This window comes from Salmo salar, chromosome ssa21, assembly GCF_905237065.1.
Source record: "Salmo salar chromosome ssa21, Ssal_v3.1, whole genome shotgun sequence".
Lineage (NCBI taxonomy): Eukaryota > Metazoa > Chordata > Actinopteri > Salmoniformes > Salmonidae > Salmo > Salmo salar.
This window is the reverse complement of record NC_059462.1, coordinates 35,401,045-35,545,223: the sequence shown is the minus strand read 5'-3', so window position 1 is coordinate 35,545,223 and position 144,179 is coordinate 35,401,045. Positions and strand designations below refer to the sequence as shown.

At 43.0% G+C, this 144,179-nt stretch overlaps 1 protein-coding gene across 4 annotated transcripts; it reads left to right on the top strand.

Annotated features, from left to right (window-relative positions):
* The first annotated feature begins 48,153 nt into the window (after positions 1-48,153).
* ub2e3 (Ubiquitin-conjugating enzyme E2 E3) lies at positions 48,154-109,046 on the top strand. Of its 4 annotated transcripts, none has more exons than XM_014165029.2 (7): positions 48,154-48,300; positions 49,497-49,716; positions 51,066-51,116; positions 85,228-85,305; positions 95,883-96,015; positions 106,846-106,993; positions 108,185-109,046. In XM_014165029.2, the coding sequence occupies exons 2-7, from the start codon at positions 49,508-49,510 to the stop codon at positions 108,280-108,282; spliced, it is 717 nt and encodes a 238-aa protein (XP_014020504.1). In that variant the 5' UTR covers positions 48,154-48,300; positions 49,497-49,507; the 3' UTR covers positions 108,283-109,046. The 4 variants fall into 4 exon arrangements, with proteins under 4 accessions (XP_014020504.1, XP_014020503.1, XP_045560282.1 ...); XM_014165028.2 differs by having other exon boundaries at positions 48,171-48,336; XM_045704326.1 differs by lacking the exon at positions 85,228-85,305 and having other exon boundaries at positions 48,173-48,336.
* Positions 109,047-144,179: the final 35,133 nt, after the last annotated feature.

Below are 144,179 nucleotides of genomic sequence, written 5' to 3'. Positions count from 1 at the left end.
TGCCACATGGACCTATCACTTCTGCCATATTAGATATTCCGCCATCTTGGATCTTTGATCAAATCTTCAGATATCTTCTTATCATGTACCGTATATCCGATTGACTCGAAACTCAGAATGTATGTTACTAATCTCTGTCGCTAGTAGGTTTGAGAAAAGCTAAGCAATGTGTCAAAAGATCAGAGAGAAAAATAAAATACAAATGTCTTAATTAACACCTTATATCTCCACTTCTCTTTGCTTGATCAACTTGAAACTTGCACATAAACTGTTTTCAACTGCTACATGTACAAAGGGAGGCTGTATAATGATTCCGTACAAATGTCTCTGTCAGTCTGCTCATAAGCAGGAGCGGCAGCGTAGCCTAGTGGTTAGAGCGTTGGACTACTAACTGAAAGTTTGCAAGATCAAATCCCCAAGCTGACAAGGTACAAATCTGTCATTCTGCCCCTGAACAAGGCAGTTAACCCACTTTTCCTAGGCCGTCATTGAAAATAAGAATTTGTCCTTAACTGACTTGCCGAGTTAAATAAAGGTTTTAAAAAAAAATCTTTCATTGTTGCTTGCAGATATATTTTGTATTGTTTTCAAAGGAGAAAACTGAGGGAAAATCATGAATGTTCAACCTGTGTACTTGCTTGCTCATAAATAAACCCCTGAGTCGTGGTATGAATATCAACATTCTGTAATTCTGTATAGCCAGAATGTAACAACATATTCCAAATCAACAACCACCCACAAGTACATATAGACACTCTCTACAGCTGAGGGAAATCCTCATTCAAACATACACTTACTAGGTCTGCATCCCAAATGGCACCCTATTCCCTATGTAGTGCAAGTATTGCATAGGGGGCCATGGTCAAAAGTAGTGCACTACATAGGGAATATGGTGTCATTTGGGATGCAGAGAAACCTGACGTCTCAGAAGAGCCTTCATACTTATAAATAAAAAATCCATTCTCGATAATAAATAATGCAATTCCTGCATCTCTAGTCTCTCGCTGGAGGAAACGTTTCCATCAATTGCATGGGTCTTGTTTGTTATTACCCAACCCTGCAGGATAGATTTGTTCAACACAATCTAATACCATGAGGCGTTACAAGGCGCGGAGGCTGACAGATTTGTTGCAGTGCGAGTTAATCTTTCATAATCACTGATAGAGCCATTGAGCAGACAGACGTGTATGTGTGTGATGGTGATGTGCAGGTTGACTCATAACCCACAGTCCCCGTGATTATATACGTGGGGCCAACAGGTTTAGGATCATGAAATATTCTGTGGATGAAGGGCTGGTGGGTGGTGGGCGGTTTGAATAAAGAGAAAAAAATCCATAAATGTATCATTATTGTGCAATTTATATCTGTAGGCTACATTTAGTTACTATAATGGGGGGGGGGGATAGAGCAGCTTTAGTATTGCATATACATTGTAGGTTCTATCAATTTAATTGTTTGCATGAATTCAATTGATTGGACATGATTTGGAAAGGCACAAACCTGTCTATATAAGGTCCCACAGTTGACAATGCATGTCAGAGCAAAAACCAAGCCATGATGTCGAAAGAATTGGATTGGATTGTGGGGGAACAGATCTGGGGAAGGGTACCAAAACATTTCTGCAGCATTGAAGGTCCCCAAGAACACAGTGGCCTCTATCATTCTTAAATGGAAGAAGTTTGGAACCACTAAGACTCTTCTTAGAGCTGGCTGCCTGGCCAAACTGAGCAATCGGGGGAGAAGGCCCTTGGTCAGGGAGGTGACCAAGAACCCAATGGTCACTCTGACAGAGCTCCAGAGTTCCTCTGTGGAGATGGGAGAACCTTCCAGAAGGACTACCATCTCTGCAGCACTCCACCAATCAGGCCTTTATGGTAGTGGCCAGACGGAAGCCACTCCTTAGTTAAAGGCACATGACAGCCCGCTTAGAGTTTGCCAAAAGGCACCCAACAGGCACCTAGACCATGAGAAACAAGATTATCTGGGCTGATGAAACCAAGATTAAACTCTTTGATCTGAATGCCAAGTGTCACATCTGGAGGAATCATGGCACCATCCCTACGGTGAAGCATGGTGTTGGTAGCATCATGCTGTGGGGATGTTTTCAGCGGCAGGGACTGTGAGACTAGTCAGGATCGAGGGAAAGATGAACAGAGCAAAGTACAGAGAGATCCTTGATGAAAACCTGCCCCAGAGCATTCAGGACCTCAGACTGGGGCGAAGGTTCACCTTCCAACAGGAAAACGACCCTAAGCACACAGCTAAGACAATGCAGGAGTGGCTTCGGGATAAGCCTCATTGTACTTGAGTGGCCCAGCCACAGCCCGAACTTGAACCCGATAGAACATCTCTGGTGAGACCAGAAAATAACTGTGCGGCAATGCTCCCCATCCAACCTTAAAGAGCTTGAGAGGATCTGCAGAGAAAAATGGGAGAAACTCCCCAAATACAGGTGTGCCAAGCTTGTAGCGTCATACCCAAGAAGACTCAAGGCTGTAATCGCTGCCAAAGGTGCTTCAACAAAGTACTGAGTAAAGGGTCTGAATCCTTACGTTTTTTTTTTAATACATTTGCTAAAATGTAAAAAATGTTCATGTTAATCTGTGTCTCCCGCGGGCAAGTTACCCCTTTATGGTTATGATTGTGTTTCTACCTGTCATTTAGACAATGACTAGCCCACTTAGCACTAGTTTATGCTAACTTGCTAGCTAGCAACTTCACTAGCAGTACAGTAAATGATAGCCAGCCAACAAGTTAACATAATCTGCTTGGAGTGCTAGCTAGCAACCTTAGTACCAGATTGTCTAAGGTAAAATACATTAAAAAGATAATGTAACTTAATTACTGTTGTAAATGTTAGCACTAGTGACTGATAGCTTTACACTTAATGTTACTTTATAGCCTTTCGGCTATTTTACATCACATTTTATTTTACCTTTATTTAACTAGGCAAGTCAGTTAAGAACAAATTCTTATTTACAATGACGGCCTACCCCGGCCAAACCCAATTGACACTGGACCAATTATGCGCCACCATATGGGTAACCCAGCCAGTTTTGATACAGCCTTGAATCTAACCAGGGTCTGTAATTATGCCTCTAGCACTGAGATGCAGTGCCTTAGACCGCTGCGCCACTCGGGAGCCCCGTTATAGCTAGATATATAGCTAGATAGCTAACTACGTTTTTAAGAGAGAATTGTTCAATTGGCATCTCTCCCAGTTTTCAGTTACAGGTAGGTGGTCTCAGTGCTGGAGGTGGTCTATTGAGTTGTGCTCCAATTTTTCTGGTATAGCTTTATTTGTGACCTACAGTATGTACAAATTTAAATCATGCAATAGCAGAGCATAAGAGAATTGCCACATTAATGTTAAACTGAATTAATTAGTTAAGTTTTTGTTATTAAATGTTATATTCCAGTGTTATATAATGTTATTAGTTATATTCCATTCCAAAAATATATTCCAATGAATATTTTTTTTAATGAATTAAAAACAACTATTGAAAACCTTTTGCTACTATGTGTCATTTTAAAGACTACTGTGATTTAAAATCTTGCATTATTCAAATAATATTTAGTGCAATTGTACATAATGGATTGTACGGAAAAGGAACAACAAAGAAAGTACAAAGAAAATGAATGTGAGTTAAAAATATGGACTTTAGATCAAATCTCCTTCTGGTGAGGATATTAATGGTAACATGTGCAACACCATTTTCCCTCGTATTCTATTTAAATAATTAAAACAAGACAACTAGACTTAGCTTTTAAGTATTACTTACTATAGAATTTCTAAATAAAACTGATTAAATGGGGGGCAGTTACCCCAGTACTTTAAAAAAAACACCCCTTTTCTAAGAACATTTCATGAAATAACAAAAAAGTGTAAACTGTAGCCATTTACTTCCCTTTATAGTTTATTCTTCTAAGTATGACCTTCATCCACACACCATTTTTTTTTTAATTTTGCTTTTTTGTGTCAGCAATTAGACATTGTTCTTATGGGGGCTACTTACCCCCTAGTACTCTACCTGTAGTTAGGTAGGGGAAGCAGGTAGCCTAGTGGTCAGAGTGTTGGACAAGTAACCAAAAGGTTGCAAGATTGAATCCCTGAGCTGGCAAGGTAAAAATCTGTTGTTCTGCTCCTGAACAAGGCAGTGTTCCTAGGCAGTCATTGAAATTAAGAATTTGTTCTTAACTGACTTGTTTAGTAAAACAATATTATACAGTACATTCCAAATTCCCTCTTTCTTCAGGTGCTGGATTTTAACCCACAGCGGGTAATCCATTATGTTTTTTCCCCCATTATTTTAGGCTATTCGTAATAAGTGCATGAGCCTTAGCTTTATGGCCAACTGAGCCGTGTGGTAGAGCATGGTGTTTGCAACGCCAGGGTTGTGGGTTCGATTCCCACGGGGGACCAGTACGGGGAAAAAACGTTTATGTTGATCCACAGAGGCAAAAAGGACAGTGTTGGATTTTAATTCAATAAGAGAAAAGCTGTGACATGGAGACTTGAAAATACAGGGAAGGGAAGGCCAGAAAAGTAATTTTTGGGAAAGATTGGGTGAAGTGGTAAAAGAGGATGATAGCAGTGCCAGCAAATTCAAAAATCACAGTATGGGGACTTCAAATAGGCCTGTAGCCTAATGGAAACTGAAATCTGGACACTGACTTCAGGTCTAAAACTTCTCACATAGACTTAATATTAGGTCCTGCAGAATTAAACATTTCTTGCAGTAAAATGATAGGCCTAATTCAAATGTACACGAGTGGAGAAATATGATTTCTTACTTTCAGCATCTTGAGAGAATGCGAATGCGCAGTTATATACCCTCTGTAGAGGTACTGTCTTTATCAGTGTCAAAAAAGCTAATGCATCCAAGCTGATGCCTGAAGGTACCACGTTCATCTGTACAAGCAATAGTACGCAAGTATAAACACCATGGGACCATGCAGCCGTCATACCGCTCAGGAAGGAGACGCGTTCTGTCTACTAGAGATGAACATACCTTGGTGCGAAAAGTGCAAATCAATCCCAGAACAACAGCAAAGGACCTTGTGAAGATGCTGGCAGAAACAGGTACAAAATGTAACTATATCCACAGTAAAACGAGTCCTATATCGACATAACCTGAAAGTCCGCTAAGCAAGGAAGAAGGCACTGCTCCAAAACTGCCATAAAAAAGCCAGACTATGGTTTGCAACTGCACATAGGGACAAAGATCGTACTTTTTGGAGAAATGTCCTCTGGTCTGATGAAACAAAAATAGAACTGTTTGGCCATAATGCCCATCGTTATGTTTGGAGGAAAAAGGGGGAGGCTTGCAAGCCGAAGAACACCATCCCAACCGTGAAGCATGGGGTTGGCAGCATCATGTTGAGGGAGTCCTTTGCTGCAGGAGGGATTGGTGCACTTCACAAAATAAAATGCATCATGAGGAAGGAAAAGTATGTGGATATATTGAAGCAACATCAGTCAGGAAGTTAAAGCTTGGTCGCAAATGCGTCTTTCAAATGGGCAATGACCCCAAGCATACTTCCAAAGTTGTGGCAAAATGGCTTAAGGACAACAATGTCAAGGTATTGGAGTGGTCATCACAAAGCCCTGACCTCAATCCCATAGAACATTTGTGGGCAAAACTGAAAAAGCGTGTGCGAGCAAGGAGGCCTACAAACCTGACTCAGTTACACCAGCTCTGTCAGGAGGAATGGGCCAAAATTCTCCCAACTTATTGTGGGAAGCTTGTGGAAGGCTACCCGAAATGTTTGACCCGAGTTAAACAATTTGAAGGCAATGCTACCAAATACTAATTGAGTGTATGTAAACTTCTGACCCACTGGGAATGTGATGAAAGAAATAAAAGCTGAAATAAATCATTCTCTCTACTATTAATCTGACATTTCATATTCTTAAAATAAAGTGGTGATCCTAACTGACCTAAGACAAGGAATTGTTACTAGGATTACATTTTCAGGAAAATGTATTTGGCTAAGGTGTATGTAAACTTCTGACTTCAACTGTAATCCATCTCTTTCGCTCTCAATTCAATTCAAGGGCATTATTGGCATGGGAAACATTGCCAAAGCAAGTGAAGTAGATAATAAACAAAAGTGAAATAAACAATACAAATTAACAGTAAACATTACCCTCACAGAAGTTCCAAAAGAATAAAGACATTTCAAATGTCATACTATGTCTATATACAGTGTTGTAACAATATGAAAATCGTTAAAGTACAATGGGGAAAATAAATAAACATAAATATGGATTGTATTTGTTCTTCACTGGTTGCCCTTTTCTAGTGGCAACAGGTCACAAATATTGCTGCTGTGATGGTGGTATTTCACCCAGTCGATTTGGGAGTTTATAAAAATTGGGTTTGTTTTCAAATTCTTTGTGGATCTGTGTAGTCTGAGGGAAATATGTGTCTCTAATATGGTCATACATTTGGCAGGAGGTTAGGAAGTGCAGCTCAGTTTCCACCTCATTTTGTGGGCAGTGTGCACATAGCCTGTCTTCTCTTGAGAGCCAGCTATGCTCACTGAGTCTGTACATAGTCAAAGCTTTCCATACGTTTGGGTCAGTCACAGTGGTCAGGTATTCTGCCTGTTTAGGGCCAAATAGCATTCTAGTATGTTCTGTTTTTTTGTTCATTCTTTCAAATGTGTCAAGTAATTATCTTTTTCTTTTGTCATGATTTGGTTGGGTCTAAAATTGTGTTGCTGTCCTGGGGCTCTGTGGGGTGTGTTAGTGTTTGTGAACAGAGCCCCAGGACCAGCTGGCTTAGGGGACTCTTCTCCAGGTTCATCTCTCTGTAGGTGATGGCTTTGTTATGGAAGGTTTGGGAATCGCTTCCTTTTAGGTGGTTGTAGAATTTAACGTCTCTTTTTTTGGATTTTGATAATTAGCGGGTATTTGGTGTTTTACGTTGTGCACAGAGAATATTTTTGCAGAACTCTGCATGCAGAGTCTCAATTTGGTGTCTGTCCTTTTTGTAAATTCTTGGTTGGTGAGCAGCCCCAAGACCTCAAGTATTTTTAGCTATATCCTAATTGGTATGTCAAATTTTATGTTCCTTTTGATGACATAAAGGACCCTTCTTGCCTTGTCTCTCAGCTCGTTCACGGCTTTGTGGAAGTTACCTGTGGCGTTGATGTTTAGGCCGAGGTATGTATTGTTTTTTGTGTGCTCTAGGGCAACAGTGTTTAGAAGGAATTTGTGTTGGTGGTCCTGGCGACTGGACCTTTTTTGGAACACCATTATTTTTGTCTTACTTGAGATTTACTGTCAGGGCCCAGGTCTGGCAGAATCTGTGCAGAATATCTAGGTGCTTCTGTAGGCCCTCCTTGGTTGGTGACAGAAGCACCAGATCATCAGCAAACAGTAGACATTTGACTTCAGATTCTAGTAGGGTGAGGTCGGGTGCTGCAGACTGTTCTCATGTAATTGCCAATTTGTTGATATATATGTTGAAGAGGTTGGGGCTTAACTTCTTCGGGATCGGTGTCCCATCCACAGGATGGTTGAGCTAGTGTAGGCTAATGTGATTAGCATGAGGTTGTAAGTAACAAGAAAATTTCCCAGGACAAAGACATAGCTGATATTGGTAGAATGCTTAAATTCTTGTTAATCTAACTGCACTGTGCAATTTACATTAGCTATACTATTGTTTGAGGAGAGTGCACGGTTTTGAACATGAAAAGTTATTAATAAAGAAATCAGGCACATTTGGGCAGTTTTGATACGAAATTTGGAACAGAAATGCAATGGTTCATTGGATCAGTCTAAAATGTTGCACGTACACTGCTGCCATCTAGTGGCCAAAATCTAAATTGCAGCTGGGCTGGAATAATACATTATGGCCTTTCTCTTGCATTTCAAAGATGATGGTACAAAAAAATGCAAAAGAACGGTTTTTTTTTTCTTTGTATTATCTTTCACCAGATCTATTGTGTTATATTCTCCTACATTTCTTTCACATTTCCACAAACGTCAAAGTGTTTCCTTTCAAATGTACCAAGAATATGCATATAATGCTTCAAGGCCTGAGTTACAGGCAGTTAGATTTGGGTATGTCATTTTAGGTGAAAATTGAAAAAAAGGGGTGGATCTTTAAGAGCCCTGTGGAAAGAAATGTGTGTGTTTTTTGCCAATTTTAACCGCACACTTGTTGTTTGTGTACATGGAATTTATAATGTTGTATGTTTTTCCCCCAACACCACATTCCATCAATTTGTATAGCAGACCCTCATGCCAAATTGGGTCAAAGGCTTTTTTGAAATCAAAAAAGCATGAGAAGACTTTGCCTTTGTCTTGGTTTGTTTGTTTGTCAATTAGGGTGTGCAGGGTGAATACGTGGTCTGTCGTACGGTAATTTGGTAAAAAGCCAATTTGACATTTCCTCTGAACATTCTTTTCACTGAGAAATTGTACGAGTCTGCTGTTAATGATAATGCAGAGAATTTTCCCAAGGTTGCTGTTGATGCATATCCCACGGTAGTTATTGGGGTCAAATAAGTGATAAGTGGTTTACCCATACATTTCCATTTTGGATAGGTAACTCTTCGTGTTGTTGTTCGTTTAGTGTTTTCCAATTTTCCCAGAAGTGGTTAGAGTCTATGGATTCTTCAATTACATTGAGCTGATTTCTGAAGTGCTATTCCTTCTTTTTACGCAGTGTATTTCTGTATTGTTTTAGTGATTTACCATAAGGAAGGCGTAGACTCAGGTTTTCTGGATCTCTATGTTTTTGGTTGGTTGGATAGGTTTCTCAATTTCTTTCTTAGGTTTTTTAATTTTTCATCAAACCATTTGTCATTGTTGTTAATTTGTTTCGGTTTTCTGTTTGCCATTTTTAGATTTGATAGGGAAGCTGAGAGGTCAAATATACTGTTTAGGTTTTCTACTGAAAAGTTTACACCTTCACTATTACAGTGGAATGTTTTGTCCAGGAAGTTGTCTAAAAGGGATTCAATTTGTTGTTGCCTAATTGTATTTTGGTCGGTTTCCACACCACATTCCTTCCACTGTGATTTTGCTGTGATCTGATAGGGGTGTCAGTGGGCTGACTGTGAATGCTCTGAGAGACTCTGGGTTGAGATCAGTGATAAAGTAGTCTACAGTACTACTGCCAAGAGATGAGCTATACAGTGCCTTGCAAAAGTATTCATCACCCTTGGCATTTTTCCTATTTTGTTGCATTACAACCTGTAATTTAAATGTTTTTTTGTTTTTTTGGATTTCATGTAATGGACATACACAAAATACTCCAAATTGGTGAAGTGAAAAAAAATTACTTGTTTCAAAAAAGAAAAAATTTAAAACGGAAAATTGCATATGTATTCACCCACTTTGTTATGAAGCCCCTAAACAAGATCTGGTGCAACCAACTACCTTCATAAGTCACATAATTAGTTAAATAAAGTCCACCTGTGTGCAATCTAAGTGTCACATGATCTGCCACATAATCTCAACATATATACACCTGTTCTGAAAGGCCCCAGAGTCTGCAACACCTCTAAGCAAGGGGCACCACCAAGCAAGCAGCACCATGAAGACCAAGGAGCTCTCCAAACAGGTCAGGGACAAAGTTGTGGAGAAGTACAGATCAGGGTTGGGTTATAAAAGAATATCAGAAACTTTGAACATCCAACGGAGCACCATTAAATCCATTGTAAAAAAATTGAAAGAATATGGCACAACATCAAACCTGCCAAGAGAGGGCCGCCCACCAAAACTCACGGACCCGGCAAGGAGGGCATTAATCAGAGATAAACTTGAAGGAGCTGCAAAGCTCCACAGCGGAGATTGGTGTATCTGTCCATAGGACCACTTTAACTTGTTATGGATAGGGGGCAGTATTTTCACGGCCGTATAAAAAGCGTACCCGATTTAATCTCGTTATTACTCCTGCCCAGAAACTAGAATATGCATATAATGCATAATGTAGCTTTGGATAGAAAACACTCCAAACTTTCTAAAACTGTTTGAATGGTGTCTGTGAGTATAACAGAACTCAAATGGCAGGCTAAAAACTGAGAAGATTCTGTACAGGAAGTACCCTGTCTGACCATTTCTTGGCCTTCTTTGTCATCTCTATCCAAAACAAAGGATCTCTGCTGTAACGTGACATTTTCTAAGGCTCCCATAGGATCTCAGAAGGCGCCAGAATGTTGAATGATGACTCTGCTGTCCATGGCTGAAAAACAGTAGCGCATTTGGTAAGTGGTCGATCTGAGAACAATGAGACGGGTACGCGCGTGCACGTGAAGAGTCCATTTTATATTTTGAGTCTTTGAACGGAAAGGATGTCTCCCGGTCGGAATATTATCGCTTTTTTACGAGAAAAATAGCATAAAAATTGATTTTAAACAGCGTTTGACATGCTTCGAAGTACGGTAATGGAATATTTAGAATTTATTTGTCACGATACGCGTCCGCGCGTCACCCTTCGGATAGTGTCTTGAACGCACAAACAAAACGCCGCTATTTGGATATAACTATGGATTATTTGGAATCAAACCAACATTTGTTGTTGAAGTAGAAGTCCTGGGAGTGCATTCTGACGAAGAACAGCAAAGGTAATCCATTTTTTCCTATAGTAAATCTGAGTTTGGTGAGTACCAAACTTGGTGGGTGTCAAATTCGCTAGCCCGTGTTGGCGAGCTATCTACTCAGAATATTGCAAAATGTGCTTTCACCGAAAAGCTATTTTAAAATCGGATACCGCAATTGCATAAAGGAGTTCTGTATCTATAATTCTTAAAATATTTGTTATGTTTTTTGTGAAAGTTTATCGTGAGTAATTTAGTAAATTCACCGGAAGTGTTCGGTGGGAATGCTAGATCTGAACGTCACATGCTAATGTAAAAAGCTGTTTTTTGATATAAATATGAACTTGATTGAACAAAACATGCATGTATTGTATAACATAATGTCCTAGGAGTGTCATCTGATGAAGATCATCAAAGGTTAGTGCTGCATTTAGCTGTGGTTTTGGTTTTTGTGACATTATATGCTAGCTTGAAAAATGGGTGTCTGATTATTTCTGTCTGGGTACTCTGCTGACATAATCTAATGTTTTGCTTTCATTGTAAAGCCTTTTTGAAATCGGACAGTGTGGTTAGATAAAGGAGTGTCTTGTCTTTAAAATGGTGTAAAATAGTCATATGTTTGAGAAATGGAAGTTTTCGGATTTTCGAGGAGTTTGTATTTCGCGCCACGCCTTATCATTGGATATTGGAGTGGTGTTCCACTAGCGGAACGTCTAGATGTAAGAGGTTAAGCAGTACACTCCACACAGCTGGGCTTTATGGAAGTGGCCAGAAAAAAAGCCATTGCTTAAAGAAAAACATAAGCAAACATGTTTGGTGTTCCCCAAAAGGCATGTGGGAGACTCCCCAAACATATGGAAAAAGGTACTCTGGCCATCAAGGACAACGCTATGTCTGGCAAACCCAACACCTCCCATCACCCCGAGAACACCATCCCCACAGTGAAGCATGGTGGTTGCAGCATCATACTGTGGGTATGTTTTCATCAGCAGGGACTGGGAAACTGGTCAGAATTGAAGGAATGATGGATGGAGCTAAATACAGGGAAATTCTTGAGGGAAACCTGTTTCAGTCTTCCAGAGATTTGAAACTGGGATGGAGGTTCACCTTCCATTTTCCGACCTCAATCCAGAACAATGACCCTAAGCATACTGCTAAAGCAACACTTGAGTGGTTTAAGGGGACACATTTAAATGTCTTGGAAATGCCTAGTCAAAGCCCAGACCTCAATCCAATTGAGAATCTGTGGTATGGCTTAAAGATTGCTGTACACAAGCGGAATCCATCCAACTTGAAGGAGCTGGAGCAGTTTTGCCTTGAGGAATGGGCAAAAATCCCAGTGGCTAGATGTGCCAAGCTTATAGAGACATAACCCAAGATACTTGCAGCTGTAATTGCTGCAAAAGTTGGCTCTATAAAGTATTGACTTTGGGGGGGTGAATAGTTATGCACGCTCAAGTTTTCAGTTTTTTGTCTTATTTCTTGTTTGTTTCACAATAAAAAATATTTTGCATCTTCAAAGTGGTAGGCATGTTGTGTAAATCAAATGATACAAACCCCCAAAAAATCAATTTTTAATTCCAGGCTATAAGGCAACAAAATAGGAAAAATGCCAAGGGAGTAAATACTTTTGCAAGGCATTGTATAGCTCATCTCTTGGCCTCCTGGTCAGACTTCGAAGGCGTGCACACCACTCACCGCTTCAGAGTATATTACTCACCAATGTCCAGTCTCTAGACAACAAGGTAGATGAAATTAGGGCAAGGGTTGCTTTCCAGAGAGACATCAGAGAGTGTAACATTCTCTGTTTCATGGAAACATGACTCTCTCGGGACAGAAATAAACATCTCTCTGGGAAGAAGAAGGGTGGGGGTGTATGCTTCATTATTAACGACTCATGGTGTAATCATAACAATATACAGGAACTCAAGTCCTTTCGTTCAGCTGACCAAGAATTCCTTACAATCAAATTCTGACCATATTATCTCCAAAGAGAATTCTCGTCTGTCATTGTCACAGTCGTGTATATACCCCCTCAAGCCGAACAAAATGGCCCTCAAGGAACTTCACTGGACTCTATGCAAACTGTAAATCAAATATCCTGAGGCTGCATTTATTGTAGCTGGGGATTTAAAAAAGGCTAATTTGAGAACAAGGCTACATAAATTCTATCAGCATATTGATTGTAGCACTCGTGTGGGCAATACACTGGATCACTGCTACTCTAATTTCCGCAATGCATACAAGGCCCTCCCCCACCCTCCCTTCAGCAAATCCGACCACGACTACATTTTGCTCCTACCATCCAATAGGCAGAAACTCAAACAGGATGTTGCCGTGACAAGATCTATTCAACGCTGGTCTGACCAATTGGAATCCACACTTCAATATTGTTTTGATCACGCAGACTGGGAAATGTTCCGGGCAGCCTCAAAGAATAACATTGATTTATATTCTGATTCGGTGAGTGAGTTTATAAGGAAGTGCATTGGAGATGTTGTACCCACTGTGACTATTAAATCCTACCTTAACCAGAAACCGTGGATAGATGGCGGCATTAGCACAAAACTGAAAGCGCAAACCATCGCATTTAACCACGGAAAGATGACTGGGAATATGGCCCGAATATAAACAGTGGAGTTATTCCCTCTGCAAGGCAATCAAACAAGCGAAGTGTCGGTATAGGGACAAAGTGGAGTCGCATTTCAACAGCTCAGATACGAGACGTATTTGGCAGGGTCTACAGACAATTACAGCCTACTAAAAGAAAACCAGCCACGTCACGGACACCGACGTCTTGCTAAAGACAAACTAAACACCTTTGCCCGCTTTGTGGATAATACAGTGACACCAACGCGACCCGCTACCAAAGACTGTGGGCCCCCCCCTACTTCTCCGTGGCCGACGTGAGTAAGACATTTAAACGTGTTAACCCTCGCAAAGCTGCCGGCCCAGACGGCATCCCTAGCCGTGTCCTCAGAGCATGCGCATCCCAGTCTGCTGTTCCCAACATGCTTCAAGATGGCTACCATTGTTCCTGTACCCAAAAAGGCTAAGATAACTGAACTAAATGACTATCGCCCCGTAGCACTCACTTCTGTCATCATGAAGTGCTTTGAGAGACTAATCAAGGATCATATCACCTCCACCTTACATGCCCCCCTAGACCTACTTCAATTTCCATACCACCCCAATAGATCCACAGACGATACAATCGCCATCACACTGCACACTGCCCTATCCCATCTGGACAAGAGGAATACCTATGTAAGAATGCTGTTCATTGACTACAGCTCAGCATTCAACACCATAGAACCCTCCAAGCTCATCATTAAGCTTGAGGCCCTGGGTCTCAACCCTGCCCTGTGCAATTGGGTCCTGGACTTTCTGACAGGCCGCCCCCAGGTGGTGAAGTCTCAACACTGGGGCCCCACAAGGGTGCATGTTCAGCCCCCTCCTGTACTCCCTGTTCACTTATGACTGCGTGGCCATGCACGCCTCCAACTCAATCATCAAGTTTGCAGACGACACAACAGTAGTGGGCTTGATTACCAAAAATGTCGAGACAGCCTACAGGGAGGAGGTGAAGACACTCGGAGTGTGGTGTCAGGAAAACAACCTCTCACTCAACGGCAACAAAACAAAGGATATGATTGTGGACTTCAGGAAACAGCAGAGGGAACACCCCCCTATCCACAACGACGGGACAGCAGTGGAGAAGGTGGAAAGTTTTATGTTCCTCGGCGTACACATCACGGACAAACTGAAATGGTCCACCCACACAGACAGCGTGGTGAAGAAGGTGCAACAGTGCTTCTTCAACTTCAGCAGGCTGAATAAATTTGGCTTGTCACCTAAAACCCTCACAAACTTTTACAGATGCATAATCGAGAGCATCCTGTCGGGCTGTATCACCGCCTGGTACGGCAACTGCACCACCCACAACCACAAGGCTCTCCAGAGGGTGGTGCGGTCTGCGCAACGCATCACCGGGGGCAAACTACCTCCCCTCCAGGACACCTACAGCACTCAATGTCACAGGGAGGCCAAAAAGATCATCAAGGACAACAACCACCCGAGCCACTGCCTGTTCACCCCGCTACCATCCAGAAGGTGAGGTCAGTACAGGTGCATCAAACTGGGAACGAGAGACTGAAAAACAGCTTCTATCTCAAGACCATCAGACTGTTACACAGCAATCACTAACACAGAGTCTGCTTTCTACATACAGACTCAAAATCATTGGCCACTTTAATAAAAGGATCACTAGTCACTTTAATAACGTCATTTTAACCTCTTGACGGTCGCCTAGGATAGGGGGCGCCACAGCGCATATTGAAAAACATTTGTGCCCATTTTAAATGGCCTACTACTCAAACTCAGAAGCTAGGATATGCATATAATTAATACTTGTGGATAGAAAACACCCTAAAGTTTATAAAACTGTTTGAATGGTGTCTGTGAGTATAACAGAACTCATATGGCAGTCAAAACCCCGAGACAGATCGAAACAGGAAGTGGAATTCTGAATTGCGAACTCAACTTCATCACGTTGCCTATTAATCACACCGTGAGCTATGGTTCATTGAGCACTTCCTATTGCTTCCACTAGATGTCCCCAGTCTTTACAAAGTGATTTGAGTCTCCTACTGTGAAAACTGACAGAATGACACGCTGTGGAACGTGGTCACACGGAGAGGGCCATCACCATTATGACGCCGGCGCCCCTAGCTACCCTCCCCTTTCGAAACGTTTTGAAACACAATGCAATCGTCCCCCTTGAATCTTATTGGAGCTCTAGTTGAAAAAGGCGCTAAAGATTTATGTTATACAACGTTTGACATGTTTGAACGAACATAAATAAGAAAAAAATGCATTTTGTTGAAAGAGTATCCCCGTGCACGTCGGAACTTTTGGTGCAGCCTTCAGAACGCGCTAACAACAAGCTAATGGAACATAAAGGATGAACTTTTTCGAACGAAAATACATTTGTTGTGGACCTGGGATCCCTGGAAGTGCCTAAGGATGAAGATAATCAAAGGTAAGGGATTATTGACAATAGTATACAAGACTAGATTTGATATGCGATTGTTCCAAGATGGCTAGCCTATTGCTATTGCTAGCCTATTGTTCTGAGTATCGCATCCCCTTTTATCGCAAAGTGTGATTACCCAGTAAAGTTATTTTTAAATCTGGCATTACAGGTGCTTTCAAGAGATATTCATCTATAAATCTTAGACTGACAATATTACATTTTAAAAATGTTTTCGAATAGTAATTTAGTCAATTGTAGCGCTGTTTCATCGGATGCATTTGAGGGAAAATAGTTAGTCAACGTTACGCACCGATGTAAAATGCTGTTTTTATATATAAATATGAACTTTATCGAACAAAAGAATGCATGTATTGTGTAACATGATGTCCTAGGAGTGTCATCTGATGAAGATTGTCAAAGGTTAGTGCTGCATTTAGCTGTTTTTTGGTTATTTGTGATGCATGTGGTTGGTCGGAAAATGGCTATGTGGCTACTTTTACGATATACTCCTCTAACATAATCTAATGTTTTGCTTTTGCTGTAAAGCCTTTTTGAAATCGGACAACGTGGTTCGATTCAGGAGAGGTGTATCTATAGAAAAAAAATGTGTTATGCTAATGGAGATATGATTTTTCGCTGGATGAGGCCGCACAGGGGTTAATAATGTTTACATATCTTACATTACTCATCTCATCTCATATGTATATAAATTTATTTTATACCATCTATTTCATCTATTTATATGGACATATTCTTATTTCATCCCTTTAGATTTGTGTGTATTAGGTATTTGTTGTGGAATTGTTAGATTACTTGTTAGATATTACTGCACTGTCGGAACTAGAAGCACAAGCATTTCGCTACACTCACATTAACATCTGCTAACCATGTGTATGTGACCAATAAAATGTGATTGAATTTGATTTGATATGATGAGATAGTGAAGGCTTTGTGTTCCATAAAGTGCCCAATGTTGTTCATTGTGTGGTTTGGCCTCAGGCCAGTAAGTGTGAGCAGGGCCTGCTGAGCATCTGGTACATGCCATTGGCTTGGGCTAGTGTAAGAGTGGGGGTTGTTTGCCTGTTCACGGCCTGGGCTTATGTGTGACCTCCATGTTAACAATGCCCTCTTTGCGAGAGTGGGGGGCATGGGGTGGGCAGGAGGGGCATAGGTCTGATCTAAGGGGGCCTAAATGAGGTGTGGGCATGGTTGACTTGGGGGGATGTTCTTTGGTTGCGATGGGGGTGTGTATGTGGCGTGGGTCCTCTATGTGTAGGTCCGGGGTGGGTCCTGCAGGTCTGGGAGAGTGTCTTGCTGGTCTGGGCGGGTGTCTATTGATCTGTTGCTCCTGTGTGAAGTGTTGGGGCTGTGTTTGAGAGAGATGTCCTTTAGTGTCCATGTGAGGTGGGCACTGTGCCTTGTATACGTGGACCTGGTTGTAAAGGCTGTTCAAGTCCAGGGTGAAGTGGTGGGCCAGGTAAACATTTGGTTTTGAGGTACAGTCATGGGAAATACTTGCGTTTACCTGCTGTATTGTAGCAGGGTGGAAGTATTTTTGTGGTAGCAAGGTGGAAATAACCACTTGTGCGTTGGGGAAAGTAGAATAAGCTTTTTCAATCACTACCTTGAGTGCTTTGGCCACACTTTCCTGCTGCACTCTCAGGTTGTTTGTGCCTGTGTGTATTATTATGTGGCTGGGTGACACTAGTTGGTCCTCAGACAGAAGGTCTAGGGCACGCTGGGTGTTTGGCCACCAGAGTTTAGGAAAAAGTTTAGTTTCTTGTATATATTTCCCATTTGAGTCCATAAGGAGTACAATCTGTGGCTTGTGTATGTCCTCAGTTGGTGTGAGGGTTTTGTCAAAAGGGCTATCAGGGTGGCTGACAGGGTGTGCGCTCAGAGGGGGTGGGATCCCCTGGGCTTGGGATCTCTTCATTTGTCTGTCCTGCTGTGATGTCGACGCTATGGTCAGGGTCTGGGGTGGAATGTTCTGCTGTGGTGTCAAGACTTTTGTCGGGAGCTGAGGTGGGCTGTTCTGCTGGCTTCTCTGTGGGGGTTGCCACCTCTCTAATGGGTTGTTCTCTGTCACATGCCATCCCCCTCACCCTCTCTTCCAGCACTCTGATCCTCTCCTCTAGTGCTCTGTTCTTCTCCTGCTTCTGCTCTTTCTCCTGTTGATGTTGTCTCACCACAGTCCAGAGTGCAGATATGTCTCTCTCCACCTACAGCTCTCCGGGTCTGGTTGAGGGGGTGTTGTTGAGCTGGAGGATTGTTTGTGCTGACTGGAGTGTGTTCACCTCCTGTTCCAGCTCCACCTGCCTTACCTCCAGCTGGGTGAATTTATCCTTCATTTCAATGAGGGAGTAGTACTCTGTGCTGGGAGGTTGACTTTCTGCTTGGGGTTGCTCGTCTGTGGGGTTGTATAATGAACAGGTCTGGTCTGACATGCTCTGGGTGAGGGTATCTTTCTCAAGAGAGAGCTTATCCTGCTGAGCTATCTCTTTGATAATGTGAAAGTCCATCTGAAACTGTTTGGGGTTTCCCTGTACCATTACTGTTCCAGATTTGTACATGTTCACATTTGCTGACTCAGTCCTCGTTGTCTAATATTCTGAGTTTCCACTGCTGAACAGAGGGGTAGTGTGTTAACCTGTTAGGGCTAGGGGGCAGCATTTGCACGTCTGGATAAAAAAAATGTACCCGATTTAATCTGGTTACTAATCCTACCCAGTAACTAGAATATGCATATACTTATTATATATGGATAGAAAACACTCTAAAGTTTCTAAAACTGTTTGAATGGTGTCTGTGAGTATAACAGAACTCATTTGGCAGGCAAAACCCTGAGACATTTTCTGACAGGAAGTGGATACCTGATGTGTTGTATTGACTTTAAACCTATCCCATTGAAAAACACAGGGGCTGAGGAATATTTTGGCACTTCCTATTGCTTCCACTAGATGTCACCAGCCTTTACAAAGTGTTTTGAGTCTTCTGGAGGGAGATCTGACCGAACAAGAGCCATGGAACGATGATGTCCCATTAGACACCTGGCGCGCGAGTTCATGTTGGGTACCCTCATTCCAATACGTTATAAAAGAGTATGCATTCGTCCACCTTGAATATTATTCATGTTCTGGTTAAAAAGGCCCTAATGATTTATGCTATACAACGTTTGACATGTTTGAACGAACGTAAATATATTTTTTCCCCTCGTTCATGACGAGAAGTCCGGCTGGCTTAGATCATGTGCTAACAAGACGGAGATTTTTGGACATAAATGATGAGCTTTTTTGAACAAAACTACATTCGTTATGGACCTGTGATACCTGGAAGTGACATCTGATGAAGAGAATCAAAGGTAATGGATTATTTACATAGTATTTTCGATTTTAGATCTCCCCAACATGACGTCTAGTCTGTATCGCAACGCGTATTTTTCTGGGCGCAGTGCTCAGATTATTGCAAAGTGTGATTTCCCAGTAAGGTTATTTTTAAATCTGGCAAGTTGATTGCGTTCAAGAGATGTAAATCTATAATTCTTTAAATGACAATATAATATTTTACCAATGTTTTCTAATTTTAATTATTTAATTTGTGACGCTGACTTGACTGCCGGTTATTGGAGGGAAACGATTTCCTCAACATCAATGCCATAGTAAAACGCTGTTTTTGGATATAAATATGAACTTGATAGAACTAAAAATGCATGCATTGTCTAACATAATGTCCTAGGAGTGTCATCTGATGGAGATTGTAAAAGGTTAGTGCATCATTTTAGCTGGTTTTATGGTTTTGGTGACCCTGTCTTTGACTTGACAAAACATTACACACAACTCTTGTAAATGTACTGTCCTAACATACTCTAGATTTATGCTTTCGCCGTAAAACCTTTTTGAAATCGTAAAACGTGGTTAGATTAAGGAGATGTTTATCTTTCAAATGGTGTAAAATAGTTGTAATTTTGAAAAATTTGAATTTTGACATTTATTTGGATTCAAATTTGCCGCTCTTGAAATGCACCTGCTGTTGATGGAGTGCACCACGGGTGGCACGCTAGCGTCCCACCTAGCCCATAGAGGTTAATATAGCACTGTGCCATGCCAGTGGATGGTCTGTGTGGAAGATGAAGTTGCTTATGTTCCCATTTTTATAACAGTCAGTAAAAAGTTTCTTTTGATTTTCCATAAGGAGCTTCATTTTTGTATTCTTTTCGTGCCTTGTCATTTTTTACATACAGAGTGTACTGTATATTAATTACCTCTGAACAGCGGGAGGGGCATCAAAGCCCTCTGCATTTGGTTAGGGTAGACTGTGTGACTCTCCTGCCATTGTTGGGCTCTAGGACTTTGACACCTCTCACTTCACACGTTAGTGCTAATTGAAGTTATATCCCTTTGTCCTAGCAAGCTTGGTAGCCTTAATTTAGCATCCAATCCTTATAAAGTAAAATATATCATTGTAATATATTTTTCTTCCTGGCTTTTTAAAACAAAAAATTGCTTCAGACTAAACATTACTCACTCAAGTCCAGGTTGGATGGTGTTTTCAGGTTTCTGTTTGTTTGCCAGAGCATTTGCTGTATAGCTTGGGAATAATAATCCTTGGTAGTAGGACGCCTTCCAGGTAATTCCGCCCAAAATCAGGCTGTAGGTTTGAAGTTTTGATTTGGAGTGAAGGTTATATTGTGGAGGGCAGCATCCTGTATATGTCCCTGGCAAAAAAATCTAAGTTTATCTTACTCTAAATCTTTTTTCTTTTTTTTAAACATGCTGAAAAATGCGGGACATGACCTCTCTCTCTCTCTCTCTCTCTCTCTCTCTCTCCCTCTCTCTCTCTCTCTTTCTCTTTCTCTAGCCATCAAGCTAGCCATCTAGAAGACCAGGAATAAACTGTTTTACAGGGACAGGGGTCTGTGGATGTGGTGGGCATGCGCAAGGGGTTAGTGGCAGCAAGACTGAATGTGTATTTTTGAATTGTTATTCTTCTTAATTTTTTATTGCAACAATATTATACATCAATATAGGAACATTCCTGTAAATACAATGAATAAATTAAATAATAAAACACCAGGCAACCCCCCCCACCAAAAAAAACCCAAATTATAAGAATAATTCAGGACATCATTTATATGTGACAAGGCAGTGAGACATTAACAGACATTCAGCGACTTTTTACGTTTCACAAGTTTGAGGGATTTATACAATTGTAACAGTTGAATGAAAAAAACTACAAAATAAGGAATTTTTCCACCCAGTTTACATTTGTGAATATAATATTTGGCCAAGAGAATAATAATGTTAATAAAATAGTTATGATCGGAATTACAAGGAGAGGGCATAATGCCATTTAATATTATCAACGGTAAACATGGGTAATTCTGGAAATTTTATACACAACCATTCATGAATTTCAATCCATAGTTTACTAGAATGACGGCATGAATTTTTTTCATTATCTATAGATTCTGAATCAGAGGATCAAAAAATACAAGGCATTTTGTCAAAATTGAATCTTTTGTGCAAGAAATCATTAACAGGGTAGATGGGAAGAAAATATTTTTCAATTAGTTTCATTAACCTTTGGGATAACTGGACAATTAAGGAAAAAGGTAGTTGCTTTTGACCATAGCATGGGTTGGTCACTTCCATAGCAATATATTGAATTATAATCACCAAAAATTACTATGACTGCAGGGCCAAGTGCTTATATTATGTAGTATGCCTACCTGTTTGAGCTCCTGTTAGACAGATTCCATTTGGTTCTCAAGGGGAGGTTGTACAGTCTTGCCCTCTACCAGTCTCCATTCAGATAGGACAGGTTAAGCATGATACAGAGGCTATTTCTTTTGGGCTATTGCCTATGTATATTTGGAAAATCTACTTGAATATATTGTATGATTATGGCACTTTCACCATTGGATCACCAAGACCTGTAAATAAATCTACTCTCTGAACACGTCAACCTGCCTTGCCTTCTGCTGATGTCATACCCTTACAACTGCTACAAGGTCTCTATTTTACAATTCCATAGGCTAATCAAAATGTGTTGTAGACAAAATAATGAAAAGGGCTGTCTGGTAGCCTTAATAAAAGTACAAAGATTTGTAGTTGAACAAGCATGTATAGGAGGGGGGCTTATTCTAAATCTGCACTTCTACTCTGAGACGATGAATACATATGACCCCATTTCATATGCCATGTACAACAATCAAAAGTATTGTCACAATGTCATAACACCCATCTGACATTTCTCAGTAGATAGATACTGTATACATTGTACAGTATATCAACTGTCACAACTGTTATATGTAAGGCTTGGATACATACCAATCACAATCAGGTGCAGGTCTGCATTTTCTAACAAAAAAATTATAATAAAGCCTGCATCATTAGGGGCATCCAGTGAACTAGTGTGCCTGCTCTGATTCATTTAGAGAAAACAAGAGTGAGTTAATCCATAAAAACGAATTCTAAACAATGACTGGGGATTATAATTGAAGAAAAGGAGTTATAGAATGAGCCTGAACAATACTCAGTTCTGGTCCTTCAGGATCCCGCTGTAGAACTCCAGTGGTTAAGAATTCTCATAAGAACCAGAGAGAGGGACAGACTGAGTAACTGGATCACAGTAGTCGGAGAGGTGCCTTGTCTTGATCCTTTGAGTCTATTCAAGACAGGCCAGCCACATTTGAGAGATTACTCAGGTCCTAGTCTACAGAGAGAGAGAGAGAGAGCTCCCCTTGACGTTTCTCTTTCTCTAGATCATCTGAGATAGAGGTGATCATAGCCTTGCTATTGAGAGAGGCCGACGAAGGCAGACCCGGCTCTCAAGAGAAGATAGGCTATGTGCACACTGCCCACAAAATTAGGTGGAAACTGAGCTGCACTTCCTAACCTCCTGCCAAATGTATGACAATATTAGAGACACATATTTAACTTTTGTTTATTATCTATTTCACTTGCTTTGGCAATGTAAACATATGTTTCCCATGCCAATAAAGCCCTTTGAATTGAATAGAGTGAGAGCTAAAAAGTGAAGAGGTCACCCCCAGAGGGCCAAGACAGGACAGGAGTTGTCCCAGTCAGAGTGTAATCTGAGAAGCCCCCTGCAGTCTCCCTGCGCTGTCATCTTTTTCAGAGCTAGTCATCTTTTTCAGCAGTGTGTATTTTTAGAGTGCATTTACAGTGTAGGTCCGTCGGGCTCAATCATGTGCTGAGTCTGTAGGAGCAGGAGACAACCATCACACACACACACGCACACGCGCACACACACACAACCATCATTCTCTGCCCTCTCTCACGTCGCTCTCCCCTCTCATGTCGCTTTCCCCAGATAGCTCTGTGGCAGCCACCTTTCAAACCCCAGCAGCTAAATTATACTGTTTCTAAAGCACTCCACAGCCACACATTTTATGTCACTCCACAGCCACACTCCAATCTAAATTTCACAGCTGCCCCTGGGAAGGAGTTGACTGGGAGTATGTCCCAAAAGGCACTGTATCCCCTACATTGTGCACTACGTCCTTTGGCCCTGGTCAAAAGTAGTGTACAAAATAGGGAATAGGGTGCCATTTGGGACTGGGTGATTTAGAGGCTGCAGGTGCATGGCCTGCCAAAACATGGTTCTCAAGAGAGAGAGACACAAATATAGTCTGGGCTGTAAAGGTATGTAAATCTCCAGCATATCTGTTAAAATAAAAACATTGTTTTGTGTTTGTAAAAAGATGTTATTGAAAAATATTGAATATCTGAAACATAGCAGTTGGAAATAGATGCTTATGGGGCCGGGGTGTCTACTATATCGCAGTGATACAGAGGAACGACCCATTGACACACATCACATTGTCTATGTCCAAAATGGCAACCTATTCCCTATATAGTGCACTACTTTTGACCAGGGCCCTATGGGACTTAGTCAAAAGTAGTGCACTAAATAGGGAATAGGGTGGCATTTGGGATGCATGCATTGACAATGGCCCTGAGAGGACATGGTTGTCAGTTGGGGATATCCTTCATCAGTCGCAATATAGTAGAGTGAGATTGAAAGGAGGGTGTCATTACTCATCCGGCTGTCAATACAACAAGTAATCTAGGCTGTGTCCCAAATGGCATCCTATTCCCTATTTAGTGTGCTACTTTTGATCAGGGCCCATAGGGACACAGCCTAGATTACTTGTTGTATTGACAGCCAGATGAGTAATGACAGCCTCCTTTCAATCTCACACCACTATATTGCGACAGCCTATTCTCTCCCCTTCAAAACCTGCGTCTGCACACAGCACCCAGGGGCGTCAATCAGCTAGTAAATGATGAAGAGTACCTGGAACATTATGAAGCAGTTCTGTCTGTCTCTCTCAATTGGCTGTTCATTGAAGGCTATAATGAGTGGAGCATTCAGTATTCATTGATTTTCACCAGAAGTTTTGATCACTTAGAATGTGTCCTAAATGACACACTATTCTCTTCGGAGTGAATAGGTTGCCACTATTCTCTTCAGAGTGAATAGGTTGCCACTATTCTTTTCACTGAATAGGGAATAGGTTGCCATTTGTGTCACAACTGAAGAATGGGCTGATTGCTAGATCAGCCATTCTAAAAAACAAAACACTACAGGGTTACCGTCATCATTTAACATAGTTTTTCCTGTAACGTTTTTTATGACGTTTGTAGAATGTATTCATTTATTTAACCTTTACTTTTTTATAGGGAAGTCAACAGAGATTGTCCTCTCTCCAGCCTTCACCCTGTGTGGCTGATTCCTCAGGGAACTCTGTCCAACCCTCATCTCTTTATCATACACAGCCAGCACCACAGGGGCACATCAATCAGGTATTTATGAGGACCCAAGGTCAGCTCTAACCTTACTGGAACAAATGGCTGAAATATATCTGGGGTAGATACAGCCGAGAATATGATATACCTACAGATCCTACAGAGGGAATAATAAGTATACAAAGAATAATGTACTGTATGTCATGAATCGTGAATACATGTCATACTGTATATTGTGTGCTGGTTCATTAAATTTATGCTGTGGAATATTGAACCCTTAGTGAAGAGAAGAAGTGAAGGGCTTAGTTGATTTGATAGTAACAGAATTCTCTCTCTGTGACTATAAGCCTTCTTCATCGTTCTCACGGTAGACCACCTACTCAGTAATTCATCCTGCTGATTGTGTCCGCATCAAGAATAAAGACATGATGTCTTATGAAAGTACAAAGAGACCAGTGTGAGGATGACAGCCAGAAAGAGATGAAGGGGTTAGTAGGAGGAGAAGATGGAGAGAGGGATTCCTTGAGGAGTACTTGACGCTGGAGGGTGTGAGGTACAGTGAGTGCTGATTTACATATAAATGTAAGAATATGATAAACTGGCTTGAGAGAGATTGAGAGACTACGGTTCCTCAAACTGTACCACAGACAATGGGCACCCTGATGGGTAACAATAATCATCACTTTTGAAGATGGCAAAACTAAAATCATCAAGTTTGAAGATTAACTAAACTAAAATCATGATTTTCAAGATTAAATAAGCCAAAATCATCAAGTTTGAAGATGAACAGGTTGATATAAATGATAGAGAAACTAAGGGAAAATACAGTAACACTAAAACAGTGAAAATCATTGTACTGCCAGCTAGCACTGTCTGCCTCCATCCCTGCAGTGCATTGTTCCAACCATCTTTTACAGTAAAACCACAATAGAAAATACAACACTATCCTAATTGACTCTGCATAGAAACCCTAGACTCACAAAGAGGACAAAAGAATCCAAACGAATACAGCTGCTATCTTTTACTGTATCCCTAATGGCACCCTATTCCCTATATAGTGCACTACTTTTGTCCCGAGACCTATGGGCACTGCACAAAATAAGTGCAGTTGGTATGTTCTGTAATCCTCTCTCTCTGCCCCGGGCTGCAACGAAGAGAGAGAGAGAGAGAGAGAGAGAGAGAGAGAGAGAGACCTACCTTCTCATCCACTTTCCCTCCTTTTCTGGGATAATCATCTCAATATTTCAGAACCAGATGTAATGTCATGTAGTAGTATGTTTTAAATATCCCCTGAAGGTATAGAGATAGAAGGTATTGGGTGCAAATAGTGATCAAGCTGTCTGTCTGTCTGTCTGTCTGTCTGTCTGTCTGTCTGTCTGTCTGTCTGTCTGTCTGTCTGTCTGTCTGTCTGTCTGTCTGTCTGTCTGTCTCACTCTCTCTCTCTCTCTCTGTCTCAATAACAACAGACTCTACTTCTGCAGTCATCTGTTATAATCTTCCTCATCCAGACTATTGTTAAGAATGACACTGAAATCACACTTAATTCTTATGTAGTGCCATTCAGAAACAAAGCATGTCCCCAGACTGAACAGAAGACAATGCCAGGAGGTTTAGTTGCCTATCAGTCTCTCTAAGGCAACTAATCCTCAGTGGCTCATCTCAGTCATCGACACACTGACCTTTGGCTCTCTATACACTAGAATAATGCCATGTCATAGATTTGAATCTTGCTTCAACGGATTCGTTCCTGGTCCACAGCAAATTTAGTAATTTCAAAATATATTATACTTAACACTACATTTTTCAAAAAATGCAGTAGTTTTGATTGACCATATAGTTTGATTCATGAGAACAGGAGTGCGTACCGGCAAAAGGGCTTGAAATTATGCCATTACAAGCAGTTTATAACCTGAACTGATTACTACCTGGTTGGTTGTAATCTGTTTGTTGACATCACTTCAACAAGTTTTGTCCACTGGGTATGGCCTGAATCCCTAAAATACTGTACATCTAGCCTGGTCAAACCAGGAAGGAATCCCCTCAACAGAACTCCATTATAATAGATCACCCATCAGCTGAGTTAGACCAGACCTGGTGACAGATTGCACTGATTGAAACCAACCCATGCCAGAACTGCCAGTCCTACGAGGGAGGGAAGTGAAGCAGATGGAATTTGAATATGGCAGTATGCCCATACAGAGTGGTGCCTGCTGTGGTGCCTGCTGTGGTGCCTGCTGTGCTCCTATTGCTGCTAGGTACAGTTGAAGTCGGAAGTTTACATACACCTTAGCCAAATACATTTAAACTCAGTTTTTCACAATTCCTGACATTTAATCCTAGTAAAAACTGTCTTAGGTCAGTGGATCACCAGAATAATAGTAGAGAGAATGATTTATTTCAGCTTTTATTTCTTTAATCACTTTCCCAGTGGGTCAGAAGTTTACATACACTCAATTAGTATTTTGTCAAGGCTGTGGGTAACTGGTGAAAGGAGTCAGGCGCAGGAGAGCTGAGATGCGTGGACAAGGCATTTAATTCAAGAAAACACCAGTATAAACACAATACCATGGTGCTGGAAAAATACCGGTACCACAAAATAAACGGGCGTAATAACAAAACCCGGTAACAATATACCAGCCGTCAGATACAGCCTTACAATAAAACAAACATGCACACAAACATGGGGGAAACCAGAGGGTTAAATAATGAACATGTAATGGGGAATTGAAACCAGGTGTGTAAAAAAACAAAGACAAAAAAACAAATGGAAAATGAAAAGTGGATTGGTGATGGCTAGAAGGCCGGTGACGTCAACCGGTTTACTGGTTTACTCTCTCCACCTGCCTGTTACTCTCGGGGTGAAAACCTGAGGTAAGGCTGACCGAGACCCCCAGACGTTCCATGAACGCCCTCCAGACCCTTGACGTCAACTGGGGACCTCGATCAGATACTATGTCCTCAGGCACCCCGTAGTGCCAGAAGACGTGTGCGAACAGGGCCTCAGCAGTCTGTAGGGCCGTAGGGAGACCGGGCAAAGGGAGGAGACAGCAGGACTTAGAAAACCGATCCACAATGACCAGGATCGTGGTGTTACCCTGTGAGGGAGGCAGATCCGTCAGGAAGTCCACCGACAGGTGCAACCACGGCCGTTGTGGAATGGGTAAGGGTTGTAACTTCCCTCTGGGCAGGTGCCTAGGGGCCTTGCACTGGGCGCACACCGAGCAGGAGGAAACATAAACCCTCACGTCCTTAGCCAAGGTGGACCACCAGAACTTCCCACTAAGACAGTGCACTGTCCGACCGATGCCCGGATGACCAGAGGAGGGTAACGTGTGGGCCCAATAGATCAAACTGTCTCGGACAGCAAACGGAACGTACAGACGCCCAGCTGGACACTGGGGTGAAGTGGGCTCTGTACGTAACGCCCGCTCGATGTCCGCGTCCAGCTCCCACACTACCGGTGCCACCAGGCAAGAGGCCCGGAGTATGGGAGTGGGATCCATCGACCGCTCCTCTGTGTCATACATCCGGGACAGTGCGTCTGCCTTCGCGTTCTGGGAACCTGGTCTGTAGGACAGGGTGAAAACAAAACGGGGTAAATGACATGGCCCAACTTGCCTGGCGAGGGTTCAGTCTCCTCGCCGCCCGGATGTACTCCAGATTGCGGTGGTCCGTCCAGATGAGAAAAGGGTGTTTAGCCCCCTCAAGCCAATGTCTCCACGCCTTCAAAGCCTTGACGACAGCACCCGGTCCCCCACGTCCTAGTTTCGCTTTGGTGGCGTACCCGAGCGCTGAGAGAGCATGGCTCCTATCCCAGCCTCGGACACGTCCACCTCCACTATAAACGCCAAAGAGGGATCCAGGTGAGCCAGCACGGGAGCTAAGGTAAACAGAGCCCTCAGCTGACCAAAAGCCCTGTCTGCCTCAGCTGACCACTGCAAACGCACCGGTCCCCCTTCAGCAGTGAGGTAATGGGAGCTGCTAACTGACCAAAGCCCCGGATAAACCTCCGGTAGTAGTTGGCAAACCCTAGAAACCGCTGCACTTCCTTTACCATGGTGGGAGTCAGCCAATTATGCACGGCTGTAATGTGGTCATTCTCCATCTCCACCCTGAGGTGGAAATGTGGTACCGTAGGAAGGAGACAGACTGTTGGAAAAACAGGCATTTCTCAGCCTTGACGTACAGGTCATGCTCCAACAGTCGACCAAGCACCCTGCGCACCAGGGACACATGCTCGTCGCGTGTAGCGGAGTATATCAGAATGTCGTCGATATACACCACTACACCCTGCCCGTGCAGGTCCCGGAAAATGTTGTCTACAAAGGCCTGGAAGACTGATGGAGCATTCATCAACCCGTACGGCATGACGAGGTACTCATAGTGCCCTGAGGTGGTACTAAATGTCGTCTTCCACTCGTCCCCGTCCCGGATACGCACCAGGTTGTAAGCGCTCCTGAGATCCAATTTTGTGAAGAAGCGCGCCCCGTGCATTGACTCGATCGCACTGGCGATGAGAGGCAGTGGGTAACTGTACCTCACAGTGATTTGTTTGATGCCTCGATAGTCAATACACGGGCGCAGACCTCCATCCTTCTTCTTCACAAAAAAATAAACTCGAGGAGGCAGGTGAAGTGGAGGGCCGAATGTACCCCTGCCCCAGATATTCGGAGACATATGTTTCCATAGCCGCCGTCTCCTCTTGCGACAGGGGATACACGTGACTCCTGGGAAGTGCTGCGTCTACCAGGAAATTTATCGCACAATCTCCCCGTCGATGGGGTGGTAATTGAGTTGCTTTCTTTTTACAGAAGGCGAGAGCCAAATCGGCATATTCAGAGCGGATGCGCGCGGTGGAGACCTGGTCTGGACTTTCCACCGTAGTAGGACTGACGGAAACCCCTAAACACCTCCCCGAGCACTTTTGTGACCACCCCGTGAGAACCCTCTGTTGCCACGAAATAGTCGGGTCATGACAGGCAAACCAGGGTAGGCCCAGCACCATGGGAAACGCAGGAGAATAAATAAGGAATAGACTGAATCTCTCCTTGTGACCCTCCCATGTAACCCTGCCCATTGGAGCGGTGGCCTCCCTAATTAGCCCTGACCCTAATGGTCGACTATCTAGGGCGCACACAGAGAAGGGCATATCCACATGAACAATGGGGATCCCTAAACTATGGCCAAAATATCAGTCAATAAAATTCCCAGCTGCGCCTGAATCTACGAGCACTTTATGCTGGGAATGCGGGGAAAACTCAGGAAAATTAATAAACAATAACATGTGAGCAACAGGGGGCTCTGGGTGAGCCTGGTGCCGACTCACCTGGGCTGACACGAGAGGGGAGGTTCCTCCCAGAGGAACCTCCCCAGTACCGACCGGCAGTGTGCCCTCTGTGGCCACAGATGGTGCATGGAACGGCCCCTCCTCCGGTCACCCTAAGTGCAGCACCTCCCAGCTCCATGGGCGTCGGAGCGGTGGTGCTGGGGAATGGAACCAACAGACCCCGATCTGGACGTCCGCGGGTAGCCAGCAGGTTATCCAGCCAGATGGACAGGTCCACCAGCTGGTTGAATCTGAGAGTGGTGTCCCTGCAGGCCAACTCCCGACGGACATCCTCGCGCAGACTGCACCGGTAGTGATCGATCAGGGCCCTGTCGTTCTATCCCGCGCCGGCGGCCAGGGTCCGGAATTCCAACGCGAACTCCTGTGCGCTCCTCGTCCTCTGCCTCAGGTGGACGAGATGTTCACCCGCCACTCTATCCTCAGGCGGATGGTCAAAGACCTCCCGGAAGCGGCAGGTGAGATCCTCGAAGTGGTCTAACACCGCTTCTTCTTCCCCCTATACGGCGTTGGCCCACTCCAGGGCTTTCCCTGAGAGGCAGGAGACGAGGGCGGAAATTGGGGGGGGGGCACACGGGGAGTTTGGCGATGTCAGGGGGGAGACCTGATCTAACTTCCCGTGCTTATCGGAGAGAGCCATGGAGTGAAACGGAGCCGGTCAAGGAGTCAAGCGCGGAGCTCGACGCAAGATTCCGGAGAGAGGTACTGGCATCGAGAGCACTGCGGAGCGGGCGTGCTGAGGAGAGAGTGGATGAACGAGCAATGGGTTATGGTGTGATGCGCACTATATCGCCCATACGCACTCACAGCCTGGTGCAGTTGGTGCAAGCTCCGCACCGGTGTAGGGCGAAGATGGTCATTCAGCCAGGAAGGAGTAGGCCTGCTCAGCATGCCTGGTCTCCAGTTCGCCTCCATTGTCCGGTACTTCCTGTGCCTCCTTCCCGCACTCGCCCTGAGGTGCGTGTTACCAGTCTGGCGCCACCTAGGCCAGTTCCACGCATCAGACCTCCAGTGCGCATGCCCAGTCTGGAGTGTCCTGTTCCTGTTCCCCGCACTCGCCCTGAGGTGCGTGTTACCAGTCTGGCGCCACCTAGGCCAGTCCCACGCATCAGACCTCCAGTGCGCATGCCCAGTCCGGAGTGTCCTGTTCCTGCTCCCTGCACTCGTCCTGAGGTGGGGGTTACCAGTCTGGCGCCACCCATGCCAGTACCACGCATCAGGATTCTAGTGCACATTCCCAGTCCAGAGCTTCCGGCGACAGTTCCCCGTCCAGAGCTTCCGGCGACAGTTCCACGTCCAAAGCTTCCGGCGACAGTTCCCCGTCCAGAGCTTCCAGCGACAGTTCCCTGTCCAGAGCTTCCGGCGACAGTTCCCAGTCCAGAGCTTCCGGCGACGTTTTTCAGTCTGGAACCTACTGAGACGGCCGACAGTCCGGAACCTACTGAGACGGCCTACAGTCCGGAACCTACTGAGACGGCCTACAGACAGGAACCTACTGAGACGGCCTACAGTCTGGAACCTACTGAAACGGCCTACAGTCTGGAACCTACTGAGACGGCCTACAGTCCGGAACCTACTGAGACGGCATACAGTCCGGAACCTACTGAGACGGTCTACAGTCCGGAACCTACTGAGACGGCTTACAGTCCGGAACCTATTGAGACGGACATCACGCTCCCTAGTCCGGAGCCTCCAGCCACGCTCCCTAGTCCGGAGCCTCCAGCAATGCCTCCCAGTCCGGAGCCTCCAGCGACGCCTCCCAGTCCGGAGCCTCCAGCGACGCCCCCCAGTCCGGAGCCTCCAGCGACGCTCCCCAGTCCGGAGCCTTCAGCGGCGCTCCCCAGTCCGGAGTCTTCAGTGGCGGTCCGCAGCCCGGAGTCTTCAGCGGCGGTCTGCAGCCCAGAGCCTTCAGCAATGGTCTGCAGCCCAGAGCCTTCAGCGGCGGTCTGCAGCCCAGAGCCTTCAGCGGCGGTCTAAAGCCCAGAGCCTTCAGCTGCGGTCTGGAGCCCAGAGCCTTCAGCGGCGGCCTGCAGCCCAGAACCTTCAGCGGCGGCCTGCAGCCCAGAGCCTCCAGCGGCGGCCAACAGCCCAGAACCTCTAGCAATGATCTACAGTCCGGTTCTTTCGACGACAATCCACGGTCAGGTGGTAAAGAAGCAGAGGGATCAGTGGGTGGAGTGGGGGTTACGCCCCGAACCCGAGCCGCCTCCATGGGGGGAGGCACTGGATAAGAAGGTTCTGGGTACTGCATATGAGCCGCCATAGACATTAGTCGCCCACCCTACCCTCCCTTTGTGTTTTGTTGTTGGGGGGGTTTGTTGTGTGGGGGGGTTTGTTGTTGGGGTGGGGTTTTGTTGTTGTTGTTTTTTTAGGTGCGGTCGTAGTCCGCACCTTTGGGGGGGGTACTGTCATGTCCTAACCATAGTAAGAGGTTATTTTCTATGGTAGAGTAGGTCAGGGCGTGACAAGGGGTGTTTGTCTATGTTTTGTATTTCTATGTTCAGTTTCTAGTTTTGTATTTCTATGTTGGTTTTGTTTGGTATGATCTCCAATTAGAGGCAGCTGGTCGTCGTTGTCTCTAATTGGAGGTCATATTTAAGTTGATGTTTGTCCCACCTGTTTTTGTGGGTGATTATATTTTGAGTAGTGTGTTCTCTCTACGTCACGGTTTGTTGTTTTTGTTAGTTCAAGTATTTAGTGTATTGCATTACGTTTCACGAATAAATAAAGATGTGGAACTACAAACACGCTGCATTTTGGTCCGATCCTTCAAACAGCCGTGACAATCATAAGTGAAATAATCTGTCTGTAAACAATTGTTGGAAAAATGACTTGTGTCATGCACAAAGTAGATGTCCTAACCGACTTGCCAAAACTATAGTTTGTTAACAAGAAATTTGTGTAGTGGTTGAAAAACGAGTTTTAATGACTCCAACCTAAGTGTTTGTAAACTTCCGACTTCACCTGAGATCAAATGAAATGAAATGTTATTGGTCACATACACACATTTAGCAGATGTTATTGTGGGTGTAGTGAAATGCTTGTGTTCCTAGCTCCAACAGTGTAGTAGTATCTAACAATTCACAACAATAGATAGACATCCATAGATGTCTAGTGCCATGGAAAATACATTTTATTACGCCATTTATAGATTTTTTACATAGGGCCGGTTTTCGCTCAGGTTAATAACCAATGTAGATTGGTGAGATTGGTTTGACATGTTGCTGAGTGGATAGTGATTATGAACCAAGATGGGTAATAATGATGACTAAATCTTCCTTCCCAGCACAGAATGAAAGAAAGAAGCAGCAATAAGAAGAAAGAGAGAGACACAGAGAGAGAGAGAGGGAGACAGAGAGAGGGAGAGATAGAGAGAGGAAAGAAAGAGAGAGACCGAGAGAGAGACAGAGAGAAATAAAGAGAGGAAAGAAAGAGAGACATAGAGAGGGAGAGACAGAGAGAGACATAGAGGGAGAGAAAGAGAAATAGAGAGATGAAAGAAAGAGATAGACAGAGAGAGGGAGAGACAGAGAAATAGAGGAAAGAAAGAGACAGGGGGAGAGACATAGAGAGGGAGAGAGGGAGAGACAGAGAAACATAGAGAGGGAGAGACAGAGAGAGTCATAGAGGGGGAGAGACTGTCACGCCCTGATCTGTTTCACCTGTCTTTGTGATTGTCTCCACCCACCTCCAGGTGTCACCCATTTTCCCCATTAGTCCCTGGGTATTTATTCCGGTGTTCCCTGTTTGTCTGTTGCCAGTTCGTCTTATCAAGTTAACCAGTGTGTTTTTCCGTGCTCTTGCTTTTTCTTATCTCTCTTGTGCTAGTGCTCCCGGTTTTGTCCCTTGACTGCCTTGACTCTGAACCCGCCTGCCTGACCATACTGCCTGCCCTGACCTCGAGCCTGCCTGCCACTCTGTACCTCCTGGACTCTGACCTTATTTGTGATCTTTTGCCTGTCTACGACCATTCTCTTGCCTGCCGCTTGGATTATAATAAATATCAGAGACTCAAACCATCTGCATCTGGGTCTCGCCATGTGCCCTTATAGAGACAGAGAGAGACATAGAGAGAGACTTAGGGAGAGAGACATAGAGACATAGAGAGAGACTTAGGGAGAGAGACAGAGAGACATAGAGAGAGACTTAGAGAGAGAGACATAGAGACAGACATAGAGAGGGACTTAGAGAGAGAGAAATAGAGACAGAGAGACATAGAGAGGGAGAGAAAGAGAGAGACATAGAGAGACATAGAGAGGGAGAGACAGAGAGAGACATTGAGAGGGAGAGACAGAGGGAGAGAGAGAGACATAGCGAAAGAGAGAGACATAGAGAGGGAGAGACAGAGAGAGACTTAGAGGGTGAGACAGAGAGACATAGAGAGGGAGAGAGAGAGACAAAGAGAGGGAGGGAGAGAGAAATAGAGAGACAGAGAGAGGGAGAGAGAGAAATAGAGAGAGGAAAGAGAGAGAGGAGAGAGAGTAAGGAGGAGAGGAATCACTGGAATCCCCCTTTCACTAGCAATAATTAATGAGAGATATTGTTGCATCACATTTAATTTTCAACAACATGCAAAATACACTGTAGCAATCATTCTGGCAGAGAACAATTGGGACACATGGACGGAGGGAGGGAGGGAGGGAGGGAGGGAGGGAGTTTTGTGAGTAATGTTGACTGTTCATTTTTTATTGTTTATTTCACTTTTGTTTATTATCTATTTCACTTCCTTTTGCAATGTAAACATATGTTCCCCAAGCCAAGCCAATAAAGCCCCTTAAATTGAATTGAATTTGAGAGAGAGATATGAGAGAGTGAGATGGGAGAGAGAGGTTGAGAGAGTTTTGTGAGTGTAATGTTTACTGATGAGAGGTTGAGAGAGAGAGTGTAATGTGAATGTAATGTTTGCTGTTAATGTTTTATTGTTTATTTCACTTTTGTTTATTATCTATTTCACTTGCTTTGGCAATGTTAACATATGTTTCCTGTGCCAATAAATCCCCTTAAATGGAAATTGAATTGAGAGAGAGAGAGAGAGAGAGAGAGAGAGAGAGAGAGAGAGAGATGGGAGTGAGTGAAGGTGAAAGGGAGAAAGATCGGGAGAGAGAAATGGAAGAGAGAGAAAGAGGGTAAGTCTTGAAAGGAGTTTTACATCAGCTTTATACTGTATATTAATCTAGGTCAACAGAGAGCAGATTGGAGCTAAAACACAATCCTGTTTAATAAATCAACAGCGATTAAGACCAGAGTTGTGTTCGCTCGGCACCAGACTGAAACAGGGAGGGTTTAGATGGCCTTATCCAATAAAAAACACACATTTTAGTTTTCTAAATAACCCTAATGTGCCCTAATGAACATAACCCTGACCATTAACCTGACCCTGCCCATAAATGCTGTGTCTTGAACCACCTTCCCTAGGTCACCGTCTCAGTTCCACAGTATTTTGGTCTGACTGCTATCATGTTTCCTTACCTGCAAGTTGTAATACACCTCAGGTTTCATGAATGAATGACTGATATTCATTGACAGATTCAGTTTGTCCCCCTCCGAGCAGCACTTCTAATCATCACACTGTAGTAACGGAGCACTATCATGTATCTGTAGCCCAGTGTCATCAAGATCATCCTTTACATAGTGGTCCACGGATAGAAAAACACACATACACACGCAGGCACACACACTTACACACACACACACACACACACGATGCGTCAGCCAAAGCATGAACTGTATAGTGCATTACATAGGGAATAGGGTGTCATCTGGCATTCAACCATTGTAATCAAAGAGGGTGTATATTCGCTCTGAGCCCTCCCTTTGGCACGTCTCCAAATATGTTAAATCTACAAACCAATCAGTAAACATACACAGTCAGAAGGAGTTATTCACACAATAACCTCCCCCACAAAAGATAGAAAAACTACAAACGTATTACCACTTCTTTTAGACCACCTTTGTGCTATTGGATTACAACAAAGTCAATATAAAGAAATCTGATCAGATATCTAATAGCCACTAGCGGTTCTGGGGGGGGGGGGGGGCAGTGGAGTATGAAATCATTTTTACATAACAATTTTTTGCTATCGTTCTTTTTTTACATCCGTTATTAGACAGTGGCAACGATGATGATTATGAACATGGTCTTTTGCCTGCTAATGTGAAGAAAACGATATGACAACAATAACGTCTAATGTAACTGGCCCCTCTAACAGTACAACTGGCCCCAGCTTGGCCCCCCCAGTTGAAATGGTCTAGAACCGCCACTGCTAATAGCCAGATGCAGCAAAAACACACCAAGCCTTTTCTTTCAAAATACTGCATTTAACTTGATAAGAACCATATGGGAAACATCCACAAAGACATCAGGGGTAACACCTTATAATGAAATATCTGGACCATACTCTCAAGGCAATACTATCATCTCGTCTACCAACTGTTCTTTTCCCACAGAGTAAACCTGATTAAATCTTAGCTACAGTGAAAACAAATAGCTCTACTGCTCTAGCCAGTATGAGAACCTTGGGTGGCAGTCCTCTACAATACTTCATTTAATGTATCTTTCCCAAATGGCACCCTATTCCCAATATAGTGCACTAATTTGACCAGAGTGTGGTCAAAAGTAGTGCACTATATAGGGATAGAGTGCCATTTTGGATGTAACTTTGTCTCTGGATAAGTTACAACCCATAACTTGGTTAGCGAGGTGCCTGTCTTCCATGTCTCACCGGGACTTAAATACCAGTGTGAGGAAAATATTACTTCCTCTACAACCACACCAGAGAGAGAAAACAACATCAGATTACACAATGTTCTTCTGCGGGTGTTATCTTTGGCTGCATGGTGCCTCTGACACAGCGGAGTGTCATGTCTGGGAGTCTGTATCTCCCAACGTGGTGTTTCAGCCTCTAGATCCAAGAGGAGCAGGAGCACTTCCTTGAGGAATGGAGGCTTCTCTCTTCTTAAAAAAAGGACATCAGATTTCTAATGCCCTTTCGCTTTTTCATTATTTTTTGAAGTTACATAAAGGGAGATTAACAACAGAGAAGCTAAGACAGAGTAGCCAAAAAAGTGTCTCAAACTGTTGCCGTGCGGGATACGTGGTTCTGAGTCTGCGGCACTTCCAATATACCAGACTGATGCTCGTGGCTCTATCTACACTCGGTACTCGACAGAGGGCACCTTCAAAAAGATGGAAGATACACTTCCTGCTCTCTGAGTGTCTGACCTTGCTGACTCATATTCTTTATACAAACAGAGGCAGCTCATGCTTGGTTTGCCCTTCCATAACAAAGTTAAAGTTAAAAGAGTGTCACGTCCTGACCAGCAGATGGAGCTAGTGTTTTAGTTTTGGGGTCAGGACGTGGCATGTTTGTATTGGTTAATTGTTGGGTGGATGATTGGGACTTCCAATTGAAGGCAGGTGTGTATAGTTGCCTTTGATTGGAAGTCCTATATAGGTGTGTGTGTTTTTCTTTGGGGTTGTGGGTGGTTGTTTTTTGCACTGCGTTTCTAGCCTGCAGAACTGTAGCTGTTGTTACTTTGTTTGAATTGTTAAGTGGATGCTTTACTCCTTTATTTTAATTAAAGATGAGTATTCACGTACCTGCTGCGCCTTGGTCCATTTCTACAGAAGACAACCGTTACAGAACCACCCACCAAAGGACCAAGCAGCAGAAGAGGAGGAAGCCACAGGAGAGAAAAAGGGAACAATGGACATGGGAGGACGTCCTGGACGGCAAGGGAGCCTACACCTGGGAAGCGATCCTGGCCGGAAGGGATCGCCTCCCATGGGAACAGGTGGAGGCACTCAGGAGAGTGGAGGCAGCTGGACAGAGGAACCATCGGGAACGTTACGCTGGAACACGGTTGGCTAGGAAACCCGAGAGGCAGCCCCAAGATTTTTTTGGGGGGGGCACACGGGTAGTTTGGCCAGGCCAGGGAAGAGCCGTAAGCCAGCTACCCGTGACTACAGGGAGGTGCGTACGAGGTGGAGGGCGCCATGTTACGCTGAGGTGCGCACCATCTCGCCTATACGGACGCACAGCCCAGTTCGCCCAGTACCAGCGCCCGCAGGTGCCAGGGCAAGGGGAGCATCGAGCCGGAAGGGGTGATGCCAACCCTGCACTCAAGACCGCCAGTGCGCCCTTTCGGTCCGGTGTTTCCCGCCAGACGCACTAGCATGGAGGTGCGTGTCTCCAGGCTGGCACGTCCTATACCAGCCCCACGCATCAGGAGTCTAGTGTGTCAACCCAGCCTCGCCAGTCAACAGTCACCAGAGCTGCCCGCCAGTCAACAGTCGTCAGTGCTGCCCGCCAGTCAACCATCACCAGAGCTGCCCGCCAGTCAACAGTCGTCAGAGCTGCCCGCCAGTCAACAGTCGTCAGAGCTGCCCGCCAGTCAACAGTCGTCAGAGCTGCCCGCCAGTCAACAGTCGTCAGAGCTGCCCGCCAGTCAACAGTCGTCAGAGCTGCCCGCCAGTCAACAGTCGTCAGAGCTGCCCGCCAGTCAACAGTCGCCAGAGAGGTCAGACTGCCCTGAACTGCCAGAGTGGCCAGACTGCCCTGAACTGCCGGAGTGGCCAGACTGCCCTGAACTGCCGGAGTGGCCAGACTGCCCTGAACTGCCAGGGTGGCCAGACTGCCCTGAACTGCCAGGGTGGCCGGACTGCCCTGAACTGCCAGGGTGGCCAGACTGCCCTGAACTGCCAGGGTGGCCGGACTGCCCTGAACTGCCAGGGTGGCCGGACTGCCCTGAACTGCCAGAGTGGCCGGACTGCCCTGTACTGCCAGAGTGGCCGGACTGCCCTGTTCTGCCAGAGTGGCCGGACTGCCCTGTTCTGCCAGAGTGGCCGGACTGCCCTGTTCTGCCAGAGTGGCCGGACTGCCCTGTTCTGCCAGAGTGGCCGGACTGCCCTGTTCTGCCAGAGTGGCCGGACTGCCCTGTTCTGCCAGAGTGGCCGGACTGCCCTGTTCTGCCAGAGGTGCCCGCCTGCCCTGATCTGCAAGGGTGCCCGGCCTGTCAGGATCGGCCAGAGGGGCCCTCCTGTCCTCCGGCCCAGCCCGAGGGGCCCTCCTGCCCTCCGGCCCAGCCCGAGTGGCCCTCCTGCCCTCCGGCCCAGCCCGAGGGGCCCTCCTGCCCTCCGGCCCAGCCCGAGGGGCCCTCCTGCCCTCCGGCCCAGCCCGAGTGGCCCTCCTGCCCTCCGGCCCAGCCCGAGTGGCCCTCCTGCCCTCCGGCCCAGCCCGAGTGGCCCTCCTGCCCTCCGGCCCAGCCCGAGTGGCCCTCCTGCCCTCCGGCCCAGCCCGAGTGGCCCTCCTGCCCTCCGGCCCAGCCCGAGTGGCCCTCCTGTCCCCCGGCCCAGCCCGAGTGGCCCTCCTGTCCCCCGGCCCAGCCCGAGTGGCCCTCCTGTCCCCCGGCCCAGCCCGAGGGGCCCTCCTGTCCCCCGGTCCAGCCCGAGGGGTCCTCCTGTCCTCTGGCCCAGCACGAGTGGTCCGTCTGCCAGGGTCAGCCCAAGTGGCCCATCTGCCCGGCGCAGTTAGCAGCGACACCGAAGTGGGCTACGCCGACGGTGGAGCAAGGTCCACGCCCTGCACCTGAGCCACCTCCAGGATAGGTGGGTTGGGGAGGGAGGGTGTAGCACAGTGCCGTCGGTGACGGCAGCCACCCTCCCTTCCCTCCCTTATTGTTTTAGGGTTATTGTTTATGGGTTTTGTGTTGTTTTTTTTTTGTTGGTAGGTGCATTGCGGGGTCTGCACCTTGGGGGGGGGGGGTACTGTCACGTCCTGACCAGCAGATGGAGCTAGTGTTTTAGTTTTGGGGTCAGGACGTGGCATGTTTGTGTTGGTTAATTGTTGGGTGGATGATTGGGACTTCCAATTGAAGGCAGGTGTGTATAGTTGCCTTTGATTGGAAGTCCTATATAGGTGTGTGTGTTTTTCTTTGGGGTTGTGGGTGGTTGTTTTTTGCACTGCGTTTCTAGCCTGCAGAACTGTAGCTGTTGTTACTTTGTTTGAATTGTTAAGTGGATGCTTTACTCCTTTATTTTAATTAAAGATGAGTATTCACGTACCTGCTGCGCCTTGGTCCATTTCTACAGAAGACAACCGTTACAAAGAGAGTGGAAAGCTTAAGTGGCTCAATAAACTAACTTCAAATATAGACATCCCTGATACACAAACACTCTTAGTAAATATGATTAAAAAACAAACTAACACACACTAGGTCCTACCTTGGGACATACCACTTCCAACCAAAATACATACAGACAGCACAAGAAGTGGAAGTTGGGTTTTGAAGATCAATGTTCCAGTCCAGATGCAGTCTGTTTGTCTGCACTTGAAGTGCTTGTTGTGAATCTCTGCCCTGTCTACTGTAGCTGTTTCCCTGGAATGGATGGGAAGAGAGAGAGAGAGAGAGAGATCTGTGAGCAAGTGATCTGTGTATGTGGAGAGAGAGAGAGAGAGATCTGTGTGTGAGAGAGAAAACTCTGTGTGATTAAATATTAATGTCCATTTCGTCTGCTTCTGTGTGCTGATGGTCTAATTAAGAACTCATTAATATTAAAGCAGGACAATCATTTTAGGGTTCAGGCAATTCCTACGTTTACTCTCATTTAACCTTTTAAAAGCACAAAGTGAGTGCCACAAAGTACGGGACTTTTATTTATAGTGGTTTTGGAACTGTGTGTGTATGTGTGTGGGCAAATGAATCACTTTGGCTGTCTTGTAAATGCAAACCAATTGTCTTTAGAGTAGCTCTCAGTTTAGTTATTATTTACTTTATTCTGTTTCTTTGAAACACTTGAGTATAGCATTTCATGGTCTGACAAATGCAGTTCGCTGATTATGATCAGAAATATCTGCTCAGTATCTACAAGTAGAGTGGTATCTCTCTGTTATGATAAGGGATTTTTCAGTCACCAATTAACTGTTATTACACATATCATGGATGAGTGATGAAGCGACATTTTGCAGCTTTTAGTCAAATGCAGGTGTATAATGTTCCTTTACTTTGCATACCTTTGAAAGAGGAGCTTGAAGGCTTCAGTTAAGCCCTAAAACAGTTAAATCTACTGGAAGTTGGATTTAGACAGAACACGAATGATAGCATTGCAGATAACTATCAGTTGACCTACTGATTCATTCAAAGACATTCCTTACCTCCTGGGTAAATAAATACATGAATAATTAACTTGCACATATTCCCAGCCAACAAGTGCTCAGCATATGTGGGAACTCCTTCAAGACTGTTGGAAAAGCATTCCAGGTGAAGCTGGTTGAGAGAATGCCAAGCGTGTGCAAAGCTGTCATCAAGGAAAAGGGTGGCTACTTTGAAGATTCTGAAATATAAGGTATATTTAGATTTTTTGAACACTTTCTTGGTTACTACATGATTCCATATGTATTATTTCAAAGTTTTGATGTCTTCACTATTATTCTACAATGTGTAAAATAGTAAAAATAAAGGCCCCTTAGTCACAGTGAAGGGAAATCGTAACGCTACAGCATACAATGACATTCTAGACGATTTTATGCTTCCAAATTTGTGGCAACAGCTTGGAGAAAAACCTTTCCTGTTTCAGCATGACAATGCCCCATGCACAAAGTGAGGTCCATACAGAAATGGTTTGTTGAGATTGGTGTTGAAGAGCTTGACTAGCCTGCACAGAGCCCTGACCTCAACCCCATCAAACACCTTTGGGATGAATGGTAACACCGACTGCGAGCCAGGCCTAATCACCCAACATCAGTGCCTGACCTCACTAATGCTCTTGTGGCTGAATGGAAGCAAGTCCCCGCAGCAATGTTCCAACATCTAGTGGAAAGCCTTCCCAGAACAGTGGAGGCTGTTATAGCAGCAAATGGGAGACCATCTCCATATTAATGCCCATCATTTTGGAAGGAGGTGTTCAATGAGCAGATGCCCACATAATATTGGTTATGTAGTGTATAATATATATGCTATTTAGCAGACGCTTTTATCCGAAGTGACTTACAGTCATGCGTGTATAAATGTTTACGTATTGGTGGTTCCGGTAATCGAACCCACTATCCTGGTGTTGGATGTGCCATGTTCAAGTTTTAATGTCATGTGTAGTGAAATGCCTTTACGCACGCTCTAAACCCAACAATGCAGTAATCAATATCAATGTAGTAATCAAAGTAACATAAGGTAGAACAAAACACAAAAAATAAAAATAAGAAGAACACGAGAAGTAAGTAAGCATACTATACACAGGGCCGGTTTCCATACCATATTTACAATGTGCAGGGATACTGTAGTGATGGAGGTAGATACCATATGTATAGGGATAATGTGACTAGGCATTAGGATAGATGATAAACAGAGCAGCAGCCATGTATATGATGATTGCTTGTGAGTGTGTGTGAGTGTGTGTAGAGTCAGTATAAATGTGTGTGCATGTTATACAGTATGTGCATAAGCAAATTAATTGTGTGTGTGTGTGTGTGTGTGTGTGTGTGTGTGTGTGTGTGTGTGTGTGTGTGTGTGTGTGTGTGTGTGTGTGTGTGTGTGTGTGTGTGTGTGTGTGTGTGTGTGTGTGTGTGTGTGTGGAGTCTTGCATAGAGACAGGGCAAAATAATACAATAAAATGTAGGCATTTTGTTAGCTATTTAGCGGTCTTGTGGTTTGGGGATAGAAGCTGTTCAGGAGCCTGTTGGTGTCAGACTTGACGCACCTGTACCGCATGCCATGAAGAAGCAGAGCGAACAGTCTATGGCTTGGGTGGACTTCCTTTCACACTGTCTGATATAGAAGTCCTGGATGGCAGGGAGCTCGGCCCCAGTGATGTACTGGGCTGTCCGCACCATCCTCTGTAGGGCCATGCGATCGAGGGCAGTTCTGTTGCCATACCAAGCAATGATGCAGCCAGTCAAGATACACTTAATTGTGCAGCTGTAGAACTTTTTGAGGATTTGGCGGCCCATGCTAAATGATTTCAACCTCCTGAGAGGGAAGAGGTGCAGTCGCACCTTCTTCACGACTGTGCGTGTGTGTGTGGACCATTCTAAGTCCTTAATGATTTGGAAACAGAGGAACTTGAAAGCTCTTGACCCGCTCCACTGCAGCCCTGTTGATGTGGCTGGAGGGGTGCTCGCCCCCCATTTTCTGCAGTCCATGATCAGCTCCTTTTTTACTGACGTTGAGGTAGAGGTTATTGTCCCGGCACCACACTGCCAGGTCACTGACCTCCTCCCTGTAGGCCTACCACCATCGTGTCATCAGCAAACTTGATGATGGTATTCGAGTCATGCGTAGCCACGCAGTCGTGGGTGTACAGAAGGGGACTATGCACACACACCTGTGGTGCCCCCATGTTGATGGTCAGTGTGGGTCACCCTCACCACCTGGGGTCAGACCTTCATGAAGTCCAGGATCCAATTGCAAAGGGAGGTGTTCAGTCCCACGGTCCTGAACTTGGTGACAAGTTTGGAGGTGACAATGGTATTGAACACTGAGCTGTGGTCAATGAACATCATTCTCACATACAGTACCTTCGGAAAGAATTCAGACCCCTTGACTTTTTCCACATTTTGTTACATTACAGCCTTATTATTATTATTAAATAAAACAATTTCATCAGCAACCTACACACAATACCCCATAATGACAAAGCAAAAACAGTTTTTTAGACATTTTAGCAAATGTATTAAAAACAAAAAATAGAAATACCTTATTTACATAGGTATTCACACCTTTTGCAACGAGACTTGAAATTGAGATCAGGTACATCCTGTTTCCATTGATCATCCTTAAGATGTTTCTACAACTTGATTGGAGTCCACCTGTGGTAAATTCAATTGATTGGATATGATATGGAAAGGCACACGCCTGTCTATATAAGGTCCCAAAGTTGACAGTGCATGTCAGAGCAAAAACCAAGCCATGAAGTCAAAGGAATTGTCCGTAGAGCTCCGAGACTGGATTGTGTCGAGGCACAGATCTGGGGAAGAGTACCAAAACATTTCTGCAGCATTGAAGGTCCCAAAGAACACAGTGGCCTCCATCATTCTTAAATAGAAGAAGTTTGGAACCACCAAGATTCTTCCTAGAGATTGCCGCCAGGCCAAACTGAGCAATAGGGGGAGAAGGGCCTTGGTCAGGGAAGTGACTAAGAACCCGATGGTCACTTTGACAGAGCTCTACAGTTCCTCTGTGGAGATGGGAGAATCTTCCAGAAGGACTACCATCTCTGCAGCACTCCACCAATTAGGCCTTTATGGTAGAGTGGTCAGACCGAAGCCACTCCTCAGTAAAAGGCACATGACAGCCCGAATGGAGTTTGCCAAAAGGCACTGAAAGACTCTCAGATCATGAGAAACAGGATTCTCTGGTCTGATGAAACCAAGATTGAACTGTTTGGCCTGAATGCCAAGTGTCACGTCTGGAGGAAACCTGGCACCATCCCTACGGTGAACCATGGTGGTGGCAGCATCATGCGTGGGGATATTTTCAGTGGCAGGGACCGGGAGACTAGTCAGGTTTGAGGAAAAGATGAATGGAGCAAAGTACAGAGAGATCCCTGATAAAAACCTGCTCCAGAGCACTCAGGAGCTCAGACTGGGGCGAAGGTTCACCTTCCAACAGGACCACGCCCCTAAGCACACAGCCAAGACAACGCAGGAGTGGCTTCGGGACAAGTCTCTGAATGTCCTTGAGTGGCCCAGCCAGAGCCCGGACTTGAACCTGATCGAACATCTCTGGAGAGACATGAAAATAGCTGAGCAGCAACACTCCCCATCCAACCTGACAGGGCTTGAGAGGATCTGCAGAGAAGAATGGGAGAAATTCCCCAAATACAGGTGTGCCAAGCTTGTAGCGTCATACCCAAGAAGACTCGAGGCTGTAATTGCTGTGAAAGGTGCTTCAACAAAGTGCTGAGTAAAGGGTATGAATACTTACATAAATATAATATTTCAGTTTTTTTTTTTCATAAATTAGCAAACATTTCTAAAGCCTGTTTTTGCTTTGTCATTATGGGGTATTATGTGTAGATTGATGAGGGAAGAAATTATTTCATAAATTTTTGAATAAGGCTGTAACGTAATAAAATGTGGAAAAAGTAGAGAGGTCTGAATACTTTCTGAAGGCACTGTATAGATCTGTTGGGACGGTCTGAAAATTGGAGTGGGTCCAGGGTGTCTGGGATTACGGAGATGATGTGTGCCATAACTAGCCTTTCAAAACACTTCATGATTACAGATATGAGTGCTACAGGGTGGTAGTCATTGTGGCATAAAGCCTTAGAGTTCTTGGGAACACGTGATGGTGGTCAGCTTAAGACATGTGGGGATTACAGACTGGGATAAGGAGAGGTTGAAAATGACTGTGAATATGCCTGCCAGCTGTTTAGCGCATGCTCTGAGAATACCGTCCAGCCCGCGGCCTTGAGATCACCCAGTTCTCTGGGTCAGTGGGGGCCCTCACGCATGGCACTGTGTTTTATTGTAGAAGCTTGCATAAAATGCACTGAGTTTGTCTGGTAGAGAGGCATCATTGGGCCGATCATGTCTGGGTCTTCCTTTGTTATCCGTAACTGACTGAAGCCCTTGCCACATGTGACGGGCATCGGAGTCTGTGTAATATTATTCCACTTTTTTCCTATATTATTCTTTTGCTTGTTTGATGACTCTGTGGAGGTCATAGCGGAACGTCTTGTACTTGTTCCTGTCCTCAGCCATAGCCTCAGGGTGGGGACAATGTCACCTTCACAGTGGGGACAACGTCACCGGTGCATGTCCTAATGAAGCCGGTGACGGAGGTGGTTAGCTCGTTGATGTTATCGTCTGAGTCTCGGAACCAATTCCAATCAGAGCAAGCAAAGCATACCTTTAGCATAATCTCTGATTCTGATGACCATTTCTCAATGGAGCAAGTCCCGGGTACTTCCTGCTTCTGCTTGTTAACAGGAGTATGGAGTCATGATCTGACTTGCCGAATGGGGGACAAGGGAGGGCTTTGTATGCTTGCTTGTGGGTGGAGAAACAGTGGTCTAGGACTTTATCGCCCCTAGTGGCGAAGGAGACGTGTTGATGGAAGTTGCTTATGTAAAGCCTCGTACAGTTTGTTAAGTGTCAGCTTGTTATTTTTCTTTTCCTGAGGTGGTATGCATACAACCGCTACGAAAAGCTGAAAAAGCTGAGCTGAGAACTCACTCGGGAGGTAGAAGGGTCGGCTTTTACCATCAAGTATTCCAAGATGGGTGAACAATGGGTCAAGACTTCCACTGCGCTCGACTCGGCACACCATTTGTTGTTGTTGAAGAGGCAAACCCCTTCCCCTCTCGATTTCCCTGACTCCACTGTCCTGTCCGCTCGGTGAATGGAGAATCCGTAGAGTTGGATAGCCATCGGGGGATATCTTGTCCGAAAGCCATGTTTCAGAAAAGCAGAGAATATTGCAGTTACCAGAGTCCAGTTGGTAGCAAATCCGCGATCGGTCATCCTTCTTATTATCAAGTGACTGGCCAGTAGAATGGAGGGAAGAGGTGGCAGGTTTTCCCTTCGCCTTAACCTCGGCAGGACTCATCCTCTCTTGCCTCTGTAACACTAACGTTTCCACTTGGAAACCCCCAAAATTGTGTCAGAATTACAGAAAGAACACAGGGCAGATGATTCGAAGTCAAAGTTGAAGCCAGAATTGAGGTAAGTAACTGCCGAACTGATGTTCAAAGTTATTGTTGGTTATAAGAAATAGCGGATACATTTTGTGAAAATAAAATTTAAATAAACGTGAAAAGAATCACAAAGTTGGGTTGGAGCTAACAAAACGGCAGCCGTACAGTACAGTGCCATCTCAGAATACTAACTGAGCTACAGAGGACCACTATCTACTCCTAATGTAACCGTTTGTTCATTCTGTTGATGTATGCTCTAGATTTCTCTCCATACTGTACATCTGATTCATATCATGGGTAAGTTGAGCCTTGTATTTCACTTTTATGACATCAATAGGAAAGCAGGAATCCATGCAGCTCTGTTTCCCTTTTCTCTCCCTGTTGTCAGTGCGCTGTAACAGACGATAAGGCCCAGACGTCAGACACTTGCTCTCTCTCTCCTCTCTCAGGGGAGAGAGACATGGGGAGCGCTAGCCAGCTCTAGCCACACAGCCAAACCAAACAATCTTTCCATTCTCATTTCCCCTCCAGATTCTGAAAAGGAGCCATCAAAGATTCTGAGAAGGAGACATCAAAGTGTGTTGCAGCTGATACTGAAGCCTACACTGAGCAATTGTATCATTTTTGTCTACTATCTTGTAATTACAATGGCATGACATGTACTTAGCAAATCATTCACTGATAATGTGTTTTCCCCCTCTAGCAATCAACTATCTGTTTATCTGCCACGTGTCAAGAGTTGGAGCTCTTCCTCCTGTTTGCACATGCATCCTATGGCAGCTGCGGAAGTCGGAACATTTAGCTGATTTCACCTCTCTTCCCTGTGAGTGAGTGGCTGACAACTGCACATTCCAACCTGCCATGACAGTGTATGACTATTTTCTGACTCCTGCATTCTTCATGTTGACACCTGACACCCTGGAGACCCCGTTTATTTGTTTAGTTCAACCAAGCTGTCATCATGCCATTCATTTGAATGTGTGTAGTGCAGAGAGGTATTCACAAATCAATTCCAATGTTTGAGGTTGTTGGCTATTCTTTCATGCTTCTGCCCTCAACCTTGACATACCTCATACTACAACTGTGTGACCTGGCCTTGGAGACAGAGCCTGTTCAAGACCCAGCAATAGTTTACTATATCACACAGATAACATAGGTGCTTCCTTTGCCTCTGAATGAATGGGTCAATGATAAAGTGCTGTAAACAATCAATAGAACTGCACCTACAGTAGCCTATTCAAATGCCACTTCAAATAAAATCAGTTCTCCAATTATGATGAATATTTTAAATGAATTCTATGATGATACTATATTCTATAAATTATTAACATTTCATGTAAAAATATCATGTTCCATGATAGAACACAATTACATTAGGTTATAGGCCTATATATGTAATACATTGACAAGTATTTGGCAACTTTCAAGTTTTTCCAAAGATATACTATTACAGCCTTGTTTATTTACAATGTAACCGTTCTACCGTTCCATGAATAGCTGCAGTCAAGGCAATAATCACAGCAAACTTTCACAAAGCAACATTGTATTCAACTGTAGTAAATTGTAACATACCAAGCCTTGTTCAAACCTGTGTTATGTAATTCCCCTCTGCTGTTTCGAATCTCCAAAACAACAATAGTCCTACATGTGCTCCTTTACTCAAACGAATATCAGAGGACTGCAAGAAGTGACAGCCAGTTGATTTCGTGCCGTTTGCTCCACGACCATCATTTGGAAGCGAGAGTGAAAGCGACCCCCTTGACTCAATGGACCCTAAGCAACGATTGACTCACTCGCTATCCAGCGCCACCTGGATTCCAAGCCAGTACTGCAGCGTCTCCTTTCCTTCCGATTCTCCAATGTCCACAGCTTGGCCGGAGCTCGTCGTCTTTCCGGCTCCATTTCCACCGGATTTTTAACGCTCCTACCCGTCTCAGATCAAGACGAGACCACGCCAAAGGTAAAGAAGAAGCTCCAATGATCCGGGAGAGTCTAGGTTAGGCGGAGAAAGATCGTCCTTTATTGGTGTTTTCAGCGCTGTCGTGTTAGAGGGAGCTTGCTCGGAACTGACTTCATGCATCAGTTGGTACACCATGCTGATACTGGAGTGTCTCCTACCATAACAAACCTCTCCGTTCTACAAAGGATTCTTAGGTCGGATTCGAACCATTTATCGTTCCTTAGAATGCGTCAAATGACTTATAATCAATATGCTCATATTCGTCGGGTTTATACGATTAATGCTCTCCTAAAGTGAGAGAAACATGCTGTGTTTTATTTAGCTCGCCTGCATGCCTTGCGAGCCCCCCTTACTGCAAATAGGTGCAATTACGTTTTCCCTGCAGCTCTTCATTCGCGTTCTCCCAACCAATATTCGTGCGCTGGTGACTGTATGCTGTTTGAGTGTTCTGTGTTGTTTTCCCCTATTGCTTGGCTTTTGACAGATAAAGCCTTCGGGAATCTCACCACAAAACGAAGGTAGCCTAGTAACGTCAGTCAGTAGTCACAATGATTGAATCCGAGCCTGCTTTTATTAACAACAAGGCTACAAATGAGCTGCGATAATGTAGCCTAACAAATTTGCACTCGTGTTATGGTTCTGTGGGGGGGATTATTCAAAGCCAATTGGACCGAGCTAATGGAATGATTTGGTGCTCCTTATCTAACCATCTAGCTTGCTATAGGCGTGTGGTGTGACCATTATGGAAACATCGTGAACATCGTTTGTCCTTCAAAATGACAGGAATTTTAATTAAGTACTCTAATGGATTTTATGTATAAATAGTCTATAGCTATTGTTTATAAACAACTTTTGATGAATAGAAGGTAATGTTCAACATCCAACCATGTAAGTCGACAGCAGGACACAGACTCTGAGAAATGAATACTAATGTCGGCCACGAACCAAAGACCAACCCACAAAGGGGTCTACCAGTCCAGAGAATTATGTAAAGTTGAGTTATGATAACCTACCTGTCTGATGAGCAGCATCTCTCTCTCTGTATGTATGTATCCCATTGAGAGATCCAATTATTAAGTGTCTATCTTTTCTTCTTTATGGGGGGAAATATATGTCCAGTGAAAGACTATAGGTCTATAGATGCTAGCCTCTATTGCATTGATCAGTTTGATAACTTTTCTGTCTTTGGTTTTTAGGGGGAATCAAAATGTCCAGTGAAAGACAGGGGCGGTCAGATGACGAGAGTCCAAGCACCAGCAGTGGTAGTTCTGATGCGGACCAGAGAGACCCGGCGGTGCCGGAGCCAGAGGAGGCAGAGGAGAGAAAGCAGCAGCCCCCCACACCTCCTCAGCAACAGAAGAAACCCACCAAATTATCCAGCAAGACTACCGCCAAGTTGTCCACTAGTGCTAAAAGGTAATGGCTTCATTATCATAATCACTGTATTCTTACAATTAGGGATACTGTAGTCTACGTGATCCTTCTGCTAAACTGAGTAGCCTAATGAATGATTTATGGTTCATTTATAATGCTTTAATCCTTTGAGACACAAAGGAGAGATATTTTTTTTATTATTATTATTCCTGTGCCAAATAAGATTGTTAAAAACTAAAGCCATGGAACAACATTATCATAGTAATGCCTTTATTTGGTTACTTGGTCTATTGTCGCTGAATATGGATCGTTTGTCAAGTTAGGCTACAGGAGCAGAGCAGGACTTAATATTACTTGTTTACATCTAACTTAGCGTATCTGAGGTTACATTGTTTTGAATTCACATACTTGTGATTGTTGAGTATTGTAAAATAGGTATTTTCACACTCACAGTTGATGTCTTTCCTGTGTTGCAACCTGTGTTTCTTTGGTTGTAGAAAACTGTTTCTAAGTTTAGGGAGAAAATGGTCAAAAATACTATTATGACAAATGTTCTATTCCTCTTATTAGGCCTATGCAACTATATTTAGTGTTGGTAAGAGGAGAATGATCACTTTAACGCCCAACTAATAAATGTAAAGCAGTTGGATGCAATTTTATCTGAGCTTCAAAAAGAAACTGACTTGTCTACACAATAGTCTTAAAAACATGTATCAAGTACTAACAGTGGATGAGAATACACATGTATTGAGTGGCAAGTATGTCAAAATCCTCCCCTTTTCTCCCTTACACAGCGTTAATAATGCTTTAGTAACAGCACCCTACGCAGCTCTCTGTTTAAAGGCCCTGTCAAATATACCCAAGGTCCTCCCCCCTCCCTCTCCCTCTCTGCCTCATTTGCATATAAGCTTTAAAAGAAAATATTTTGTGCTAAAAGTGACTGGAATGGGTGGATGAGCGGCGGGATGGTAGGTGAGGGGGCTAGCTTTGTGCTGGGGGTGAGAGTGTTGTGTTGGGGTAAACGGACAGGGAGTAACGAAGGAGAGAAAGTTTTGCTGTTCTGGGCTTCGGGTTCTGCCTGGGAGAACAAAGAGGAAGCAGCCATGTTAGCTGTGCTGAGCGGAGGGGGGGGGGGGGTGCAGTTAGAGCATCGCTGGTAGAGGGCAGTGTAAATCTCTAGTCTAGTGCTGTAAACTCTCTTCTCACAGCTTCTCGTTTCCTCTCTCATTTCTCTCTCTCTCTGACAGCAAAGACCACGATAGAAACAAGTCTGTTGACTTCATAGTGTTTTTAGTGTGTGTATTGTTCATCCCTCCAGTCTAGTGCTGTACAGTCTCCTCTCACAGCCCTCTTCTCACAGCTTCAACACATTTCTCATTTCTCTTCCACAGAATCCAGAAGGAGCTCGCTGAGATCACTCTAGATCCACCCCCTAACTGCAGGTATGGCAAAGATTTCATATTCATTTATATTCTCAGTTGATGCTCTTTTTGTTGATAAGGCTGAAAGGCGTCAGCATGCTTCAGTTCGGCTGGTGACTAGCTGAACTCGGCTAGTCGAATTGAAGGAGTGTGCTTGCATCCTCCCTTAAAAGACCTTCGCTTGAAAATGATTTCTATTCCTCAAAATAGTAATAACTAATCTAAGATAACACAAGAAATCTGTCATCAATTTTGCAGTTTTTGCCGAAGAGATCTTAATCGTGCAATTTTACATCTAACTAAGATGTTTGGTGCAATATTTTTCTCTGAAAAAATGTTCATGAAAACAAGTCGTCTCCCGTTGAATGGCAACAAAGACTTTATTGAACAATTTCTACTGTTGACCAATCACCGAAGAAGGGGTGTGGACTTCGTCTAGGAACTTCGGCTTGCCTCCAGAAAAAATGTTGTGCACCCGAACAGCCGAAAAAACCCTGGCCGAAGTCCAAAACGAACAAAAACGCCACAAAATGTAGTCATAATATATGCACAAACTCTGCCGAACTGTTTCGGTTGGGAAGCATGCAGATGCCTTAAGGCTGCCTGTTATGTGTTCTACTGTCACACAAAACTGTTGCAGATATTTTTTTAACTTATTGTATTACTATTATAGTGTCGTAACAGGACATTTATATTATTTCAATGCTAGGCTTCAAAGCAGAGACAGAGAGGAAAGTCTGGTGTGGTGGTTTTTGATGTGTTAAATCATTTACGTTTAGCTATGGTCTTTGCACTGTCATGTTTTTAATAATGCAACAGATGCTGCATTTACGCAGACTGTCTTATATTCCATCTTTTGTAACGGAGTTAACATAGATATGTGTTTATAACGGAGTTAACATAGATATGTGACTATAACAGAGTTAACATAGATATGTGATTATAACGGAGTTAACATAGATATGTGATTATAACAGAGTTAACATAGATATGTGATTATAACGGAGTTAACATAGATATGTGATTATAACAGAGTTAACATAGATATGTGTTTATAACGGAGTTAACATAGATATGTGTTTATAACGGAGTTAACATAGATATGTGTTTATAACGGAGTTAACATAGATATGTGATTATAACAGAGTTAACATAGATATGTGATTATAACGGAGTTAACATAGATATGTGATTATAACGGAGTTAACATAGATATGTGATTATAACGGAGTTAACATAGATATGTGATTATAACAGAGTTAACATAGATATGTGATTATAACAGAGTTAACATAGATATGTGATTGTAACAGAGTTAACATAGATATGTGATTATAACAGAGTTAACATAGATATGTGATTATAACGGAGTTAACATAGATATGTGTTTATAACGGAGTTAACATAGATATGTGATTATAACAGAGTTAACATAGATATGTGATTATAACGGAGTTAACATAGATATGTGTTTATAACGGAGTTAACATAGATATGTGTTTATAACGGAGTTAACATAGATATGTGATTATAACAGAGTTAACATAGATATGTGATTATAACAGAGTTAACATAGATATGTGATTATAACGGAGTTAACATAGATATGTGTTTATAACAGAGTTAACATAGATATGTGTTTATAACGGAGTTAACATAGATATGTGTTTATAACAGAGTTAACATAGATATGTGTTTATATCAGAGTTAACATAGATATGTGATTATAACAGAGTTAACATAGATATGTGATTATAACAGAGTTAACATAGATATGTGTTTATAACGGAGTTAACATAGATATGTGTTTATATCGGCGTTAACATAGATATGTGTTTATATCGGCGTTAACATAGATATGTGTTTATAACGGAGTTAACATAGATATGTGTTTATAACAGAGTTAACATAGATATGTGATTATAACAGAGTTAACATAGATATGTGTTTATAACGGAGTTAACATAGATATGTGTTTATATTGGCGTTAACATAGATATGTGTTTATATCCAGGCTGTATCACAACCGGCTGTGATTGGGAGTCCCATAGGGCGGCGCACAATTGGCCCAGTGTTGTCCAGGTTTGGCCGTTGTAGACCGTCATTGTAAATAAGAATTTGTTCTCAGCTGACTTGCCTAGTTAAATAAAGGTTACATTTTTAAAAAATGACAGAGTTGACATAGATATGTGTTTTATAAAACAGATGTGATGCTGCAGATTCAGTGTAATTATGTTTAATTAGTGAATGTATGATTTTATGTTTTTGATGACTGCAGAGGAATTTTATATTCTTTTTGCTGTTAATTTAATGAAACAAGTTTTTGGGAGGTATTTTTTGTGGTCTGTTTGTAAAGATTCTTGAATGCCATTTTGTCAGTCCTGAGTCTCCTGTAATTGAATAGCTGTCATGCAACCTGATAAACTTTACAATACTTTGCTTACTGGGGTGGGCAATCGTTCTTTAATCAAACCACTGTTGCACAGATACCGGCAGAGGGTGTTTTCACTGTTTTTTTATTGCATTTTAAATGTCTTCAACCAAGGAGAAATTACACACAGTGACCAAATGATTTGGATTGCATTGAGTTTGAGTTATCCCTCAGAATATGTGTTTCATTCATGAAGTCGATTAGCTCTAATGACTTTGACCCTGGCCCGGGATTTTCCTTCTAGGATTTATTCATGAAGCAGCACTATGACATATGGTCTTTGTTTTGTTCTCTAGACCCGGGGTTTAAAGGGGGGGTTCTGGCATTCTTTAGACTAGCCCCTTCACCCCTCTATTGGGCTGCAAACATTAATTATTTCCTGTTAAACAAACCTCACTGTGCCCACTGACCCTTTGAAAGCCCCTTTCTTAAGACGCCGTGTGATATGATTCACGTTGCAACAATATCACACTAAGATCCGACATGAATTCCTTTGACTCCACATTTGTGGTTTTAAAATGGAAGCAGTTAGTGTGTGGTGTCATAGACGTTGATGTAGTTTCTGCTACCTTTAGTCAAGAGCCATTTATCAGAAACTACTTTTGACAAACATTCTGTTGTCTAAAACGCTGATGTTGCATGTATGCATAGGTTAAGTTAACCTTCGCCATGCAAGACTTCCTTACTAAGATGCAGCTCAGATCACTGTATCCCTGTGAGGACGTGGATCATGGACCACTGATCAGCAAGATGTGGCTTAATGTCTGTGGGTGAATGTGTGCTCCTCCTCCGCTTCCTGTTGTGGTAATGCGGTATTGGTGAGCTCCAGCCCACACCGTGTGTCTTCTGAATAGAAAATCGGGGGATCGATATCGTGCCGCGGCACGACTAGGGGATTCCTGAGACAACGTTGATAATGGTCATTGACAATGCAGGGATTTGATGGCCTTTCATGGTCTGATCCTCTGCTCTGCGCTGTGCACTCTCAGAGTAGGAGTGCTGATGTAGGATCAGTTTAGCCTTTCAGATCATTATGGCTATCATAAAATGGACAGGGGGGCCCTGATCCTGTGTGTGTTCTCAGCAGAAGGAGATAATAACCCCACAATGCCTATATATCACCTCCATCCCTGGCTCATGATTTCCCTTTCAATTAGTAGGACAGTCAGTCAGTCTGGTTGCATCCCAAATAGCAACCTATTCCTTATATAGTGCACTACATTTGAGGCTCTGGTCAAAAGTAGTTTACTGTATAGGGAATAGGGCGCCTTTTGGGATGCAGTCTCGGTCTCCGCAGTGCGTTGTTTACCTGGAGGCTGCCTGGGATGTTACATTAATTTGATGATAATGCATCACATTTCAGCAGCACTGCCTGGCCTGGACATATCATAGAAAAGAAAAAAGGAACCTGGGTCTGGTTTCAGTTGGTTGACCTAGCCTAGTTCACTGTTGTCAGTTTGGTTGCATACCCACACACACAAATCTGTCGCTGTGCCCTTGAGCAAGGCACTTAACCCCAATCGTTCCATGCTCGCTGGACAATGGTGAACCTGGCCATGACCCCACTCCCGGCAGGTGTCTCAGGGGGAGTTGGGATTTGCAATGAAACACATATCCATTACACTCTTGTACAAGTGTCCACCCACAAGTGTGTAACCGGACAAATATAAGCACCCCCCAAATTAAATTATTATAATGACTAATCCAAGTGCAAGCTCACCTGCAATTTGACGCTAAGAAATACAGACTTAATGGACTGAATGCCATTCTTAAACAGATTAATTCAAACATTACCTGTGTTCTGCTCGTCCGTATTGGCCAGTGACTCGTTCCCTCTAGTAAAAATAAACATGTTATATTATATTTTATTAATCATTAACCCAAAGACTTATTATACCTGATGGATGAGGGATATCCTGGTTTCTATGTCCCTGTTGGTGCTGATAATATTGTATAGTAATGCAGACATATATTACCGTCCAATACCAAACAATATTTCCCCACTGAGAAACACTACTATTGCTTGTCAGACCACACATAAACATACACATTTATGATGGACATACAGTGAGCTCCGAAAGTATTGACAATTTATTACATTTTTTGGGCTCTGTACTCAAGCAAATGATACAACGACTATGGGATTGAAATGCAGACTGTCAGCTTTAATTTAAGGGTATTTTTATACATATCGGTTGAACTGTTTAGAAATTTAAGCACTTTTTGTATATAGTCCCCCCATTTTAGGGGAACAAAAGTATTGGGACAAATTCACTTATATGTGTGTTAAAGTAGTAAAAAGTTAAGTATTTGGTCCCATACTCATAGCATGCAATGACTACATCAAGCTTGTGACTCTACACATTTGTATGATGTGTTTGCTTTTTGTTTTGGTTGTGTTCCAGATCATTTTGTGGCCAATAGAAATGAATGGTAAATAATCTATTGTGTCATTTTGGAGTCACTTTTATTGTAAATAAGAATATAATATGTTTCTACATTAATGTGGATGGTACCACAATAGAGGTCGACCGATTAATCGGCATGGTCGATTAATTAGGGCCGATTTCAAGATTTCATAACAATCGGTAATCGGCATTTTTGGACGCCGATTAAATTGCACTCCACGAGGAGACTGCGTGGCAGGCTGACTACCTGTTACACGAGTGCAGCAAGGAGCCAAGGTAAGTTGCTAGCTAGCATTAAACTTATCTTATAAAAAACAATCAATCTTCACATAATCACTAGTTAACCTCTATGGGCTAGGTGGGACGCTAGCGTGCCACCCGTGGTGCACTCCATCAACAGCAGGTGCATTTCAAGAGCGGCAAATTTGAATCCAAATAAATGTCAAAATTCAAATTTTTCAAAAATACAACTATTTTACACCATTTGAAAGATAAACATCTCCTTAATCTAACCACGTTTTACGATTTCAAAAAGGTTTTACGGCGAAAGCATAAATTTAGAGTATGTTAGGACAGTACATTTACAAGAGTTGTGTGTAATGTTTTGTCAAGTCAAAGACAGGGTCACCAAAACCATAAAACCAGCTAAAATGATGCACTAACCTTTTACAATCTCCATCAGATGACACTCCTAGGACATTATGTTAGACAATGCATGCATTTTTAGTTCTATCAAGTTCATATTTATATCCAAAAACAGCGTTTTACTATGGCATTGATGTTGAGGAAATCGTTTCCCTCCAATAACCGGCAGTCAAGTCAGCGTCACAAATTAAATAATTAAAATTAGAAAACATTGGTAAAATATTATATTGTCATTTAAAGAATTATAGATTTACATCTCTTGAACGCAATCAACTTGCCAGATTTAAAAATAACCTTACTGGGAAATCACACTTTGCAATAATCTGAGCACTGCGCCCAGAAAAATACGCGTTGCGATACAGACTAGACGTCATGTTGGGGAGATCTAAAATCGAAAATACTATGTAAATAATCCATTACCTTTGATTCTCTTCATCAGATGTCACTTCCAGGTATCACAGGTCCATAACGAATGTAGTTTTGTTCAAAAAAGCTCATCATTTATGTCCAAAAATCTCCGTCTTGTTAGCACATGATCTAAGCCAGCCGGACTTTCGTCATGAACGAGGGGAAAAAATATATTTACGTTCGTTCAAACATGTCAAACGTTGTATAGCATAAATCATTAGGGCCTTTTTAACCAGAACATGAATAATATTCAAGGTGGACGAATGCATACTCTTTTATAACGTATTGGAACGAGGGTACCCAACATGAACTCGCGCGCCAGGTGTCTAATGGGACATCATCGTTCCATGGCTCTTGTTCGGTCAGATCTCCCTCCAGAAGACTCAAAACACTTTGTAAAGGCTGGTGACATCTAGTGGAAGCAATAGGAAGTGCCAAAATATTCCTCAGCCCCTGTGTTTTTCAATGGGATAGGTTTAAAGTCAATACAACACATCAGGTATCCACTTCCTGTCAGAAAATGTCTCAGGGTTTTGCCTGCCAAATGAGTTCTGTTATACTCACAGACACCATTCAAACATTTTTCGAAACTTTAGAGTGTTTTCTATCCATATATAATAAGTATATGCATATTCTAGTTACTGGGTAGGATTAGTAACCAGATTAAATCGGGTACATTTTTTTTATCCAGACGTGCAAATGCTGCCCCCTAGCCCTAACAGGTTAACTACACATGGTTGATAATATTACTAGGTTAACTAGCTTGCCCTGCGTTGCATATAATCAATGCGGTGCCTATTAATTTATTATCGAATAACAGCCTACTTCACCAAACGGGTGATGATTTAACAAAAGCACAATCGTTGCACGAATGTACCTAACCATAAACATCAATGCCTTTCTTAAAATCAATACACAGAAGTATATTTTTTTAAACCTACATATTTAGACTTAGGGTTGCCACCTGTTCGATAAAATACGGAACGGTTCCGTATTTCACTGAAAGAATAAACGTTTTGTTTTCGAAATGATAGTTTCCAGATTTGACCATAATAATGACCTAAGGCTCGTATTTCTGTGTGTTTATTATATTATAATTAAGTCTATGATTTGATATTTGATAGAGCAGTCTGACTGAGCGGTGGTAGGCAGCAGCAGGCTCATAAGCATTAATTCAAACAGCACTTCCCTGCGTTTGCCAGCAGCTCTTCGCAATGCTTGAAGTGCAGCGCTGTTTATGACTTCAAGCCTATCAACTCCCGAGATTAGGCTGGCAATACTATAGTGCCTATAAGAACATCCAATAGTCGAAGGTATATGAAATACAAATGATATAGAGAGAAATAGTCCTATAAATTCCTATAATAACTACAACCTAAAACTTCTTAACTGGGAATATTGAAGACTCATGTTAAAAGGAAACACCAGCTTTCATATGTTCTGAGCAAGGAACTTAAACGTTAGCTTTTTTACATGGCATATATTGCACTTTTACTTTCTTCTCTAACACTGTGTTTTGGAAATTATTTAAACCAAATTGAGCATGTTTCATTATTTATTTGAGACTAAATAGATTTTATTCATGTATAATATTAAGTTAAAATAAAAGTGTTCATTCAGTATTGTTGTAATTGTCATTATTACAAATATATATATAAAAATCGTCCGATTAATCGGTATCGGTGCTGAAAAATCATAATCGGTCGACCTCTAGTCCACAGTCAGCTCTTTTGGCGTACTGACGTAGAGGGAGAGGTTGTTGTCCTGGCACCACCCTGTAGACTGTCTCATCGTCATCGTTGATCAGACCTGACACCGTTGTGTCGTCGGCAAACTTAATGATGGTGTTAGAACCATTTTATCTTTGGAGTGTTCTCCCTAGAACCCTCTATGAACGGTTCCACCAGCCTTATTATCCTTTAAAATGTAATTACATATAGCATAAGGCCTTTCTTTGAGGAACAGGTTATACCCTAACACAGGGGTGTTAGAAAACTCCTGGTTTACAGGTCACATCAGGCCTGCAAGTCACATTATGCTGGCTTGCAAAGTGCTGTGTAATTCCTATTGGAATCCATCCAGTTACGATATCCAACAAGTGGAATGTTTTAATCACCTGCAACCTGCATTCAGAAAGACTGCCAAGGTAAGGAAGATTTGAATACTGAGACTACCTCAATCATCTAAACTGGAATAACCATCTCTGTAACAGGTGCAATAAATCCAATCACTAACAGATTGTATTAGTTTAGAAAACTGTATGTTATTTATCTTTGTGTAGCATAAAATGTATCAACCAGTCAATATACATGCACAAATACAGATATTATAGTAAAGCAAACAATAGAGAATGCTGGAAAATATGATATATGGTTCTATGTAGAAGGCTTCTTGCCTTCCAAAGAATCATCAAAGAACCCTTTCTTCCAAAAACGGTTCTTAGGATGTAAAAGGTTCTAGGTACAACCCGTTGCCTTACAAAGAACCTGCGTCTTCCAAAAAGCAGTTATTCTGATCAAAACGGTTCTTGGTAGAAACCTATCCCTCAGAAAAGAACCCTTTTGGAACCCTTTTTTCTAAGAGTGTAGGTATTACAGACTGGGTCAGGGAGAGGTTAAAAATGTAAGTGAAGACACTTGCCAGCTGGTCAGCGCATGCTCTGAGTACACGTCCTGGTAATCTATCTGTTAACCTGTTTAAAGGTTTTACTCACATTGGCTACAAAGAGCGTGATCACATAGTTGTCCGAAACAGCTGGTGCTCTCACGCATGGTTCAGTGTTGCTTGCCTCGACGTGAGCATAGAAGGCATTTCGCTCGTCTAGGCTCGTGTCACTAGGCAGCTCGTGGCTGGGTTTTCCTTTGCAATCCGTGATAGTTTGCAAGCCCTGCCACATCCGACAAGGGTCAGAGCCGGCGTAGTAGGATTTGATCTTAGTCCTGTATTGATGCTTTGCCTGTTTGATGGTTCGTCAGAGGGCGGAGGGCGTAGCATGATTTCTTATGTGTCTGGATTAGCGTCCCTCTCCTTGAAAGTGGCAGCTCTAGCCTTTAGCTCAGTGCGGATATTGCCTTTAATCCGTTGCTTCTGGTTGTGATATGTATAACGGTCACTATGGGGATGACGTCGTCAATGCACTTATTAATGAAGCCGGTGACTGATGTGTTGAACTCCTCAATGCCATCAGATAAACAGCAAAACAGTCCTGTAGCTTAAAATCCACTTCATTGGACCACTTCCGAATTGAGCGTGTCACTGGTACACAGAATAAAATGTGCTATCTAGAACCTAAACGGGTTCTTTGGCTATCCTCATAGGAGAACCCTTTGAAGAATCCTATTTGGTTCCAAATAGAACCCTTTTGGTTCCAGGTAGAACCCCTTCCCTAAAGGGTTCTACATAGAACCCAAAATAGTTCTATCTGGAGACAAAAAGGGTTCTACCAGGAACCAAAAAGGGTTATCCTATGGGGATAGCCGAATAACCCTTTTTTCTTAGTGTACTTCCTGTTTGAGTTTTTGCTTGTAAGCCGGAATCAGGAGGGTATAGTTATGGTCAGATTTGCCAAATGGAGGGCAAGGGAGAGCTTTGTATGCGTCTCTGTGTGTGGCGTAAAGGTCATCTAGAGTTTGTTTCCCTCAAGTTGCACAGGTGACATGCTGGTAGAAATTAGGTAAAACGGATTTCAATTTTCCTGCATTTAAGTCACTGGCCACTAGGGGCGCTGTCTCTGATGAGCATGTTCTTGTTGGTTTATGGCCCTATTTAGCTTGTTGAGTGCAGTCTTAGTGCCAGCATCGGTTTGTGGTGGTAAGTAGACAGCTACTAACAAAATAGATGTAAACTCTCTTGGTAAATAGTATGGTCTACAGCTTATCATGTGATATTCTAACTTACAGTGAGGGGAAAAAGTATTTGATCCCCTGCTGATTTTGTACGTTTGCCCACTGACAAAGAAATGATCAGTCTATAATTTTAATGGTAGGTTTATTTGAACAGTGAGAGACAGAATAACAACAAAAAATCCAGAAAACCGCATGTCAAAAAGGTTATAAATTGATTTGTATTTTAATGAGGGAAATAATTATTTGACCCCCTCTCAATCAGAAAGATTTCTGGCTCCCAGGTGTCTTTTATACAGGTAGCGAGCTGAGATTAGGAGCACACTCTTAAAGGGAGTGCTCCTAATCTCAGCTTGTTACCTGTATAAAAGACACCTGTCCACAGAAGCAATCAATCAATCAGATTCCAAACTCTCCACCATGGCCAAGACCAAAGAGCTCTCCAACGATGTTAGGAACAAGATTGTAGACCTACACGAGGCTGGAATGGGCTACAAGACCATCGCCAAGCAGCTTGGTGAGAAGGTGACAACAGTTGATGCAATTATTCGCAAATGGAAGAAACACAAAAGAACTGTCAATCTCCCTCGGCCTGGGGCTCCATGCAAGATCTCACCTCGTGGAGTTGCAATGATCATGAGAACAGTGAGGAATCAGCCCAGAACTACACGGGAGGATCTTGTCAATGATCTCAAGGCAGCTGGGACCATAGTCACCAAGGGTAACACACTACACCGTGAAGGACTGAAATCCTGCAGCGCCCACAAGGTCCCCCTGCTCAAGAAAGCACATATACATGCCCGTCTGAAGTTTGCCAATGAACATCTGAATGATTCCGAGGACAACTGGGTGAAAGTAGATGAGACCAAAATGGAGCTCTTTGGAATCAACTCAACTCGCCGTGTTTGGAGGAGGAGGAATGTTGCCTATGACCCCAAGAACACCATCCCCACCGTCAAACATGGAGGTGGAAACATTATGCTTTGGGGGTGATTTTCTGCTAAGGGGACAGGACAACTTCACCGCATCAAAGGGACGATGGACGGGGCCACGTACCGTCAAATATTGGGTGAGAACCTCCTTCCCTCAGCCAGGGCATTGAAAATGGGTCGTGGATTGGTATTCCATCATGACAATGACCCAAAACACACAGCCAAGGCAACAAAGGAGTGGCTCAAGAAGAAGCACATTAAGGTCCTGGAGTGGCCTAGCCAGTCTCCAGACCTTAATCCCATAGAAAACCTGTGGAGGGAGCTGAAGGTTCGAGTTGCCAAACGTCAGCCTCGAAACCTTAATGACTTGCGGAGAAGATCTGCAACAAGGAGTGGGACAAAATCCCTCCTGAGATGTGTGCAAACCTGGTGGCCAACAACAAGAAACGTCTGACCTCTGTGATTGCCAACAAGGGTTTTGCCACCAAGTTCTAAGTCATGTTTTGCAGAGGGGTCAAATACTTATTTCCCTCATTAAAATGCAAATCATTTTATAACATTTTTGACCTACGTTTTTCTGGATTTTTGTTGTTGTTATTCTGTTCAAATAAACCTACCATTAAAATGAAAGATTTCTTTGTCAGTGGGCAAACGTACAAAATCAGCAGGAGATCAAATACTTTTTTCCCTCACTGTAGGCGAGCAGAACCTCGAGACTTCCTTAATATTAGAGATCGTGCACCAGCTGTTGTTAACAAAGAGACATACACCCCCGCCCTTGAGTTTATGAGACACTGCCGCTCTGTTCTCGTTCAGCCACGACTTGAAGCATAATCTCGAACGGCACTCGTCTAGTTTGTTCTCCAATGATTGCACATTCGCCAATAGAACAGAGGGTAGAGGACGTTTATTTACTCGCCTCCGTAGTTCCATCAGGCTGCCCCCATGTCGGCCTCTATATCTCTCTGTCTTTTCCTCTTCCGCGTCTCGTGGATTAGGGGCTGGTCCCAGATGAGCAGTATGTCCTGCGCGGCCGAGTCATTAAAGTAGAATTCTTCAACTAAATCGAGATTAGTGATCGCTGTTCTGATGTCCAGAAGCTCTTTTCAGTCATAGGAAACATTATGTACAATTAAAGATCAGCGCAAGAAATACACACAACTGCAGAATTGGTCAGGAGCCCTTAAAACGTCAACTATACATGCCAGCGCCACACTACTAATCAATACATTTGCAGAGATAGAGAGAGAGAGGTGTTAGAGGAAGCGAGCGAGCGAGAGATGCAGAGAGAGAGACAGAGAGGGAGAGAGAGCGAGAGAGAGAGAGAGAGAGAGAGAGAGAGGGAGAGCACGAGGGAGGGGGAAGGGGAGAGAGGGGGGGGCAGCATATTCAATCTGTCAGGGTTTTCGCTGCTGGTCATTCGAGTCAAGTGCAGGAGAGCAGAGAATAGGTGATCAGGCGTCTTTATTAGCCAAGTGCAACAAACAGACAGGCGCAAACAGCTACAACTCAAGCCAACCGGCAAAAGTGAAGCGCAAAATACCGTCAATAATAGAACAATAAGGTTCACCAATAATTCCCCCCAAATAGGGTACAGGCAATGCCCAGGGTGAAAAACCAGACTAGCGCGATATAATAACCACAAAACAAAAACAATTCCACACAAAGACATGGGGGGAACAGAGGAATATATATATGCAGTGTGATTAGGGAATGTAAACCAGGTGTGCGGGGAACAAGACAAAACAAATGGAACAATGAAAAAAGGAGCGGCGATGGCTAGAAGGCCGGTGACGTCGACCGCCGAACGCCGCCCGAACAAGGAAGGGAGCCGACTTCGGCGGAAGTCGTGACACAATCTCCTTATTATGCATCGTTATCAGATTCCTCTTTATGAGGGAGGAAAGCCCAGAGTGTGAAAGTCGTGGTTTTGTGACTGTATTATTGTCGGTTGTTAACATTGCAATTCTGAATATAAAGATGTGTAGACAGGTTGGCCTAGATGGAGGTGAATAGGTTACTACACTACAGGGTTTATAATACAGTATTAAAGACACCTGACTTTAAAAAGCCATCATCAACAGCACTAGAAAATGGATTGAACCATCTGTATCTGCCCTGCATATCCAGTCAGGACTCACTTGAAAAGAGGATGTCAATCTCAATGTGACTTTCCTGGTAAAATAAAGGATACATAGTAATATAAATGATTTTGTTAAAGATACAATTGTGTGGTTCAAATTCCCAACTTTAGGTCCATGTATACGTTGGAGCTGTTCTTGTTGTTTGCTTGTCTTGTGTATTGATTGTTAATTCTGCATGGCGGGGTATATTTCACCATCTGTCCGTCCCTAGCTCTCTTCTTATTAGGAAACAGCAGGTGGAAAACATCAATCCTTTTCATCATCTGGTTTCCAGAGGGATACTGTAGACGAAGAATTTAGGGATATTATCAAAATTATGAAAAAGCCTTCTCTTATTTATCCATGTTCCATTTATTTATTCATACAATCTAATTTGTATGTAATTGGTAAATGAGTTATGTGATTGGTGATCTGCTTTGCATTTAGCCTACTGTAGTTCAGAAAGAGATCAGGGAAAGAAGCATTGTTAGTGTGTATGCTACTCGCTTAAAGAGGGGTTCTAAAGGGTTTCTCCATAGGACAGCCATTTTTGGTTCCAGGTTGAGCCCTTTTTCGTTCCAGGTAGAACTCTTTTAGGTTCCATGCACCTGGAACCGAAAGGGTTCCACCTGGAACCAAAAACTGTTCTTCAAAGGGTTCTCCTATGGGGACAACCAAAGAACCCTTTTAGATTCTAGATAGCAACTTTTTTTCAAAGAGTGTATAGACTAGAGGTCGACCGATTTAGATTTTTCAACGCCGATACCGCTACCGATTATTGGAGGACCAAAAAAGCCGATACCGATTAATAGGACAATTTTTAAAAATGTATTTATTTGTAATAATGACAATTACAACAATACTGAATGAACACTTATTTTAACTTAATATAATATATCAATAAAATCAATTTAGCCTCAAATAAATAATGAAACATGTTCAATTTGGTTTAAATAATGCAAAAACAAAGTGTTGGAGAAGAAAGTAAAAGTGCAATATATGCCATGTAAGAAAGCTAACGTTTAAGTGCCTTGCTCAGAACATATGAAAGCTGGTGGTTCCTTTTAACATGAGTCTTCAATATTCCCAGTTAAGAAGTTTTAGGTTGTAGTTATTATAGGAATTATAGGACTATTTCTCTCTATACGATTTGTATTTCATATACCTTTGACTATTGGATGTTCTTATAGGCACTTTAGTATTGCCAGTGTAACAGTATAGCTTCCGTCCCTCTCCTCGCTCCTACCTGGGCTCAAACCAGGAACACATCGACAACAGCCACCCTCGAAGCAGCGTTACCCATGCAGAGCAAGGGGAACAACTACTCCAAGTCTCAGAGCGAGTGACGTTTGAAACGCTATTAGCGCGCACCCCGCTAACTAGCTAGCCATTTCACATCGGTTACACCAGCCTAATCTTGGGAGTTGATAGGCTTGAAGGGGTGGGTATAATTTGTGGAATGTTCCAACAGGAATCTGTTCCAAAAAACGTAAAGGAAACGGTTGCCAACCAACAACGCATACAAAGTAGCAACGCATACAAACCTAGCTAACTAGCTGCCGAATAGGCATCAACTCACCACGCAGCTTATTCTTAATGTTTGTCCATAGGTAACCAGAGTGAGGACAGACATTCTTCGGAATAAACGTGACGAGTGAAAAACGCAATGAAATAGACCACTCCCTACCCGGTATCTTATTCTGCCGCTATACAACTTTGTATGCGTTGTTTTTTGGCAACCTTGTTATTTACGAAGTTTTTGGAATAGATTCCTGTTGGAACATTCCACAAATTATACCCACCCGGCTTGAAGTCATAAACAGCGCAATGCTTGAAGCACAGCGAAGGGCTGCTGGCAAAATGTGCTGTTTGAATGAATGCTTACGAGCCTGCTGGTGCCTACCACCGCTCAGTCAGACTGCTCTATCAAATCATAGACTTAATTATAATATAATAAACACACAGAAATACGAGCCTTTGGTCATTAATATGGTCGAATCCGGAAACTATCATCTCGAAAACAAACGTTTTTTCTTTCAGTGAAATACGGAACGGTTCCGTATTTTATCTAATGGGTGGCATCCCTATGTCTAAATATTCCTCTTACATTGCACAACCTTCAATGTTATGTCATAATTTCGTAAAATTCTGGCAAATTAGTTCGCAATGAGCCAGGCGGCCCAAACTGTTTCATATACCCTGACTGCGTGCAATGAACGCAAGATAAGTGACACAATTTCATGTTAGCAGGCAATATTAACTAAATATGCAGGTTTAAAAATATGTACTTGTGTATTGGTTTTAAAGAAAGGCATTGATGTTTATGGTTAGGTACATTTGTGCAACGACGGTGCTTTTTTCGCAAATGCGCTTGTTAAATCAACACCCGTTTGTCGAAGTAGGCTGTGATTCAATGAGAAATTAACAGGCACCGCATCGATTATATGCAACGCAGGACACGTTAGATAAACTAGTAATATCAACCATGTGTAGTTAACTAGTGATTATGTTAAGATTGATCGTTTTTTATAAGATAAGTTTAATGCTAGCTAGCAACTTACCTTGGCTTCTTGCTGCCATCGCGTAACAGGTAGTCAGCCTTCCATGCAGGCTCCTCGTGGAGTGCAATGTAAGGCAGGTGGTTAGAGCGTTGGACTAGTAAGGAAGGTTGCAAAAACGAATCCCCGAATCCCCCCTGAACAAGGCAGTTAACCCCCGTTCCTAGGCCGTCATTGAAAATAAGAATGTGTTCTTAATCTGTCTTGCCTAGTTAAATAAAGGTGTAAAAAGGTTTTTATTTTTTTGAAATCGGCAATTCAGTGGCCAAAAATACCGATTACCGATTGTTATGAAAACTTGAAATCGGCCCCAATTAATCGGCCATTCCGATTAATCGGTCGACCTCTAGTATAGACCATAGTCAACCAGAGAAACTCATACCCCTCAATATAGACAAGTATTCTATTTCTCTTGTCATTGTTGCACCTAGATGAAGCAGTGCATTTAGAGTGGACTATGAAGAAATATGATGCTGCTATCATTGTCCTGTTCATCCAAGATGATCCACCTCTAAGAAATGTTTAAAGAAAGCTCTAGGCTGGAACTTGTCATTAAGGTTTGATGCCCATATCTGATATGAATCAGAATTAGTTGGTAGTCATGCTGCTGGCAGTTATCTGCCCTGTTACTTTCTCAGCTGTAGTGGGCGTCTTGGACATTCTACCCTGCATTACTGACGGGTCAGCCAGTGAAACATTGTCTCCATGTACATGTAGGCCACAGGAAGACCCCCTCCTCACTCCTTCACTCCACTCTACCCCCTTTCACTCCCCACCTTCACTCTCCTCCCTCCCCCCTTCACTCCTAAGACTGCTAAGAAGGTTATTCTGTCCTGTCATAACACTTTATACCTGTGATCCTGTGTGGTGTCGTGGGTTAAATTCCCGTTGGGATCGTATACACATGCTAAAAATCGCATGCACTCGCCGTATTGTAAGTGGCTTTGAATAGAAACTAAGTGCCATGTGTCATTTAAGTTATAATGCCCGAGACGATATTGAAGGCCGGCAGACCGTGCCAATATATCCTCCAAACACCAACTTCGAGGGAATTATCACTTTTATACAACAGGTTACCAACATATTCAAATAATGATTTACATTCAGAAAGTATTCAGACCCCTTTACTTTTTCCACATTTTGTTAAATTACAGCCTTATTCTAAAATGGATTACATTTTTACACAATTCCCCATAATGACAAAGAAAAACCAGGTTTTTATTTTAGCTAAAAATACAATTAAAATACATTTACATAAGTATTCAGACCCTTTACTCAGTACTTTGTTGAAGCACCTTTGGCAGCTACTACAGCCTTGAGTTTTCTTGTTTATGAAGTTTTCTTGGGTATGACGTTACAAGCTCACACCTGTATTTGGGGAGTTTCTCCCATTCTTCTCTGCAGATCCTCTCAAGCTCTGTCAGGTTGGATGGGAAGTGTCGCTGCACAGCTATTTTCATGTCTCTCCAGAGATGCTCTGGCTGGGCCACTTAAGGACATTCAGAGACTTGTCCCTAAGCCACTCCTGTGTTGTCATTGCTGTGCGCTTAGGGTCATTGTCCTGTTGGAAGGGAAACCTTTGTCCCAGTCTGAGGTTCTGAGCGCTCTGGAACAGGTTTTCATCAAGGATCTTTCTGTACTTTGCTCTGTTCATCTTTCCCTCGATCCTGACTAGTCTTCCAGTCCCTGCTGCTGAAAAACATCGCCACAGCATAATGCTGCCACCACCACACTTCACCGTTGGGATGTTGCCAGGTTTCCTCCAGACGTGTCACTTGGCATTCAGGCCAAAGAGTTGAATCTTGGTTTCATCAGACCAGAGAATCTTGTTACTCACGGTCTGAGAGTCTTTTGGTGCCTTTTGGCAAACTCTAAGCTCCCGAGTGGTGCAGTGGTCTAAGGCACTGCATCTCAGTGTGAGGCGTCACTACAGTCCCTGGATCAAATCCAGGCTGTATCAAGTCTGTCTGTGATTGGGAGTCCCATAGGGTGGCGCACAATTGGCCCAGTGTCATCCGGGGTAGGCTATCATTGTAAATAAGAATTTGTTCTTTTAACTGACTTGCGTAGTTAAATATAGGTAAAAAATTTAATAATTCAAAGCGGGATGTCATGTGCCTTATACTGACGAGTGGCTTCCGTCTGGCCACTCTACCATAAAGGCCTGGTTGGGGGAGTGCTGCAGAGATGGTTATTCTTCTGGAAGGTTCTCCCATCTCCACAGAGGAACTCTGGAGCTCTGTCAAGAGTGACTATTGGATTCTTAGTCACCTCCCTGACAAAATCAAATGTATTTATTTATATAGCCCTTATATAGCCCTTCTTACATCAGCTGATATCTCGAAGTGCTGTACAGAAACCCAGCCTAAAACCCCAAACAGCAAGCAATGCAGGTGTAGAAGCACCAAGGCTCTTTCACCCCGATGTATCAGTTTGACAATTCTTCCATTTAAGAATGATGGAGGCCACAGTGTTCTTGGGGACGTTCAATGCTGCAGAGATTTTTTGGTACCCTTCCTCAGATCTGTGCCTCGACACAATCCTGTCTCGGAGCTCTACGGACAATTCCTTCGACCTCATGGCTTGGTTTTTGCTCTGACATGCACTGTCAACTGTGGGACCTTATATAGACAGGTGTGTGCCTTTCCAGATCATGTCCCATCAATTGAATTTACCACAGTTGGACTCCAACCAAGTTGTAGAAACATCTCAAGGATGATCAATGGAAACAGGATGCACCTGAGCTCAATGTCGAGTCTCATTGCAAAGGGTGTGAATAGTTATGTAAATAAGGTATTTCTGTTTTGCAAAAAAAATTAAAATCTGTTCTCGCTTTGTCACTATGGGGTATTTTGTGTAGATTGATGAGGAACATTTTTTATTTAATCCTTTTTGGAAAGGCTGTAACGTAACAAAATATATATAGTCCAGACACAAATCTGGGGTTGCTACCCAAGCTGGGGTATTTTGTGTAGATTGATGAGGAAAATTGTTTATTTAATCCTTTTTGGAAAGGCTGTAACGTAACAAAATATATAGAGTCCAGACACAAATCTGGGGTTCATTCTATCGGTTGGTTTGCCAGAGACGCGACCCAGCCAGAATAACAGCAAAGTAGCTGCATTTGTGTTTGTTTAAGCTGTTTTCTAGTGACATTTATTTGGAAACATCCATAACAATGAGCTAATGAGGCACGGTTTTGCTTGGCATAGAAAATGTGCTCTCTCATTAGGACACTGTTGTTCGAGAGCTAGCCAACAACACAGCTAACACAATCACTTCAAACTGAAGCTGGAAAGATTGCAAACTAGCTGCATTTCGTTTTGTTTTACCTGTTTTCTGTTGATAGTTCTTTGTTTATATCCCGACTCCCGACACGTTCATTACTATGGGACAGCTGGAGATCGAATTTGAATACTGAAACAATGTTGCAAATGTCAGAGAGACAGACAGCAAGGTTTATACAAATCTCCACTGTTGAAAACTAAATGTTAGTCTAAAATAAATGTGAGATAATGTCTAGATGCTTTTTATAGTGGAGATCAAGTTTATAACTTCCCTGCCTGGGTTGATGAGACAGTGGATTGCAAAGTCAGATGGAACAGAGTAAATAGGCATTTTATCGTCATAGATTTAGCCGGTGGCAACTTGTGAAATAGACACCGTCTGGAATGCGGTTTTAACCAATCAGCATTCAGGATTAGACCCACCCGTTGTATAAAAGTGTATTATTATCTGACAGTACCTGCAGTCTTTTCCTAAGGTAAAACTGCTGTCCACTCCAGTCCTGGCTCTTCCTCTCTGTAGTCTTTCTAACTTCCTTCTGTGCTGGCTGCATTTCAAACACACATTTACTCCTGAGATGACATAGTATTTATCTGGCTGAGCCAACAGACACCACCCTACATGCACATACAGTACACACACGCTCTCTGTCCCCTGTGCCCCATCAGTCTGCCCCTTCCCACACCTCTATATAGGAAACAACAGGCGCCAAACCGCTATTGATCTGTTATCAGTCGGAGATGCATGAACAGTTTCCCAGTTTCCCCACCTCCCTCGTCCATTCTCACACACTTGATGTGTTATTGAAATGTGCTGTGTTGTGTTTGTTGCCTCTGTTCTGAGTGATTCATTCAGTGTATTAAGATCACCTGTGTGAAGCCTTGCTATGCTTCTGGTTAATGCATTCAGTCGTTTGTGAATTAATTACACTTAGCTTGTCTCACAGGGAGACGAGGGTGTTTTAGATTACAGTCTGACCTTCTGGTCCTAGTCTTTCAAAAGTGATCACTTTATCCAGATTTCGGCTATCAGATAGGATTAAATGCATAGAAATAGACTTAATTGAACGGGAGTCCCGATTCAAGTCAATGATTCGTCCATTATATTAATTCTATTTATATGCATTTAATCCTATTGAAAAGATGATATCCGGATAACTTTTGAAAAACTGGGCCCTGGAGAATGTCCTGTAGTCTGGGCCTGACTAAAAGCTGCATCCTGAGTATCCACTCGCACACTCCCTCTCATGGATGAATCAACAGTGGAAACCCATTATAATTAAGTCATTTAGCAGATGCTCTTATCCAGAGAAACTTGGACTAAATGCCTTGGTCAAAGGCACAGCAGCAGCTTTTTCAACTTGTCAGCTCAGGGATTCAAACCAGCAACCTTTCAGTTACTGGCCCAATGCTCTTAACCGCTAGGCTACACCAATCCACACTTTATTTAGCTCACCACTTAGCGCAACAACCTCTCCTCTCTTGTTAATGTTACTGCGTTACAACAACTTGTTTTATAAGCTTACACAAAGACTAGGCTGTCTAACCTGTGAATAATATGAAAGAATGATTCCTGATTGCTGTTTGGGGAATGGAATATGAAAGCCTGGGTTTTTATAAAAGACAGCCAAGAGAGATTCTAACTACTTAGAGAGGGTTCTCTGCCTTGAATGTTCTGTGAAGCCAGTCCTGCTTCAATTCCTCCAGATATGGTAAATGTAGATAATGATTCTTTATCTCTGTGTCATGCTTGTCCTCCCCCGCCCTTAAACCCGGTTTCCACTAGATTCCACAGCCACAAAGTCAAAATTGGCTAAATCGTAAATCAGAAATGAGCTTTTTGGTTTTAATTTAAGGTTTATGGTGGGCATAGGGTTAGCAGTGTTGTTAAGGTTAGAGTTAAGGTTAGGGTTAGGTTTTGTAGGGTTAGGGTTGTAGAAATAAAAGGGGTTTAGTCTTAATTATGACTTTGTCTCTGTGGAAGCTAGTGAAGACCCTTAGGGCCTCTTTACACTACACTACAAACTAGGTCCAGGAGAGATACTTGTGTATAGGCTGCATTCTTCGGTTCTGCTGGCTAGGTGAACTGAATGAGTGTGCTCGCGTACTCCCTTAAAAGACCTTCTCTTGAAAAACAAGAAAAGGTGCCAATAGTTTGTCCATCTTGAGACGCCGTAGCCAGTATACACTTCCTCAAAGTAGTCAGAATAAATCTAAGATAACTCAAGAAATTTGTCATTCATTTTGACGTTTTTGCAGAGGCGATCTTAGTCACACAATTTTACATATAAGATGTTTGGTGTAGTATTTCTGAAGTAAAACAATGTGCATGAAAACGAGTCGTCTCTTGTTGAATGACTACAAACACTTCAAGAATCCCTACTGTTGACCAATGACTGACGAAGTGGCGTAGGCTTCGGCTCCGAACTTCAGCTTGCCTCAAGAACATTATTTGTGTGCGCGAACCGACGAAAAATACTTGCCAAAAACCCCCCAACATTTTTTTTCTCTCAAATTGTCATCATAATATATGCACGAAGCATGCGGCCATCTTAAAGAGTCAGATCTAGATTTGAATCTGTCTTTAAGAGATGTCTCCCAGCCTAACTTCGGAGATAGTGTGGGAGACATCTATAACACATACCCCCCTCTGAGTGGTATAATGTAAAGACAATGGCTCTCCCACACCACATGTCCCTGCAAGATTGACCTTAATTAACTTAACTTAATGCCAGTAATTTGCCAAATTTAAAATGAAACATATTTGTGAATCATTGCATTAAGTGTGCAACATTATGTGCAAAAACGGTTTAGCAGAGAAGGTCCCCTCCCAAGTGGCGCAGGGGTCTAAAGCACTGCGTCACAGTACTTGAGGCGTCACTACAGACCCGGGTTCGATCCCAGGCAGTGTCATGACCGGGAGACCCATAAGGCTGTGCTCAATCGGCTGAGCGCCATCCGGGTTAGGGGAAGGTTTGGCTGGCTGGGATTTCCTTGTCCCGTTGTGCTCTAAAATCAAATGACATTTTATTGGAAACATACACATATTTAACAGATATTATTGCGGGTGTAGCGAAATGCTTGTGTTCCTAGCTCCAACAGTGTAGTAGTATCTAACAATTCACAACAATACACACAAATCTAAAAGTAAAATAATGGAATTCAGAAATATATAAATATTAGCTTGAGCGATGTCGGACTGGCATTGACTAAAGTACAGTAGAATAGAATACAGTATGTACATATGAGATGAGTAAAGCAGTATGTAAACATTATTTCAACATTATTAAAGTGACAATTGTTCCATTATTAAAGTGGCCAGTGATTTGAAGTCTATGTATATAGGCCAGCAGCCTCTAAGGTGCAGGGTTGCGTAACTGGGTGGAAGCCGGCTAGTGATCTTCTCAGTCTAGCGACTCCTTGTGGCGAGCCGGGCGCCTGCAAGCTGAGGTCTGACGCCAGCTGAACGGTGTTTCCATTGGTGCGGCTGGCTTCCGGGTTAAGCGAGCAGTGTGTCAAGAAGCAGTGCGGCTTGGCAGGGTCGTGTTTCAGAGGACGCATAGCTCTCGACTCTCCTGAGTCCGTAGGGGAGTTGCAGTGATGGGACAAGACTGTAACTACCAATTGGATATCACAAAATTGGGGAGAAAAAGGGGTAAACAAACAAAATAATGAATAAGATGAGACGCTCCTGTACAGCTGGAATTGCTATCCTTATTTTGTTTTTCTATATACTATGGTATTTACGGTATTCCAATAGCTGCACTCAAACATGAAGCAGGAATGTGACTTTAGCTACACCATATCCAAGCCTAGTGTAAATAGAAAAGTTGCAAATCTGAATTTGAAGAGATAGATCTCACTACACATATTTTACTAATGTAAATCCAACTTTAAATCCCACTGAGGTATGTCATAATGTAATGTGCTAGGCTGGTGGCTCCTTGCTCTGTCTAAATCCAATGTCTCAGGAGTGGGCTCTGGGCTGGCTGTCCCTGGCTGTTCCTCTCCCTTCCCCCTCTACAGTGTCTCCTGAGTGGGCTGGCTGTCCCTGGCTGTTCCTCTCCCTTCCCCCTCTACAGTGTCTCCTGAGTGGGCTGGCTGTCCCAGTATGATCCCCTCCCCCTTCTATGCTCAGAGCCCATCACTCAGGCCTGATAACACAGAGAACAGAAACCTTGTCATGCTACGGCCGTTTGGCCTAGACCTCAGATAACACACACACAAACAAACTAATGCACACATGTAGCATGAGATAACAACATGTACCATGAATTAACAATATGTACCATGAGATAACAATATGTAGCATGAGATAACAACAGTACCCCCTCATGTCACAATGCTACTAGGTGAGGGATAGGAAGAATAAAGGTCTAATTTCTTTGTGATCGCTGTTATTTTTTCCCGCCTCCAGCTATTTGTGGCTTTGTCTCTTTTTCATTCAAGGACAAGCCAGGATTCTTGTCCAGCAAGATATTGTTTTCCTTTTGCAATCGCTCTCCTCCCTCTCTGCTGATTTCATGGAGACCTAACCTCGTTAGCCGATTCGTTTTGGGTTAAAGGCCAGGTCACTCAGTATACAACTGTTCTGTTGCTGAGTTGTGGGTGGTTCACTTTTCCACTTTTGAGTGTTTTTCCTTTGCAGTCATGGTCCGTATTCACACAGAGTGCTAGCTAGGAATGCTGATCCAGGATACAATTTTTCATTTTAGATCATAATGAATAAGATTATATAGACGGGTAGGACCTGATCCCAGATCAGAATTCCTACTCTGAGAAGCTTTATAGGGAATAAGGTGACATTTAGAACGCAGATCTAGCTCCTTACTGTAACACTGAGAGCACAAGGCCACACCACTCAGTTTCACACCAGCCGCTGCCCGGGTAGTGGTGACAATAGAAAGCCAAGGGTCCCAGAGAGGGAGTCTCATCTCATTACATCTCCGGGACAAAAGAGACCAGACCCTACAGACCCATAGGCCAGCTGCCCTTCTCCTCGACACACACACATACACATACACACACACAAAGGGAAGACCAGCTACACAACACGCTAGTCCAGTTGGGCTAACCGTTTTTTTTTTACTGCCTGGTTCCCTTTGAACCAGACAAAAGAGCTCATCCTGTTTTCAAAGTGGCCTATCAACGAGCCGCTCTCCACATCAGGCACTTGTTGTTGTCAGTGAAGCCTGCCCGTTTCCTACATTAGCATTTCTTTTTTCCTCCTCCAAGCCCCCATGGCTGAGTCCCAAACAGCACCCTATTCCCTATGTAGTGCACTACTTTTGACCAGGGCCCATAGGGACTAGGGTGTCATTTGGAACGTAGTCTCCTCTCTGCCCCTGGCCCGGCTGATGCTGAGCTAGCTGAATCTAATCACGGAGCCCCAGTAGGGAAGCAGGCCTGTGGGCCGCGTCTGTCTCATCACTGTGTACCTGTCAATAGACCTGGGATGTGGTGGTGTTGTTGTGCATCATTTTAATCACCAGTAGTTTGTCTTGTATGACATGCTCACTGTGCACTATGCTCATCCAACATAAAGACATTCTGTTTATCTGTAATCCATATTGTTTGACAATGCTGGCTTGGATACTCGCTCCCTCTCCTTGTTTTCATGATGTGTATTTTCTGTGTGCTGTTTCCCGGTGAAGAATTCATGGCACATATGATTCTATCAATATCTTATGAGTCAGAAGACTGTGTCTCACAGAACAGCATCACAGGGACACGACAGATACAGTACCTTGTCCAGACCATTCCGTTCATGTTTTTGTGTCTATTTCCCATGAAGAATATAGCCAGGTTTGAATCATGTTGAAAATTACTTAGCATCTGTCAGAAACAGCAATGTCATGGCCTGCTTACTGATTAAAAACATGCTCATGGAGGTGTAACAAGTTAAAAATGAATAGGTATCTTCTTAGATGTTCATGAACTTGATGAGGTCGAGAGGAGAGCAGAGCTGTTACAGGATACACAATTGTGGGTTGTCCTCCACATTCTTTGTTGAATGTGGATTTGAATTACGACTTTATAAACACAACACCACAAGAAACATTTCATTCGTGTCAACATCCATGTCAGGCCTCAAACAGAACACTGTTTTGAAGTGCCCCTCTCTCGCTCTCTCTCTGTCTCTCGCTCTCTCTTTCTCTCTCTCTTTTTGTATCATAGCAGGATGAAGTGAATAGGGCTGCTCTCTTTCATGGCTGTCTGCCTTGTCATAATCCACAATTAAAAGTCTTGGCAGATCCCTTAGCAACAAGTCTTAGCAGACAGAGTTCATACATGCACACAAACACACATACAAGCACGCGCGAGTGCATACACACACACACACACACTTGGGAAAACACGGTCAGGCACACACACACACGCACACAAAGGCAATAACTCGTCAGTAATGATTCATCTCTCAGTCAGTCTCTGCTCCTCCTCAGATCCCACCTCCTCAGTCCTCTCTCGGGACATACACTCCCACTCTGCCCAGTGTGGGTGAAAACACACTTTGGCGATGAAACTTCACTTCCTTATGTTATAAAATACATTTCACAAAGATAAATATGAATCTTCATGTTCTGAATCGTTCAGAGGGGTCTTTCTCTAACATATCATTGACATTATATCCAAAAAGGCAGATTTCGTAACCTAATACATCCTATAATAAGCACTGAGCTCTGTTGACAGAGTGGTGCGAGTTTTGTGGATGTTACATGTTGTGGTGGTCTCCTCCAAAGTTGTTTCCGCGGGATGGCAAAAAGGTAAATTAAATGACGAGTTCAGCTCAGGGCTCCGTTGACATTTCACAGAGGTACGCTTGTTTTTCGGATACATTTTCGAAAAATATCAGGAATTTCGCATTAATATAGAAAGCGTATGCTAAAATATGAAAATACATGTCATGTCTCAAAATCGATATCCATCTTACCTCTTTATTGTTTTATGTCCTCCGGATTGGAGAAGAAAGATGACCAGTTCAACGGTGAGCCTGTCAGGTAGCCTTAATTCTCACACAGCATCCAGCCTAGATGACGCAATGCTATTTTCCTTGACCACTTTTTTTCTCTGGCCTCCATTGATTTAGTAACCCTAATCTTGGCCATCCTACAAGGGTAAATACTGCAGTAAATTTTGAACGGATTGTTATTTTACTGCTGCTCTTTAATTATTTGTTACTTTTATTTCTTATTTTTCTTTAGGTATTTTGCTTAAAACTGCATTGTTGGTTAAGGGCTTGTAAGTAAGCATTTTATTGTAAGTTCTACACCTGTTGTATTCGGCGCACGTGACTAATACCATTTGATATGATTTGATTTGATCGAGACATGATGTTTGGACCATTGTTTTTCTTACAGGAGTGTCTACACAAATTGGTCAAAATATGCATTTTTGATTGGACACCCTAATTATAGAGGCACTGCTTTTCTACTATTGGTTGACCTGGTTGTTATGGATTGTATTGTAGTGGTGTGATTTGATTGTGTGTTGCTTGGTTGGTTTATCTATTGTAGTGGTGGTATGACAAATCTGAAATTGTGAATGGATTACTACCTCAGGGCTTTTCAAAAGGGGGGTTCATGCTTGCTAAAAAGTATATCTACTGTATATAGTGCATTCGGAAAGTATTCAGACCCCTTCCCTTTTTCCACATTTTGTTACGCTACAGCCTTATTCTAAAATGGATTAAATAAATAAAAATGCTCATCAATCTACACACAATACCCCATAATGACAAAGCGAAAATAGGTTTTTAGAAATATTAGCAAATTTATAAAACACAGAAATATCCTATTTAAATAAATATCTTATTTACATAAATATTCAGACCCTTTGATATGAAACTCAAAATTTATGATAGAGTGGACAGACGGAAGCCAATCCTCAGTAAAAGGCACAGCCCGCTTGGAGTTTGCCAAAAGGCACCTACAGGTCTCTCAGACTTTGAGAAACAAGATTCTCTGGTCTGATGAAACCAAGATTAAACTCTTTGGCCTGAATGCCAAGCGTCACGTCTGGAGGAAACCTGGCACCATCCCTACAGTGAAGCATGAGGGTGGCAGCATCATGCTGTGGGGATGTTTTTCAGCGGCAGGGACTGGGAGACTGGTCAGGATCGAGGGAAAGATGAACGGAGCAAAGTACAGCGACATCCTCAGACTTTGGCAAAGGTTCACCTTCCAAAAGGACAACGACCCTAAGAACACAGCCAAGACAATGCAGGAGTGGCTTCGGGACATGTCTCTGAATGTCTTTGAGTGGCCCAGCCAGAGCCCAGAAAATATCTGTGCTGCGACCCTTCCCATCCAACCTGACAGAGCTTGAGAGGATCTGCAAAGAATGGGAGCAACTCCCCAAATACAGGTGTGCCAAGCTTGTAGCGTCATACCGAAGAAGACTCAAGGCTGTAATCGCTGCCAAAGGTGCATCAACAAAGTACTGAGTAAAGGGTCTGAATACTTATGTAAATGTGATATAAAAATATGAAAAAACTGTTTTTGCTTTGACATTATGGGGTATTGTGTGTACATTGATGAGGGGAAAAAACAATTGAATCCATTTTAGAATAAGGCTGTAACGTAACAAAATGTGTAAAAAGTCAAGGGGTCTGAATACTATCCGAATGCACTGTATATGAAACCATGTTGTGCTTGTTGACCAGTGAGTGTATCTTCGTTTCTCTGGACTGGCATGATGTTCTCAGCATAACTAGAAAAAGACGAGAAGAGAATCTCTACTGTCATACATTACATTCATTGATGTTCTCTCTATGCACTCAATACTCTCTGCCATTGCAGACAACCACTGCAGAGACCACATCCTGTTGTGTGTTTCAGAATAGCACCAGACAGTGTTGCCCATTCATCATCTTTGAAGCTGGAAGGATCTGGGTTGTAGAGCACCTTCTGCTCTCACTGTAAGGTATTAGTGGTAATAGCAGAGACATATATTACACCATGTTATGCTTGAGGAATTCCCCTAGGGCAAGGTTCCCCAACTGATGGCCCGCGGGTCATTTTATTTGTCCCCCCAAGTTTTCTGATCTGTTTGGGCTTCTTGCAAAATGATTTGTAATTATGTTCCGGACCCCGACCATACCAAGGGCATATGGAATCCCCACTCTAGACAGCTGGGTAAGAGGTGGGTAATTGAATAAACTACGGGCCCTGGTCAAAAGTAGTGCATGACGTAGGGAATAGAGTGCCATTTGGGACGCAGGCCTAGTCTTTCAGACCAGAAGCTTTGCTATATAACGGGATTTCTGCCGAACTGGCTGCTTTTTAAAAGCACTATCATGCAAATCTAAACAGTTGCAGATCCTGTCACACTGAACCACTGAACACATTTAATTCAAAGGCTTTAAGATTGATGAAAGTTGATGGATTTAAAATCAATAATTAATTAGAAAAGTGCCAGAAGTGAAAGTGTCCCAGTTTGAACCCATAAATTTGCACATGCAGCTGCAGAGCAGCTGAGTTCACTTCAGCAATCAGGACTAGTAGTTTATCAAATCAAACCAAGCTTTATTTATACAGCACATTTCAGACATGGTATGCACCGCAATGTGCTTTACAGAAAAAACTAATAAAAAACAATGAAAATGAAAGCTGAAATTAAAAAGCTGAAAAGTTTAGTTTTAGTTTATGAGGATCCCCTTTAGCTACTTCACATGCAGCAGCTACTCTTCCTGGGGTCCACATAAAATGTACAAATACATGACAAAGTACAGAGAAACTATAGACAAGGACATTAACTAAATAAAATATGTAATACGAAAAATATATATTAAAAAAACAAGAGTTATATATTAGAAAGACAAAAAAAGACAAAAATACTATTTACAAATTATTCATATATACTGTACATATTAATATTCTTAGTCACAGTTAAATTAGATCTTTAGATAGAGAGGCTCTGTGATACAATATGTTTTTCATCCGTTTTTTTAAAGCTAAACTTGCCTTTTGTCTGACTAACCTTTGGTGGCAGAGCATTCCACGGTGACATGGCTCTATACTTAACAGAGCGACGCATTACATCTGTTTTTGGTTTGGGTACAGTGAAGAAACCCATAGTGGGGGGTATGTATGTCTGTTTGAAGTGTATGCAAATAGATTATACAAGTGGTTAGGCATTTTCAACATGACACATATTTCATAAAAAGACTTGAAGAGAAGTAGTCAATTTCTCCTCAACCCTCAGCCATGAAAGACTATCATGCATGTTGTTGATGTTAGTTATGTGTGCAGTTAAGGGCAAGGAGTGCTGCTTTGTTTTGAGCCAGCTGCAACTTTGCTAGGTCTTCTTTGCTGCACCTGGCCAAATTACCGCACAGTCATTAAGATGGGACAAGATCAGAGCTTGAACAACTAGTACAGTTGATCTTTATGTCAAAACGCACTTTCATGGGACTTGAGTTTTCCCTGTTACTCTCTGTATTGAGCAGGAGCATCAGGACATCAGCAGCGTTTGTCTGAAATGTCGCTCCACATCACAAACTTTACATCATGATAACATTGCAGGCAGCTGGAGTGAAGTGCACTCAGTGCAGTGGTGGGGCTCTCTTCTCAGAGCTCTATGCATCCGTCATGCTCTTCCTTCAGAGCTCTGTCAGGTTTCTGCATGCACTGCTCTCTTCCTCCCAGGTGTGTGCGGAACAGAACAACTCAGTATGCTCAGTTAAGTACTGTATCAATGATGAGGTGAGATCCCACTGCCTACTGCTGCAAATACTTCAGCTATTTAGATACAGACGGTTGAAATAACAACCCATTTTCCCCTCTGTGGATCAATAAAGTTGATTCAATCAATCATGCCCTCAGATGATCCCCAAATTCATTTTCAAGTTATTGATGAATCTTTCCTGGAAGCTGCTTCAGGCTCCCAGCTGATTGTCAGCCATGTTTGTGCTCTATGACATACAGCACCAATTCAGATAAGGGAACTCCTGTTTAAGAACATCCCCTCTGTCGGATTCTGTCGTTTCACCGTTTGTTTGCCTTTATAGATGATTTTGTTATTTTTAAGATGCTGGATACTTTACTGTGATAGCTTTAGCTTGCCGTGGTGATAAATTGTAGTTGTTTTGTGGCAGAGATAAAAATACAAAATAAATGATTTACCCACAAATGATTCACAAATATTTCACAAATAATGCACAAATGTCTCATAAATGATTCCCATACATGTTTTATAAAGGGCAGTATCTGTGATTAATGGCATATAAATATCTGTTTATTCTCTCTGGAAGCCGTTTCATCTCACTCTGCCTGTGAGGTAATGGCTCGTGATAAAGCTGACAGTTTATATAGCATATCAGGTTCCGATGCAGTCTTGCTTAACATACAGATATCTATTTGTGTCAGATGTACAACAACAACACATCTAAAGGAAAATAAGGATTCTTGAAAAGATCTATAAAATCCATCTTTATAAACCCTTGAGGAGAGCACTATAGGCCAATGTCTCGGAGAATGTTCTGAAGTCAGGACGATCACAAAAAAGGGGGTGATGAATTATTGTAGTGGTCTATCAAAAGAGTTACGTGTTCCTATTAAAAGGACTTTCTCCACTCGCAACTAGCTATTTTACCTCAGTCTTGTACCATTATGATTGAGGATAAATGCTAAATGCATCCTAAAGATATAAATGATGTGAAGTGAAACATAAATTGAAATAGTGTGTGGTAATGATGCGTGTGGCTGTTATATTCAACCATAGCAAAGCTGAGGTGTGGTGTATTGATTGTTTCAGCATTTGTTTCAGCATTCTCCAGGCGGATGTAGCATCATTGTTCTGCAGTATTACCTACACTTCTCATGTCTCTTTGTGTCGTAATAAAGTGCTCTGTATTTGACACTTTAAGAGCTGTGGATTATGGTTATTTATATAATAACATCATAATTGCAGAGAGCTGCCTGGCCACTGACTTTACACACTCTCTCACACACACACACACACACACACACACACACACACACACACACACACACACACACACACACACACACACACACACACACACACACACACACACACACACACACACACACACACACACACACGCACACACACAGATGGATAGATAACAGTCTAAGTCATATCCTGTAACATGATTATAGCTTCTGGTGCCAGCAGGAGGGAGATGGAGGAGGGGGAGAGCGGGAGAGGGGGGGGAAGAGGGGTGGCCTAGGGAGTGGGAGAAAGGAGCCCCATTGGCCCTGGTAAAAAGTAGTGCACTACATAGAGAATCAGGCGTCATTTGGGACACAGCCCATAGCTCTGGATCGATGTGGGACCACAAACAGGAAACACCATCAGTCAGTATTGTTTTGGACGTTTTCTCAATTTTGTCTAGCTATTTATTCTGGATTTCCTATTTTGCCTCTGGGTTGGAAGGACTTCCCTGGAAAAAGCTTTTATACTGAAGTGCTTGCCACTTCTGTAAAGTGAGTGTGAAAGAATCAGAACCTAAGTCTTGTTAATAGCAAGAGTTTTCTGTGGAGCGTAAGGTTAAAGGGGCAATCAGCAGTTGCTACACCCATTGTTTGTGACTTATAAATGAATTATGTGTACTCATTGATATGAATATAACTTGTAAATGCCTCATGAGCTTAGTTCAACTGTTGTTCCCCATCAGAACCCAACATATAAGCTTGGTTTACTCCAATGTTTGTAAATAAATAAAACGTAAAACAAACACTGTATAGCATCATAACATGGTTAAAAGTATAATTTTGATATCATGGATGGTCAGTGCTCTGTCTATGAATTTGAGAGTGATTAAACTTCTCTAGGCCCGCCCTTAGCTTTTTACCGAACCAGGGGTGATTCCTGCTTTAAAGGTTGTTAAACTGAATTCTGCAGTGTGGGGCGACTGAACGTAGTACGTACGAGGAACAGGAAGGAGGTTCTCTGCAAACACACAGGAGGGGATTTGTGTGCACACTTGCATGTAACCTGAGGAAACCCTGTATTACACCATACTACCAGCCCTGGGGCTGCAGGGAGAGAGCAGGAACCAATGACAAACCCACCACTCCACAAACACACATTACTGAGGTCAAGCCATTTTATAGCAGGATATTACCAGACATTCACCACTAACTAGAAGGCCTTAACTTGGCTTGGATCCTATTTCATATTATGTAACACAAACAGGATATTGATGTAATTGCATCAAACATGAATGTGTTGTATGTATTTTGTCTCCAGTGGCGTTTGGGCCTAGTCAGTGTGGCTATACATGAATGTGTTGTATGTATTTTGTCTCCAGTGGCGTTTGGGCCTAGTCAGTGTGGCTATACATGAATGTGTTGTATGTATTTTGTCTCCAGTGGGGTTTGGGCCTAGTCAGTGTGGCTATACATGAATGTGTTGTATGTATTTTGTCTCCAGTGGGGTTTGGGCCTAGTCAGTGTGGCTATACATGAATGTGTTGTATGTATTTTGTCTCCAGTGGGGTTTGGGCCTAGTCAGTGTGGCTATACATGAATGTGTTGTATTTTCTCCAGATGGGTTAGTTAGTATACATGTAGCTAAACTGTCTACGAAAATGCATGCACCCATGACTCTAAGTCTCTTTGGGTAAAAGTGTCTGCTAAATTGAATATATATTATACTAATATAAATTAATGTGTTATATGTTCTTCTGTGGGATTAGTATAGCCTGGTCCCAGATCTGTCTTTGATGTCATGCCAACTGCTAAAAGATCTGGGACCAGGCTAGGTTAGCATGCCGGTGGTGTTTCTTTCTGTCTACCACACCAGGAAGGCTGTCTGTCTTGGCCAGCAGACAGATACTATACCTGGGAGGATTTCTAATCTCTGTATGTCAGCTGTATTCATGCCACTGCCACAGAGATTAGGGGTGTTCGAACATTTAAACGTTAAAACGTTTAAACGAAATTGGGATTCTTAATAACGTGAAGTAAAATCCCACAAAATTAAGATTGCAGTGCAGTTATCACAAAACATTATTTTCTGTGTTATAGCCTAACTAGACAATAGGCTATAAAGGCCTGGGGAATGTTGTGTCATTTAAATAAATCCAGAGAGAAAGAGGCAAACTTTAGGCTACTTTGGTGAATTTGCGAAGAATGCAAGACAGATTACCAAGACATATGCACACCAAAAAATTTTCTGCCAACCCCCTCCTCTCTCTACATTGCGCTGGCTTGCCCGGGGCGTATTCATTACGCCAATTCTGTTCCAAAACGTTTCTTAAACGGAAGCAAACGGAATGACACGGGAAGGGATCTACCTGTATTTGTCCAATAGAAACTCTCGTTTTAGTTGCAAAATGTTCAGTTTTGCAACTGTTTGGACTAATGATTACAACCCTGCTCTTTCTCTTGGCTTATGATGCAAGTGTGTGTTCAGTCTTCAGTCTTTTGGGTGTAGAGTATCCTAGCCTATTCATTGATGATAGGCCCTGCTTTACTGAAGTTGCGAGACATTGCAAGCAAAGAAATCGAGGATTCAATTATTTTGTTGTCGACTCTCCACCACTATGTCATCATCGTTAACAGCTAGAAAAATGCCGAACTCCTGTATGGCAATACTTTGAGAAGTTAAATGAAAAGGAAAAGCAAACTTTGTGAGGTGAATTTGAGGTACGGTAATGGAAGTACTTGTGCAACGCTTAACAATCTGAAAGGCACTCACTGTGAGACCGAAACCGTTGAATTGTGAATTTCTGTGGAATAAAAAAAAAAACATTCGAACCGAAAACGGATTAAATAAAAAGCAGTTTATACGTTTAAAATAATTGTCCATTTTTCACATCCCTACCAGAGATTCTAGAGTAGTCTGTAATTCTGCCAGACGAGTTTAGGAGTAGTAGCCCTTGTAGTATGACTGACTGAATACGGTGTGGCTGCTGAGGTGTTGCTGGCTTGGCTTGGTGATTTTTTAAATATATTTTTAATTTTTTATTTCACCTTTATTTAACCAGGAACAAGTTCTCATTTACAACTGCAACCTGGCCAAGATAAAGCAAAGCAGTGCGACACAAACAACACAGAGTTACACATGGAATAAACAAACGTACAGTCAATAACACAAAAGAAAAAAGTCTATATACAATGTGTGCAAATGGCATGAGGAGGTAAGGCAATAAATCGGCCATAGTAGCAAATTAACACTGGAGTGATAGATGTGCAGATGATGATGTGCAAGTAGAAATACTGGTGTGCAAAAGAGCAAAAAAGTTAATAAAAACAATATGGGGATGAGGTAGGTAGATTGGATGGGCTATTTACAGATGATGTAAGCATCATTGCTCAGACAGCAGTAATGCTAATATGGTTTAGTAATAGTAGCTAGGGTTGAATAGCAGGAAACGGGTTACTGAGATTTCCTGCCCAAACCCACTCTCTTTTCCCAGAATCAATAACTGTGAGAGACCAGTAAGTTAGAATAAATTATTTTTATGAACAGGATTATGTGAAATGGAACTGTTAAGTTTCTAAATCTGGCTTCTCTATGGCTTTCTCTCAGCTATCTGCATGATCATCAATCATCAACGCTCAGGGTGGGGTCAGACAGTACATCTCGGTATGGAGTGCAGTTTACAAGGCATGTATCATCTCATCACGGTAACTTTTTTCTTGTGACAGGTATACATTTGCTGCAGATGAGCAGATACAACAGTAATATAAAAACTGAGTGCATGTCTAATTTACACATATCCATCTCGCTTTTGGGGTCACATTTTTTTTTGGAAAGATATTTTTTTAAATTGCTGATGCAAAGTTTTAAAACAGGCTATCACTCGAATATCGTTGCTTTAAATAATTGTGCACGTGAGCACTCTTTCATAGTATTTTTCTCTCTCTATTAATTCCATTCAAATTGCATCCAAAATAAATAATCCTGTTCAAGATTGAACAAAAATATAAACTGAACAAAAATATAAATGCAACTTGTAAAGTGTTGGTGCCATGTTTCATGAGCTGAAATAAAAGAGCCTTGAAATGTTCCATATGCGTAAAAAGCTTATTTCTCTCAGATTTTGTGCACAAATGTGTTTACATCCCTGTTAGTGAGCATTTCTACTTTGCCAAGATAATACATCCACCTGACTGTGTGGCATATCAAGAAGTTGATAAACGGCATGGTCATTACATAGGTGCACCTTGTGCTGGGGACAATAAAATGGCACTAAAATGTGCAGTTTTGTCACACAACACAATGCCACAGATGTCTCAAGCTTTGCGGGAGTGTGCAGTTGGCATGCTGACTGCAGGAATGTCCACCAGAGCTGTTACCAGATCATTTTATGTTGTTTTAGAGAATTTGGCAGTACAGTGGCTTGCGAAAGTATTTACCCCTCTTGGCATTTTTCTTATTTTGTTGCCTTATAACCTGGAATTAAAATAGATTTTGGGGGGGGGGGTTGTATCATTTCATTTACACAACATGCCTACCACTTTGAAGATGCAAAATATTTTTTCGTGTGAAACAAACAAGAAATAAGACAAAAAACAGAAAACTTGAGCGTGCATAAATGTTCACCCCCCCCCAAAGTCAATACTTTGTAGTGCCACCTTTTGCAGCAATTACAGCTGCAGTCTCTTGGGATATGTCTCTTATAAGCTTGGCACATCTAGCCCATTCCTCAAGGCAAAACTGCTCAAGTCATACCGCAGATTCTCAACTGGATTGAGGTCTGGGCTTTGACTAGGCCATTCCAAGACATTTAAATGATTCCCCTTAAACCACTTGTGTTGCTTTAGCAGTATGCTTAGGGTCATTGTCCTGCTGGAAGGTGAACCTCCATCCCAGTCTCAAATCTCTGGAAGACTGAAACAGGTTTCCCTCAAGGATTTCCCTGGCCAAACCTTCCCCTAACCCGGATGACGCTGTGCCAATTGTGTGCCGCCCTATGGGACTCCCGATCACGGCCGGTTGTGATGCAACCCAGGATCAAACCAGGGTCTGTAGTAACGCCTCTAGCACTGAGATGCAGTGCCTTAGACCGCTCCGCCACTCGGGAGCAATTAATACTATCCATCTTAAAAAAGATTAGCCTACTGGAGCTTGTTTAATTTATTACCTAATTGCTACACTGTAAAACCATGAAACGTGGCACATTTAATAACCTAAACATCAGTGTTGAAAACTTACACATTAGGCATTTAGATTTGCCAATAGGTGTTCTCATCTTAAACACAGGTGTTTAGAATGCAAGATTAAACATGATAGTCAGCTTTTTCCAGTCAGTTTCCAACCAGGAGAACACCTATATCTCCTTAGTGTTCAGATTTTAAACATTTTTCCTATCATCCTGTTTAGAATGCATTTTAGTCATTGATGTGGTTTTCCATGCCTTTTAATCAGATCAGTGTTAGGAATGTCTGTGACCTTACCTACATTTCAGCACAACAGAACAGGACATTTGATTCAAGAAATCATTTCAGTCATGTGGTGTTGTTTCTCGATCGTGTTAATTTCCATGAACTCTCTGAGTGGAACGATCGGCTACATGACTCGGGCAGGGGAAGCAGTTTGAGTTTGAAGTGGAGGGAGTACAGGGCTTAGCATGTCTTGAGGAGGCTAAAAATAGATTTTGGCTTGGAAAAGTTGAATATTTTCAGAAGGTTTAGGGTAATTGGTGAAGGGAGGAGGATGGGTTTGAATCTATAAAATTCAAATCAAACTGTATTTGTCACATGTGCCGAGTACAACAGGTGTAGACCTTACTATGAAATGCTTACTTACAAGCCCTTAAGAGTTCAGAAAATATTTACCAAATAAATAAAAATAACACAATAAAATAACAATAACAAGGCTATATACAGTGAGTACCGGAAACCGAGTTAATGTGCAGGGGTACAGGTTAGTCAAGGTCATTTGTACATGTAGGTTGGGGCTAGCGATGATGGGGGAAAAGGTATGTTGAGGAAGATGTGTCAAGTTCAAACGGAGTGAGCTGGACGCCAGTTCGAGTTCTGGAGGTGAAATGGAAGGGGTAGAAGGTGTTGTGAGGAGCTCGAAGCCCGAGCCTTGCATTGATAGACATGGTTAGGATAAAGATACATTTGTTCCAGTGGGAGGGAGATTTTTGAAGAGGGTGGAACCAGGCCTTTTGGCTGATCCATGGGTGGCTTCAGGTTGGGTGAAAAAGATGGTGGGTGCTGTTGAGTCGGTGAAGGTAACCCGAAGTGGACTTGTGATGTTTGTTTGTATTACTTTAGCTCGGAGGGCACAGGTGCTCCGTGCGATGCAACTTGGGGAAAGCCCTGTATCTTGCTTTGCACCATTGAAGGGAGTGATTTCTGGGGTAGTGTTAAGTGTGGAGGTGGAGCAATTTAAGTTGAAGATTCCTGGTGTTTGTGACACCCACCATTCGTTGCGACGCAGATTCGGTGGGGAGCGTGGTGAAACAGAGGTGACACGGTCTGTTATTTTGAGCTTTGATTCAGAGTCTTTACCTGACAAGGTAATGTTATGATATATGAGTTATGCTGTTAGAGCTGTTGTGCCAAATACACTGCGGTGTTATAGGTGTCGTGTTTATGGGCATGTTGCAGCAGTGTGTAGGAAGGAGACTCCAAGATGTGGGAAGTGTGCAGGAGGACATGGGACAGAGGAATTTGTAGTTTTGGTGGGAAAAGTTGTGTGTGTCAACTGTAGTGGTGCCCATGTTACTGGGGATTGGAGATGTCTGGTGCGAGAGAGGCAGGTTGAGATGGCCAGGGTCAGAGTAGTGCAGAAGGTGTCGTATTCTGAGACAGTGAATAAAGTAGTGGAGGGTGGATGAAGGGTGAGGGATTCTGAGAGGATCCCTGTGAATAGTAGATCTGTGCCAGAACAAAGGGATAGGTCAATGAGTGATATACAGAGTGGACAAAACATTAAGAACAACTTCTCTTTCCATGATATAGACAGACCGGGTGAATCCAGGTGACATCTATGATCCCTTATTGATGTCACTTGCTAAATCCACTTCAATCAGTGTTGATGAAGGGGAGGAGGCAGGTTAACCTCTATGGGCAAGCGTCCCACCTACGTAACAGCCACTGGCAGCCTGTGGCGCGATTTTCAAAACCTTAAAAATCCTATTACTTCAATTTCTCAAACATATGACTATTTTACAGCTATTTAAAGACAAGACTCTCGTTAATCTAACCACACTGTCCGATTTCAAAAAGACTTTACAACGAAAGCAAAACATTAGATTATGTCAGCAGAGTACCAAGCCAGAAATAATCAGACACCCATTTTTCAAGCCAGCATATAATGTCACCAAAACCCAGAAGACAGCTAAATGCAGCACTCACCTTTGATGATCTTCATCAGATGACAACCCTAGGACATTATGTTATACAATACATGCATGTTTTGTTCAATCAAGTTCATATTTATATCAAAAACCAGCTTTTTACATTAGCATGTGACGTTCAGAACTAGCATACCCCCGCAAACTTCCGGGGAATTCGCTAACATTTTACTAAATTACTCACGATAAACGTTCACAAAAAGTATAACAATTATTTTAAGAATTATAGATACAGACCTCCTCTATGCACTCGATATGTCCGATTTTAAAATAGCTTTTGGTGAAAGCACATTTTGCAATATTCTAAGTACATAGCCCAGGCATCACGGGCTCGCTTATTTAGACACCCGGCAAGTTTAGCACTCACCATAATCATATTTACTATTATAAAAGTTTGATTACCTTTTGTTGTCTTCGTCAGAATGCACACCCAGGACTGCTACTTCAATAACAAATGTTGGTTTGGTCCAAAATAATCCATCGTTATATCCGAATAGCGGCGTTTTGTTCGATGCGTTCCAGACACTATCCGAAATAGTAAAGAAGTGTCGCGCGCATGGCGCAATTCGTGACAATAAAATTCTAAATATTCCATTACCGTACTTCGAAGCATGTCAATCGCTGTTTAAAATAAATTTTTACGACATTTTTCTCGTAGAAAAGCGATAATATTCCGACAGGGAATCTCCTTTTCGGCAAACAGAGGAAAAAATCCCAAAGGCGGGGGCGGTCGGGTCACGCGCATAAGCCCAGTGTCCCTTGATCGGCCACTTGAGAAAGGCGATAATGTGTTTCAGCCTGGGGCTGGAATGACGACATTCTGTTTTTTCCCGGGCTCTGAGCGCCTATGGACGACGTGGGAAGTGTCACGTTAGAGCAGAGATCCTTAGTAAATGATAGAGATGGAAAAGAAGTTCAAGAAATGGTCAGACAGGCCACTTCCTGTAAAGGAATCTCTCAGATTTTGACTTGCCATTTGAGTTCTGTTATACTCACAGACACCATTCAAACAGTTTTAGAAAATTTAGGGTGTTTTCTATCCATATGTAATAAGTATATGCATATTCTAGTTACTGGGTAGGAGTGGTAACCAGATTAAATCGGGTATGTTTTTTATCCAGCCGTGTCAATACTGCCCCCTAGCCCTAACAGGTTAACCTCTTACATCTAGACGTTCCGCTAGCGGAACACCTGCTCCAATATCCAATGATAGGCGTGGCGCGAATGACAAATTCCTCAAAAATCCCAAAATTTCAATTTTTCAAACATATGACTATTTTACACCATTTTAAAGACAAGACTCTCCTTTATCTAACCACACTGTCCGATTTCAAAAAGGCTTTACAGCGAAAGCAAAACATTAGATTATGTCAGCAGAGTACCCAGCCAGAAATAATCAGACACCCATTTTTCAAGCTAGCATATAATGTCACAAAAAACAAAACCACAGCTAAATGCAGCACTAACCTTTGATGATCTTCATCAGATGACACGCCTAGGACATTATGTTATACAATACATGCATGTTTTGTTCAATCAAGTTCATATTTATATCAAAAACCATCTTTTTACATTAGCATGTGACGTTCAGATCTAGCATTCCCACCGAACACTTCCAGTGAATTTACTAAATTACTCACGATAAACGTTCACAAAAAACATAACAATTATTTAAAGAATTATAGATACAGAACTCCTTTATGCAATCGAGGTGTCCGATTTTAAAATAGCTTTTCGGTGAAAGCACATTTTGCAATATTCTGAGTAGATAGCCCTCCATCACAGGCTAGCTATTTTGACACCCACCAAGTTTGACCCTCACCAAACTCAGATTTACTATAAGAAAAATTGGATTACCTTTGCTGTTCTTCGTCAGAATGCACTCCCAGGACTTCTACTTCAATAACAAATGTTGGTTTGGTTCAAAATAATCCATAGTTATATCCAAATAGCGGCGTTTTGTTTGTGCGTTCAAGACACTATCCAAGGGTGACAAAGGGTTACGCGCCCGACGCGTTTCGTGACAAAAAAATTCTAAATATTCCATTACCGTACTTCGAAGCATGTCAACCGCTGTTTAAAATCAATTTTTATGCTATTTTTCTCGTAAAAAAGCGATAATATTCCGACCGGGAGTCGTTGTTTTCGTTCAAAGACGAAAGAATAAAAACATGGTGTCGCCTCGTGCACGCACCTCCAGTCTCTGTTCTCTGATCGATCAAGTCTAAATGCGCTAGTGTTTTTCAGCCAGGGCCTGCAAAGACATCATTCAGCTTTTTGCCGCCTTCTGAGAGCCTATGGGAGCCGTAGGAAGTGTCACTTTACAGCAGAGATCCCCTGTTTTGGATAGAGATGATCAAGAAGACCAAGAAATGGTCAGCGAGGGCGCTTCCTGTTTGGAATCTTCTCAGGTTTTGGCCTGCCAAATGAGTTCTGTTATACTCACAGACACCATTCAAACAGTTTTAGAAATTTTGGAGTGTTTTCTATCCAAAGCTAATAATTATATGCATATTCTAGTTTCTGGGCAGGAGTAATAATCAGATTAAATCGGGTACGTTTTTTATCTGGCCGTGAAAATACTGCCCCCTATCCATAACAGGTTAATGAAGGATTGTTAAGCCTTGAGACAATTGAGACATGGATTGTGTATATGTACCGTTCAGAGTGAGAATGGGCAAGACAAAATATTTACAGTGGGGGAAAAAAGTATTTGATCCCCTGCTGATTTTGTACGTTTTCCCACTGACAAATAAATGATCAGTCTATAACTTTAATAGTAAGTTTATTTGAACAGTGAGAGACAGAATAACAACAAAATAATCCAGAAAACGCATGTCAAAAATGTTATAAAATGATTTGCATTTTAATGAGGGAAATAAGTATTTGACCCCTCTGCAAAACATGACTTAGAACTTGGTGGAAGAACCCTTGTTGGCAATCACAGAGGTTAGACGTTTCTTGTCCACCAGGTTTGCACACATCTCAGGAGGGATTTTGTCCCACTCCTCTTTGCAGATTTTCTCCAAGTCATTAAGGTTTCGAGGCTGACGTTTGGCAACTCGAACCTTCAGGTCCTTCCACAGATTTTCTATGGGATTAAGGTCTGGAGACTGGCTAGGCCACTCCAGGACCTTAATGTGCTTCTTCTTGAGCCACTCCGTTGTTGCCTTGGCCGTGTGTTTTGGGTTATTGTCATGCTGGAATATCCATCCACGACCCATTTTCAATGCCCTGGCTGAGGGAAGGAGGTTCTCACCCAAGATTTGACGGTACATGGCCCCGTCCATCGTCCCTTTGATGCGGTGAAGTTGTCCTGTCCCCTTAGCAGAAAATCACCCCCAAAGCATAATATTTCCACCTCCATGTTTGACGGTGGAGATGGTGTTCTTGGGGTCATAGGCAGCATTCCTCCTCATCCAAACACGGCGAGTTGAGTTGATGTCAAAGAGCTCCATTTTGGTCTCATCTGACCACAACACTTTCACCAGTTGTCCTCTGAGTCATTCAGATGTTCACTGGCAAACTTCAGACGGGAATGTATATGTATTCTTGAGCAGGGAGACCTTGCGGGCGCTGCAGGATTTCAGTCCTTCACGGCGTAGTTTGTTACCAATTGTTTTCTTGGTGACTATGGTCCCAGCTGCCTTGAGATCATTGACAAGATCCTCCCGTGTAGTTCTGGGCTGATTTCTCACCGTTCTCATGATCATTGCAACTCCACGAGGTGAGATCTTGCATGGAGCTCCAAGCCGAGGAATATTGACAGTTCTTTTGTGTTTCTTCCATTTGCGAATAATCGCACCAATTGTTGTCACCTTCTCACCAAGCTGCTTGGCGATGGTCTTGTCGCCCATTCCAGCCTTGTGTAGGTCTACAATCTTGTCCCTGACATCCTTGGAGAGCTCTTTGGTCTTGGCCATGGTGGAGAGTTTGGAATCTGATTGATTGATTGCTTCTGTGGACAGGTGTCCTTTTTACAGGTAACAAACTGAGATTAGGAGCACTCCCTTTAAGAGTGTGCTCCTAATCTCAGCTTGTTACCTGTATAAAAGACACCTGGGAGCCAGACATTTTTCTGATTGAGAGGGGGTCAAATAATTATTTCCCTCATTAAAATGGAAATCAATTTATAACATTTTTGACATGCGTTTTTCTGTATATTTTTGTTGTTATTCTGTCTCTCACTGTTCAAATAAACCTACCATTACAATTATAGACTGATCCTTTCTTTGTCAGTGGGCAAACATACAAAATCAGCAGGGGATCAAATACTTTCCCCCCCCACTGTAAGTGCCTTTGAAAGTGGTATGGTAGTAGGTACCAGGCGCACTGGTTTGTTTCAACAACTGCAACAGTGCTGAATTTTTCACGCTCAACAGTGTCCTGTGTGTATCAAGAATGGTCCACCACCCAAAGGACATCCAGCCAACTTGACACAGCTGTGGGAAGCATTAGAGTCAACATGATTCTGAAATAGTAGATATTCTACCGTTCAAAGGTTTGGAGTCACTTACAAAGAAAAGCAAATTTTTGGTCCATTAAAATAACATCAAATTGATCAGAAATACAGTGTAGACCTGGTTAATGTTGTAAGATCCCCAACAGGTTAAAATAACATCAAATTGATCAGAAATACAGTGTAGACCTGGTTAATGTTGTAAATGACTATTGTAGCTGGAAACGGCAGATTTTTTATGGAATATCTACATAGGTGTACAGAGGCCCATTATCAGCAACCATCACTCCTGTGTTCCAATGGCACGTTGTGTTAGCTAATTCAAGTTTATCTTTTTAAAAGGCTAATTGATCATTAGAAAACCCTTTTGCAATTATGTTAGCACAGCTGAAAACTTTTGTTCTGATTAAAGAAGCCATAAAACTGGCCTTCTTTAGACTAGTTGAGTATCTGGAGCATCAGCATTTGTGGGTTCGATTACATGTTCAAAATGGCTACAAACAAAGACTTTCTTCTGAAACTCATCAGTCTATTCTTGTTCTGAGAAATGAAGACTATTCCATGCGAGAAATTGCCAAGAAACTGAAGATCTCGTACAACGCTGTGTACTACTCCCTTCACAGAACAGCGCAAACTGGTTCTAACCAGAATAGAAAGAGGAGTGGGAGGCCCCGGTGCACAACTGAGCAAGAGGACAAGTATATTAGAGTGTCTAGTTTGAGAAACAGACGCCTCACAAGTCCTCAACTGGCAGCTTCAATTAAATAGTACCCGCAAAACACCAGTCTCAACGTCAATAGTGAAGAGGCGACTCTGGGATGCTGGCCTGAACAGGTTGTAGGCTGTGGAACTCTGCACATAACATATCCTAGTTTCCTTGAGATATGTACATTAAGGGACAGGTTTACATAAGCCTGGTCCCAGATCTGTTTGTGCTGTATAGCCGACTCCTATGGTCATAGTTGGGTCACGCTTTATTTGGATAGTCCTGCTCTTCCATCTGTAGATGCTCTACAGATGGTCATACTATCAACAAACTCTCTGTTGATAAGCAACTGCTTGCTAAGGTTAGGGTTAGGGTAAGGTTTAGAATAAGGGTTAGAGTAAGGGTTAAGGTTAGGGTTAGAGCTAGGGTCTGGCTTAATAGATTGTTTAAATGTTACTGCTAGTCTGTAGATAGTCTGTAGAGCATCTTCAGATAGACTATCCAAATAAAGTGTTACCCAAAGTTAACTATAATACAGGGCAAACAGATCTAGTACCAGGCTAGATGTACCGTTATTCCTAAATTAAAGTTTCCTGTATAGTAACAGTGAGATCAGGTAACAAGGTGAGGGAGTGTCTCTCAGACAGCCAGGCTGGCAGCTTAAGGAAGGGCTTCTCATGCCTCTGCTGAAGGCTTGTCAGATTGATGTGTGGAGGGAAGAGATTGATTTGATCTGTCTCTACCACCAGATATCTCCAGTGAAGGACAGACGGCTATAGTTAAAGCATCATCACCTGTTTTGGCATTCTGTCCCTTTGTCATCTAGCTCAGAGTTCTTTGTCTAGACTCTAGATCTTATGGGTAAAACAAACTGTTTTCTTTTGCTCCAAAACCAGGATTAGAATAATGATCAGCCTGTATTTGATTTAACTTCTCTGACTGACATTTTATACAATATGGGACAAGACTAGTGATCATACATTTATACAGTCGTATTGATTTTATTTACACCCGTATTATTGACAGTGCTGTAATCAGGGTGTATTTTTATCAACTGTCCTATTGACAATGGGTCGAGTACTTTACTGAGAGACTGGTGAGTGTTGAGTGGCCTCTCTGTCTGTCTCTCTCTCTATCTCTCTCTCTCTCAAGGCTACTGACAGACGTGTGTGTGTGTGTGTGTGTGTGTGTGTGTGTGTGTGTGTGTGTGTGTGTGTGTGTGTGTGTGTGTGTGTGTGTGTGTGTGTGTGTGATGTCTTTTCATCACTTGGTAATAGAGCCGAGGGTGAATAGTGAGGACAGTGTAGATAAGTGTCTGTCTGCTCAAGGCAGCCTCCACCCCCTCATTCACCTGCTTGTCTGAGTACTACATTAACACATAGCTATCTCTCCTGTTAAGATATGCTTCTACAGCCTATTCAGGCAGAGCCCTGACTGTGACTCACCCCTGTGATAGCTTGTCCATTTACATCCATTTAAAATGGTCTGGAGGAGTGATGCTGGTCTCTAACTGAGGAACTGAGGTGTAATAGGTAGCAGCAGGGTACAAAAAGTAAAGTCATGAAATAAAGATAGGTACCCGCACATTATTGGATGTTTCCACAGTTTTATTGAGTACAATGTTTTGACCTGTATGTCTTTGTCAGGCTTAACAATAAAGGCAGAAAGGGTTTCACTTACTCTGGCTTGTCTTTGTGTATTTGCAGTGCGGGACCCAAGGGAGACAACATCTATGAGTGGAGATCCACCATCCTGGGACCACCAGGCTCTGTGTACGAGGGAGGGGTCTTCTTCCTAGATATCACCTTCTCATCCGACTACCCCTTCAAGCCACCAAAGGTACTGTACGCTTTATTCACTTGCTTTATAGGTTTAGAGGTGGTTGTTTAAACAGTTCAGTTACATGGGAGCCTCTGCTTGCGTCCCAAATGTCACCTTGTTCCCTATGTAGGGAATAGGGTGCCGTTTAGGACGCAGCCTCTGTCTGCAGTTAGTCCTCTATTGTTCTACATGGAGGTCAGGGCTGACAGGAGTTTGCTGAGGTCATCAGTTGAAACCTTGAGGCTGATAAACATGATGTCTTGTCTTGTCTTGTGTTTTTGACTAACCGTGGCGCTGCCCAGCCATCATCTCCTTGAGGCTACTACACAGCAGCAGTTACACTACAGCACTCTGCTCTAATGTCACATGACTGTGGAGACCAGGGGACCAAAATAACCCTGAGCCATTTAACACAATGCTGTTATTATTGAGAAAGAGAGGCAGCAGCAGCAGAGTCTCTGAGTGTGTCCCAAATGCCCCACTATTCCCTACATAGTGCACTACTTTTGACTCAGGCCCTTAGGGCTCTGGTAAAAAGTAGTGCACTGGTCAAAAGTAGTGCACTGGTCAAAAGTAGTGCACTACAGTGCCTTCAGAAAGTATACACACAATACCACATAATGTCAAAGTGGAATTATGTTTTTAGAAATGTTTACAAATGAATAAAAATGAAAAGTGGAAATGTATGGCAAGCAGGAGTAAAAATGTGCTTAACAAGTCCCATAATAAGTTGCATGGACTCACTCTCTGTGCAATAGTGTTTAACATGATTTATGAATGACTACCTCATCTCTGTCCTCCACACATACATCTGTAAGGTCCCTCAGTCAAGCAGTGAATTTCAAACACAGATTCAACCACAAAGGCAATGGGGGGAGGTTTTCCAATGCCTCGCAAAGAAGGGCACCTATTGGTAGGTGGGTAAAACATTGAAATATCCCTTTGAGCATGGTGAAGCTATTAATTACACTTTGGATGGTGTATCAATACACCTAGTCACTACAAAAATACAGGCGTCCTTCCTAACCGTAGAGGAAGGAAACCGCTCAGGGATTTCACCATGATGCCAATGGTGACTTTAATGGCTGTGATAGGAGAAAACTGAGGATGGATCAACAACATTGCAGTTACTCCACAATACTAACCTAAGTGACAGAGTGAAAAGAAGGAAAACATGCATCCTGTTTGCAACAAGGCACCAAAGTAATACTGCAAAAAATGTTCCAAAGCAATTTACTTTTTGTCCTGAATACAAAGTGTTATGTTTGGGGCAAATCCAATACATTACTGAATACCACTCTCCATATTGTTATTTTACCCACTATTTTAAATCTTTGCTCATCGCTGCAACTCCCCAACGGGCTCAGGGAGGCGACTATTTCACACCATTTTAAAGACAAGACTCTCCTTTATCTAACCACACTGTCCAATTTCAAAAAGGCTTTACAGCGAAAGCAAAACATTAGATTATGTCAGCAGAGTACCCAGCCAGAAATAATCTGACACCCATTTTTCAAGCTAGCATATAATGTCACAAAAACCCAGAAGACAGCTAAATGCAGCACTAACCTTTGATGATCTTCATCAGATGACACACCTAGGACATTATGTTATACAATACATGCATGTTTTGTTCAATCAAGTTCATATTTATATCAAAAAACAGCTTTTTACATTAGCATGTGACGTTCAGAACTAGCATACCCCCCCGCAAACTTCCGGTGAATTTACTAAATTACTCACGATAAACGTTCACAAAAAACATAACAATTATTTTAAGAATTATAGATACGGAACTACTTTATGCACTCGCTATGTCCGATTTTAAAATAGCTTTTCGGTGAAAGCATATTTTGCAATATTCTGAGTAGATAGCCCGGCATCACAGGGCTAGCTATTTAGACACCCACCAAGTTTAGCCCTCACCAAAGTCAGATTTACTATAAGAAAAATGATATTACCTTTGCTGTTCTTCGTCAGAATGCACTCCCAGGACTTCTACTTCAATAACAAATGTTGGTTTGGTTCAAAATAATCCATAGTTATGTTCAAATATCCTCTGTTTTGTTCGTGCGTTCAAGACACTATCCGAAGGGTAAATAAGGGTGACGCGCCCGACGCGTTTCGTGACAAAAAATGTCTAAATATTCCATTACCGTACTTTGAAGCATGTCAACCGCTGTTTAAAATCAATTTTTATGCCATTTTTCTCGTAAAAAAGCGATAATATTCCGACCGGGAAACCGTGTTTTAGTTCAAAGACAGAGAAAATAAAAACATGGGGTTACCTCGTGCACGCGCCTCAGTCTCATTGTCCTCTGATAGACCACTTACCAAAGGCGCTAATGTTTTTCAGCCAGGGGCTGCCTCGACATCATTCAGCTTTTTCCCGGGTTCTGAGAGCCTATGGGAGCCGTAGGAAGTGTCACGTTACAGCAAAGATCCTAAGTTTTCAATAAAGAGAGTCAAGAAGCCCAAGGAATGGTCAGAGAGGGCACTTCCTGTACAGAATCTTCTCTACAAAGTTTTTGCCTGCCATATGAGTTCTGTTATACTCACAGACACCATTCAAACAGTTTTAGAAACTTTAGGGTGTTTTCTATCCAAAGCCAATAATTATATGCATATTCTAGTTTCTGGGCAGTAGTAATAACCAGATTAAATCGGGTACGTTTTTTATCCGGCCGTGTAAATACTGCCCCCTAGCCCTAACAGGTTAAACTGACGGTCTGTCGTTCTTCATTTTGTTGTTTTGGTGTTCACTTTATTTAAAATAAATATTCAAGATGAGCATCCACATTCCTGCTGCGTTCTGGTCCTCTCTACCCGAAGACAGCCGTTACAAAGGCCAAATCTACACTGGAGTTGCTCACCACGAAGACAGTGAATGTTCCTGAGTGGCCGAGTTACAGTTTTGACTTAAATCTACTTGAAAATCTATGGCAAGACCTGAACATGGTTGTCTAGCAATGATCAACAACCAATTTGACAGAGCTTGAAGACATTTCAAAAGAATAATGGACAAATGTTGCACAATCCAGGTGTGGAAAGTTTAGAGACTTACCCAGAAAGACTCACAGCTATAATCCCTGCCAAATGTGCTTCTACAAAGGATTGACCCAGGGGTGTGAATACTTATGTAAATGAGACGTTTCTGTTTTTAATTTTCAATAAATGTGCAAAAATTTCAATAAACATGTTTTCACTTTGTCGTTAGGGGGTATTGTGTGTAAAAAATATATTTAATCCATTTTGAAATCAGGCTGTAACACAACAAAATGTGGAATAATTCAAGGGGTATGAATACTTTCTGAAGGCAGGGAGTAGGGTGCCTTTTGGGATGCAGCTTCTTGTCTGTTATAGGCACTGCAGGGCTCCTCTTTTTTAGAAGTGTATATACTCAGTAATAGGCTACAACAGACTACACTGCCTATTATGTTTCTGATAAAACTATACGGGAGGTGGATATAATCAGGATCATAATAGCTTTCTGCTAGTGGAGGGGAGCAATAGGGTTATTTCATAGAAAGCAATCCCATTTCACATAAAACTAACATAATCTATTTAGGAGAAATCACCCTCAGAACTAAAAGCTGTACCACTCTATACTCTATACTGGACTGAGGGGGTGTCATGATATGTTTGCTCTGTCTAACAGTTGTATTATTCAACACAAATCCCCTGTTTACAGTGATGGGATTAGCCTTTACAGTGGTTATGGTAATATGGTAATACCAGACTGAGTCTGGCTCGTCTGGTTTCTATTAACATGTCATAAAGATGGCATATACAGTTTGACTGGAGAGGGAGAGGGAGTCAGACCCCAGGGTAATTGGTAGCATGGAGGAGAACCTCACCACCTTTGAACAAGTCTGCTCTCTCTCTACTCTCTCTCTCCTCTCCTCTCTTTCTCTCTCTCTCGCTCTCTCTCTCTTTCTCTCTCTCTCTACTCTCTCTCTCCTCTCCTCTCTTTCTCTCTCTCTCGCTCTCTCTCTCTTTCTCTCTCTCTACTCTCTCTCTCCTCTCCTCTCTTTCTCTCTCTCTCGCTCTCTCTCTCTTTCTCTCTCTCTTATCTCGCTCTCCCTCTAATGTCAAAGCCATAAACAGCTAGTGGTATCATTAAGATCATTGGCTGTGCGTGGCCCTTATTGGTTTCCTCTGCAATAAGGGCTGCTCAGAGAGAGGAGGCCTCAATGGGATGGATGTTAAAAGACTTCCCTTATGTAAACACCACATGATTTCACATGCGGAATCATTTCCACATGTTTTGCACATGTGAAATCATGTGAAACCATGTATTTTTGGAACAATTCACATGTGGTGATGTGGATTTTCACATGTGAAACCATGTGTTTTTGGAACACTTCACATGATGATATTTCACATGTGGATTTTCACGTGATCGCATAACCTTTCACTTGTAGACTCAAGTTTTCACACAAGATTTCACAGGTGATGCCCTGCAAACAAAAATGTGTCTCCATGATACACACACAGTGTTTTCAACTTACATATTGGACACATTGTGTATGTTTATTTATATAGTAATTATTATTCAACATGTCTTTACCTGGGATTAGACCTCACAACCTCTTGGTTCACTGCATTCCAATCGTCCTGCTACGCCACCATGTCTGTGTCGTTAACTCATTTCACCTGTATTCCTAGACTTTGGAATTCAAAGTACATCTCAGATTTGCTAAACATACCTGATTCAGTGTATCTTTAGCAAATCTGAGATTCAGGTGTAACATTAAAGTAAAATAATATGCCCACCAACATTAGACAACGTCACAGAAAACCCTCCAATTGCTGAAATAAGTAAATGTAATCAATGATGAGAGAATAGTCAGAATAACTGATAACTAAAATAGCAGTGCAGATGTCACTCTTTTGCTAAGTGCAGAGATGTAATATATTTGTTGAATGTGTTTGGGAATGTTACAGACTTTGTTGTGCAGCAGTAAGGGCAGTATACCTCAAATCCAGAGGTTGTGTGTTCAAATCCCATCTGGGGTCATACTTTAGCTGAACAGTGACACCACATGACATTTCACATGTGACATATGTGAAAAACATATGTGAAGTTTCAAAACCAAATTTGTGAATTGTTCCAAAAACATGATTTCATATGCGAAATGTCACGTGAAGTGTTCCAAAAACATGTTTTCACATGTGAAGTGTTCACATAATTTCACATGTGAAATGTCAAATCATGTGATTTTCCACATGTGAAATAATGTTAGCCGTTGCTGTAATTGGATACTGTATTAGTGTTTTGATATATGTTTACTGTCAATTGCAATGCACATGGGTAGACTACTTTTTGGCCGTCATGCAAATTAACATGATACGCTGATTATTTTATAGTAAGTTACAGCTACTTTTTATGTATTTCCACAGCTGAACTGTATTTTGTCATTAAATATACAACAACGAACTATGCTGCCAATCAGCAAGTGATGCACATGTTGTCAACAGAAGAGTCAGTGAATGCACAGTAGGTTACGATCAAAGATTGCTAGTGGCAGCAAGTGCCCTAAAGGTTACTGTCCCCCCAAAATTGGCAGTATGTAACTGTTAATTTGACAATAAGTTACTAACTAGTAGTTTCCAAGTAGAAAATTACAAATTCACAGTGCAGCTCATTACTGACACATTCTCTTACAAAGTTTGCAGAACAGACAGTGTCAAAAGAGGTGCTTGACTTGCATCGGCATAACCATCAAACACTTAAACTGCTACAACAGTTGCTTGAGCACTGCTAGTTTTGTGGCCCATATGTATTTCACATTCACAGATCTGGTGGTGTAGCTGCACTGTAGCAGGACATTTCAGGTTGTCAGCGACCGAGAGGTTATGAATTTAAATTCCATTCAAGGTCCCAATTGTGGTCACAGTACAAGATTCTACAATAATTGAAATCATTTAATTATTTCACCTTTATTTAACCAGATAGGCCAGTTGAGAACAAATTGTCATTTACAACTGCGACCTGGCCAAGATAAAGCAAAGCAGTGCGACAAAAACAACAACAGAGTTACACATAAACAAACGTACAGTCAATAACACCAAAGAAAAGAAAAATAGAAAAATCGAATTGCAAATAATTACAATTCAGCATTAATACTGGAGTGATAGATCTGCAGATGATGATGTATAAGTAGAGATACTGGGGTACAAAAGAGCAAGAGGGTAAGTAATAATATGGGGATGAGGTAGTTAGGTGTGCTATTAACAGATTGGCTATGTACAGGTACAGTGATTGGTAAGCTCTGACAGCTGATGCTTAAAGTTAGAGAGGGAGATATAAGACTCCAGCTTCAGAGATTTTTGCAATTCATTGGCAGCAGAGAACTGGAAGGAAAGGCGGCCAAATGAAGTGTTGGCTTTGGGGATGACCAGTGCAATATATCTGCTGGAGCGCGTGCTACGGGTGGATGTTGCTATGGTGACCAGTGAGCTGAGATAAGGCACGGCTTTACCTAGCGAAGACTTATAGATGACCTGGAGCCAGATATGTAGTGAGGGCCAGCCAACGAGAGCATACAGTTCGCAGTGGTGGGTAGTATATGGGGCTTTGGTAATAAAATGAATGGCACTGTGATAGACTACATCCAGTTTGCTGAGTACCGTAATTTCCGGACTATTAAGCGCACCTGAATATAAGCCGCACCCACTGAATTAAAAAATAAATAATATTTTGAACATAAATAAGGCGTACATGTCTATAAGCCGCAGGTGCCTACCGGTACATTGAAACAAATTAACTTTACACAGGCTTTAACGAAACACGGCTTGTAACAAAAATAAATAGGCTTTAACGAAACACGGCTTGTAACAAAAATAAATAGGCTTTAACGAAACACGGCTTGTAACAAAAATAAAAAATTAGCAGTAAGCTTTAGTTGTCTTTTTGCACTGAGTCAATTCCTCACGCTGCTGTTTCCAACGTCTTATCATCGACTCATTAAGACCAAGCTCCCGTGCAGCAGCTCTATTTCCTTTTCCAACAGCCAGATCAATCGCCTTCAACTTGAAAGCTGCATCATATGCATTTCTCCGTGTCTTTGCCATGATGAGGGTGACAAAATGACTACCGTAATCAGAATGATGGGAAGTTTGAGAGCGCTCAATTTAATCTAAACAGTAAACAAAAAAGTTGTTTGACCTTAACCCGTTCGGCAATTTCATCGGTCTAATGAAAGCTTCATGCCGCCAAAAAACTGAGCACGTCACAGAATGTGTTTTTTTGGAAAAAAAAATTGAAAGCGGGAAAAATCCATATATTAGCCGCGTCATTGTTTAAGCCGCGAGGTTCAAAGCCTGGGAAAAAAGTTGTGGTTATAGTCCGAAATTTACGGTAGAGTGTTGGGGGCTATTTTGTAAATGACATCGCCGAAGTCAAGGATCGGTAGGATAGTCAGTTTTACGAGGGTATGTTTGGCAGCATGAGTGAAGGAGGCTTTGTTGCAAAATAGGAAGCCGATTCTAGATTTAATTTTGGATTGGAGATGCTTAATGTGAGTCTGGAAGGAGAGTTTACAGTCTAAACAGACACCTAGGTATTTGTAGTTGTCCACATATTCTAGGTCAAAACTGTCCAGAGTAGTGATGCTAGTCGGGCGGGAGGGTGCGGGCAGCGATCGGTTGAAGAGCATGCACTTAGTTTTACTAGCATTTAAAAGCAGTTGGAGGCCACGGAAGGAGTGTTGTATGGCGTTGCAGCTCGTTTGGAGGTTAGTTAACACAGTGTACAAAGAAGGGCCAGATGTGTACAGAATGGTGTTGTCTGTGTAGAGGTGGATCAAAGAATCACCAGCATCAAGAGCGACATCAGCATGGTTTCTTGATATAAATAAGACCTACAAGTTGTTGTGTATATATTTACTTTATTTTCACTGCAACTTTAGGCAAAGTGCACAAGTGTGTTCTTGGCAGTAAATATATAGCTGATCTCCTTTATGTCTGCAGACCTGGCGGCACAGCAGGAATTTCAGATAGCTAGCAACCAAGCAGTTCTCAGGTTGGTTAGCAAGTGATTCAGTGGCACAGCAGTCTAAGGCACTGCATCTCAGTGCAAGAGGTGTCCCTACAGTCCTTTGTTCGATTCCAGGCTGTATCACATCCGGCCCTTGATTGGGAATCCCATAAGGCGGCGCACAATTGTCCCAGCGTCGTCCGGGTTTGGCTGGGGTAGGCTGTCATTGTAAATAATAATTTGTTTCTAACTGACTTGCCTGGTTTAATAAAAAAAATGTGGACTTTTTTAAAAATAAAGCATCATACTGTCCATTAACAACATAATTTAGCAATAAAAATACAGTGACATATTCATGGGATCACATGTAGAAATTTTGCTTCCCCATGTCACATTTATTTCACATGAGATTGTTTTTTTTACATGTGCTCGCTCACATGCTGTCCCTTGCGGTTTCATGTTATCACATGTTGAGATTTTGCATCCTCATTTTGTCACATTTATTTCACGTTAATTTCACGACATCATGTTCTCACATCTGCTAATATGTTATCATGTGTATTTTTATGTTATCACATGTTGCTTCACATTAACTTTACATTAAATCACGTGATCATATGAGATGTGAAATTCATGTGTTTTTTCCGTAAGAGTTAGCTCAACACATGTCACCGACTGGCCTAGCTACCAGATATAACAGGGCAAGGCTAATAGATATTCACACACTATTTGCTGGTACCTGAGGTCTCCCTGTCTTATCTACAGTATGGTGGCTTAATTATGGGATGTGTTAAGTTGCCATACACTTTTATGCCAATTGCCTGTCTTTATGCTGTTTTATAAAGGCAAATGTGAAGGATGTGTGATTTAGCTTTGTGAGGTTTAGATGACTACAGTATCTGCAGACTTAACAGCCAGGGAGCTGTGGATGGTTGGGAATGTTCTTGCTCCACAGTAAATGTTCTCGCTCCTCCTCAGGCGGCAGGTAGCCTAGCAAATAAGAGCTTTGGGCCAGTAACCGAAAGGTTGTTGGTTTCAAATCCCCGAGCCGACTAGGTGAAAAATATGTCGATGTGCCCTTGACCAAGACACTTAACCATAATTGCTACTGTAAGTCGCTCTGGATAAGAGCCTCTGCTAAATGACTAAAATGTAAAACTCAGTGCCTCTTTGCTTGACATCATGGGAAAATCAAAAGAAATCAGCCAAGACCTCAGAAAGAAAATTGTAGACCTCCACAAGTCTGGTTCATCCTTGGGAGCAATTTCCAAATACCTGAAGCTATCACGTTCATCTGTACAAACAATAGTACGCATGTATAAACACCATGGGACCACGCAGCCGTCATACCGCTCAGGAAGGAGACACGTTCTGTCTCCTAGAGATGAACGTACTTTGGTGTGAAAAGTGCAAATCAATCCCAGAACAACAGCAAAGGACCTTGTGAAGATGTTGGAGGAAACAGGTACAAAATTATCTATATCCACGGTAAACGAGTCCTATATCGACATAACCTGAAAGGCCGCTCAGCATGGAAGAAGCCACTGCTCCAAAACCGCCATAAAAAAGCCAGACTACTGTTTGCAACTGCACATGGGGACAAAGATCGTACTTTTTGGAGAAATGTTCTCTGGTCTGATGAAACAAACACCATCCCAACCGTGAAGCACGGGGGTGGCAGCATCATGTTGTGGGGGTGCTTTTCTGCAGGAAGGACTGGTGCACTTCACAAAATAGATGGCATCATGAGGACGGAAAATTTTGTGGATATATTGAAGCAACATCTCAAGACATCAGTCAGGAAGTTAAAGCTTGGTCGCAAATGGGTCTTCCAAATGGACAATGACCCCAAGCATACTTCCAAAGTTGTGTCAAAATGGCTTAAGGACAACAATGTCAAGGTATTGGAGTGGCCATCATAAAGTCCTGACCTCAATCCTATAGAAAATTTGTTGACAGAACTGAAAACGTGTGTGCGAGCAAGGAGGCCTACAAACCTGACTCATTTACACCAACTCTGTCTGGAGGAATGGGCCAAAATGTCACGGCTGTCGAAAGGATCGGACCAAAGTGCAGCGTGGTTGTAGTTCCACATTTTATTAAATCCGTGAAACTTTGCAAAACATAAATAACTGAATTTACAAAACAAACCATGACGCAGAGAGAAACAAACACTCAAAAGATATAATCACCCACAAAACCCAGGAGGAAAAACCCCAACTTAAATATGATCTCCAATCAGAGGTAACAAGGACCAGCTGCCTCCAATTGGAGATCAACCCAAAAAACAACATAGAAATAGAAAAACTAGAACTTTAACATAGAAATAGAAAACATAGAAAAACACAAAACACCCCCTGTCACGCCCTGACCTACTCTACCATAGAAAATCACATCTTACTATGGTCAGGACGTGACACAAAATTCACCCAACTTATTGTGGGATCTTGTGGAAGGCTACCCAAAACGTTTCACCCAAGTTAAAACATTTAAAGGCAATGCTACCAAATACTAATTGAGTGTATGTAAACTTCTGACCCACTGGGAATGTGTTGAAAGAAATAAAAGCTGAAATAAATCATTCTCTACTATTATTCTGACATTTCACATTCTTAAACTAAAGTGGTGATCCTAACTGACCTAAGACAGGGAATTTTTACTAGGATTAAATGTCAGGAATTGTGAAACTGAGTTTAAATGTATTTAAACTTCCGACTTCAACTGTATATATTTACTTTCTGTTGTCTCCTAGGTGACGTTCTGCACCTGGAACTACCACTGTAACATCGACAGTCAGGGTTTGCTCTGTCTGGATCTACTTTGTTATTTCTTAGGTGATGTTAGATCTGCTTTATTTCATTCCCTAGGTGACATTCCGCACCAGGATCTACCACTGTAACATAAACAGTCAGGGTGTGATCTGCCTGGATATCCTGAAAGACAACTGGAGCCCCGCCCTCACCATCTCCAAGGTGCTGCTGTCCATCTGTTCCCTGCTCACAGACTGTAACCCTGGTGAGTGACACAGCGGTCAACCAATCAGACATATAGTATATATACTGTACACATGTAACAGACTGCAACCCTGGTGAGTGACACAGCGGTCAACCAATCAGACATATAGTATATATACTGTACACATGTAACAGACTGCAACCCTGGTGAGTGACACAGCGGTCAACCAATCAGACATACACTGAGTGTACAAAACATTAAGTGTGAGTTAATAGTGAGTTGCACCCCCCTCCCTCTCAGAACAGCCTGAATTCATCGGCACATGGACTCTACAATGTGTCAAAAGCGTTCCACAGGGATGCTGGCCCATGTTGACTCCAATGCTTCCCACAGTTGTGTCAAGTTGGCTGGTTGTTCTTTGGGTTGTGGACCGTTTTTTAAACACACTGGAAACTGTTGAGCGTGAAAAACCCCAGCAGAGTTGCAGTTCTTGACACAGACTGGGGTGCCTGGCACCTACTACCACTTAAAAAAAGGCACTAGAATCTTCTGTCTTGCCCTTTCACCCTCTAAATGACACACATACACAATCCATGTCTCAATTGTCTCAAGGCTTAAAAATCCTTCTTTAACCTCCCCTTCATCTACACTGATTGAAGTGTTTAACAAGTGACATCAATAAGGAATCACAGCTTTCACCTAGATTCACCTGGTCAGTCTATGTCATGGAAAGAGCAGGTATTCATAATGTTTTGTACACTCAGTGTGTAGTATATATACTGTACACATGTAACAGACTGCAACCCTGGTGAGTGACACAGCGGTCAACCAATCAGACGTACAGTAAATATACTGTACACCAGTAACAGACTGTAACCCCAAAGCAAGCATCAAAACCAAAGAGATTACACTGCACTTGACTTGTAGAATGTTTGCGCTGTGTCAGGGATGGGACAACGGGACAGCCATAAATTTAGAAATCCTACTCAATCTTTCTTCTACCTTGATGCATGCTTCAATTTCTACTTGAATGAAGTCATTTATACAAAACAAAACGAAGCAGTCCTGTATGTCTGGCTTGGGACTTGGTGATCTAAGATCGCCCTCTTACCAATGACTGTGTACCAATGACTGAGGCCTCTTACTCATGACTGTCTCATCCACTTCCTCTTCAATCATTTTAGACTTCCGCAACCCTCTTACTAATGCGTTGCTCATCTCTTTCCTGTCTTCTCACTCTCCTCTCCTCAGCTGACCCTCTGGTTGGTAGCATTGCCACTCAGTACCTGACCAACAGAGCCGAGCATGACAGGATAGCCCGACAGTGGACCAAGAGATACGCCACTTAGAGGTCACGACCCCTAACCCCGTCCTGTCTGATCCCCTGTCCACCCAGTCCCCCTGCCTGCAGTGTGAAGGTCCCGGAGGCGACGTCACATCGTGCAACAAATCTTTATAGCCTTTACAATACGGACTTCTGTGTATCTGTCTGATTACTGATTCTACTCCTCCACATTTTTCCCTGCTATGAGGACTGGGTCTGAAGAGACAGAGAGAAAGATCCAAGCAGGCATTGTCTCACGTCAGATAGCGAAGCTGCGTCTCCGTCTGCACTGATAGTTCATGGCAACACAGAGCGTTAGAATGACGCCATCTGCCGGAAGACAATGCCCAACAAAAGGTAAATGTATATTGGAGTAGAATTTTGTAGCTGTAGATTTTAGTTATGTTTAAATGCCTCTACTTGCAAGTCTTGCTTCTTTGGGATATTAAAAAATAAAATGTATTTTGTGATGTAATAAAGGAAACTATTCCTAAAGTCTCAACCAAATATTATGGTGCATTTTAGCCTTGTCCATTATCTGTATGAAGTTAAAGAAGAAACAACTAGCTGATGTAGATTATTAGAGATGATGATGTCATTTATATGAAAGCCAGACACCCATTTCCACTTATGTAGTTACATTATACTGTTGTGATGACTCTGTTTTACCTTGTCAATTTGTAATGAAAACGAGATTTCATTGAAACCTTTTTGTAGCTCAACAAAAGATGAGCCACCACTGTAACATCCCCAAAACACAATAAACTTGTCCCCAAGGGTTGAATTGTACAGTGTAAACTCATGGATGATTGACATTGGCAGCTGGCATTCAATAACCAGGGCTGCATCCCAAATGACACCATATTCTGACTTGTGACCAGAGCCCATGCGAAGAAGGGCACTACATAGGGGATAGGGTGCCATTTGGGACATAGAGAAAGGCTCAATTTGTTCAGGACCAATGAGAGGAATGAGAGAACCCCAGGAAATGACCAAGACAATGTCATTGTTACATAGAGTTGGTCACTCAGAACTGCTGCTCTGCAATCTGCCGTACTGTTATCTCTTGAGATGTATAATTTCATACTGATTCTACACCTTCTATTACCATTTGAGGACTGATGTCTGTAGGAAAAGACGGTGCTCAAATCGACCTAGACTTGAAGTACACATAAAACGGGAAACAGACCCAACTCTCCATCTGTTGAAGTTAAATCCTATGAGAATAAAACAAAACGTTGAAGGATGGAAAGAGTGAAACTGGTAAATGCTATTCAAGTAGAATTTTGTAACTGTAGTAGATTTAGTATGTTCGCTGTAGATATAGTGTTATCTCTATTTTTGCTAGCAGCCTCTGTACTCTATAAACATAGATACAGGTTTTCTGTTTTATTGATGTGGGTTTTTTTGTTATTCTCTATCGATCTCGGACTTGTTTGATGTGTGGTTCAAGAGTTGGTCTCTGAAGAGTAGCTGCTGTCAGTGTTCAGGCAAATTTTTATATTTTCACTGTCTAGCCTCAACAGTGGAGTGATAGAGAGATATTCTCTGGCCTGTATCATAACCCTGGAGATGGATAGAAGAATACCTGGTAGTGGTGCTTTAGGATTAAGGCATAGGTACCACTACATACTGGTCTGTGTTTTGTCGCAATTGCTGAGGTTAGGCTGTTGGTATTGCAAGCTGATCCTAGATCTGTATCTAATGGCAATTTCACCCTTAAAATCACCCTCTCATAGTTAGACCACCCCCTTGTGGTTGGATCTTTGAACTACACACACCTGGAAGAGGCTATTGTTCTACTACTCATGGTCTTGTTCTACATTGAGTTATGCTCTATGACCATAGATAGATAGCATGTTGCTGGTTTAATGAAGCAATATTCATATGATGCGTTGAGAAACCACAGTAAGTAAATGATTACTTGCGGTGTATCTGATGATTCTGACTTTTTTAAGACTTTAGATGGAAAGAGATGCTTATAAGATAAATGGCTAGTTGAAATTCTAAACTATACTGAACAAAAATATGACAGGTACATGCAACAATTTCAAAGATTGTACTCAGTTACAGTTCATATAATGAAATCAGTCAACTGAAATAAATTCCTTAGGCCCTAATCTATGGATTTCACATGACTGGGCAGGGGTGCAGCGATGGAAGCCAGACCCAGCCAATCGTAATGAGTTTTTCCTCACAAAAGGGCTTTATTACAGACAGAAAAACCCCTCAGCACCCCCCCCATCCCCCCTCAGATGATTCCAAAGGTGAAGAAGCCGGATGTCGAAGTCCTGGGCTGGCATGGCTACATGTGGTCTGCAGTCTCAAAAACAATGTTGGAGGCAGCTTATGGTAAAGACATTTACATTCAAATCTCTGGCATCAGCTCTGGTGGACATCCCTCCAGTCAGCATACCAATTGCATGCTCCCTCAAAACTTGAGACATCTGTGGCATTGTGTTGTGTGACAAAACTGCACATATAAAAGTGGCCTTGTATTGTTCCCAGCACAAGGCGCACCTGTGTAATGATCATGCTGTTTAATCAGCTTCTTGATATGCCACACCTGTAAGGTTGTGTATAACATGAATTACGCTGTGTCTATCAGGAATTCTGACTGGAATTATCACAGGAGGGAGACAGAGGAAGATAAATTGAAGCATAAGGAGAGAGTAATTAATTATCTTTTGAAAAATTTAAAGGATGGAGATCATAAAGGGACATATCACAGACACACACAAACACACACATAGATTGAGAGAATCCCTATGGCTGGTAGGGCAAGCTGTAAGGCTTTCCCAACCATGGGCCAAGTGGGGCCTCACTCCACTGAATTTCTCTCAGAGACAGCAGGACTGCTGTCATGAGACAAGGTAGAGTATAGCCCACAAACTCAGGGGTGAGTCACCCCTGAGTTGGAAGCCCCACTTGGCCCATGACTAATGACAGCAGTCCTGCTGTCTCTGAGAGAAATTCAGTGGAGAGGGAGGCCTTTCCCACCACCGTGTGTGTGAGGTATGCCTCTCGTGTGAGTGTGCGAGTAAGTGAGTGAGGCCTTTCCCACCATTGGCCCCTACCAGAGAAGGGGGAAGAGAGAGAGAGAGAGAGAGAGAGAGAGTCGACACAGCAAGACTGGACTAAGATAACATGACTGGTGAACAGGTCAGGGTTCCATAGCCGCAAGCAGAACAGCAGAAATTGAATCAGCAGCACAACCAGGTGGACTGTGGACGGGGACAGTCAGGAGTCGTCAGGCCATGTAGTCCTGAGGCATGGTCCTAGGGCTCAGGTCCTCCAGGAGAGAGAGAGATGGGAGAATTAGAGGGAACATACCTAATATCACACAGGAAACCAGATAATACAGGAGAATTACACAGGGTTAGACAGACTGACCCTAGCCCCCCGGCGCATAGACTATTGCAGCATAGATACTGGAGACTGAGACATGGGGGGGGGGGTCGGGGGACACTGTGTCCGCGTCCAAAATTACCCTCGGACAGGGCCAACCAGGCAGGATATGACCCCACCCACTTTGCTAAAGCACAGCCCCCACACCACCAAAGGGATATCAACAGACCACTAACTTACTACACTGAGAAAAGGTAGAGTATAGCCCACAAAGATCTCCCCCACCGCACAAGCCCGAGGACAGAAAGGATGGGAGAGTGAGAGCAAGCCAGTGACTCAGCCCCTGTAATAGGGTCAGAGGCTGAGAATCCCAGAGGAGAGTGGGGAGCAGGCCAGGAAGAGACAGCAAGGGTAGTTCGTCGATCTAGGGCATTGACGTTTATCTTTGCACCCCTGGGCCAGACTACACTCAATCATAGGACCTACTGAAGATATGAGTATTCAGTAAAGACTAAAAGGTTGAGACGGAGTCCATTCCATAAAAATGTAGCTCTATAGGATAAAGCTCTATAGGAGAAAGCACTGCCTCCAGCTGTTTGCTTAGAAATTCTAGGAACAATAAGGAGGCTTGTGTCTTGTAACCGTAGCGTACGTGTAGGTATGTATGGCAGGACCAAATCGGCAAGATTGGTAGGAGCAAGTCCATGTAATGCTTTGTATGTTAGCAGTAAAACTTTGGAAGTCAGCCCTAGCCTTAACAGGAAGCAAGTGTAGAGGTTAGCACTGGAGTAATATGATCAAATGTTTTAGTTCTAGTCAAGATTCTAGCAGTCGTATTTAGCACTAGCTGAAGTTTATTTAGTGCCTTATCTGGATAGATGAAGTGAAAACATTATGGATTAGCCTTTCCTCCCGAATTTTGGGACAAAAAGTTTCACTTTATTGCAATGTTACGAAGATGGAAAAAAACTGCTCTTGATATATTTTGTATATGTTCGTCAAAAGCTAGATCAGGGTGCAAAGTAACTCGGAGGTCCTTCACAGTTTTATTTGAGACAACTGTACAACCATTGAGATTCATTGTCAGATCCGATGGCAGATTTATTTTTCCTTCTTGGGACCTAGAACTAGCATCTCTGTTTTGTCTGAGTTTAAAAGTAAAACATTTGCTGTCATCCACTTCATTATGTCTGAAACACACGCTTCCAGGGTAGGCAATTTTGGGGCTTCACCATGTTTCATCGAAATGTACAACTGTTTGGTGTCTGCATAGCAGTGAAAGTTGACATTGTGTTTTCAAATAACATCCCCAAGAGGTAGCATATAAAGTGCAAACAATAGTGGTCCTAGAATGGAACGTTGAGGAACACCGAAACTTTCCATTGATTTGTCAGAGGACAAACTATCCACAGATACAAAATGATCTCTTTCCAACAGATAAGATCTAATCCAGGCAAGAACTTGCCCGTGTATACCAATTACGATTTCCAATCTCTCCAAAAGAATGTGGTGATCGATGTTGTCGAAAGCAGCACTAAGGTCTAGGAGCACGAGGACAGACGCATAGCCTTGGTCTGATGCCATTAAAAGGTAATTTACCACTTTCACAAGTGCGGTCTCAGTACTATGATTTGGTCTAAAACCAGACTGGAGCGTTTCGTATACAGTATTTGTCTTCAGGAAGGCAGTGAGTTGCTGAGCAACATCTTTCAAAAACAAATGTTGAGAGGAATGGGAGATTCGATAGAGGCCGATAGTTTTTGTCATTTTCCGTGCTTTTTCAGGTGAGGTTTTATTACTGCCACTTTTAATGAGTTTGGTATACATCTGGAGGATAGGGAGCCATTTATTATGTTCAACATAGGAGGGCCAAACACAGGAAGCCCTTTCAATAGTTTAGTTGGACTAGGTCCAGTAGACAGCTTCAAGGTTTAGAGGCCATGACTATTTTTGTGAATGTGACAGGAGATACAGGATTAAAAAACGTGAGCATCTATTGATCCGAGGTCCTGGCAGTTCTGTGCACTCAGGACAAATTAGTTTTGTAGAAATATGCATGTTCAAAGAGTCCGTATTTTTTCTTTCTTTTTTCTTTCTTTTTTCTTTTCGTCAAAGAAGTTCATGAATTCATCATTGCTGAAGTGAAGGCCATCCTCACTTGGTGAATGCTGCTTTTTAGTTAGCTTTGCGACTGTATCAAAAATACATTTTGGATCGTATTTATTCTCCTCAATCAGGTTGTAAAAGTAGGCTGTTAGAGCAGCAGTGAGGGCTTTTCGATATTGCACGGTACTGTCTTTCCAAGCTAGCCAGAAGACTTCCAATTTGGTGGAGCACCATTTCCGTTCAAAATTTCTGGAAGCTCGCTTCAGGTCTCGGATATTTTCTGTATACCAGTGAGCTAGTTTCTTGTGACCAATTTCTTTTTGTTTTTAGCAGTGAAACTGCATTTAGGATATTACGCAAGGTTAAGTTTAGATCCTCGGTACTCTGATATCCTTGGGTAGGTTTTTGTACTCTGATATCCTTGGGTAGGTTGAGGGACTCTGGAAGGGCATTTAGGAATCTTTGGGTTGTTCAAGGATTTATGCCTGTCGGCATAATTTATAGCATGGCTTTTGATAATCCTTGGTTGTGGTCTAAGCAAATGATTTGTTGTGATTGTAAACATAATAAGATGGTGGTCCGATAGTCCAGGATTATGATAAAAAACATTTAGATCCACAATATTTATTCCACAGGACAAAACTATGCATATGTCCCGAGACATGTAGTACAAAACTCACTGAGTCAATGATAGCTCCGAAAGTTTCTCTGTGTGAATATTGAAGTCACCAAAATGTTTTATATTATCTGCCATGACTACGAGGTCTGATAGGAATTCAGGGAACTCAGTGAGGAGTGCTGTATACAGCCCAGGAGGCCTGTAAACAGTATCAATAAAAAGTGTACAGAGGCAACTCTCTTCCTCTCTTGAGCCAAGTGGTCAGAAATAGAGAAAGCAGACCCCTCTCTGTCGGCATAGTCACACCTGACCCCTCTCTCCTACCTCCTCTCCCCTCTCCTCTTTAATCCTCTCCCGTGGTGTTAGAGTCATTACAAGTGGCAGACACAATGAGTTAATTGAGATGAAGTGATCTGTGTTCTGCTCTCTGTGTGCTATGGATCTCCGAAGTGCCATAAGCCTGAGCCACAATAGAAGACCTTGGATGGAGGGTGTGTGTGTGTGTGTGTCTCTCTTGGGCGGCTAAAACCTTCCTTTTTGTTTCTGAAGGACTATGTGTTTCCAATGGCAGGCCGTTCAACATTTCCTTTCATCTGAAACCCTTTTCACTAGGCCTACATGGTCATAATGAAATCACACAAACCTGAGTTGGGCTGTAATTTCATTTGAAATGAAAATAGCCAGGGTGTTATTTCTTCCTTGTAAAGGATGCGGTGTTGAATTTATCACCCAAGGACACACTTTCCAAACATGTACTGTACCTGTATTATCAAGATGGATAATGAATGGATAGTGTGTAGGAGTATTGCTCTCTTGGCTGGCTAAAAATCCTTTGGCTTCCTTCGTGCTGTGTTTTGCCCTAGTTCAAAGACCAGAGCTTGTGTCTTTTGACAGGGAAAGACAGAGCCATCCGAACTGGACAGAGGCTTTGGTCCAGGATATAAAACTCTTCCAAAAACCTTCCTTCCCGCCAAGGTTTTTAAGAGAAAATAAACCTGGAATGACTATCACGCTTTAAACACTACATTTCCCATTACAAATTTGAGGTATTTCTAATGTAGAAATCTCACCACAAGTAATCGTTTGCACATTGGTTCTTGCTTTTTTACACGCATGTAAAACAAGGAATTTCCTTCTTGAGGACCTGTGGGCCCCCAACTCCCTATTTAAATGGCTTTAATTGGGTCTGAAACTATCCATGACTCAGATGAGATTATGTATAATGCATTATAATGTGGTTATGCATGGTCAGACTAAATATCAGCCATTTCGAGTAATTTGAAATTGTTCTACATGTGTTCTAGTAATAATTCCTAGCACTTGTGCTGTACTAGAAAGTGAGTCTGTGTGTCATCCAGTCAAAGGGTTAAGAAGAACCAATGATGCAGGGAGATTGAACAAATCAAATCAAATTGTATTGGTCACATGCTTCATGAACAACAGGTGCAGACTAACAGTGAAATGCTTACTTACGGGCCCTTCCCAACAATGCAGAGAGAAAGAAAATAGAGAAATAATAGAAAAGTAACAATAAATACACAACAAGCAACAATAACTTGGCTATATGCATGGTGAACCAGTACCGAGTCACTGTGCAGCAGGTAGATACACTATATATATATATATATATATATAAAAACGTATGTGGACAACCCATTAAATTAGTGGCTTTGGCTATTTCAGCCACACCCGTTGTTGACAGGTGTATATAATCGAACACACAGCCATGCAATCTCCATAGACAAACACTGGCAGTAGAATGGCCTTACTGAAGAGCTCAGTGACTTTAAATGTGGCACCGTCATAGGATGCCACCTTTCCAAACAAGTCAGTTTGTCAAATTTCTGCCCTGCTAGAGCTGCCCCAGTGAAGTATTGTTATTGTGAAGTGGAAACGTCTAGAAGCAACAACGGCTCAGCTGTGAATTGGTAGGCCACACAAGCTCACAGAATGGGACCACAGAGTGTCCTCAGTTGCAACACTCACTACCGAGTTCCAAACAGCCTCTGGAAGCAATGTCAGCACAAGAACTGTTCGTCGTGAGCTTCATGATATGGGTTTCCATGGCCGAGAACCGCAAACAAGCCTAAGATCACCATGCGCAATGCCAAGCGTCGGTTGGAGTTGTGTAAAGCTCACCCCGTTGGACTCTGGAGCTGTGGAAACGTGTTAGTTAAAAAAGGGCCAATGTTAGTTCAAAAAGGTTCAATGCAGATAGTCCAGCTATGTATTCATTTAACTATTTAGCAGTCTTATGGCTTGGGGTAGAAGCTGTTCAGGGTCCTGTTGCTTTCAGACTTGCCGTGCGGTAGCAGAGAGAACAGTCTATGACTTCGGTGGCTGGAGTCTTTGACAAATTTTAGGGCCTTCCTCTGACACTGCCTGGTATAGCGTTCCGAGATGGCAGGGAGCTCATCCCCAGTGATATACTGGGCCGAACATATTACACTCTGTAGTGCAGTACCCGCAAAACACCAGTCTCAACGTCAACAGTGAAGAGGCGACTCCGGGATGCTGGCCTTCTAGGCAGAGTTCCTCTGTCCAGTGTCTGTGGTCTTTTGCCCATCTTAATCTTTTCTTTTTATCGGCCAGTCTGAGATATGGCTTTTTCTTTGCAACTCTGCCTAGAAGGCCAGCATCCCGGAGTCGCCTCTTCACTGTTGACGTTGAGACTGGTGTTTTGCGGGTGCTATCTAATGAAGCTGCCAGTTGAGGACTTGTGAGGCATCTGTTTCTCAAACTAGACACTCTAATGTACTTGTCCTCTTGCTCAGTTGTGCACCGGGGCCTCCCACTCATCTTTCTATTTTGATTAGAACCAGTTTGCACTGTTCTGTGAAGGGAGTAGTACACAGCATTGTACCAGATCTTCAGTTTCTTGGCAATTTCTCGCATGGAATAGCCTTAATTTCTCAGAACAAGTATAGACTGACGAGTTTCAGAAGAAAGTTATTTGTTTCTGGACATTTTGAGCCTGTAATCGAACCCACAAATGCTGATGCTCCAGATACTCAAATAGTCTAAAGAAGGCCCGTTGTATTTCTTCTTTAATCAGCACAACAGTTTTCAGCTGTGCTAACATAATTGCAAAAGGATTTTCTAATGATCAATTCGCCTTTTAAAATGATAAACTTGGATTAGCTAACACAACGTGCCATTGGAACACAGGAGTGATGGTTGCTGATAATGGGCCGCTATACGCCAATGTAGATATTCCATAAAAAAATCGGCCATTTCCAGCTACAATAGTCATTTACAACATTAACAATGTCTACACTGTATTTTTAATCAAATTTATGTTATTTTAATGGACAAAAAAGTGCTTTTCTTTAAAAAACAAGGACATTTCTAAGTGACCCCAAACTTTTGAACGGTAGTGTCGGTGTTCCTCTTGGTGTAGATGTGGTAGATTTGAGCCATGACCAGCCTTTCAAAGCATTTCATGGCAACAGATGTGAGTGCTACGGGGCAATAGTCATTTAGACAGGTTACCTTGGCTTTCTTGGGCACAGGGACTTTGGTAGTCTGCTTGAAACATGTAGGTATTACAGACTGGGTCAACGAGAGGTTAAAAATGTCAGTGAAGACACTTTTCAGCTTCTCAGCGTCTGCTCTGAGTATGCATCCTGGTAATCCATCTGGCCTTGCAGCCTTGTGAGTTTTAACCTGTTTAAAGACCTTACCCACAGTCATCCGAAACAGTTGGTTCACTGTTGCTTGCCTCGAAGTGAGGATAGAAGGCATTTAGCTCGTCTGGTAGGCTTGTGTCACTGGGCAGCTCGATTCTGGGTTTCCCTTTGTAATCCATGATAGTTTTCAAGCCCTGCCACATCCAACGAATGTCAGAGCCGGTGTAGTAGGATCGATCTTAGTCCTGTATTGACACTTTGCCTGTTTGATGGCTTGTCGGAGGTCATAACGGGATTTCTTATAAGTGCCGGGATTAGTGTCTAGCCTTCTGGTTGGGATATGTGCTTACGGTCACTGTGGGGAAGACGTCATCGATGCACTTATTAATGAAGCTGGTGACTGATGTGGTAAATTCCTCAATGCCATTGGATTAATCCACAAACATATTCCAGTCTGTGCTAGCGAAACAGTCCTGTAGGTTAGCCTCTGCTTCATCGGACCAGTTCACTATTGAGCGCGTCACTGGTATTTCCTGTTTGAGTTTTGGCTTGTATGCAGGAATTAGGAGGATAGAGTAATGGTCAGACTTACCAAATGGAGAGTGAGGGACAGCTTTGTATGTGTTTCTGTGTGTGGAGTAAAGGTTATTTAGAGTTTTGTTGCCTCTAGTTGCACAGGTGACATGCTGATAGAAATGAGGTAAAACAGATTTCAGTTTCCCTGCATTAAAGTCACCGGCCACTTGGAGCCCCACCTCTGGATTAACATTTTCTTGTTTGCTTATGGCCCTATACAGCTCGTTTAGTGCCACCATCGTTTTGTGGTAGTAAATAGACAGCTGGTCCTCTGTAGCTCAGTTGGTAGAGTCTGGTGCTTGTAATGCCAGGATAGTGTGTTTGATTCCCAGGACCACCTGTATGTGAAAATGCATGACTGTAAGTCACTTTGGATAAAAGTGTCTGCTAAATGGAATATATTACTATTATGAAAACTCTCTTGGTAAATAGTATGGTCTACAGTTTATCATAAGGTGATCTCAAGCAGAAGCTTGAGACTTTACTATTAGAGATTGTGAACCAAAGAGACACTCACCACCTCCCTTGAGCATACCCGAGGCTGCCCTTCTGTCCTGCCAATGCATTGAAAAAACAGATATATGTATGTTATTCATGTCCTTGTTCAGCCACAACTCCAAAAAACAGTATATTACAGTTCTTCAGGTCCCGTTGATAGAATAGTCTCGAATGGAGTTTGTTCAGTTTGTTCTCCAATGATAGTACATTTGCCAATAGAACGGAGGGTAGAGGAGGATTATGCACTCACCGACATAGTTGGCCTCTCTAATGCCATCTATTCCTTTTTCGAGTCTCTGGGATTAGGGCCTGGTCCAGGGTGAGCAGCATGTCCTGTGCCACAGACTCTCTAAAGTAGAAATCCTAATCCAAATCAAGGTTAGTGATCGCTGTTCTGATGTCCAGAAGCTAATTTCGGGCATAGGAAATGATTGCGTAAACTTTATGTACAAAAAAAGTTAAGATCACCGCAAAAACACATACAAAATAAAATAATTGGTCAGGAGTCCGTAAAACAGCAGCAATCCATTGCAGCTCCATTCTTCACAGCCATCCACTAGCAGCACGGTGTCAGCAAGCATGTCACAGTGTCATGATAGTGTGAGGGCAGAGTGCTGTGTGCTTACATTCAGCTGATCACATGAGCTAAGCCTGACTTGGAACAGCAAGCCAGAAGGTGTATTATTGGCCCACATACACATGCTGTAGTCAGAAAACACGTCATTTACATCCCTACTTAGAGAGCCACTGTTGTTCCATCCGTTATCTTATCAGATTCACTATGAGATTCTTACAAGAAATAGTAGCTACATCTGTCAAATGTAATCTAGCAAACCTAATCTTCATCTCTAAATTGAAGTTTATATTTCTATCTCTAGTGTGCTAGTGTATGTGACCAACAGATGGCACTGTAGCCACACTGTTTTAGTTTCTGGTTGAACAGCCAGTGACACACAGAGATTGGAGTTGCTTTGTTTTCATGATGGAGCTTAGATGAGTGGCTAAGTATGTCCTCTGGGGTACTGTTGCGATGACAGTTTAACAGTCAGCCAGCCAGCCAATCAGACTCCAACATGAGATGCTCTTCTTTCACAAACTATAGCAGCTGCTGGTGCCGCAGGGATCATTGGCCCATTTTCTAAATTTTGTTTAATTTTTTATTTCACCTTTATTTAACCAGGTAGGCCAGTTGAGAAAAAGTTGAGAACAAATTTACAACTGCGACCTGGCCAAGATAAAGCAAAGCAGTGCGACAAAAACAACAACACAGAGTTACACATAAACAAAAGTACAGTCAATAACACAAAAGAAAAGAAAAATAGAAAAATCTATGTACAGTGTGTGCAAATGTAGAAGAGAAGGGAGGTAGGCACTACATAGGCCATAGAGGTGAAAATAATTACAATTCAGCATTAATACTGGAGTGATAGATGTGCAGATGATGATGTGCATGTAGAAATACTGGGGTGCAAAAGAGCAAGAGGATAAGTAACAATATGGGGAAGAGGTAGTCGGGTGTGCTATTTACAGATTGGCTGTGTACAGGTACAGTGATCGATAAGCTGCTCAGACAGCTGATGCTTAAAGTTAGAGAGGGAGATATAAGACTCCAGCTTCAGTGATTTTTGCAATACGTTCCAGTCATTGGCAGCAGAGAACTGGAAGGAAAGGCGGCCAAAGGAAGTGTTGGCTTTGGGGGTAACCAGTGAAATATACGGGTGGGTGTTGCTATGGTGACCAGTGAGCTGAGATAAGGCGGGGCTTTACCTAGCATAGACTTATAGATGATCTGGAGCCAGTGGGTTTGGCGACGAATATGTAGTGAGGGCCAGCCAATGAGAACATACAGGTCCTAGTGATAGGTAGTATATGGGGCTGTGATAGACTACATCCAGTTTGCTGAGTAGAGTGTTGGAGGCTATTTTGTAAATGACATCGCCAAAGTCAAGGATCGGTAGGATAGTCAGTTTTACGAGGGTATGTTTGGCAGCATGAGTGAAGGAGGCTTTGTTGCGAAATAGGAAGCCGATTCTAGATTTAATTTTGGATTGGAGATGCTTAATGTGAGTCTGGAAGGAGAGTTTACAGTCTAATCAGACACCTAGGTATTTGTAGTTGTCCACATATTCTAGGTCAAAACCGTCCACAGTAGTGCTGCTAGTCGGGTGATTGGGTGGGGCAGCAATTGGTTGAAGAGCATGCACTTAGTTTTACATACATTTAAAAGCAGTTGGAGGCCTCGGAAGTAGTGTTGTATGGCGTTGAAGCTCATTTGGAGGTTTGTTAGCATAGTGTCCAAAGAGGGGCCAGATGTATAATGAATGGTGTCGTCTGTGTATAGGTGGATCAGAGAATCACCAGCAGCAAGATGACATCATTGATAGATATACAGAGAAAAGAGTCGGCCCGAGAATTGAACCCCGTGGCACCCCCATAGAGACTGCCAGAGGTCCGGACAACAGGCCCTCCGATTTGACACACTGAACTCTATCTGAGAAGTAGTTAGTGAACCAGGCGAGGCAGTAATTTGAGAAGCCAAGGCTATTGAGTCTGCCGAAAAAATTGCGGTGAACGACAGAGACAAAAGCCTTGGCCAGGTCGATGAAGATGGCTGCACAGTACTGTCTTTTATCGATGGCGGTTATGATATCGTTTCACTATGATTACCGTTTCACTGTGGAGAAGAGAGGAGAGGACATTATGTAGTTCCTCTTTTTGAAGACCACTGTCTGTTTCTGTTTCTTCATTTTCACCTCTTGGTGCTGCTCAAGATTCAAGAAGCAGTGAGGGCATTCAGCTTATCGACAAGGACTCTGATAGTCTAATGTCACTGACCTATTTTGGGTGGTATAATATTGGGTTAAATGGGGTGAATATACACTGCTCAAAAAAATAAAGGGAACACTAAAATAACACATCCTAGATCTGAATGAATGAAATAATCTTATTAAATACTTTTTTCTTTACATAGTTGAATGTGCTGACAACAAAATCACACAAAAATAATCAATGGAAATCCAATTTATCAACCCATGGAGGTCTGGATTTGGAGTCACACTCAAAATTAAAGTGGAAAACCACACTACAGGCTGATCCAACCTTGATGTAATGTCCTTAAAACAAGTCAAAATGAGGCTCAGTAGTGTGTGTGGCCTCCACGTGCCTGTATGACCTCCCTACAACGCCTGGGCATGCTCCTGATGAGGTGGCGGACGGTCTCCTGAGGAATCTCCTCCCAGACCTGGACTAAAGCATCCGCCAACTCCTGGACAGTCTGTGGTGCAACGTGGCGTTGGTGGATGGAGCGAGACATGATGTCCCAGATGTGCTCAATTGGATTCAGGTCTGGGGAACAGGAGGGCCAGTCCATAGCATCAATGCCTTCCTCTTGCAGGAACTGCTGACACACTGTCTTGCATTAGGAGGAACCCAGGGCCAACCGCACCAGCATATGGTCTCACAAGGGGTCTGAGGATCTCATCTCAGTACCTAATGGCAGTCAGGCTACCTCTGGCGAGCACATGGAGGGCTGTGCGGCCCCCCAAAGAAATGCCACCCCACACCATGACTGACCCACCGTCAAACCGGTCATGCTGGAGGATGTTGCAGGCAGCAGAACGTTCTCCACGGCGTCTCCAGACTCTGTCACGTCTGTCACGTGCTCAGTGTGAACCTGCTTTCATCTGTGAAGAGCACAGGGCGCCAGTGGTGAATTTGCCAATCTTGGTGTTCTCTGGCAAATACCAAACGTCCTGCACGGTGTTGGGCTGTAAGCACAACCCCCACCTGTGGACGTCGGGCCCTCATACCACCCTCATGGAGTCTGTGTCTGACCGTTTGAGCAGACACATGCACATTTGTGGCCTGCTGGAGGTCATTTTGCAGGGCTCTGGCAGTGCTCCTCCTGCTCCTCCTTGCACAAAGGAGGAGGTAGCGGTCCTGCTGCTGGGTTGTTGCCCTCCTACGGCCTCCTCCACGTCTCCTGATGTACTGGCCTGTCTCCTGGTAGCGCCTCCATGCTCTGGACACTACGCTGACAGACACAGTAAACCTTCTTGCCACAGCTCGCATTGATGTGCCATCCTGGATGAGCTGCACTACCTGAGCCACTTGTGTGGGTTGTAGACTCCGTCTCATGCAACCACTAGAGTGAAACCACCGCCAGCATTCAAAAGTGACCAAAACATCAGCCAGGAAGCATAGGAACTGAAAAGTGGTCTTTGGTCACCACCTGCAGAACCACTCCTTTATTGGGGGTGTCTTGCTAATTGCCTATAATTTCCACCTGTTGTCTATTCCATTTGCACAACAGCATGTGAAATGTATTGTCAATCAGTGTTGCTTCCTAAGTGGACAGTTTGATTTCACAGAAGTGTGATTGACTTGGAGTTACATTGTGTTGTTTAAGTGTTCCCTTTATTTTTTTGAGCAGTGTATATCATTTAAGTGAACTGCAGCACACCATATAGTACTATGAACCTGTCTGCATGAAATAGATTTTTATCCTCAGTTGATTTTTATCCTTTGTCAGTCTCAACTATATCCCGCTTTTTTATAGCATTCAAAGCAAGGCAGTAGTAAGTGGACCACTTCTATGTGTCTGCTCTTGCTATCGTAACTCAGGACTAGACTGTGTGTACAAACCTTGTTTTCCACTCTCCTTCAAACTCAAAGCTGCAGCAGCAGGGATTACAGGAGGGGTTTGTATGTTTATTCTCCTTGGGGATCCTCCTCCAGTCTAAACCCAGTCTGAACAGAAGGTCCTACATGACGCAGCAGACTGGGGATGCGTCCCAAATGGTACCGATATAGTGCACTACTTTTGACCAGGGCCCATTCTATTCCCTATGTAGTGCTATTGCCATTATATTCCCTATATTTATGGTTGCACTAAAACATTCAATCATCCAGCCTGTGTCCCAAATGGCACTCTATACCCTACATGGGCCCTATGGGCCCTGGTAAAAATTAGTGCACTATAAAGGGATTTGGGAAGCAGTCTGTATCTCCTCCTCTAGGACCCCTAGCCTGACCTCCCCTGGGCAGAGTCAGTCAGTATTATCAGCACCTTGATCTGGATATTTTCCCATAAAAAGTTAGGATTATGATTCCTCTACTCTTCAGTTTGAGGTGTGGTGTGTTTGGTTCATATTCGCCTCCTGTGTGGGGCTTGAGTGAATCCAGCGTCCCTGTCTGTCAGTTTATAAAAGATGAGGTAGGAACATGAGGAGTGTGTTTCTGGAGAAGACATACGTAGGAGGACATGAAGAAGATGTCAGAAAATCTCATAAGATGTCATGTTTGGAAAAGCCTTGTCAAACAGGTTTAGAACCAAGGTATTTCTCAGGCCAGAAAACCTAACCCTGTTGTCCCAGTAACTGTCTGATAGTTTAGACAAAATAGTGGGATTAATGTTCAAAGAATGTATTTTTAGAACACAATGCCAAGAATTTCATATTTGAAAAAGAACAGAGATGGTAGTTAGGAAGGCTTTTTTACATGACCATTTTACATGGCCAGGTTTGGACTGTAGCACTCCTGAGGTCCCCCCAAGGTACTCAGGATTCTACCCCACTAAACACCTCTTATTCTCGCAAAAAATACCAGCTCCTGATCTGCTGAATATGAATACAGACCCCACGTCCCTTGTCCTTCGCAGCCAGCAGTACTCGATATGAGGCAAAGCTACCCTACCCACGCGTGTAGCTGCCTGCCAGGCACAAGTCACCAGAAAGTTGTCATTCATATTCATTTTCAGTGAGATCAGCTTTGTGGCCACACTGATTGGCCCCCACAGTGAGCTCAGAGCACACACACACGTGCATATGTGTGTGTGTGTGTGTGTGTGTGTGTGTGTGTGTGTGTGTGTGTGTGTGTGTGTGTGTGTGTGTGTGTGTGTGTGTGTGTGTGTGTGTGTGTGTGTGTGTGTGCGCGTGTGGCCGTGTGTGTGTGCGTGTTTGTGGTGTGTGTGTCTGAGCCGAGCTGATGTGTGTGGAATTCTGAGAGCTCTCATTCATTCACACAAACAGGGATACACAGGAAGAGGGTTGGTCCACACGCCCAAATAAGGTCACAATGCGTGACTGATCTGTTTCCTACTTCTTCTTGTGTGCTGAAGAGTATAATGTGGTTTTAGCTGTAGGCAGTATACTCAATCATCTCTGTTTGCCTCCCAAATGGAACCCTATTCCCTTTATAGTGCACTATATAGGGACTAGGGTGCCATTTGAGATGCAGCCTCTTCTGTCTTCTCACGTCAAAGAACAGCAGGAGCTTTTAAGACATATAACTGTTGGGAACAAGCAGTTAGTCAGCCATGAATATAAACTTCACTTAGTCAGCCTAGGATAATGGATATAAATGTCCATGACGCTAACAGAACATCTCTTCATAAACATATGTTTTCTGTTAACTAGCTAATGGTGACACTGTTCAACAAAATGATCGGTATTCTAATGGGAAACTTTGAAAACTTAATTGGGGTTTATAATCTCATCATAGTCTGGAGTGTTCAGGGTTTGATGAAGGGGTCAATAGACACGGATGATTCACTGAGTGAATCACTGAATGTGTAGAAAATGTAATAGTCCGGTGGCCATTTGATTAATTCTTCAGCAGTCTTATGGCTTGGGGATAGAAGCTGTTAAGGAGCCTTTTGGTCCTAGACTTGGCGCTCCGGTACCGCTTGCCATGCGGTAGCAGAGAAAACATACTATGACTTGGGTGACTGGAGTCTCTGACAATTTAATGGGCTTTCTTCTGACACGGCATATTATATAGGTCCTGGACGGCAGGAAGCTTGGCCCCAGTGATGTACTGGGCCGTGCGCACTACCCTCTGTAGCGCCTTACGGTCAGATGCCGAGCAGTTGCCATACCAGGCAGTGATGCAACCAGTCAGGATGCTCTCGATGGTGCAGCTGTAGAACCTTTTGAGGATCTGGGGACCAATGCAAAATCTTTTCAGTCTCCTGAGGGGGAATAGGTTTTGTTGTGCCCTCTTCATGACTGTCTTGGTGTGTTTGGACCATGTTAGTTTGTTGGTGATGTGGACACCAAGATCTTGAAACTCAACCTGCTCCACTGTAGCCCCATCGATGAGAATGGGGGGCGTGCTCGGTCCTCCTTTTCCTGTAGTCCACAATCATCTCCTTTGTCTTGATCACGTTGAGGGAGAGGTTGTTTTGTTGTCACCACATGGCCAGGTCTCTGATCTCCTCCCTATAGGCTGTCTCATTGTAGTTGGTGATCAGGCCTACCACTGTTGTCTCATCAGCAAACTTAATGATGGTGTTGGAGTCCTGTTTGGCCACGCAGTTGTGGGTGTTGGTTAAGGGCTTGTAAATAAGCATTTCACTGTAAGGTCTACACCTGTTGTATTTGGCTCATGTGACAAATAACATTTGATTTGAAAATCAGGCTAGGCTACATACAGTTGAAGTCAGAAGTTTACATACACTTAGGTTGGAGTCATTAAAACTCAGTTTTTCAACCACTCTAGAAATGTATTTTTAACAAACTATTGTTTTGGCATGTCGGTTATGTGACGACCCTCCCACTCTGTCTGCCGTATTCTCTCTCTTTGCTCTTGTTTCCTTATTAGGATGCTGGTGAGTGGAGTTGGGAGGGTCGTCAGCTACATGGGAAACACCTGGGCCCGGGTGTGTCCCATGATAAAGGCACCTCTTCCACATTCTTTGGGGAGACTCTCTACATGCAGACACATTCAGAGATTTTGTTGTGGTATTTTTTTTGTGGCTTTTTGGTTGTTTGCTTTGACACCTTTCAACACCCCGCATTATCACATTTATGCATGCAAAACACTCACTTACACTACTGATTACTGATTACACACACCATTGTTAATTGCAATTAAGTTACCTTAGTTAATAAATATATATTTTGTTATTCCTTGTCTCCACGTTGTCTCCCTTTTGTTATGAACATTGAGCCGGTTCGTGACAAGTGGGAGCTCGTCCGGGATTTTGAGCGTATTGTGTTTGGGAGAGAACGTGGCATTAATGTTAAATTCTGTAGGTGCTCTGTTTGCATATTTTGTTAGTTTGATAGGCCCAGTATTGGTTGCCTTTGTTTGTTTGGTTTGTGTACTGCGTTGGAGAGAGTACAATGGTTAGTTTCCAGGCCCCTGCCCAGCCTGGAAACTGTTGCTCTACTCGCTGTTGGGACATCGGTCTGAGAAGGTGAGTACAATCGGCTGTGTACCTCGGTGGGAGATTTGGGTAGGGTAGTGACACTTCCTACCCGGAGCTATAGCCTTTCTTTTTCCCCTGTTAGGCTTAGCAACGTGTTTCATTTTGGAATACGTTGGGCATGGTTAATGTTTATTATTTTTGTGTGGTGTCTGTGGACTAAGCAGTTGTCTCGGGGGCACATCCGTGGCTTGGGGGAACCTACCAGCGTGCTAGGGGGTTTATTTCCTTGCCAGCGGGCTACAGTTCATAATTACCCACCACGAATCCGCATGAAGACTAGGGTTGAGTTACTGTAGGTTTGGGGAAGCTCCATATATCTCATCTCTCTCGTGGTGCCCAGAGTGATTGTCACTTCTCTTGCGGTCTGGTGTGTTCAGCAGAGGGTAAGAGTGGGATGTTTTTAGTTTTTTTTTACTTCTGACTATGGAGTCTAATGTAGACGAGTTTATTCGCTTTCCATCAGAGGAGCTGTTAGAATTATATACTAAAGAACAGCTCTTGGTTGCTGAACACTACAAGGTTGAAATTAGTGATAAACGTCAAAAAAATTCTATTAGGTTAATATTGAAGGCCAATCTGATGGAGAGTGGTATTCTTGAAGTTACCACTGGGGCAGCCTCTGCTGAGGACTCGCCGTCTCCCCGATATGTTACAATGACCGCTCCATCGGTTAGTCCTAGTGGTCTTCTTTTTGAACAGCAGAAAGAACTGCTTCTGTTACAGCTAGAGCACGATCGTGAGAAGCTAGAGCATGATTGTGTAAAATATGAAAAGGAATTGGAATTTTAACAGGATATGGAGCGTGCTAAAATCAAGCTGCAACAAGAGCGACTAGAGCTGGTTAGGGAAGGAAAGCTCTCAGGGGAGAGTTTGCTCTGGGAAGGTGACCCAGATTTACCTAGGGGTCGTTCTTCTTTTGGTCGTGCCCCGGACACATTTGATATTGTTGGGAACTTACGGTTGTTGCCTCAGTTTAATGAAAAGGAACCTGAGACTTTCTTTTCATTGTTTGAGCGTGTTGCTGACGCTAGGAGTTGGCCTGATTCTGACCGCACTTTAATGTTGCAGTGTGTGCTGACTGGTAAAGCGCAGGAAGCATATTCAGCTCTTAGTGTAGCCGACAGTGTCAGTTATGATAAGGTTAAAACGGCTGTGTTACAGATTTACAAATTGGTCCCTGAGGCTTACCGCCAGCGATTTAGAACTTTAAAAAGGGATGATAAGCAGACTCATGTTGAGTTTGCGTGAGAATTATCTTCACAGTTTAATCGCTGGTGTTCCGCCTCTGCAGTTATGCAGAGGTGTGTGATCTGATTATGTTAGAGCAATTTAAGGACACAATCCCTGATCCTATAGCGACGTACAAACGAACGGAAAGTTAAAACTGTCGCTGAAGCTGCGGTTTTGGCGGACGAATATGTTTTGACTCACAAAAGTGTTTTTGCAGAGCCCTGTATTCGGAGTGAGTGGGGGCGTTCGGAGAGATTTGGGCCTCGCTCACCGAGATACTTTGGTTCACGAGCAGAGTTTCATTCAACTAGGGTTGAGCCTGACTCCCGTGGTAAAACTGGTCATTGGAAAAACGAATGTCCAGTTCTCAGGTCTAAAGGTAAATTCAGTACAGGTGCTTATGTTAAATCTAAGCCTACGGCGTTAGCTGTGCCTGTTCCACATCAGTTCACTCCTGACACATTGTCTCATGCCCAGGGGCATGTAAAAGTCCATATTGATCCAGACTATTTACCTTTCATTATGGAGGGTTTTGTGTCTATGTTAGGAAGTAAGAACCTAGTGCCAGTGAAGATCCTAAGAGACACAGGTGCCTCTGAATCATTTGTGTTGGAATTTGTGTTACCCTTCTCTGCTGAGACTGATTCGGGGAATAGTGTTCTAATTAGGGGAATAGGTTTGAACACTCTGTCAGTTCCATTGCATAGACTGATGTTGGATTGTGGACTGGTGAAAGGTGAGGTTGTTGTGGGGGTGCGTCCTTCATTGCCTATTGAGGGTATCGACGTTATTATTGGGAATAACTTGGCTGGTGAGCGTGTCTGGCCTGTCGTGTTTCCATCTCTAGTGGTTTCCACTAAGCCGTCAATTGTAGTGATTCCTGATGAGAGTGCGCAGAGTTTCCCAGAGGTGTTCTCTGCGTGTGCAGTGACACGTTCTATGATTCATGGCGAACTGGTCACTGCGCCGATAAATGAGAACACCACAAAGAAGTCTGTCACTGTTTTCCCTGTTATCCCATTATCTGTATCCCACTCCGATCTGATCGATGCGCAATGGACTGACCCCACATTAGAAGAGTTGCGTGACCAAATTGTGCCTGTGGAACAGTTGGGAGATGTCGCACATTGCTATTTTCTCCAAGAGGATGTCCTGATGAGAAAGTGGGTGTCTCAAGGTAGTTGTTTTCTGGGGGAGGCGATTAGCCAGGTTGTGGTAGCAGTTAAGCTTCGTGAGTTGGTGTTGACAACTTCTCACAACGACGTTGCTGGACGTATGGGTGTGAGGAAAACCTACAATCGCATATTAAGACATTTCTTTTGGCCTAGATTGAAGAGAGATGTTTCTGATTTCATCAAAACTTGTCACACCTGTCAATTAACTGGTAAACCTAATCAAGCTATTAAGCCGGTACCACTCTTTCCTATTCCTGTACTCAGCCAACCTTTTGAGTACCTGATTATTGACTGTGTTGGTCCTCTGCCTCGTTCTAAAAAGGGTAGTAATTATCTGTTCACTGTGATGTGTCAGACCACTAGGTTTCCTGCTGCCTATCCTCTCCGGTCTATCACGACTAAGTCTGTGTTAAAAGCTTTGACTCAGTTCCTCTCACTGTTTGGAATCCCTAAGGTCATTCAGAGTGATCAAGGATCGAATTTCACCTCTAATCCCTTCGGTCAGGTTCTCCAACAGCTCCATATTAAACACAATTTGTCTAGCGCCCATCACGCGCAAAGTCAAGGAGCACTGGAACGTTTCCATCGAACACTTAAGTCTTTGTTGAGAGCTTATTGTACTGAGATGGATAAGGATTGGGAGGAGGGGTTGCCTTGGTTACTGTTAGCCGCTAGGGAGGTTTCACAGAAGAGCACGGGTTTCAGTCCAAATGACCTTGTGTTTGGACATAGGGTGCGTGGACTTTTATCTGTTCTCCAGAATGACTGGAAGTCTCCCGAGCCTCCTCAGTCGCTGTTATAGTATGTGTGTGATTTCCGGCGATGCTTGTACGCCGCTGGTGAAATGGCTAAAGAGAAGCTATCATCTTCACAGGAGAAGATGAAGGGTATATTTGATCGCAGAACTGAGCCTCGTCACTTTAGTCCGGGTGATCAGGTTCTTGCTCTGCTGCCAATTGTTGGTTCTCCTTTTCAAGCCAAGTTTCAAGGTCCATATACAGTGGTGCGCAGGTACACTGAGCAAAATTACTTTAAATTACATCTACTTTGTGCATGACACGAGTAATTTTTCCAACAACTGTTTACAAACAGATTATTTCACTGTATCACAATTCCAGTGGGTCAGAAGTTTACATACACTAAGTTGACTGGGCCTATAAACAGCTTGGAAAATTACAAAAAATGATGTCATGACTTCAGAAGCTTCTGATAGGCTAATTGACATAATTTGAGTCAATTGGAGGTGTACCTATGGATGTATTTCAAGGCCTACCTTCAAACTCAGTGCCTCTTTGCTTGATATCATGGGAAAATCAAAAGAAATTAGCCAAGACCTCAGAAAGAAAATTGTAGACCTCCACAAGTCTGGTTCATCCTTGGGAGCAATTTCCAAATGCCTGAAATTACCATGTTCATCTGTACAAACAATAGTACGCAAGTATAAACACCATGGGACCACGCAGCTGTCATAATGCTCAGGAAGAAGACGCATTCTGTCCCCTAGAGATGAACGTACTTTGGTGCGAAAAGTGCAAATCGATCTCAGAACAACAGCAAAGGCCCTTCTGAAGATGCTGGAGGAAACGGGTACAAAAGTATCTATATCCACAGTAAAACGAGTCCTACATCGACATAACCTGAAAGGCCGCTCAGCAAGGAAGAAGCCACTGCTCCAAAACCGCCATAAAAAAGCCAGACTACGGTTTGCAAATGCACATGGGGACAAAGATCGTACTTTCTGGAGAAATGTCCTCTGGTCTGATGACCAGAGGCTGTGGCTCAGTTGGTAGAGCATGGTGTTTGCAACGCCAGGGTTATGGGTTTGATTCCCACGGGGGGCCAGTATGAGATTTTTTTTTAAAATATGTATGAAATGTATGCATTCACGACTGTAAGTCGCTCTGGATAAGAGCATCTGCTAAATGACTAAAATGTAAAAAATGATGAAACAAAAATAGAACTGTTCGGCCATAATGAACATCGTTATGTTTGGAGGAAAAAGGGGGAGGCTTGCAAGCCGAAGAACACCATCCCAACTGTGAAGCACGGCGGTAGCAGCATCATGTTGTGGGGGTGCTTTGCTGCAGGAGGGACTGGTGCACTTCACAAAATAGATTGCATCATGAGGCAGGAAAATTATGTGGCTATATTGAAACATCTCAAGACATCAGTCTAGAAGTTAAAGCTTGGTCGCAAATGGGTCTTCCAAATGGACAATGACTCCAAGCATACTTCCAAAGTTGTGGCAAATTGACTTAAGGACAACAAAGTCAAGGTATTGGAGTGGCCATCACAAAGCCCTGTCCTCAATCCCGTAGAAAAATTGTAGGCAGAACTGAAAAAGCGTATGTGAGCAAGGAGGCCTACAAACCTGACTCAGTTACACCAGCTCTGTCAGGAGGAATGGGCCAAAATTCTTATTGTGGGAAGCTTGTGGAAGGCTACCCAAAACGTTTGACCCAAGTTAAACAATTCAAAGGCAATGCTACCAAATACTAATTCAGTGTATGTACACTTCTGACCCACTGGGAATGTGATGAAAGAAATAAAAGCTTAAATAAATCAATCATTCTCTCTACTATTATTCTGACATTTCACATTCCTAAAATAAAGTGGTGATCCTAACTGACATAAGACAGGGAAGTTTTACTAGGGTTAAATGTCAGGAATGGTGAAAAACTGAGTTTAAATGTTTTTGGCTAAGGTGTATGTTAACTTCTGACTTCAAATGTACCTCTGTAGACTTGTGTTCCCTTTTCAAACGTGCCTTTGCATTTTGGCCAGATCCAGTCCATGGAAATAGAGTAGCAACAGCTGTATCTTTTAGTATTCTTCAGTTTTCTGATTGCATATCTCATTCATATGCATCGTCACTGAAGTACTTGATACACACACGCTGTGATGCAAGGTTGGCTGCAGGAGTATTTATTTAACGATGTACGCTGAGAGTCTGGAAGAAAGTTTGGGGAGTGAATACATTTAATAAATAAATGAACAAAACAAGAAACACAAACAGCCACTGACATGAACAGGAACAATGACGACTGGGGAAGAAACCAAATGGAGTGACATATAAAGGGCAGTTAATCAAGGTGATGGAGTCCAGGTGAGTCATTATGCGTGTACCGCTGGTTACAGGTGTGTGCCCTAACGAGCAGCCTTGTGACCTAGAGGCCAGAGAGGGAGCACATGTGACAATTTTCAAAATAGTTTATATAATGTATTGCTACTAACTATCTTCTGCATCTCTTCCTATCTTTTAGAGGAAAAAAGTGACATTTTGTGCCTTCTTCCCTTGATTCCTTGTCTTTGCAGCTGAACACCAGCTTGCTCTTGCTGCCATGTCTTTTTCCACTTTGCGTAACTTTACCTGCGAATGCCAAACTCTATCAAATTTCACACCATCTCCTTCTCACCCCCCCAAACATTTCTATCTGTAACATCAAGCTCCATATAAGGGCGTATTGTGATGTTTCTCCATAGCAGGGTCTCTCTCACTAGTACAGACTTCCTGACTCAAAACTGATTGTACTTTTGACAAAAAATAGCTAATTCGGCCAAATGCTTTCAATAAAACCACATTTGTCCACACTTCGCAGATTTCTGAATCATGAATCCACTGGCAACGGAATGGCGTGAGGCCTGAATCCAGCAACGTCACGAGTCACGAGACCCAACATTTTTGCAGCTGTTTCAGTACAGCACTACATAGGGGGAGAGGGCAAACTCCACTGAACTAGTTTCAATGTATGGAATCACTTAGACTGGATTGTGTGTGAACTTGTCTTTTAAGGGCAAGGCATGGGAATGGCAGACAGCAAAAAGCTGTACAGATCAGTGTGTAGAAAGGATCAGACCTGGGTTGAAATACAATTTGAAATGTTTCACACTGAGCATTTGCTTTATCCTGCCTGGAGTGCCAGATGGATGGGGTTTGCTGTTTTAGGACTATTATATTGGTTCCGTCGTGCCAGACAAGCTCAATCAAGCACAGCTTAATTATTTGAAACTATTTAAAATAGTATTTGGTTCACAGGCCTGTTCTACGCCATGTGAACAGGGACGGGTCATAAACATTTCCTCATACAATGAAAAGACCCTGTATGCACCGAGAATGATAACAAGAATGTTAACAAGTGGAGAGGAAACGAGAACAATTGTGAAGTTAATGAGTGAACACACCGGTAGAACCACGAAAACGGAACAACATTCCTTCCTACCTAAACCCCATCCTGATTGCTGATATGTGTTGTCATAGAGCATGAGACGACTTGGTTAATTGCTCCTGTTCACTTGGTCATTTCATGTTTTTGTCCCTCAATTGATTCTCTGCAGGTTCACCTAGGCCCAGTGAGAGGATCTACGACTGGTTTGGAGTATAATCCTGCACCACGAGGAACCACAGCAGGACGATTTCACTTAACATTTACACCATTCAAATGAGCTTCAGCCTGAAATAATAAACAAGGCGGTGACCCGATCCTGTAGGTTCATGCTCTACAACATTCGCAGAGTACGACCCTGCCTCACACAGGAAGCGGCGCAGGTCCTAATCCAGGCACTTGTCATCTCCCGTCTGGATTACTGCAACTCGCTGTTGGCTGGGCTCCCTGCCTGTGCCATTAAACCCCTACAACTCATCCAGAACGCCGCAGCCCTTCTGGTGTTCAACCTTCCCAAGTTCTCTCACGTCACCCCGCTCCTCCGCTCTCTCCACTGGCTTCCAGTTGAAGCTCGCATCCGCTACAAGACCATGGTGATTGCCTACGGAGCTGTGAAGGGAACGGCACCTCCATACCTTCAGGCTCTGATCAGGCCCTACACCCAAACAAGGGCACTGCGTTCATCCACCACTGGCCTGCTGGCCCCCCTACCTCTGAGGAAGCACAGTTCCCGCTCAGCCCAGTCAAAACTGTTCGCTGCTCTGGCACCCCAATGGTGGAACAAGCTCCCTCACGACGCCAGGACAGCGGAGTCAATCACCACCTTCCGGAGACACCTGAAACCCCACCTCTTTAAGGAATACCTAGGATAGGATAAAGTAATCCTTCTAACCCCCCCCTTAAAAGATTTAGATGCACTATTGTAAAGTGGTTGTTCCACTGGATATCATAAGGTGAATGCACCATTTTGTAAGTCGCTCTGGACAAGAGCGTCTGCTAAATGACTTAAATGTAAATGTAAATGTAAACAGATTCAGAGAATACCTTAGATGTGGATTATGCTGTATTAACTAAGCCAGTAATAAGAGGTAGGTACCATACTGCATATCGTTACAGATACACAGCAAGTGCACCAGTGTTCAATTAACGCTGAAAGTGTAGACCCGTATAGACACTGGCCGTGTCCGAATACCCATACGCACGTACTCATTTCCGTGTTTGATATTCACTAGTAGAATTCACTTGTCTTTTCCGACAACAGCTGATAATATGATACATTGACGTACTGTACCAAAATGAATGAATGAATGAATGGTGGGAGTCAACACAATCGCGCATTAGATGACGAGTATTTTCGGAATTCTACATACTGTAAAACTGCCTTTCAAATGAATTGTAGAGTTACGACCCATGACTGACTTTGTTAGTGACAGAAATATACTTGTTGCATTTATCCATTTTCAGTTCTATGGGCTAAGTGAATATGTCATCATTATTTATTTTTAACACAGTACAATACAGTATGTATTTCATAAAGCCAAATTTTGAGGACTTTAAACAAAAAATACTGTGTCGTTTAAATGACCCAACTGCTGTGTTGAAGGTATCGGGTCACTTAGTTGGGTTGTTTTAAAAAAAAAAGAGCAACGTTAGTTTGTTGATGCTAGGTTTTTGAGATATGACCCAGTGGGAGGCTTGGCTTAGTAGGGGCGGGACTGTGATGAGGGGTGGTCGTTTGACCCGCGGGCCCATTACGGACGCAGGCAATGAGGCAGTGATCATTGAGATTCTGATTGAAAACAGCAGAGGTGTATTTAGAGGGCAAGTTGGTAAGGATGATTTCTGTGAGGGTGCCCATGTTTACGGATTTGGGGTTGTACCTGGTAGGTTCCTTGATAATTTGTGTAAGATTGAGGGCATCTAACTTAGATTGTATGACGGCCGGGGTGTTAAGCATATCCCGGTTTAGGTCACCTAAAAGTACGAACCCTGACAATATATGGGGGGCAATCAAGTCACATATGGTGTCCAGGGCACAGCTGGGAGCTGAGGGGGGTCTATAACAAGCCGTGACAGTGAGGGACTTATTTCTGGAGAGATGTATTTTTTAAAGTAGAAGCTCGAACTGTTTGGGCACAGACCTGGATAGTATGACAGATCTCTGCAGGCTATCTCTACAGTAGATTGCAACTCCGCCCCCTTTAGCAGTTCTATCTTGACGGAAAATGTTGTAATTGGGGATGGAAATTTCTGAATTTTTGGTGGCCTTCCTAAGCCAGGATTCAGACACGGCTCGGACATCAGGGTTGATGGAGTGTGCTAAAGCAGTGAATAAAGCAATGAATAAAGCAATGACGTTAACATGCATGAAACCAAGGCTTTTACGGTTACAGAAGTCAACAAATGAAAGCGCCTGTGGACACACAGGGCCTGTGTTAACCTTTAGATCACCAGAGGAACAGAGGAGTAGGATGAGGGTACGGCTAAAGGCTATAAGAAATGGTCATCTAGTGCGTTGGGAACAGAGAATAAAAGGAGCAGATTTCTGGGCGTGGTAGGATAGATTCAGGGCATAATGTACAGACAAGGATATGGTAGGTTGCGAGTACAGTGGAGGTAAACCTAGGCATTGAGTGACGATGAGAGAGGTTGCATCTCTGGAGGCGCCAGTTAAGCTAGGTGCAGTCTCCGCATGTGTGGGGGGTGGGACAGAGGAGCTATCTGAGGCATGTTGAGCAGGACTAGGGGCTCCGCAGTAAAATAAAACAATGAGAGCTGCCCTAAACAACAGTATACAAGGCATACTGACATTAGAGAGAGGCATAAAGCAGTCATAGGTGTTGATTGGGAGAGCTTAAACAGCAACGGGTAAAGACAACAACGGGTAAACAGCGAAGACAACAACAACGGATAAATGGCGATGAATGGGCAGAGAGGGTCAGTTAGCTACACACAGGGCCTGAGTTCGAGGCTTGGGCCGACAAATAAACAAAATGAAGTACTGTGTTAATGAACAGTCCAGCAGGCATCAGCTGTGAAGCCGAGTGACCATAGGGCTTCAGGCTATTAAGTGTGGGAGAGTGACAAATATGGGGACCCGGTGTCCAAGTAGGCTATATGTGTGAAAAACATTTTATCACAGGTAAGACATTTTACTTGTTTAGCATAGTCCGTGTGTAACTCCACTCACTACTTCTCGCTGCATAGTTTGTTTGTTTTGTAGCTTGGCTAGCTTGATGTTCCAGTTGTTAGCTAACTCATGTGACTGCTAGCACTATCATGAAAGGGCATGAAGGAAGCCCCACAATATTACGTTTATTAAGTAGTGAGAATGCTCGAGAGCAGGCAAGGTTGAAAACAAATCTTTAGACATTATACGACTAGCCGGATAAAGCACTAAACAAACTTCAGTTAGTGCTAAATACGGCTGCTAGAATCCTGACTAGAACCCAAAAATTTGATCATATTACTCCAGTGCTAGCCTCCCTACACTGGCTTCCTGTTAAGGCAAGGGATGATTTCAAGGTTTTACTGCTAACCTACAAAGCATTACATGGGCTTGCTCCTACCTATCTTTCCGATTTGGTCCTGCCGTACATACCTACACGTACGCTACGGTCACAAGACGCAGGCCTCCTAATTGTCCCTAGAATTTCTAAGCAAACGGCTGGAGGTAGGGCTTTCTCCTATAGAGCTCCATTTTTTATGGAATGGTCTGCCTACCCATGTGAGAGACGCAGACTCAGTCTCAACCTTTAAGTCTTTACTGAAGACTTATCTCTTCAGTAGGTCCTATGATTAAGTATAGTCTGGGCCAGGAGTGTGAAGGTGAACGGAAAGGCTGGAGCAACGAACCGCCCTTGCTGTCTCTGCCTTGCCGGTTCCCCCTCTCTCCACTGGGATTCTCTGCCTCTAACCCTATTACAGGGGCTGAGTCACTGGCTTACTGGTGTTCTTCCATGCCGTCCATGGGAGGGGTGCGTCACTTGAGTGGGTTGAGTCACTGACGTGGTCTTCCTGTCTGGGTTGCCCCCCCCCCCCTTGGGTTGTGCCGTGGCGGAGATCTTTGTGGGCTATACTCGGCCTTGTCTTAGGACGGTAAGTTGGTGGTTGGAGACATCCCTCTAGTGGTGTGGGGGCTGTGCTTTGGCAAAGTGGGTAGGGTTATATCCTGCCTGTTTGGCCCTGTCCGGGGGTATCATCGGATGGGGCCACAGTGTCTTCTGATCCCTCCTGTCTCAGCCTCCAGTATTTATGCTGCAGTAGTTTGTGTCGGGGGGCTAGGGTCAGTCTGTTACATCTGGAGTATTTCTCTTGTCTTATCCGGTGTCCTGTGTGAATTTAAATATGCTCTCTCTAATTCTCTCTTTCTCTCTTTCTTTCTTTCTCTCGGAGGACCTGAGCCCTAGGACCATGCCTCAGGACTACCTGGCATGATGACTCCTTGCTGTTCCCAGTCCAGCTGGCCGTGCTGCTGCTCCAGTTTCAACTGTTCTGCCTGCGGCTATGGAACCCTGACCTGTTCACCGGACGTGCTTGTTGCACCCTCGACAACTACTATGATTATTATTATTTGACCATGCTGGTCATTTATGAACATTTTAACATCTTGACCATGTTCTGTTATAATATCCACCCGGCACAGCCAGAAGAGGACTGGCCACCCCTCATAGCCTGGTTCCTCTCTAGGTTTCTTCCTAGGTTTTTGGCCATTCTAGTGAGTTTTTCCTAGGGAGTTTTTCCTAGCCACCGTGCTTCTTTCACATGCATTGCTTGCTGTTTGGGGTTTCTGTACAGCACTTTGAGATATCAGCTGATGTACGAAGGGCTATATAAATAAATTTGATTTGATTTGTACTTTTCTTAAATGTAGTTTTGTAATTGTCTAAAACAAGCAGATAACAAGAACATTGCATTTGAAAAAGGTCAAGTATTTGCTGTGAGCCAATGGGGTAACCTAGGTAACCACAGGTTGTTTTCCCCACATGTGGGTGGGGCCGCAACATTCTATCTAATACCAACTGGGGTTACGTTTATTTTTTTAAGGTTCTTATTTTTAAGGTTCTATTAAGAACCATGCTCATAAGGTTCTAAATGGAACCTGTATGGTGCTATAAAGAACCCTTTCCTAAGGCTCTATTAAAAAAGGTTATATATAGCACCAAGAAAGGGTATTTTTTTAAACCTTTATTTAACTAGGCAAGTCAGTTAAGAACAAATTCTTATTTACAATGATGGCCTACCCCGGCCAAACCCTAACCGGATGACGCTGGGCCAATTGTGCTTCGCCCTATGGGAGTCCCAATCATGGACGGTTGTGATACAGCCTGGAATCGAACCAGGGTCTGTAGTGACGCCTCCAGCACTGAGATGCAGTGCCTTAGACCGCTGCGCCTCTCGGGAGCCCTATATAGGTATATATAGGGAATAGGGTGACATTTGGGATGCAAACAAGGAGAATATAGACATTTATGTCATCGCTTTTAAAAGGAAGGAATCTTTATTTAGGCTCACTGCCCCTTGACTTTCTGTTACATTCCTACATCACCACCCAGCAAGAAACTTTCTCATTGGCTCCCAGACCTGAGTCTAAATAGTATTAGAAAATGTTTCAGAGGGAGAATCTCATTGCATACTCCTTGCGTCCTCGCTCCTCGCCTTCTTCTCAAAACCCATTGGATGAGAAGCCAGAGGTCCCGCCCCTCTGACCTTCTCCTCCAATGGGTTTTGAGAAGGAGGCATGGCAAGAGTAGAGAGGATGCGAGGAGTATGCAATGAGATTCTCCCTTTGAAACATTTTGAGATTCTCTCAAATACTTGATTTGTGCATGATTGAGCTTGCCTGGCTTAATGGATCAATAGAATAGTTCCAAAACTGAAAGCTCTGCTGATTTGTCACTGAAGGCAGGCTAGAGCAAACACTCAAAATATTTGAAAGATTTTAAATAGTATTTGAAACCAGGTCTGTTGGCTCCCACAACCAGCACTCAGCTGCTGCCAGATCAAACCCCATTTTCACAAGGGGACCTCTGAACACTTAATTCAATCAAAAGGTTAACAGCTTAACTTAATCACCTAGGCCGTAGTGTATAGTGAAAGCATATGGTTTAGCAAACAATGACATGCAAGAGTTATTCTGGACAATCTGGCCATTGAAACCATTGAAACACGAGGGACTCCTCCCATGTTTCATTTATGTTTATTTTTCTGTGAGTGAGAATGAATGCTAATTGAATTCTGCAGTTTGCTCTTGTGGTTCTTGTGTTTAAGTCACACTAAATACCAAAGAACAGATGTCCTCCATTACCAGGGAGATGTCTCCTCCAGTCTGCTAACATGTGACCTGGGAACCCCTCTTAGCCCCTATTAGCTGCTTCACCACTCTGGTACCCCATGTACAGAAGTGGAACCAAGGCCTGTGGAACCAACGTGTTTGGGGAAGTTATTTATGGTTGCACTAAAACATTAAATCCTCCAATAACTCAGAGGCACCGCTGGAACTCTGATATCTTTACAACCGAGAAAATAACTTAAAGCACATCCTATTAATGGAATGTGAAATCAGTAAAGGTGTTCTTCACCTTGATCCGGTCAAAGTCAGTGTGTGTGATAAGAACTTCTTGACCCTTGGCTGCAGTTGAGAATGATAATCAAGTAAGTATGCTGGTACCTACACAAGTGATTGTGCCAGACGCCCAAAGAGGCATACTGAACTTGTAAAGTGGTGCACTGATTTACACGGCATGAAAATAGCAATTTACAGTTTTGATGTTCTTGGAAAAATGCTGCATTTGCAGAGATTTTGCTTGTGTGTCACCCAGAACCACATGCTCCAAAACACAACCTGTAATATCTGGAAACTAACCACATTGATTTAAGGATGATTTACAGAGCAGAAATTGAACCAACATTTTCCTGTGAAACAGAAATGAACAACTGAGTCAACTGACCTTCCTTGAAACTTCAGTACTGTTTAACAGTTAATGTAAATCGCTGTGAGACTTGACTAGTTGGACTTTAGACTGTGTAAAGTTTGGCTCGAGCTTCAGCTCTGTTCAGTATTATTACACTGTGTGGATCCCAAATGGCACCCATTTCCCTATGTAGTGCACTACTTTTGACCAGGGCCCTTAGGGCTCTGGTCCAAAGTAGTGCACCATGTTGGGAATATAGGGGTATCATTTGAGACGCACACATTAATACACTGTGTCTTATCGACTGAGGAGGTAAAGGGAAGCATACTGCACAATGTAATTTCAACAGTAAAAAACTGTAGAATTCACAGTAAAATACCGTAAATGTGTTTCACACCACACTGTAAGATTTTCTGTAATTTCCACAGTAAAATTATCCATTGTTAACCCATTCAGTCCTGAGACCTCAACAAAAATGTGCTTTTCTTTTATCTGACTTTCATTGATCTGCATGTCCAGGCCTTATATTTAGCCTCACAATTAAGTGTTTTACCATTTTATTTTCAGGACAACCAGGGCTAGAAGGAAAACACAACAATTGGACAAAAACAGTTGCATTCATGAGTTTTATTGACAAATGTTTGTTGGAAAGAATGCTGTACGAATTTAAGTAGCACTAATGGTTGCATGGTTAAAAATGGACTTTTGATCTGTTTTTCCCTGTAGTAACTGTCAGTTCAGAAGACTTTGTTAAGGCCTGAAGTACAAGTGATAAAAAACACTAAATATAATTTGGTTTGCAGTTTATAATTATATAATTATAATGTTATTATGGTGCATTGTGGAAAACAAATTGGGGAAGGGGAAAGAATTGCTGTCTCATTACCATATTTTAAGGTGTGCCTTCTGCATGGCTATGTTTGTAGCTCCCGTTAGTAACAATGCTGTACCAATTGAACTGATATGAGGTAGTAGTGACATGGCAATTTGTTGTTTATAGGGTACAGATGTTTTATAAACATTTAATGGAAGATTTGAAAAATATATACTTTGTCTCAACTCCCTATGTAAAATGATGACAACCCAAACTTGACAAAAATGACTAAATGCTGAAGACCAAAAAAACAAAAGACCGGCCCCTAAGACCACCAGAGAACCAAAACACTGACGGCAACAAACACAACCCGCAAAACCCCTTATCCCCACTGCGAAACAGTCTCCTCCTTCAAGACCCCTCACCAAACCACCCCCTTCACCCACAGTCCATTACTTCCTCTGATTGCCCCTTCTGGTCCCTGATCCCACCTCCCACCACCAACTGCCCTTGACCCCCTACTGCTCCTGACTCTTCTCCCCTGCTCCTTACTGACCCAGATCCACCTGCATTAGCCCTTCCTGCCCCTGATCCCGCACAGCAGTAAGCCAGCCAGCCTCAGTCCAGACCCCCTGGACCCTCCGAAACGTCTTCACCCCTCCCAGCACCCCCCCATTCTATCATCAAGTCAGTAAAGGGGAGGCACGCCAAGGCACGCCAAGACCTGTGATGGGAGGCACGCCAAGACCTGTGAACAGCCAAGAATCACCCAACAACACAAATGACACACTAGAGGCCCTCATCTACCTCTTCAACAAAATGATAAAACCCAGACCCCCCCCCCCCCAATAACCCATCACCATGACCTTGGCAATACACTCAGAACAGAAAGACACACTCCAGATGGCTGTTCATGGTTGCCTTCACCCTAAGGAATCCATCCATAGACAGCACAAGGTAGGTACAGAGAACTGCCCCCACGGATGCACTCACACTGAACACAACCGACCAACTGTTTGTGAGTGCTCCGTGGCCAGGTGGGACTGGGCCTGATTTGTTCCCTCTGTCCTCCAGCATCCAGCATTGCTGCCACATTGCTCCTCCTCCAGCACTAGCCCAGGCCAATGGACATACCCTCCACCACCCCATTCTCCCTCTCCATCTCTCTCCCCCTCCCTCTTTCTACATTTATCCATCTCACAGGACCAGAACCAGGCCAGAACCAGGAACCATTCATCACCACACCAGAAGAGACGTGGAGGAAGGACCAAAGATCTAGACCTATGTCCGAAATGAGCAGGCCACAGAGTATACCATCACTGACCTCTGGGTCCTGGGCTCCCATGTGTGTCTGCTTGCTCCTCAGCTTGTCCTTTCTTCCCTCTGCAGTTCTAGCACCAGACCCAGCACCAATCGCAATATCAGAACACCGGAAGAGGTGCATAGGATGGACCAAAGGACTAACCTTCAACCGGAGCGAGCAGACCACAGGGGAGTGCCACCATATTGATCTCCGGGCTGAGATTTGTGTTGTCATTTCCGGTCACAAGTTCCGGACTTGTTTCCATGCTGCTGTGTGGTTTGTTGCTACTTTGTTGCTACTTGCTACCTGCCAACTTTACAGTTTTTACTTTTTAATAACCGTTTTATATTTACATTTTTCCCTCGCTCAACTTTTTTCATTCAACTTTTTCACCCCGGACACTTTATCTGGACATGGTTCTACAGGACCTCCACCAGCCGAAGCTAAGTAGTAACATTAACATTATGCCATCTAATTGCAGTTGCTATAGTCATAATATACAGGAGAACTATCGCCTTATGGTGAGGATAGCCGTGCTGCAAGCCCAGCTTCAGACGCAATCATTAGGCAAGGGTAATTTAAGTGTAGGAAAGGATGAAACAGCATCTGTACCACCAATAAGTACAGATAGTAGTATAAATCCCCTCGACCAGTCCCCGCAGCCGGACAATTTTTGAGTTGGCTTCTGGAAGGAAATGCTGTCAGAATGGTCAATCGGTGTCGCTCATTCAGCCGGCAGAAACTTTCAACCGGTTCTCCCTATTAAGCAACGAGTCGGAATCAGAGGCCGAGCATTCTTCTGTGTCTCCTCCACCCGTTACAGGGTCTGAGCCGCCGAAGCCTCCCGACATTAGCTCTGACAAATTGAAAACCCTAGTCATTGGCAACTCCATTACCTGCAGTATTAGACTTTAATATAATCATCCAGCGATCATACACTGTTTACCAGGGGGCAGGGCTACCAACATAAAGGCTAATCTGAAGATGGTGCTGGCTAAGGCTAAAACTGGCGAGAGTAGAGAGTATAGAGATATTATTATCCACGTTGGCACCAATGATGATCATCTGGTTTTAGACCCCATGATAGCACTGAGACTGTGGTAAATTACCTTTTAATGGCGTCAGACCAAGGTTCTGCATCTGTCCTCGTGCTCCTAGACCTTAGTGATACTTTTGACACCATCAATCACCACATGTGTTTCAGACATAAGGAAGTGGATTGCGGTGATAGATTTTGGTTTCTGAGCTTTATATATTATTAATCATTAGGTATAATAGAGACATGAGGGGGTGCCATAAGTAAGCTTGGGAGGGGCTGAGTGCAGGGGAAACAAT

What these genes read in the sequence shown, in the direction of transcription:
- ub2e3 (XM_014165028.2), top strand. An exon ending in GATCCACCCCCTAACTGCAG is followed by an intron (nt 51,117 to 85,227) that starts GTATGGCAAAGA and finishes GCTTTCTCTCAG; the next exon opens with CTATCTGCATGATCATCAAT. An exon ending in ACCCCTTCAAGCCACCAAAG is followed by an intron (nt 96,016 to 106,845) that starts GTACTGTACGCT and finishes TTCATTCCCTAG; the next exon opens with GTGACATTCCGCACCAGGAT.